Below are 101,396 nucleotides of genomic sequence, written 5' to 3'. Positions count from 1 at the left end.
ACCCGTTATCTTGTCCAAAACCCTGATTGACAAAGCACAAAAATCCCATTTAGTGTCCCTAAGGCCTGTCGGGTGTTGGTGACCCGGGGTGCTGCGTTGGGGTCTGGCTCTCCAGCATCCCGGTACCTCTCCAGCACAGTCAGGAGGTTGGAGCCCCCCGCTCCTGCCTGCACAACCCCTGCTCCCGGGGCCCTCCGTATCCATGGATTGGCCTCTGGGCTTGTATTGCTGCTCCTAACGCTTGTGCTTGGAGAAATCCCCGCTCCGTAAATATTTTGAGCAGATAAATAAGGAAATCTGGTGAGAAGAGGGAGATGCACTGAAAGAGGGTGACGACCAATAAATCATGGTGTTGGTTTGGGGCTGTGGGAGCCGAGCTGTTCTCAAAAGCAGGTTTTATCGGTGCGGTGCCTGGGGCAGGGAGGTTGCCTCGTGCTTCTCCTGTGGTCAGGGGAGCTTTCGGCACCGCCACGAACCTGTACCCCGACCGCGAGCCCGGCTGCTGGGAGACACCGGATCCTCTGCCTTGGGATGGCCTGGATGCCCACCTGGGTCCGCTGTTATTAATTAAGGTAATTATTCAGCTTAATGTGCTGCTGCAGGCCAGCTCATTTTTGCTGTAATATCGAGCAGCACAGAAAAGCCTCGGAGGTATGAGGACGGGTGCCATGAGTCTTAGCAGCTGTGGAGAATGTCATTATTGTAATTGGGGGAGGATTAAAGGGTTGAGCTAATAACAACGCATTTTCTTAATAAAGCATCTGTAGGTTGTGGATGGTGGGGTTTGTTCCCTGCTTTAACCTCTTCTGATTTTTTTTGACCCTGGGTTAAAGTTCAGGGGCAGCAGCAGCATCACTATCGGCTTTTAGGCTAAATGTGGGTTTTTGGGAGTGGGGTGAGGGAGCAGCACAGACCCCAGGCAGCACCCGTGGGGCTCTGAGCTGCTGGAGGCGACGGCGGGGGCATCTCGTGAGGTGACAGGAGCCAGGTGGTTTTGTCTGGCCCGTCTGTGAGCCCTCAGCACGTCAAACCATGCGTTCCCCTGCTTGCCCGGGGGTGGCCATGTGCCAGCAGCGCCGCATGGGGCAGGAGGTGGCCCTGGGGGCTCAGAGCTGGTGGGAGATGGGGAGATGCTGAAACCTCCCCAAGGCAGGGATGGCCGGAGCAGCGCCGCGATGGGGAGCAGAGGATGGAACGCGGCTGGGAAGATCCTTGGTGTGGAGTTTTGAGCAGGACATGGGGCTCATGCCTGTGCTCTGTGGGTGCGGGTGGAGGTGCTGCCCGTGCTCTGGGTGCCGGGCCAGGCTGCGGCAGGGAGGCAGCGGAGCGTGAGGGGAGAGAGAGACCAGCCTTCACTGCACCTCTCATTGGGACGTGTTTTCTTGTCTATGATTGTAAACAGATTTGACTAAAGAGGTAAATTAGAAGTTAATTAGAGGGAACATGATTGATGAGGCGCTCTGGTGAAGGGGAGGTAGGAAACTTGTACTCTGAGAGAAAGGAGAGGGGAGGGGGTTCTGCAGCAGGAGCATCGCCCTTTACCCCCACGCTCCCCCGTGCTCCCCTGGGAAGTGATGCTGGGGGTTCTGCTCCCCCAGGGGTGCCCAAGGCTGTGGGGAGTGGCTGCTCAAAGAGGGGATGCGAGCCCATCACCTCGGCATCGGGGCTCTGTGAGGGCACCGATCTGCATCGGGTACCGGGTGTACGAGGGTGTCGAGCACCAGCACAGGATTTGGAAAGCAGGAGAGCAAGGGATGGGGAGATGCTGTCCCTGGATTTCCATCGGATTCCTCTGTGCTCCGTGTGGACGCTCACCCCGGTGGGGTTTGCCCTGGCCCAGGTCTTCTCCAGGTCAGGCCCAGTCTGGGCTCTGCTGGATGAGTCCTGGGGAAGCCGGTGCGGGAAGGAGGAGGCAGAGGGATGGTTACACCAGCCCCACGGTGGGTAATGGGGTGGGAGCCACGGTGCTGACGGCACCAGGGAAGGTGTTGGATCCCAGCTGCAGAAGCGCTGGTTTCCTCCCGCTGGGAGCAGCAGGAGCTGGTGGCACTTCCCTGCGGCCGCAGGAGACCGGCATCATCCTCACCGCGTGTCTGAATCCATCTTCAGCCCCGTTCCTGCCTGAGCCTCTCTAAACGGGGAGAAATGAGTGCAAATTGTGACTGAGGAATATCTCTTGACGTCCCGGTAGAGAGACGCAGGCTGCACTAAATACAAAGAGACACTGTCAAAATTGGGAAACAAACCTTCAGCAGCACAAATAAGTCACTTAAAACTATTGATTTTTTTTATTCTTTTTTAATAATTTCTTTCTTTTAAGACCTGGGTTTCAGGGAAGGCTTTTCTCATATGGCAGTAAATGATCTGGAAGGGAAAAGGGTGGCTGGTTTGGGGTTTTGGTTTGTTAGGGGTTTTTTTTATGTTTGATTTTTTTGGTCCTTAAAACAATGGTTTGGAAAGAGGGAACTGTTCCCGAAATGATTGACACCTGTGACAGCATTTCTCTCCGTCGGGAACCTGGTGGTGGGTTCTGCAGAGGAGGAAGGAGTTAATGGGCTGGAAATGGGCATGAATTGTTCTCTGAAGAAGAAAATGACTTGAAAAGAATTATTTCTGAGTTTTATGCTTTTGGATAACCTTGCCCTGCGCAGGGGCTGCTCTGGGCAGAGACCTGTGACTCCTGAAGCTTTTACATGCTGGGTGCAGGTTCCCACCACTTTCCCCTGTGCTGTGCTGGGACCCCCAGGGTGAGGGGCTGGGGGTGTGGGGCTGCACCTGTCCCTGGGTGGGTGGGGGGACAGAGCCACTGCATTTCCATTCCCTGGGGATGCTCTCCCTGTCCTTGAGGTCCCGGTGCTCTCCCAGCTGGGTCGTGCCATCAGGAGGATCTGTGCCAGTAGTGGCATGAGGAGCCCATGGTGGTGCCAGAGTCTGAACCCAGCAGCTGGTGTGTCTGGGGAAGGGTTCCCTCCATACCCAAACCTGTCTCCCGTGCCTGCCTTCCTGCTTGATTTAATTTTTTAAATTATTTTCTGGCGTTACGGCGTGGTTGGGTTGTGTTCGCTCACCTGAGCTCCCATCTCGCTGCCTCCCCTGGCTGTTTCACATGGAGGGTTTCCAAATGGGCTCTGTCTCCGTGGCTTATTGCGCCTGGGATGATTTGTGGAGGAGAAGGTTGTAGTGTTGGCTGGAGGTAGCGTTGTTTTCCTGCAGCGCACGCAGACCTTTGCAAATAATCTAATAATGCAGGAATGTCAAACTTCAGCTGTGGAAGGAAATCCTTTTATACAGGGATTGTCAAGTCCCTAAACAAGTATCAGAAATGAGCTCGGTATCAATGTGGAGGGTGTTTATTCTGCCCGTCAGAGAGATGAACAACCCAATCCACTCTCCCAGGCAGCCCTGGATTTGAGCCTTGGCTCATGGACCTCGGGAGAGGCTCCGTGCCCGGCCCCGCAGCTCACGGGGATGTGGGACTCGCGGCCCCTGGGGGAGCATCAGGGGGAAGAGTGGCTGCAGGCAGCAGGGACTGGAGATCAAACATCCTGCCGTGCCACAGGGCTGCTGAGCCTCAGGATGTCTCCCTACAAACCCTTAAAAAGGTGAATTTCAAAATAGTTCATGAGGCAACCCTCAGCGCTTCAGCAGCTCTGGGGATTTGGGGATTTTTTTTTATTTTATTTTTTTATTTTTCTTCCCCGGATGCCTTAACCTGAAGATGCGGTTTCTGGGTAGCTCTGCTATCGAAAGAAAACACGGAGTTTGGATTGTGTTGGAATGAACATGAGCGGCGCTCGGTTGCCAGCAGGAAGGACTGACCCATCTTGGCTTGGTTCTGGGTGTCCTTGAGGTGTGCTGGGACAGGGCTGTGTCACCGGGGAATGGTCCCTGTGCCCTGGCTGTGGCGAGTGGACCCTCCCGGTGGCCCCGTGGGGTCTGGGTCCTCCTGGGGCCCTAGTCAGGGCAATGCCCCGGCAGGTGCCTGATGGGGACGGGTCCTTCAGACCCTTCCAGCCTCTCCTCCAGCTCTTCAGAGCTTCACTGCAACCTCCAGCTCCACAGGCTTGCCTTTGCCACCCGACGGATGCACGGCTCGGGGACAACTTGTATGCAAACCTTACAGGTGCACAAGTGGGGTCGTGGTAGACACGGTGCCACTGGGGTCTTTGGGGTGTTGCTGCGTGGAAATGGCCACTGGACTCCCCCATCTTGCAGGTGCCCACCCTGATAGCAGAACCGATGGCACGTGCAAAATTAAACGGTAGGCAGAAAAGCTGGTGCTAACGGAGATAAGAAAGGTTTCATCCTTGAGAGCGAGTCCCTGGGCACGTGCAGCTGGAAGAGGAGCCCTGCCAGGGAGGCGCCAGCTATTTCAGAGCCATAGCGAGAGTGCAGATAAGGGACCTCGTTACGCAGCGAGTGCCGGCGTCTGTCTGGTCTGGGAGCTGCTGGCTCTGCTCTCGCTTCTGTGTGCGAGTGACCTTCCCTCCTATCCCTGTCAGACACACAGGGGTTCATCAGGACTGTGCGGCTGCGGCAGCAGACGGCATCTGCTCTGGGCCTTTTCACTGATGAATTAAAATTGAGGAGGAAAATGAAACCTTCCGAGTGCGCCCGAGATGCGCAGACGCTTGGCTCTTCCCCCTCTGCTGGGGCCCTGCACAGACCCGGTGTCCGTTTGTCATCCTGCTGCGGCGGCAGAAAATCAGCTGGAAATGGGAGTTAATTCGGGCTCTGCATCTGGAGGTGTTCCCAGCCCCGAGAGGAATTGATGCTCTCTTTGCTTCCTCGCGGCATGATTTAAATGTCTCTGATGATACACTGGAAGGTCCTGGCAGGCTTCAGCCGCTGAGGTGCTGTCACGTAGCCTCAGCACGCTCCCTCCCGGCTGGTGGGGGGGCTGTGCTGCCCCCCATGCTGGGGATGCAGGAGCTGGGCCTGGGACAGGCCCCCTGCGTGGGATGCACAGTCCCCTCTGGGTGATGTCCCTGGCTCCTGCTCCGGCTGCACCCGCGGGTGGCTGCTTCACAAAGTGAGGGTGTTGGGTCAAAGGGGCACTGTTTGTAGATGCCGTTTCAGTGTAGGCTCATTTGGGTCCCCTTACTGGCCCGTGGCAGAGGTGAGACCCTGGCCCGTGCAGCAGCCACGAGGCTTGGCTGCCCAAACCACGGGGCTCGCTCGAGCTCAACCTTCGCCGCTTCTTCCTCTTGCCCTTGAACCCGTGCATGAGCCCCGTGTTTCAGTGTGTGGGTGTTTTGCCTCCACGCGTGGCTCTGGGTGATCTGGTGCCTTTTCCTTTCCTGGCCCAAGGAAAGGGTCTCTGCTTAGAGCACAGGATCCATCCCTGGGACCCCACTGCATGGGGGCTGTTCCCCCGTGGGCGCAGCCAGGAGCTGCCCAGATCTGGGTGGCTGGTTACTCCCGAGCTCCTCCAGCATCCTCCTCCCGCTCTTTCCAAATGCCACACAGCTGCTGACGGCTCCCAGGAGCTTTCCCTCTGGAAGTCCAGAGCCCGCTGCTGTTCTCTCGCTGTCCCAAAATGGGACCCTCTGAACCCAACCAGCCCGGGCTGCTGGGTGCCCGGCTCCTCCATTACCGCTGCTCCCTCCATCCCCCAGCTCTTAACTCTAGAGGGAGTAATGAACTTGGGCAGAGATCAATGCTCTGTGCTCTCGTCTGGGCTTTATCCTGGCATGCGGGAAATACTGCAGAAGGTAGAACTTTTTTAAAACTATTGATTTGTAACGCAGGTATGAGGCAGCGCAGCTGCTGCAGTCGTGTGTGGGGCTCGTTTCGGCCGAGCCAGAGGACCCTGCCTCCCGGGGCAGTAATGGGAAAAATACTCCTGCTCTTTCTGCTGGAGGAACCCTGCTGAGAGAAGGGCAGAAGAAATACAGTTTGTATTTTCAAGTCCAATTTAAAGAATCTCTTTGTAGCAAGCATCTGTCATCTCATGGCAGAAAACACCTGAAAAAAAAATCGGATTCTTACTGTTTATCTAGAGAGCAAATATCCTTCAGATTGCTGTGTAGCGCACAGATAATATCGTGTGAGTGAAGTCTGCATCTGTGCCTTCCCTCCAGCGATGAAGCTTGGTGTTTAGGGAGGAGATATACTGCCTTCAGGCTCCTCTTTACATTTTTAGACTTTTCAAAATAGGTGTATAAATTGTATAGGTTGTGGCGCCGTGATTCTGATCTGCTGCAGGGTGCAGGTTTGGGGAAGGGCTGGTGCTGTCGGTGGGTCCGGCCTCTAGATCGGCACAGCTGAAGAGAGATCAGGATCTTGCCCCTTACATTAAATGCTTTTTGTGGCAGGAGCAGGCTTGCCCTTCCCGGCCTGGCAGGGTGGATGTACGGATCAGCCCTTTCTCATGCTGGGAGGGTTGGTGTGGGAGCTCCCTGCCCGGCTTGTGCTGCGTGTGACCTCCGGCCAGGCCCCGAGGGCAGATTTGAGCCCGCACCTACCCAGGCTTCGGGTTTTTCATTTTGAGACGTATCTTGCACGGTCTGGGGTGACGATCCCTGACCCACAGGGGCGGTTGTGCCTTTGCTCTTCTCTTAACGTTTCAAAAAAAAAAAAAAAAAAAAAGGAGCAAACCACCCCCAAACATGCCGTTTCGCTTGTCTGTAGCGCCGGGGGGCTGGGGGGGGGCAGCTCCTGTCCCCACATCCCAGTGCTGCAGCAGGAGCCCTGGGGGGGCCCGGGGGAGGGGGCTGAGGCTGTAAGGGCCTGAGTAATGCTCCTAATTATCCCATTATCTTATTTCCCCAATAAATCATTTATTTTCGCGGCGGGAGGGATGAGGTGCATCCATCGGCCTCGCTTCCCGCGCCGCCCGGGGAGTGAAACGGGAGGTGGCGGGTGCTGCTCCGGGCACCGCACCCCCCCGGGCACCGCACCCCCGGGCACCGCACCGCATCCCACGAGCATCGCACACCCCTTCCCAGCTCCCCCCCGCCCCCCCTCCCACCCCCGGCACCGCTCCCCGTGGGGGCACGGTCCGGGCGGCGCCGCGGCGGCGCCAGGCGCTGTCCCGGGTGCTGAAGCCACCCCCGCCGGTACCGGCGGCGCCCGAGGGTCGCGGGGAGCCGGGATCCCGGCGGAGTCACCGTTCCCCGCGTGGGCATCGTGGGCGAGGGCGGGGCGGTGAACGGGCCCCCGCGTGGGCGCGGCGGTACCGGGGGTCCCGGCGGGGCGGTGCGCGGGGTCTCGCGTGGGCGCGGCGGTACCGGGGGTCCCGGCGGGGCGGTGCGCGGGGTCCCGCGTGGGCGCGGCGGTACCGGGGGTCCCGGCGGGGAGGTGCGCGGGGTCCCGCGTGGGCGCGGCGGTACCGGGGGCCCCGGCGGGGCGGTGCGCGGGGTCTCGCGTGGGCGCGGCGGTCCCGGCCCCGCCCCGCGCAGTTTAAGAATGAACCGTGGGAAAAAACTTTGGGGGTGTGCGCGGGGACGGGATCCCTCCGCCGGGCGGGGGAGGCTCCGGGCGAGCCGCGGCACCGCCTCGGCGCGCGGCGCCCTCCGCGCGAGGGAAGAGCTCCGCAGCGCGGCGGCGCCGGGACCGCGGCGCAGCCCCGGGGACAGGGCTCGGCCCGGCGGCGCCGCCGCCCCCGGGACAGACGCGCCCGCGGCAAGATGGGCGCCCTGGCGCTGGCCCTGGGGATTTTCCACTACCTGGGGCTCTACCTGCAGCTCGGCGCCGCCTCCCGGCACCCCCCGTGGGACGCCCCGGCGGCGGGCAGCGGTGAGCGCGGGCAGCGGGCGGCGGCCGGGGTGGCGGCGCGGGATGCGGGGCTCCGGCGGCGGCTGCCTCGGAGGAGGAGGCGGGGGGCGGCTGCGTTCGGAGCGCTCCCGGGGCTCGGTCCCCCGCGGGTGCCGGTCTCCGGCCGTCTCGGCCGCGCGGGGCTGGCGGCGGGTCGGGGCGGCGCCGGGACGGGCAGCGGGACGGGTGGCGGGGAGGTCCCGGTGCCGGCGGCGGCGCTGGGCTCTGTCGCCGCGGGCAGCAGCGCGTCGCGGTCCGTCGCGCCGGCGGCTCCGGGGAGCGGAGGTCGGCCCGGCCGAGCCGGGGCTGGGCTCCGCCGCTCCCGTCCCTGGGGTCCGGGGGGGCGACCTCGGGCTCCGCCGCTGGGCTGCCGAGCCCGGAGGGGGCTTTGCACGGTCGGAGCCCGGGGGGGCTTTGCACGGTGCGTCTCCGCGCACACCCCGCGTAAGCGTGCGCATCCCCACGCACACTGCTATCCACACCGCCGTGTAAGTGTGCATCCCCGTGCACATCCCCGTGCAAGCGTGCATCCTCCTGCACGCCGCCGCGCATCGTTGTCCCCTGCTACACACAACTGGCAGCGGGAGCGACTCTCCCAGCGGTTGCTCCTCTCCCGTTCCCTGCCTGCCATAGCTCCTCTGCCCCCTCCGGTGCACGGTGGGTCGGCGGGTCGGTGGTGCAGCCCAGCTGATGTCCAGCTGGTGGCTGGGAAAGGGGAACCTCTTCCTGCAACCCACTGTGAAAGTCTGTCCTTGCACGGGGGGCAGTTTCCACCTGCGGGGTGCCAGCAGGTGACAGGAGACAGAGCCCCCTCGGAGGAGAGTACTGAGACCCTCATCGCCCTCTGTGGGGTGACACGGTTGGGTTTAAATCTGAGCCCGAGGAGTGACTGTGGGGTGCGTACTGGGTGCCCAGATCACAGTCATTCCCCTCACATGGCACCGGAGTGCCCGGTGTGTGGAGGGGAGATACTCTCTGCCCCGAGGAGCTTCCAGTCACGGGAAGCCTTGGGGCCATGGTGGTGCCGGGGAGGTGCACGGTGTCCTGCAGCGATGCGGTGCCTGGACCGGTGGGTACCTGCCTGCACGGGGAAAAGATGATCTGCCTTTGCGTTGGGGGGATAAAGGTAGGAGGGTTTCCGGACCTGCCAGCCTGGCGTGCCGGAAGGAGATGTGGGCGAAGAGCCTCCATTAGCCGCCGCTGCTCCCCTCAGAAATTCAGCAATAGGCAAATAAGTAGTGAAATGGTCGCTGTGAGGGAGCAGGGAGCAAAGGAGAAGAAATATTCTGGGAGGGCGAGTGCACTTTGGAGCCACATTCCAGCTTGCTACTACGAGCAGTTCTGCAGCAACTCACTTAATCACAACAGAAACCTTTATTAACGATACTGAAAAGCAGTGAATAAGTGGGTCATGTATAATAAGCCATTTGTGTTCAGTAGGTGAATACCAATTTGATAAAAGCTGTGTGCGCTGAAAACCTGTATAAATTGCTGTTTAGCAGATCGGAGATTGATCATTTCATTACTCGCTGGTACAGCTTTCCCTCCGCACTGTGAGAGCCTGGCGGGTCGGGGGCACGGAACAGGAGAGGGGCTGTGGCTGATAGGATGGATTTGGCGCGGCCAGCGGGGCGAGCAGGTCCTGCCAGGCTGTGCCCGCGGCAGGCAGCTTCTGGTGCTCGCCGCCATCTCTGCCCGGTGTAGGCGGCCTGGAGGAGCCTCTGCTGCACCGTGAGGGTCCGGCACAGCCCGGGAGCATGTTTGCTGTTACCTTTAACTTATCTGCAGCGGATGCAGCGAGGGAGTTGAACGGGAACAGGGTGCTCCCTGCAGGTGTTGGCAGGTGGCTGTGACCACCTCTTGGGGTGAGGGTGGCTCCCCCAGCCTGCCTCCCTGCAAGCGTGAGCGATGTCCCTCCACTCACATGGCAGCCAGGGCTCCTTGGGAGGGAAAAACTCAGTCAAAGAAAGTCCTTTTCTTGCCCCCACAGCAAAGGCTCTGTCTCCAGCAAGGATGGAGCGAGGATCGGCTCTGTCTGCCCCACTGTCCCCGGGAAAGCACCTGAGCTGCAGGATCCCTCCTCGCCATCCCTTCCCTTCCCATAGCTCTACCTCCCGCCTCTCCCCTCCTCTCTTCTCCTCTCCTCAGGCTGGTGCCTTCAATTATTCATGCCCCCCGTTGCAGACAGCCTGTGCACACTGGGCTGCTGCCATCGGCTTTCAAACCGACGCTGGCTGGGAAGCTCCAGCCGCTTTTCCATCCTACCGGCTCCCGGAGCAGGGCAGGGAGAGCCGTTCGGTGAGCAGCTTGCATTCCCAAGGAGGAGAAGCCTGGCTCCTTCTTTGCAGCGTTTGCAAGCCTTAGTGTCTCACCGTCAGTAAAGCTGCTGTTGAAGGGCTGGAGGCTGGAAGGAGCGGTGCCCCGGCTCCCCCGGGTGCTGCCCTTCTCCTTTCTCTCACACCCCGATGATTATTCTATCAATTACTTTCATAAACACTTTGCATTCTGCTGGATTTTTTTCATGCTTCCTGATGGGAATTCTCCACCCGATGTGTTTTTCCTGCTGCTGTTCGTGCAGTCATTCAACGCAATTACTTCTGACACCTCTCCTCATCAAATGTCTGTGCTTTCTTTTCCCTTGAAGAAGCTGACAGACGATGGGCCAGACACTGGGAATTATTACGTTAGGACAGTGACAGCTAATTTTAATCATAACGTTCCCGGTGAGCGAGGCAGCAAATCAAACGAACAGCCGGTGCGGCTGAGCGTGGTCCGGGAGCCGTGGGCAGCACGACGGTGTTGGGGCAGGGACCGGGGAGCCAGAGGGGGGACGGGGAGGTGGAGGCTCCGCTTTGCTCCCCACCTTCAGCAGGTGCCGCTCCAGGGGCTGGGGCCGGGTGCCCAGGCAGGGAGCCCGGATGGGTGCTCTCCCCTTTGCAGCTCCTCTAGGATTTTGGTTCATGGTGCCAGAAGGACTTACATGGCTCAGGATGGACAGCCCTTCCCAGCCCCATCCTCCAATGGCTCTGCCTGTGTCTGGGCTCCTCTCTCCCATGGCCATTTCTTCTGCCTGTGGGTTGATCTCCTGCCTGGCTTTTCCTTCCCTACAGCTCCGGCTGCGGTGGGTGCGTGGCCGGGCACTGGGGCCATTGGCTGGGCTCGGCCGCTCTGGATGCGTTGATGCCTTGCACCATGTGCTCTGCACAGAGCTGGACCAGGATGAGCCCACCAGTCATGGGGCAGGTAGAGCCGGGCAGGAGGGCACTGTGCCCGTGAGCAGTGGGGACTGCCGGCTCTGTGGGATGGGTTCCGGCACCGTGCATGGCGTGGGCTGTCAGTGCCAATGGCTTGTATTTTGGGTCCTGGGCATGAAAACCCGGGGGTGATCTCCAGGGGCATGAGGGGGCTGATCTCCAGTGGACCTGAGCTCCTGTCTGCCCCATCCCGATTCCTGCCTGCTGCCAGGTGCCCTGCCTGCTGGGAATCATCCCCTGGCGGACACCAGCACCACAGCGTGTGGCGGCTGAAGGATGGCTGCACGGCACTGCCGAGGGTCCCACCGGGAGCCGTCGTAACAGGCCATTTTAGGTTTTTGCTACTTAGACTATCAAATAACTGCTCCTCCTCATTCCCCTCTGGAGGGAATTGTCTGAGAAGCACCATTCCCCAGGAGCCAGCTGGAAACAGCGAGTCCCTTTGCCTGGGGAAAGCTCCTCGTAGCCTGGGCTGGGCGGGGGGAGGATTCTCACCGCTGGTGTCTCTTCTGCTGTGGTGGTAAAACCCGGGCGGGGGGAGGCTGCTGGGAGGGCAGGAGCTGGGGGAGCAGCCCAGCTGTAGTGGTTCACTGTTAGAAATACTCACAGGTTTCAAGGTTAATTCCAGCTCCCTGGCAAGGTGAGCTCTGGTCTGATCACAATTACCGAATTAGCTGTTTTTTTGTTTTGTTTTGTTTTGATTTTAATTTATGCTGCAAATTTGAGCTAATTCTGCTGCTAATATGACAGTAAATAGGAGCAGAGAAATGGCGCTCTCGTCCCCAGCGTGCTGGTGGGAGCCCTCCCGTCCCTGGTCGGCATTCGTGGCGCTCCAGCCTGATGCTTCCCTGGGAAAGGGCAATTGGAGGATTGCCAGTGGTGCCGGGGTCGGGCTGTGAGTGACTTGGCACTGGCTGGGTTCTCCCTGGGCCGGCACCCGCTGGCAGAGCCGGGACCTGCCTGAGTGGGTCTGTGGCCGGATCCATCCCGGACACCAGCCCTGGCCCTCGTTCCGTCCCTGCCGGCCTCTCGCTGCCGCAGCCCTTTGCCCCGGCACAGCTGCTGGAGCGGGAGCTGCCTGCCTTGCTCTCGCCGGTGACGCCGGCTGCCGCGCCGCGGTGTTTATGCACCGCTTTGTGGCCGTGATGTGTTTTTGGTGACCCGGGGTCAGCATCCCTGCTCGAAGGCTTGTCAGGAGGAGATTCATTCACAGATGTTAATGGGTAGATGGGAAGAGGAGGGAGGTTTTAGCCCAACCTGCGCAGCGCACGCCAGCAATGCTCATGTCCCCACCGTGGGGACAGCGTGGGCCCGGCACAGCCAGCGTGGTGGAGCAGTACCCGGGCTTCTGCTCCAGGTCCATCCAGGGGGATGCCTCCTGTGCCTTCTGGTCTCCTGGGGTGACTCCTGCATGGGCAGCCTGCGCTGAGGGGTGGAGGGGCCCTGTGGCTCTCAGGAGGGTCCATCCCTCCCTGGGTTACTGCCCGGTGCACATGCTGGGATGTGCCACAGGGACCTTTGCTGCCGGCTGGACATCGGTGCCTCTGCAGCCAAGACTGTCCCTCTCCATCAGCCGGGGGGAACGGGGGCACCTGGGGAGGGGAGGGCACCATCGGCTGCAGTTGCTGTCAGATGCCTTTGTTTTTCCTGCAGCGGTGCAGGTGCACAGGGTGGTGCAAACCCAGCGGGTCGGGAGCCAGTCCTTCACAGGGGACAGGGTTTGTGCGGACTTGCCAGCGGAGCAGGATCAGGACCAGGCCCTCAGCAGCCATCCCCGGGGAGGGCTGAGCGCTGCCAGCAGCCCCGGCGCCAAGCTGGAGAGTGTGGGGATGTAGGGGGGGCAGGGGGGAACGGCTGTCTCGGCAGCTCTGCAGGGTCCTCTCCGGGGGAACTCCACACACACCGTTGGCAGTCGGCAGGGAGGGAGCAACTCCGCTTTCCTGGCAGTGCTGCCTGCTTTCTCCTGCCTCTTCTTCTGCCCCGGGGTGGTGTGGGTGGCCCTGGTGGCACCTGGTGGCAGGGAGCCGGTATGAGAACGGTGCAGGCGGGTGGTGATGGCAGCACCGACCTGCTGGTATCCTTGGCAGGTCTGGGTGCTGGTGGGGACCAGCTCTCCTGAATGCAGCCTGGGGGGCCGAGCTGTCGATGGGATGCGGCTGCTGACATGGCTTGGGGCCAGGATCCATCTGAACTGCCAGGGGCATGCTCTCGGCTGGGGTTAGGGGCTCCAGGGTCCCAGGGCCGTGGTGGCCACATCCAGAGCTGGTTCCCTTCCTGCCGTGTCTCATGACACACTGCTGTTGCTGGGGTGCGGGGAGGGGGCCGCCGAGGGAGCAGACGATGGGAGTGCGAGGCTCAACCGTCAATTAGTCCTCCGAGTGTCTTGACTCACCGAACTGTAATAAACCGTGAATTATGACTGGGAGCTTTGTGAAGGGAAGAATAAGCCACACTCGATCACAGCCCACAGCATAACAGTGGCAGCCGGAGGGGAGGGACAAGGGGTGGCAGAGGCTGCTCCGACAGCACTATCCTATACCCACCTGCCCAGGGAACCTCCTGCTGCCCTGGGGCCAGGGGCTTCTCAGCCTCCCCCAGCCTCTATCCCTGCCTGGAGCAGGACGGAGCCAGCCCCTGGTGAGGCAGAGAAAGAAGCATCCGATTGACCAGTGCTGCAATGGTTCGGTGGGGTAAATAACTCACAGAGCAAGCGCGAGCACTAACTGGGTGATTAACATGCATTTGCAAATGTCCAATACATATTTAATCGCCCTCCAATACATGTTTACACAAACGTTAACCTGTCTTCGTGCCCGCATCGCTGTTTAAGCCGTGGCCATCCCAGCAGCCGGCGGTTGGTGCCTTGTGTGGGCCATTGTGCACTGTGGGCAAAGCCATCACAGCTCCTTGCAGGGCTCCACCAGAACCGGCAGGGTCCTGGCCAGGCTCCCGGGGGGGCTGCGTGCCCCACAAGGCGGGGATGGGGGGAGTTGCTAGGGGACAGGGCAGGGTTTGGGCAGGTCATTTCCAGGCACCCAGGGGGATGCACAGCTTGGCTTTGCCCCTGGTATGGGGTGAGTGGGGGCCCCCCCCTTGCCCGCTGGCTGCCGGCAGCCCTCCTGCCTGCGCCGAGCAGGGGCCGTGGTGATGAATCCCGCCCGCCGTGGGGAGGGAGCACGGCAGCCTGTATATCTCCGGTTTATGAGAGCACCAAGCTGTCCCAGCAGGCGTTTTCAATTTCGTTTATCTGTGTTTCCCCATTGAGTTCATTTTATTTCCCCTGATTTTTGTTTCCTGGAAGATTTATTGATCCTGATTTTCTCAGTTTATGACAGGTAGCAGGCCATAAAGCACGCGGAGCAGTCAGCCCATCACCGGCCCCCTCCCTTGCGCTGGGAGGACGCGGCACCAATGTCAGCGGTGGGGAGAGGGATGGTGCTGGGCGATGGGGGGGGCAGGGGGCCGGGGCACTGGTCGGCTCTGGTGGCTTGGCTCTCCTTGTCCCTGCAGATGGTGTTGATGGGAGCGGGGTCTGGGCAGCTCGGCCGCCCCCAAGCAGAGTCCGTGCCCATCTGTGGGGCTGCTCATGGCTGGGGGCTGCCCGGGGCGGGGGGGCAGATCTCCTCTGCCCAGGTCCCTGCATCGGAGCCCGTCTCTGCCGCATCGCCTCTGCCCAGATGGCCAGGATCCATGGTGTCCATCGGGGAGCACATGTGGTGCCGCTGGAGGGATGGGCACCAGTCCCTCTGTCCCTCCCCAAAGGTGGCCCCTCCTGATGGCCCCATGGTGGGGGGCTTTGCTTGCCCCCCCCCACGCTGCCCTAGTGCCCCTCTGCCACCACCATGACCCCCCTTCTGGTGGGCCTCAGGAGGGTCCCCAAACTGCCCATCATTTCCAGAGGCTGTTCTGAAGCTGCCAGTGCGCTGCCTGAGCATGGGGCAGGACCGTAACAGCCCTGATTAAAGCAATTCTTTATTTCACTTTGGCCAGCAGCTGCCAGTCTGGGCACCTTTGCTTCTGTGTCTGCCACCCACTCGGGGTGGGGGGGCCAGGTTTGGCTGATACTTGGTTTGCCTGGTCACAGACCAGTGCACGGGAGGGACGGTGCCCAGCAGACATGGCTGTGCTGGGGCTGAGCCGGTCACAGAGCTGGTGACACTGTAAAAAGCACAGTTAAATGCTCATGCTGTAGTTCAGCCGCTCTGCAAACATCTGAGCTCTCGGCTTCCCCAGCGGGGTCTGGCTCCAACAGCCCACCCGGTACCGACCGCCATCCCCGACCTGTGCAAAGGACAGACCAAGGGACTTGATGACACTGGTCATTCGTTCCTGCAAACACCGAGCCCTGAGGTAGGTGCCTCTGCCTCCTCCTCGCCTCACCAAAGTGCTCCTTCCCCAGTGATTCAGCCCTGGCTCTCCCCGGTGGCTCTCGCAGTGAAAGGGTTTCGTTCCTCTCCCGGGACCTGCCATCCTCCTCCGTCAGACCCTGCTTATTTTTCAGCGGAGGCAGGAGAGATGAACCATCCCCTGAGTATCTCCCTTCTCTCGCTGACCCATCACACAGAGTTTCTCTCTCTGTCTGTCCATCTGTCTCTCATCTCGCATCTGCTCTGTCCTGCTGATGGTGGCAGATGCATCCATCCCTATCTCGCCACCCCCTCCCAGGCTCCGGGTGCTCTGCCCAGGACGTGGTTACCTGCAATTATTAGAAGCCTTTATTGCTTTTCCCTGTAATATATCAAATCATAGAATCATAGAATGGTTAGAGTTGGAAGGGACCTTAAAGATCACCGAGTTCCAACCCCCCTGCCATGGGCAGGGACACCTCCACTAGAGCAGGTTGCTCAAAGCCCCATCCAGCCTGGCCTTAAACACTTCCAGGGATGGGGCAGCCACAACTTCCCTGGGCAACCTGTTCCAGTGCCTCACCACACTCACAGTAAAGAATTTCTTTCTGGTATCTAGTCTAAATCTCCCCTCTTCCAATTTAAAACCATTACCCCTTGTCCTGTCACTACATCTCCTGACAAAGAGTCCCTCTCCGGCTCTCCTGTAGTCTCCCTTCAGATATTGGAAGGCTGCTATGAGTCTCCCCGGAGCCTTCTCTTCTCCAGGCTGAACAACCCCAGATCTCTCAGCCTGTCAATGATCTCGCCCAGCTGAGAAGCAGTGAGGAGGTGACCCATGTGCTTCCAGCCCCAGGCTGCCTGGCTCGCTGGGTCTTGCTCACCTGAAGCTCATCCATACTTGGGAAGTGGAATCCTGGGGGATGAGCTTTCCTGACACCTCTCCTGGGCTATCCACCACTCTCGTGGTGTCATGTGGGACTGTCCTGTTGTGATTCTGGCACTGGGGACCGTGCTGGCCACCGGCTGCCCCTTGGTTGGGGTGTCCCGGGGTGGCTTCTGGGGCCAGGGGGGACAGCACAGCCCAGTGCCCACACACTTGGCACAGGGACCCTGGGGTGGGAAACGGGGATGGAGGGGGAGGGAAGCGAAGCAGAGGAGGGGAATGAAGGGCTGGGATGTGCAGGGAGGGAGGTACCAGCCTCACCTTTCCTCCTGCTGTCAGACTTTATTGTCCATCTGTCCGTCCCTCTTTCGTGGGATGGTTTATGGACTGTCTGTTTGGAGTTTCCAGCTTGTCACTCACAACCGCTGTGCTGGGGAAGTGGGGAAGGGCTGGGCATGGGGAGGGGGAAGGGGGCCAGGGTGGGGAAGGGTCAGGCGTGGGGAGGGGGTTGGGGTCCCGGAGACAGCAGTGGGGTCTGTGGTCCCTAGGGATGCTGTGGGAGGGGGCTCCTTGGGCAGGGGCTGCCGTGGGTCCAGCAGGTCCATCAGCAGGACCTGCCCTCCTTTGGATACACTTTGAGGTGGCCAAGCCCTGGGGTTAATTAAAACATACGCTTCCCAATTAAAATCAGAAAGAAAGCAGGCGCTTGATTCAATCAAGCCTTTTCTCTGCTCGTCTGCCAAATTCCCGTCTGTGGGAGCAGATTTTAATTGTGTTCAGAGTAATTTGGACACGGCTGGAGTCCTCAGGCCACCGCCCTCACCCCTGCTCCACACGCCTGACCAGCGCTGTGGGGTCCCAGGGGGCTGGAGCGGGGTCTGCCAGGACCCTCTGGCTTTGGCCATCACCCTGCCATCAGGAATCCTGTGGAGCAAAAGACCGATCCTGGTCCACAGCTGGGAAACATGTGGGCAAGTGTTGGGTCATGGCTGGAACTAACGGCCCCGGCACGGCCACCGCAGGAGCACGGATGAGCCCTTTGCCGCTTGCCGAGGGGCAGCCAGCACCGGGCAGCGATGGACCCTCCTGCTCTTCCCACAACCCTCGACCACCAGAGGTGTTCCCTGGCCCGGGATTCCTGCTGCTCTCCAGCACAGAGCCAGAGAGCTGCTGGTGCCGGCATCCCAGGCAAACGGGGGTGCAGGAGCCATGCTGGGAACCCCGCTGGGAGATCCGGTCTTGTTAAACCCTTATGTTGGGTATTTCCCTCGGTTCCCCTGCTAAGATGGATTAAAGGAAAGCGATAAGTATATGGGATTTCCATGCATCCAGAGGGACGGGGAGATATTAAAGGTATTAACTTTTCCGTCTGGGCTGATAATAATTTGTTTTCAGAGAGGATCAGGGCTTGGCGAGAAGCCCCGGGGAGCTGCGTGCTGCTCCTGGTGGGATGCGTGTCCCGGGGGGGCTCCGATGGCACCGGAGGGACCTGCATGGTGGCTGTGAGCTGGCAGCACCGGGGGCATGAGGTGGCTGGTGAAGATGGGTGGGCACAGGGCACCCGGTGCAGATATAGCGGGACCCTGACCCAGGCTCTGTGGCCAGTCCGGGACAGGCGGGACTGGCCGGCCCCATGCTGGAGCAGATTCCAGCTGGACCAGGTTCATCCCGGTGCTGCTGCCAGCCCCAAAGCGATGCTCCTCGGGTGGTGGAGACAGGGCAGGTGGTCCCCACGCCACGCAGCCCCTGCCTCCCTCTGTGGCCAAAGTGGCACCAGGGGGGTGCGGGGAGTCTGGTAGCCCCGGGCTCAGCCTTGCTGGCACCGGTGGCTCAGCCCCTGTCCCTGTGCCGTGCTGGGGAGAAGCCGTCACAGATTGTGACAATAACATTTGCTGGTGACCTGCACGCTGGGGCCGTCTTTACAGAGGAACAATAATCTCTCCAGAGGAGATGAAAAGAATTCTAATTACATCTCCGAACAATATTTGTTTTGAGCGAGGAAAGCAAACCATATGGCATGTGGGAGACTGTTTGGGGGCCGCATTAAACAAGGATTTGTTTTTCATTTATGCTCTGATCTAAGCGGAGATGCGATCATGCTTTATTTATTTATTACACCTCGGAGGCACACGGGGTCCCATGCTTACCCTGGGGCAGAGGTCCCGGGGGACGGCGTGGGAGTAGGGGGGTCCAGAGGCTCCTGCTCCCTCCCTTCCCTCCAACTGCTCCTTTCAAAATGCTGGGGGGGGGTCAGACTGCTCTGCCATGGCCAGGGAGGGGGTACTGATGTGGGCGAGGGGCAGCCAGGAATGGGGGGGGGCGGAATCCACCTGTGTGGCAGAGACCTGTCCCCTTCGCTGAGGGTGCCGGGTCTATTTGGCTGGGGAAGGGTTCGGGCACTCCTGGTGACCCTGCTCATGTGGCTGGTGGTATTGTCCCTCACCGGGGTGGTGGCACGTCCCCGCAGGCATCCACAGCCCCCTCGCTCTGTCTCCTGCAGCCCTCTTCACCGAGACCCCCCACGACATGACGGCCCAGGCGGGCGAGGACGTGGAGATGGCGTGCTCCTTCCGAGGCAGCGGCTCCCCCTCCTACTCCCTTGAGATACAGTGGTGGTATGTCCGCAACCACAAGGACTGGACGGACAAACAGACATGGGCTTCCAACCAGGTAATGCCCCTCATCCTCCCCCTCCGGCAGCAGCACTGAGGGGCAGAGCCCTTCCCCATGCTCGCCTGGGGGTCTTTGCTTGCAGCAGCTGGTGGGGCGCAGGGGGGACCCCATCCCACAGCAGTGTCCCCAGCGCTGACTGGACCTGCAGACAGCAGGGTCTCGCTCCCCTCTGCTCCGTGCTTGCGGGGAGAGCAGAGTCTGGGGGGCCCAGGCCCACTCATGGGGTGGACAGTGTCCGGCTGCACCGAGGATGCTCGGAGGCACGGGGCCAGCGAGGATGGATTGTCCTGGCCGCCCTTCCCAATTAGCCGAGGGCCACGTGGCCCATCCCCTGGGACTGATCCCAGAGGCTTTGTCTTTGTGCTTGTGCTTTCTCCCATCTCATCACGAATCCGTCCCCTTGCATCCCTCCCCGCATCCTCCGCCCCTCCTGCCCTCCCTTGTTTTCCCCATTTCCGCGTGTATCGGTCTCGGCAAACAGCTGTCTCTTTATTTCTCTTTCTGTTCACACAGAGATAAGGGCCAAATAATGGGAAGGCAGCTTTAGGTATTTTAATGAGCCGTTATTATTGTGTCTTTGGCAGAGCTGCTACTGGTATTACCATAAATTGAGAGAAGCGTTGGGGAAGTGCTGCCGCTCAGGAGCACTGCTGGGGGGGGGTGGTCAGGGGGGCTGCGGGGGTGAGGGGTGGCAGGGCGAAGGGTGGTGGGGATGCCTGGTGTGGGGAGCGGGCTGCGTGGTGCAGTGGGGAGCCCCCGTGCCTGGGCTCCGGTGCTGCCAGTGGCTGCCAGAGGGGACACAGGCTGCTGCCCAGTTTGCCAGCGGATTTGGGAATATTTATGGTAATCGGGGCAGGTGCTGGCTGTGAGGGGGCCGGGGTTGCTGGGGACAGGGGTCACTGCCACAGCGGTGATGCTGTAGTGAGAGGGGCTCTGTCCCCCAGCCCCAGGTCACGGGGAGCACCTGCTGATGGAGCCAAGCTGCAGCAGGGACCCACGGATGAGCACCCTGTGTCCCCCCAGCTGCCATGGTGCTCCCGTGCTGCTGTTCCCTCCCCTTCCCGGCTGCCCCGTGTGGCTCCCATCTGCCCTGGGTGCCTAGCTTTGCTGGGACTGAGCCCTTCTCCCTTCTCCCTCCTCCTCCTCACTTGGGGCAGCCATCCCGGGGGTGGGCAGGGATCTGGTGGGTTCCTGCCTGCTCCCAGCCAAGCTGATGGTTTCTCTTCCTTCTCTGGTCTCCCTCCCCATCTCGATCTTCCCCACAGCTGAAAGCATCACCGCAGGAGGAGCCTGGGAAGGACGCGACAAAAATAAGCGTGAGTTTGGCTAATGGTTCTTGCAGGGGCTGCGGTGGAGGGCTCGGCTGGAACGTTTCCCTGCGGTGCCAGCACTCAGCGTTGCACGGAGCTGGGGCGGGTGGGAGGGTCTTCTGGGGTTTGTGTCTCTGTGGGGTGCCCCGGAGGAGGTGTCCTGGGAGGTGAGGGGGGAACTGGGAGGCAGTGGGGATGTGTGCTGGTCCTGCCGGGCGCTGCTATGCCGTGGGCTGGCAGCACTGGGATGGGTGGGCTGGATCCTCCCCAGCTCGGTGCTGGGAGCAGCCAGCACAAGGGGCAGCTGCCCCTCTCCCCCCACCAGGACTGGGGGTTGCAGCCTGGACCCTGAGCCCCGTCCGGCTCCTGTTGGCATCCGAGGGACAAATTTATGCTAAAGAGAAAATAATCTAATTTAGTCACCGGATTAGCATCCCAAAGCCATTTAGGCTCACGTGAACAGAATGAGGAGACACTTATCAGTTAAATAAAATAAACGCTCTTGGCCTCTTGCTGTCAGGATTGTGCCCCCCCCCTCCCCCCCACTGTCACTGGCCCTCCCCACCTCGGGGGGCTCTGCATTTGGGGGTGCCACAGAAACTGAGCAATATTGGAAAGGTCTTCCCACTGTCGCTCCTGCAGCCTCTTCTGGCTCTTCCATTTTTCCCTCGCTGAGTTAGCAATGGGGCTTACCAGGCACCTGTGGCTCCTCGGGGCCAAGTGGCCCCGGTGCCCAAGAGCAGTCCTTCTGCCCGAGTCCCATCCCTGGGAAATGACGGAGAGTCATTTACAAGGGGGGAAAATGCCAGGAATCTTCACAATGGAGGGCATTGCCTCTCATCTCCCGTCTGTGGGGATCAGCGTGTGTAAATTCTCTGCTGGTAATGACTCCCTCATGGGGACCATACCTCCTTTGATCTGTTCATGTTGTGGCTTCCGAGGTTTCAGCCCTGTTTGTCACCATTCCTGTGATGGGGCACCATGATGCACCCACAATCCATGTCCAAACTCCAGCAGATGCCTTCAAACTCCTCGCTGGGGTGCTGTGGCTTGCTGCCCCATGAGCAGAGGCTGCTGCCAGGGTGGCCAGAGCCCCTGGGGACGATGATGCCCGCCACGGGCAACAGGACCCGGCAGGAATCTTTGCAAACCACTGCTTGCATGGCCCGGGAGTGCTGCTGGACCCCCCCCTGTCCCACCCCAACACCGCTCTTAGTGCACAGCGCTTTGCCCCTCTGTGAGGATGGTGGGGTCCTGATGCCAACCAGGTGCCACGGGCAGTTTCCAGCTGGGGACTGGTGGCCAAATCCTGTGCTGGGCAAGGACGTGTGGCCGGGAGCTGGTGGGTGCTGTTAGAGCCAAGGGAAGGCAGGTCCCACGGCACGACCAGCGCAGCTGCACGGAGCCTGGACGGGGCGGCAGGAGGGGCCAAGGTGGGTGCTGGGGCTGCGGAGCCGTCCCGGGGCCAGCCCGCCCGCTCAGCTCGGCCGTTGCATTTTTCAGCATAATTAGGCGGTTAATTGCATGCTGGAATGTAATCGATGCGTGTGCATGGGTAACCAGGATTTATTTTGAAGCGCTTGGGGTGCGACGCTTCTGCCATCTCCTCCAGATTAAGCCAGCAGGGAGAGGCTTGAGTTTTAAACCTTTTTGTTGTTGTTGTTGTTGTTGTTATTTTAAATGTCCTTGATTATAAAGTGTTTACTGAATGGAGGAGATAAATGAACACAGGCGAGACACCCCCACGAGCGGTTCTGGTAAAATGTGCGTTACAGCCACGGAGGCAATTGACTGAGAACAAACGGCAGCGTCAAACAATGCGAGACGATGTAAATCAGATGCAGAAACCACCGCGTCAGGCACCCCCTTGGCCATTTTTTATCCACCAAAACACACTTGGTGCCCGAGGGTGCCGGCACCGGCTCTACCCGGAGCCACTGCGCTGTGCAGGGACTCAGAGAGGGAAACTGCCGCTGCCCTTTGCTGTGTGCTAGCAAACGTGATGGGTCTGGATTTATTTTTTTCCCCTCTTGAATTCTTTAAACCCTCTGTTTTGCTGCCGAGCAGTGGTATGTTGCAGGGCTGAGCTGGGGCTGGGCACCGCCATGGCCGTCTGTCTGTCCCAACCCACACGGGGGTCTCTCCGCCGGTTCCCGTGGGGCAGCAGGTGCTGTCACTGCCCTGCCCAAGCCTGTGAAGCTGTGAGTGTTACGACTGGTGATAGAATTATCCTTCCTGCTCATAACCGAGCCGCAGGCTGAGGCTCAGTGACCTGCTGGGCACCTGCTCCATGGCCACCGGTGACACCAGCAAATTGGGGGTTTCTTTTATTAGTTCTACATTTCCCAGCCATTAATTTCCATAAGTGACTTCTTGCTCTTCCAACACAAAGGGTTTTTTTTTTTTTTGGAGCTCCTTTCCCGTGATGGTCTCGGTGCCCTGGCACTCTCACCCCAGGGCTGGCAGCTCGCTTCCCTCCCTCCCTCCCCACAGCACCCCCCACCCCGTCTTGGGCACAGCTTGGGGCCTGCCTTGTCCTGTCCTCCCCGGACCCCTATTCCCAGCACTTCAGGATGGGTGCATGTGGGCTCTGAGCAGCCCCAGAGCCACTCATTGGGGTGGCCCTGGTCACAATGTGCGGCACTGGCCACCTCTCAGCAGCCCATGGTGTGCAGGGTGGCCAAACGCAGCTGCTCCCGTGTCCTCACGTGTGTCACGTGCGCTCTCATGTGCTCGCGTGTGCTCACGTGTGCCTGTGTGTGAAGGCACTGACTGCCCCGGTGCCTGTGGTAGCTCAGGGTCCCCGTCCCCGCGCTGCTGCCCGCATTTCGGCTCTGCCTCTTGGGCCGGGAGTTTGCGGCTCTTTGGTTGTGGCTCCCAGCCCCGTTTCTAAACACCATAAAATCTTCAGCTAACAAATGCAGCGGCAAGTAGAAAAATGGCCTTTGCCATCCAGTGTGATTATAGGGAACAGAGCCAGGGGCCTCGGGGTGGGTTATAAATCTGATTTATTGACCCAGCCCAACAGCAGCCGCAGCTCTGGCTAGTGAGTAAGTCTTAAATTTCATTGGGTGATAAATACTGAGAGCGAATCAATTTGGTAGAAAAGCTAATTAGCTGGCGTGGTTCCGCATCGATCTCCGAGCCCCGCGTGGCCGGGTGTGCACCAGGGACTCCATCATCCCGTGGTCCAGGGCTGGGGCTGGAGTACCCTCATACCTGTTGTCCAGCTTTGCCCAACTTCGCCATGTGGCTGGGGCACAGCGTGGTGGTATGCAATGAGGGGTGGGACTGACCCGGGTGTCTGGGTGTCCTGGGGGCCGCCTGACCCCCTGTCTGCCCCACCGCAGGTGGTGAAGGTGGTCGGCAGCAACATCTCCCACAAGCTGCGGCTGTCGCGGGTGAAGCCGGCGGACGAGGGGACGTACGAGTGCCGGGTGATCGACTCCAGCGACGGCAAAGCGCGGCACCACAAGGTGAAGGCATACCTGCGGGTGGAGGCGGCGGGGGGCATGGGGCACCCCCAGGACACCCAGCTGCGGGGCGCCCCGCTGCTGGACCCCGCCGCGCCGGGCTCAGCCCACGCGCATCACCATCACCACCACCACAAAGCCGGGAAGGAGCTGAAGAAGCGCTCGGTGGACGCCTCCTGCGTGCTGTAGGCAGGCAGTGCCGGCGGGATGCTGGAGCCCCCCGCCGCCCCGGACTCAGCGGAGCCATCGAGGGTCCCGTGCCCCCTGCCAGAGACTGGCCCCACCACCCCATCGTGCCCACCGACCCCCACCGCCTCCTTCTCCTGTCGGTCACCGCCGGCTCGGTTTCTTCCCCAGCCCTGGAGCGCAGCGGTGTCAGAGCTCGGTGTGGGAGCAGGACCATATCCGTGCTGGGGGGGCATCGGTGGGACTGTGCCCAGGGCCAGGGCATACACCCACACATGGTGGTCCCCATCTCCACTGGTCCCATGCAGGGGGTACCCCGCTGCTTGCTGCCACCTGCGGTGCCACAGGCCACGTTGTGCCCAGCTTTGTGTGTCCGGTGGAGGACCCCCCCTGCCCGTGGGACCCTCCCCACCCTCCCTTGTGCTTTGCAGAACCACCCGTCAGTTCCCGTAGGAGGCCCAGTTTAGTTGCTCCCTTCCAGCCCCGCAGTGCATATATATAAGTTCCATCATCCATCTTATAGGCTGTGTATATTGCCTCTCCCTGCCCCTGCCCGCCCCAAAACCACCCACGCACGTCGAGGCCTGAGCTCAGCAGAGGAAGGACACGGCACGCTCCCGGCACGCTCCGGGCACACTGCTGGCATGCTCCCAGCACACTCCTGGCATGCTCCCGGCACAGCAGTGGTGCTGCGGGATGTGCTGTGGCATCACCCAGGCAGGCAGCTGCCCGCGGTCCGTGTGTGCCCCAGGGAGCCGTGCCATCGGAACTGGCCCGCTTTCACCCATTTCTGCTCCCGGCCCTTTGCATTTCATGGAGGAAGAGGAGCTCAGCCATCAGCTCCGGCTGCCCTCGCTCTGTCCCCGCTGCCGGTACGGCTCTCGGTTCCCCGCTCCCGGCCGAGCTCCCCTTCCTCCTGCGCCATGGCACCACGCCACCCCAGGCAGGGTCCGGCTCACGGGCTCCTGTGTCACAGTGCAAATGGCAGAGCCCATCCACTGTGCCCCCTCGGGTAAACACCACCACTGGGGACGGGGCCACGGGGAGGGAGAGGGGGGTCCCAGGTCTCCCCCGTCCGGGTGCCGGGCGCTGCTCCCCTGCCGCCGCTCGCCCTCGCCGCCTCGCCTGCCGCCACCAGACCTGCTGCAGCTAATAAAGCTCTTTAAACGAAGCCTCTGTGAGTCTGTGGTGTCTCTCCCTGGCACAGCGAGGGGACATGGCTTTGGCACTGTTTTGGCTAAAAAGGGGGCACAGCTGGGGCTCCCCCCAGGGGCTGCTGGGCTGGGTCTGGGTGAGGATGGGGATGAGGATGAGCATCATCACCTACAGCTGAGGGCTCAGAGCATTTAAAAGCTGCAGCTGGGGAGGTCCCTGACCTGTCTGGGAGTTGGGATGATGCCATCCTGTGGGTGTAGGATACGGCTGGGTCTCAGGTGAGAGGGGGCTGCCCCACACCCTGGCCATGGGGCGCTGGGTGCAGCGGGGGGGCTGGGTGGGCTGCTGGGGGTCTGGCCCCTCTTTGTGCTGTCACATGCCAGCTTCAACCCCTTCCTGTGTGTGTGGAAGAAAGGCCTCACCTCTGGCTAAGAGGGAGGTTGGAGTCCCCAAAGTGGGGGTGCTGGCTGCCCCCCGGGGCTGGACTCTGCCCCATAGCAGGAGGGGAGCTCCCAGCACTAGCAGCGCCTGGCTCGGCCCCAGCTGCCAGGAGTACCCCGGCTGCTTTGCAGCTTATTAATCCCCGGAGCTCCATAGCACTCACCTCTCGCTTTGCTGATATGAAGCGATTTGTCATGTGTTAGAGTAACAAAAGCAAAAGCCGCTGGCCCGGTGTCAGCCAGCGCCGGCGGCAGAGGAAGGGCATAGTGTGGCTGGTGACCACGGGATGCGGCCAGAGCCAGGCTCTCCTTTGCCACCCACTGTGGCTCTCACCTGCGGAGCCACGGTCTCAAGGGAGCAAAAGGCACAGGAGCCTGTAAACACGCAGGGTGCTTCGTCAGGAGAGAAATATTAAGCAGTGGCAGGGCAAGGGGGGGGCTGGTGTTGGAAATGCTGCTTTGCCGTGAGCAAGAAGAACCGCTGTGCCGTAGCTCTCCCCAGCGGAGCCGCGGGGGCTTGTGCTGCCCTCGGATGCTCCTTGTCAGGGAACTGTATCACTTGGGGAGAGGAGAGGGAGCAGGAGGCATTGGCCACCGGCGCAATAAAAAACAGCCTAGAGAGGAGGAAAGCGAAGAGCAGGAGCTGCTTTGGTGAGGGTAAAAGGCTGCAAATCACCTCAAATGGAGAGTAAACGAATTGCTGTGTGGGGTAGTAATTTGCAAAACCTAGAGGCAAGCTTTAAAAATAACAGGTTTTATTAGAAGAGATTCATTTTGCTGAGTTTATATGAAACCTTGGCAGCAGGAGTCGGAGGAGAAGACCCCGCGGCGTGTGGGACCCAGCAGCCCTGCAGCAGCACCTGACCCTTGGGGGGGACTGCATGTGGGGCCAACCCTGAGGTGTGAGAGTCTCCCCATGTTCGTGGCTGGGGTTGTGCATGGAAGAGGTGGCTGGATGCGGGTTTCTCGGCTCCTCATCCCTGGGGAGGGTGATTGGAGCAGGGTGACCTGGCTGGCATCCCATCTCACTGTGCCTGGGAAGGGCCGTGCCCCATCCCGAGTGGGGGGCAGCTGCCCGCTGGTGCCAGATCCCCTCCAGGACCGTGAGGGTGCTCGATGGGCTGGAGGTGGGAACCCCTCCTGCACCCTGGGGTGCTGCCCCCAGCTCCTCCCGGACCCCAGCAGGTTGGGGGCCGCTCAGTTGCGGGCCTGGGGAGGAGGGTGCAGGCAGGGCAGCTGAGAAGCCCCTGGGCTCGCTTGCAAATGGGCTGAGCTTAATATGCAAGTCACTGCTGGGGAGGAACCAGCCTCATGAAAATGCCATTTCCACGCAGTCACTCTTCTGGCCATTATCCTGCTTCAGACAAAAGCAATTTACTCTGCCTGTAATAAAGCAGGGGTGATAACGAAGCTGAGAAGAGCCGTGACAGGCAGCCGTGTGACAGGCCAGCCTCTTCCCGCTGCCCGCACCGAACCGCTGGCTGGGGGCGGCAGCTGTGGGGAAAACCTCTTGGAGAGCCAAGAAGCCTGGAGAGAGCACCGGGATAAAGCAGTGCTGGGACTCAGGAGGCGCCTCTGTGCAGATTGTTGTGCCAGAAGCCTGGCTGGGGGGATGTGGCCAGTTCCTGGGCTTTGGGGCATGCACCAGTGAAGAGCAGCAGCTCCTGTGCTGGGAAGGGACATCACAGTGGGTCCTGCCCTGTCCCTGAGGGCTGTCATAGGGACCTAAGCACCTTGGTCCCTGCTGTTGCCAGGGCAATGACCTGCTGTCTTGGCACAATGTGCCACAGCAGCCCCTGAGGCCTCTCAGCATCCCTCCAGGAGCCCAGCTGGTGCCACCGCCTGGCTCAGCAGTGGGGGCTCCATCAGCCCCAAAACCAGAAGGCTGAGTTATGGGGTCTCCAGGAAGCCCATGCTGGAGTGGCAGCCCAAGGCCCCTTTCCCAATGGATGCAGCTGATTCCAGTTGCTCTCTTCCCCCCTCCCCAGCTCCATTACATGGGGAGGATGGTAATTAAGAGAACTTTTCTAATTCCTCTCCTGTTGTCAGAGCCCTCCTGCTGTCTGTACCGTCCTGCTGAGAAGAGGCAGCCGCTGCCTTCTCCCTTGCTCAGCCCACGCTTGGGAGGGAGCGGGGGGGCTGTTCTGGGCTCTGGTGTGGTGCGATGAGACCTCTGACCATGGGGCACATCCTGGCAGGTCGTGGGGATGTTGGGGATCTGCAGCCCTGAGATGTCACACCTGCTGGAGATGGCTTTGCTTCCAGCCCTGCCTGCAGGAGCTGTGGCTGCACAGTCCCCACCGTGGCTGTTAAGCCCCTGAGAATGGGGGCTAACGTGGACATGACCCCAGGGGGCGTGTGTGGATCAGCAAGGGGTGGGAGCAAGGATTCTGATGTGACAGTGCTGCCCTTGAGCCTCGTGCCTGTCCTCCTGCGGGGTGGTGTGCCTTGAGGTAGGTGCAGGCAGGCTGGTGGCCTCGGAGTCCCCGCCGCTGTGGTCCGTGGGGTCCCTGGGCTGGCTGCTGGAACCTGGGGAGGGTTCCCAGGGCTGATGTTGGGAAGGCAGCCGGGGGAGTGTTTCACTGTGGTGGATGCTGCAGTAGATGGGGCAGGTGGATACTGCAGATGCCGTCTGCTTTTGAGCTTTTCCTTTCAGAAACATGTATAACTTTATTCTAAAAAAAACCCAAAAAACCACCAAACAGCTAGAACAAAGGTTATTGGTTTTACTTTTAAGCTTGCCTTATCTGGGCGGAGGTGGACTCAGCAAGGCTTGACTTCTCCTGTTTCCCAGAGGCGACCAATTCAGACAGGGCAGAGCACGGGCAGACAAGTATGTCTGCAGCCTGTGCCTGGTGATGCCCAGCTTCTCGCCAGGCTGGTTTGGGGGCTGGTACCGAGCTGCAGGAAGATGACACAGGTTCCCCATGGCAATGTTTCGCTCTCACCTCCCCGACAAGAGGCGCAGCCCGTGAGGAGCCTGTGTCAGCCCAGTGCTGGTGGGTGCGGGAAGAGGCGGTGGGTGGGGAGAGCAGAACAGATGGTTTGGGCAGGAGCACCATCGTGGCGCTGCTGCTGTGTCACGCGTGAGCTCCAGCCAGCGCTGAAGGCACGGCAGAGACGGGCTGGATGCGGCTCGTGACCCTGATGGATGAGTTTTATCAAGTGCTACAACAATCCAGAAAATTCTGCACCAACCCCAAGGGTGCTTCGGAGACCAAAGGTAATATTTCGCCTTTCTGCCTCTCCCGTCTTCCCCTGTCAGATCAGCTCTGAAGGGCTCCTCTGTATAAAATCCAACTCAGTGTTAAGCACTGAATATATATTTAAAAAAGCCTAAGAGGGTAAAAGCTGAGCTGCAGCCCTGTCCTACCTGGTAAAAAGGCACTGAATTGTGTTTTTTCTGGAGAAGCAACCAGGAGTAAAGCCTGAGCAATTCCAGGGAGACAAGGGGAGGTACTCCCAGCTGAGGGGGTGCTGGCATCAGCAGCAGTCCCCCTGATCCCAACAGCTGAGACACGTTTTGGACACTCACCCAGGATCCCCAACGGTGCTACACAAAGCCTGTTCCATGTAACAATCAAGTTTATTGCTTTGGTTTTTGCATTTCTGTGTTTGCTTCCAAATTTACAGTCAAGATCCCTTAGTCTTACTAGCATAAAACCTTCCCAAGCATCAGGAGGCAACTTGCTGCCAGGAGTTGCTCTGGGCAAAGCTGATGAATCCCAGATTTGGCTGGTCTGGGAGCAGCCAAGTAAAGCAGCACCTGCAGAGTGTCTCTGGGGATGCAGCCTGGAGGACTCAGAGCTGGAATCCACCCCAGCAGCTTCCAGGCCAGTGGTGAGCCCACACCGTGTGCTGGAGGGGAGGCCCTTTGGCAGGGGCAGCAAGACCCCAAAGACTCATCGTCCTCTCTGCTCACTGCATCACACTGTTCCCGCTCAAGCCAAGCGTGGCACTGCCGTGGTACCACCGCGCTCACACCCAGCGTCACCGCCTGCATCGTCTGACCACGTACGTACCCACCTGGGAGGCTGTACCGGGGCACAGGTAGATACTTCATCTAGTTCTCCTTGGGGTGGCTGTCAAAAATCTGAGAGTTTTAAGAAATGGCCTGCGAGAATGACGGGCAATCTGGGAACGAGGAGGAGTCTTAAATCACTTGCAAGCTGTAAATCAGGGCTGGCTGTTTTTTCTAAAGCAAGTCTTGTTCTCAGTGGTCACAGTCAGGGAGCACCACGCATTTGGCTGGTCCCAGCAGCCTCTCTCAGCAAACTGCAACCTACAAGGAACAGCCCTGATCTTTCTAGGAGGACGTGGTGTTCTTGCCAGTAATACTCGTGAGGAATTTACTGGAAGTGCCTTTTCACTGTTTCTGATAGCTGATTTTCAAAACAAGATTTCTAATGCACCCCAAACAGGATTCTCTCCCTGGGAAGGGTTAAGGCCAGAAAAAAGCTTTTGTTTTGAGCTGGCAATTGTTGTCCAGCTGAGAACAGGAAGGAATATCACAGTTGTGAGGGGGTCAGAGGGCTGGGGAGGGCGGTGGGGAGGGGTGCACTGAAGGAGCACTACCCAATGATCAAGTATTGGTAAGTAATTTCTGGAAAATCACCCTCTCTTTGTACTGAAGAACTTGAAATAGATGTGTTGTGCCCCTGGGACTTCTCTCCAGTCCTCCAGATCTACCATGTGTAGAGAAGCACAAGTCAGGAGGAATGGGGCAATGTACCTACCTCACCCTCAAACACTGTTTTTTTAAAAAAAAATAAATAAAACTTCTGCCCATGGGTAGGGTGTCTCAGCCAGTGCCCCAAGGTGGGCAATTCTTCCTTTGCCCCCAGAACGATTTGGGGCTTAAGCGATGGGATTTTCCCAGGTGAGCGCTATCCTGGTGGTTCCTCATTCCACACCTGAGCTGCTGGTAGGTCTGTCAGGGAGGAGATGGCTCTTGGGTGCCAGCCTTTGGTGTCAGGCTCTCCTGCTGCTGCAGCCTCTCCAGCAGGAGCAGCACGTTGTCGGTGAACTCGTTCCGCTGCCTCCCCATCCCACTCAGCTTCACGGGCCGCAGGCTGGCGTGGGGGGGCTCGTATTGGTGAGGGCAGCAGACCTCATTCAGGAGGAGCCAGGTGCTGTCAGGGTCCACGTGCATTAAGTGGAGGAAAACACTTTGGAAAACAGTGGGGAAGAAAGGAAAGAAGAGTAAGGAGAAGGCCTTTTGATTGGCACCCAAGAGGGTCATTAACAGGGAGCTTTGATGTTGTCTGCAGCCAGTTGATCAGGCTCAGAGGCTCATTAGAGAGAGCCATTAAAATGGCTCCTGAGCCTAAGAGAAGACAGTTCAGTGGTGTCACATCACCAGCAAGTGGGAGAAGAACAGTTATTATGATACACAGTAAGTTATCGACATCAGACAAGCAGTTGGTGAATAACTGACCCAGGCTCTGGTCACAGCATCTTGGGCTGCTGCTGGTGAAAAGCCTTTCTAGCCCAGCCTGTCCCAAGCGCTGAGAGGTGACAGCAGAGTATTGCATGTGCTACTTACAACTGGCATGTTTTGGACAATCGTTCCTGCAGAGCTCTTAAAAGTCATATTATATTGTTCAGCACTCTCTCTGTTTTTTGGGGAGTGAGGGGGTCAACCCATCTTGGACTCCTGTCCCTTCTCAGAGGTGGGGGGAAAACCCAGGGTATTTCTGGAAGCTGTCCAGGCTGGGCCACAAGCAGAGTTGAACGCTGTACTCTTTGCTTATGTGAGTCTCCTCTCATGCCAAGTCCTTATTAGCTCCCTCCTAATTTTCTTCCTTCTGCACAGCACCTTTCACAAAGCAGGATATTTTTTTTTTTTTTATAAAAAAAAAAACCCACCTTCATTAACAACAGAATGGAGGGAGGGAGGAATGACAACTTCCTCTAATGCTTTACTGCTGTGTTGATGGTTTTCACTTTGAATTTCAATACTCCAGGTAAGACTTTTGAGCCCGCGCTTCACGCTTTTTGACTCCAGCTGTGAGCTGCGGTAACAAAGATGCTGGGGATGGTCCTGCTGGAGAGCAGGAAGCTCCGAGGAGCAAAAGAGCAAACGGCTGATTTGCATGACCTACATTTACTCATTTCTTCCTGCCAGTTCTCGTTGTGGGTAACCTTTGGGCTTGGCTAGATCAGTGTCAGGGTTTAATGCACAGAAGGCGCATTGAGATGAACTGGTGTTAAGTTTTCCGGCTGTGCCGCGTACAAAATTAAACTAGAATTTTTAGGCTGCCCTGACAGCACTGCAAGGCCTCCTCCTGCATGGCACAGAGTGCTCTGTGCTCCTACGGAGACCATGAGCACCAAAGGTGCTCAGCACACACCAAACTTGGAGGTCAGCTTTCCAAGCCCTCAGGAAATGCCCAGCCACACATCTTCAGGTCTCTAGTTTCTACTGAAATCATAGGACCACGAGGAGAACAACAGCTGGGTGAGGTGAGGTGAAGAGAAATCAGAGAGTAGGTCTGCCTCTGTTCCCCCAAGAGGCACAGGACAAACGCCCCTCCCTAAAATCAAAGATCACCGGCTCCAAAAGCCACACAAAATCCAGACCTGATTGCTGTCAAAACTTCCCCATGAAGAACTCTCATCCCTACAGTGAGCTCGCTTCCTACGTGGAGAAGGCAGAAATCCCTTTTAGAAGTTCTCCTCTGAAAGGCAGCACAGTGCCGTGGGTCACCTGATAAAGCTCAGAAATGAGATGGCGGCACTAGAAAGCTCCCTCACCTCTTCACAATAATCTTGTGGCTGTACAAATTGTTACTCCATGAGCAGCGAAAGTTGTTGCTTTTGCCTGTCTGCTGTTAACCACTTGCTTGTCTCTCAGTGCAGGTCTCTAACAGCAACAAGGGAAGACCTCGTCACTGCAAGCTGTTGGCAGTGTCCCCTCCTGAAGGTGCCCACAGTGCCCATCTGTCTGCTCCAGAGTGAACGTGCTCCTAAGTAATATCTGCGCTTGCAACAACTTGCATCAGCAACGTACCTTCTTCCTGGGGGACAGACAGTGGCAGGTGAGCTCATGGGGCTCTCCGCTCCCCTGGCTTTGTCATTGCAGCTCTGCAGGCTGGAAAAGGGAGGGCTGACCTGACCCCAGTGCCAGACCCTGCCCCAGCAAGCCTGGAGCTTGTACCAGCTCACATCCGTGCACCAGTTTTCCCAGCTCTGCAGGCTGCCAGTGCTCTCCTCGCTCTCCTGGAGCTCGCTTGGCCGTGACAGTGTGAGTGTGAAGCTGTCTGCCTGCCAGCAACCAGCAGGTCCCAGTGGTTTCCACCAGCTTACCACGGACTGCTGCATAAAAATAATCCTTGCTCCTTATGGCTGGGGCGATAGGACCAGGCAGGAAAGATGAATCACTGGGAAGTAAACATGGGAAGAGGGAATACTGTTCATCCAGCTTCTGCCTCTCCAGCACACGCACAACTTTACCTCTTACATTCACAGCAGAGACACTCTGCTCTCCAACCCCTTCCCAATCAGCTGCTCTGGAGAGAGCAACCCTCAGGAGATTAGCTGGTCCCTGGAGAATGCTGCTGCCTCTTGTGCCCATAATGGCCTGAGGTGTGTGATTATCTCCCGATAACCCCAAGTGCTGTGCAGCGTAAAGAACAACTTGACTTGTACATTTTCAAACTAACTCTGGGGTAGTTTCTAAGCAACCTGTTTCCATGGCAAAGAATCCTGGGGTTAATCCAGGTTTGTTTTCTGTTGTTCCTTTTTTTTTTTTTTTTTAACTTAAATATCATTTTATTGAATTTTGCCTTGTGAAGGTGGCTGCTTCAGAGTACTTCAGCCCAGCTTGCAAATGACAGCTGTCAATAAGTATCCAATAAAATACACAATCAAACCAAAAGAAGTACACTGTGCAATCAACTTGGGTATCTAAAAATGTCCAAAAAAAGCTCTCATTTGTTCCAGTTGTGCTAAACAACTTATTCTACCAGCACAGAGCAGAGTTTGGCTATTCTGTTGCCTTGTCTTTTCCCAAGCTCTAAGCAAAGCCATGGCACAGCAAGCAGGATGGCAAAAGGACAACTCTTTCTAGCTTTTGCATCTCTGCCGAATGTTTAACTAGATACAGAAATAATTTCCCCAGTTCTTACTGAAGTCTGTGGCAAACTGTATCCTGGAAAAAAAACCCCACAAACCATTCCTATCCAGACTATTGACCAAAAGGTCAAATGGTAAACTTCAGAGGCTCTAAACATTTATTAGGAATTAACTGTAAATTTCAAAACAGTCACTTCAAGCTGAAAAAATGCAGAACTATTTGTGAAGTGTTGACATAAGTCAATGACAATTTCTTAACCTATTTTCCTTCAAAGTTGTTTGTTGGTTTTGGGTTTGTTTTCGGGTTTGTTTTCCCCCCAAAGCAAAAAGCTTGTCAGGGATGATCCAACTTAATACACTGTTGAGAAGCTCAGGTATACCTATTGTGACTTTCAATTTACACTGTCTTCCTCCCTGCCTTGTTCCCAGTGTTTGGCTCCACACCACCATCCTTGGCTGCTCAGGTGTTTCTGGCCACTTTAACCACAGTTGCACTGACTTACTTTCAGTGAAGGCAAAGCTGTATCTAGTGTTCCCCAGCCTCCCCAAACTCCTCTTCAGTATTTTTTTTTTTCCCCCAAGCTTTGGATAAGATTCCTCTCCTGGACTACTCCAGGCATCTTATAAAAAAGTCTATTGTCCCATTTTCTCTTCCTCAGACGTGCTGGAGTTCTTTTTTTCCCAGTGCCTATTTTTGCCTGTTGAGTACTGCATGAAGCTGCAGTTACAAAATTCACTTACTCCCACTGGTTCATCTAATAAAACTACCAGGTCCTACAAATGGGATTAAGCAGCCTCCTTGGGGCATGATAACATCCCTGGAAGACAGCCAAAACTCCCTTTTTTCTTTTTCTTTTTTTTTTTGTGTGTGTGGCTCCAGCACCTCGGCCAAAAATTCCTGCTTGGCCTTCGCATACCTACAGTCTTCACTCAGTCAGGGCAAGGAGTTATTGGAGCTGCGACTGACTTTGTAAGACCTGACCTTGCTCTTGGCAGGTCACAACTCATGAGTTGAGTAAGAATCCAAAAAGCTGAGCAAAGGCCAGTTAGTATAAATCAATATGGCAAGCTGATTCCAAACATCTTTTTACCTTGTATGATTTCTGCAGTGATAAAGCTGAGTTATGTGACGTATGTTGGCGCTCATGCTGTGGCTAAGATTAGTTCTGGTCTGGCTGTTTTTAGAAGCGTTTAAAATGCAGAATTTTTCATGTAGCAGGCTGAAAACATTGCTCTTGCCTAGATGGAAAGGGCCTTACATGTGACAACGTGTCAGTTTGCAGGATTGCTTTCAGGCACACAAAGAGCAAGGAAAAGGACCAGAGCTTAGAGGAATCTGGTGGTTAAGCAGCTGGAGAAAGGAAATTGAAACATGGCTGAGAAATGATTCTTATTCTGTCAGTGGAGCTTATTGTTATGGTGTAAACTAATTTTGACTTTTCTAAGCTGAAACCTCCGATCAGGTGTACTGTAGTTAAAAGTGATGGAGCTGTCTTTAACTCTGATCCATCCACGCTCCAAGACCAGGGAACAGACGGGACTAAACTGAAAAAAAAAAAAAACCCACCAAAAAAACCTACAAGTACCACCATGTGGATGGTTAATAACAGGCCAGACATGATCCATGCCTCAATGCACATGTGTCGGCCAACAGAGCTACACTTGAGATAACAGAAGATGTTGCTTTGTTCAGTGTAATATGTAATGGATGGTGCATCAAAGGCATGGGCGGAGCAGTGTACCATGTGCCATTTTCCCCTTAAAATAGAATAAAAATAATATACAGTAGAAAAACGTTACTTGCCTTGAAACTTTGCTGCCTTTTTTCTCTGATAACAGTGAGCTTGCTTCACAATACAGCTTCTAATGACCCTATCACACCGTAGGGCTAATTCAGTATTCCCCCCCACCCCTGCTGTGGGGGAAATTGCACAGCTTTTCAGACTGCTTTGTTAATGATTTAAAAGCTTAAGATTCCAAATATCTAGATAAATCCTGGTGTTCTGCTTTCTGTTCCAGCATTGCTTACACAGACGAACGCTTTATTGTATTAAAGGTACGCAAGCCTACAGCGAAGAACCCCTTTGCAGAACAAATGCTGCTGAAGCCTGCTGTGATGCAATAAAAGCCACTAAGGTAAAAATAAACCTACTTTCACCAGCGCAGGAATACAAACAAAGGTATGGCTACAGTTCCCGAGAGCACTTTCACTCTAAACTGCTGCCCAGCCACACAAAAGCCCTTCCACACCCTGCAACCCCTGGGAAGCCTGAGCTCTGGTGAAAGGGAACTGGCAGCTCTTCCCTTTTCAACAGCCAGCCCTCTGAAATCCGCTCACCGCTGCGTCCTCTCCCCTCTGGGGAGGGCAGGGTTGGCCACACAGAAAGAGGGGGGGGCTTTTACCCCTGCCCTTCAGCAGAGAGCAGAGGTGTACGGCTTTCTTATTCACTTCCTGTGCTCTGTAACTGGACACGTTTTGTCTGCTGAAATCTCTGGCCTCGTTTCCAGGTGACAACATATGACAATAGTGATTTCTTATCCTGACAGCAGGAACATGCTGAGCAGGATTTTGAACACCAAGCAGCAAAGTATGTCTGTCAACACTTCATAGAGCTGATGTGTGTTCACCTAAACTGTTTGTGCTCTTTTAACCTCTCCCAGCCTTCTCAGAGCAAGACTGGTGCCAAGCCTGACAGCTTCCCAAACAAAACTCCAGTCTACCTGGCAGAGACTGGGTTGACGTGATCACAGGAGCCCAGGGAAAATGGTACGATAACAGAAGTAAATCCCCCAGCCTGCAGAAGGTATTAAGTGATAAAATACATGGGAATGCCTGGCATATCCTCTTGCATAGCTGTCTTCTCCTTTGCGGTTTTATGCCATGAGTGGCCAAGAGCCCAAAGTATTGGGCTCTGGAGGTGGTTAGAAAAAAGCAAGTAGCACATCTTCCCCCTCTGTCCCTAAATGTGTTGCGAGGTCAGCTGAAAGTCAACTGGAACTCGTGGGCAAGCGACCCTCTCCAGCTCATTTTGGATAGAAATTGATACCTCAAAAGAGAAAGGGGTGAACTTCCATGACAGACCCTGCTGTACAGGACTCAAACGTGCCAGAGGGAGGAATGAGAAAGGTGCAAAATGAAAGGGGTTACTGTGCTCCCTCTGTCCTGCATTGCCTATGCACCTGATATACCTGTATTTAAGAGATATTACTTACCTCTGGGCAGCTTCTTGCAATTTCATGGGTTGCTTGGCGCTGAGGTAAATCAAGCAGGCATCTGCCACTTTATTGAGGTCACTCTCGCCTGCAGAAATGGAACAGAAAAGAAGGATAGGAGGTAACCTACTCAGCAGTTGCTGCCTAACAGAATCAGCTCTAAATTGGCAGCAAGTGGCTTCTGAGCCTTTGAACTGTCTGACCCAGAGCTCTTCTGACCTCGCCTCTTAAGCATCTTGCTGCAAAGGCAGCAAAGCAATCAAGGGCATTGAGAGAGGAAAAGAGCAACAGGCCAGCAAACCTTCTCCCTCATCAAAGTCAGCTCCAGAAATGTAACCTAGGAGAATTTCAGAGTTTCATTCAGTAGAAGAATGTGATGTGCTGCCTTTAAAGGGTCACCCAGAGAGATGCCCCAAAATGGAATCAGCAAACTTAGGCACAAGTCTCATCTGGGTTCCAGTTTGTCAGTTAATTAAGAACAAAGCAAGGCCCAACAGGCCTAGCTGCAGCAGCCCAGGCACTCCACTTTTATACCCGCTTCTCATGCACAAGTGAGATGAGCAGTCAGATTCTGCAAGGTGCTGGGAATCTTCTCTCCCATCTGTCTCTTGGGGAGTAAAGAGTAACCAGCCCCTCTTTACAGAGCTCTCAAAGAGGACAGATTAAGGCCCAGCAGGACCCGAATGGGATGAGGCTGGAGAAGATCAGGAGATCAATCCCATGGGACGAAGGATGAGAAGCAAGTGCAGGCCTGGCCAGCTGAGATGAAAGGAGAAGAGGTAAGTCCTGCAGAGATCTCATACAACCAGTACTTTCCCTGGAACTCACCCATGTCCAGCTTCTCGCAGAGAGAGCCCAGTCCCTGCAGCACAGCCAGCTGCAACTTGAAGGCAAGCGTGTGGTTGTACACAGGCCCAGCTCTGGCACTGGCTGGGGCTTGGCTGAGGAGGGAACTGGTCAGCTTAGGCAGGACATCCTTGGAGAATCTCTGCCTCAGAAAGTCCCCACACTTTTGAGCCAGGGTACACAGCACCTAGTGGAGAAACCTCAGTTACTGGAGGGTAAGTGCACATACAGGTCTGGGAGGAGCTCAGCAACCCTCACCAGCTTGGGGGATGAGGCATTCATTCTCCCTTGATAATTTTTTTTTTTTGCAGTTGAGAGCCACGAGACCACACCTGCCAGCGTCCCATAATGAGCAGAAGGTGAATATTTGATGGGGAAGCTGAGTGACCTGCACCCTGATCTTCATTTTCACATGGCTGACCTACTGGGACTGCCCTTCTCTCATTAGCATGGTAAAGGTAAGAGTAGCTCGTGAAATCGTGAATCAATTGGCTACACCATAGGGCACCCAGCGCTGTCAGTGTGTGCTCAGGATAAAAACCAAACTGGCCTAAAGAATGGCCTTAAATACTTGTAAAAATGAAGTGGGGATCCATGGGGCCAACCCACATGGCAAGAACATGGTTCTCTCTTGGAACTTTGCTAAGCTCATGGTCTTGGTGCGCAGGACTGAGAAGCTGCTTATGTTGTATTTGGCTTACACTGATACTACACCTGTCCAGAGATTTAGGAAGGAGGACGCTCCTGGAGGATTTCTTGTAACAAAACCCAAACTCAGTGCTAATTGTAATGATCCTTTGAACTTTACAAGAGTTAATTAGTTTTTGTGTAGCGATCTCTCCTTTCTTTGAGGGCAGGCAGATGTGAGGTATGGCTGCTCTGAAATTCTAGGGTATGGCTTCTTGAATTTGGGGAATCAAAACTCTCCTTTTATTCACACTGAAGGATTCTAAAATGAATCTCATTCTGCACAGCAGAGGAAGTCCTGTGAAACCCTGGGGCTGGCAACCTCTGGAAACGTGCTTTATTGTCCAGCTTGTGAGTCAGGAAAAGAATGCAGCCAGTTGACATGGTCAAGAGCTCTTTAATAGTGTTGTTATGAGGCTAAGTCTTTGTTTAACCTCTCCCTTCCCCTGCCAATGCCTCAATCGCAAAACAATCCCTTCTCTTCAGTCTAAGATTTCCAAAGGGCGTGCTGAGACTGTGGCTCTAGCAAAGGCAAGTTGCACTACACGGTGCCTCTGAGCTGCTCAGGCTGTAAAAGAACTGTTTTCCTCTTCCCTGCAATAACCAAAGATATTGCTGTTTCCCCCAGGAACAGTGTCAAGGTTTTATCTGTGGACTAACGGTAATGGGAGTCGTACAAGCCCACCCACTGCAGGGTGGCGACCCTGTGTTCCAAATAACACTTAAAAATCATTCCACAAGCTCAGTGCTTCCCTCATGGACCACAGCAGTGGCTGAGCCGCTTGCCTTCTAAGCACCAGCTTGAAGGCTGTTGGCAGAGATTCGCTGCTGTACCTTGAAGGCTCTGAGCACTGCCAGAGGGTCATCACTAATCAGCCGGGTGACGAGAGCTGGCCAGACACGATGAGCCATGGGAAGCAGATGGTTTCCGTGAGGATGCAGCACAGTTACACAGAGCTCCAGCACATCCAGGACCTGGGAAGGAGGGGTAAGTAACACATTTTGAGTGCTGCAGCACCAGGCATTTTGGTGGATCCCCAGTGTCACAACGGGGAGCCGGGAGAAAGAAGGTTTTTAATATGAAAGGGTGCGGTTTTACCTCAGCATGAACCTGGGTACCAGAAGAGAGAGTACACTGTTCGGAAAGGGACAAGTAGCACAGTGACATAATTTGTGCTGGGCTACAGAGCTGGGCTAGAACCAGGGTGTGATTCCTGGCCCGATGCTGCAGGCTGAGCTGTGCACTAGGACCCTACTGCTCCTGTGGCAGCAGGATCACCTGGTAGGGCTGGGGCCTCTGAGGTAAGAATCTGGGTTATGCCTCACTGCTGCATTTTCTGTCTCGCTTTGCAGTTTAAAAAGAGGCCACCTTCAAAGGATTTTCATAATTAAAAAAAACGGGCTTTTAGCCCTGCTTATCATCACCCCAGCAACTTCAGAAATGTTCATCAGTCTGTGCGCTACAGTCTGAGGAAGGGGGATGGGAGGCCTAGATGGAATAAAGATGCTTCTGCTTCCTCCACCACAGGCTGAGGCACAAGCATCGAGCATCAATGGGAGGTGTGTGATACGATGTCACCCTTAAGATTCTGTTCAGCCTTGTCACCATTCCTAAACCAGACCAGTCCTAGAAAACTGCCTCCCTTTCTCTTGCCAAGACTTGGAGCATCTGTCCTGAATAAACACATGGCAGCACTACCCTCATTCCAGCAGGAAGCCCAACATACGTCGTGCACATGTTGACGAACTACCAGCCCCCTCCGCGGGCACCACCTGTCCCCTCAAAGCCACCGTTTACTAACCTTCAGCCGCACTCGGAGGTTCCCATCAGACAGCAAGTGGATGCACCTCTCCATCACGTCTTTGGCCAGTTGAGCATGGCTCGGCAGCAGAGTTTCTCCTTCTGTGTCAGAGTTGTTTGGCTCTGGCTTAGCAAGGTGGGGAACCTCATCTGGAAGACAAAACCACTACTGAAGCCCTGAAAATGACTTGGAAGTTCTGGGAGGTCACAATACCCACTCACAACTACTCTGCAAATCCCCAAGTGAGGTCTTTGGCATTTTTTAACGTATTTAGATATAGTCAAGTCTATGCTTGAGTTCTGCGAGTTAAACGTCAGGTTCAGTTAAGAGTGTGGGGCTAGGGAAGGTTTGCTTTCTTTACTGGACAATGCAGTTGGTCTGACATTTGCAGTCTCTCCTTGCCATGGACTTATTTCCCATTGATTTTTATTAAAAATGAAAAGCCTAGGTATTTAAAGATGAAGTATTTAAAGGTCAGGATTGCAGCACAGCCCAGTAAAGACTAAAAAGTTCCCTATATGAATGTCTGCAGGGCCTGTCGAGGCCAAATGAGAAGGGAGTGGTGGCATCATTAGCCAGGAGAAAATGGTACAGGGACTCCCAAGGGAGGGTGAGGAAAATGCAGTAGGACCCTGGAAAGAAGAAACTTTGGATCTTGAAACCAAATGGCCTGTTATGAGGTAAGAAAAAAACATAGTGCGCTTGTGTCTTAGAGCTAGACAAGCCTTGATCTGCAGGCATTTCACTCCCCTTCCTCCCACTGCCATGCACAGAACAAAGCAAAACCACCCAGCAGCAGCTTACACGAGCTAAGGTCAAGCCAAAGCAGACCTGAGACTGCCAGGAGTGTGCCTGGCTTTCAGCCTGGCCCCAAATCCCCCATCTGACAAAAGGAAACCTCAGAGATCACTGTCTTTCTCCAAGCTAAACATACTCTTCTCCAGTCACACTCAGTACTGACCTGTCTCCTCATCCTCTGTGTCAGGAAGATTGCCCTCTGCGATCTGCTTCTGTCTGACATAGTCAAGAAAGAATTGTTCCACTTCTTGGCTTGTCACCACCTGCTGCCCCTGGGACAAAGTCCTGCTCTGCTGCTCGGCAGTCTGCCTTTGCTGGTGTTCTTCACCACAGGATGATCCAAACCACTGGACTGCAAAAACGGAACTGATATGTCACTAAGCAATCACGATCCCCTCCTGCAAATCAGCAAAGTACTACAGATTCCTTGAGAGATGAACGTGACTCTCAACTCCCATGGGACTGAACTACAGAATTGGGCACCTGCTGTCACATCACTATGACCTCCCTGATGGTATGGGAATGTTAAAACCCCAATGTAAACAGGAAAACACTCCATGTGCTTCTACAAAACACTTATGGGAGCAGTAAATGCATCCTTTCTCAACCACTAAAGGCCATGTTCCTGCAAATCTGCAGGCCAGGCCAACAGCAACTGGTTGTGGAGAGGAGAAGCTATTGGTGAGCTTTGCTTAAGAGCTGGCCCACCACACAAAGCAAAGTTGCCATCACACTGCGGTACCTCAGCTACTTGAAATCTCCCATGGCAAGTTGGAAGGTCAAAGACAAGAACCCTTAGTTACAGTAAGACCGAATTACGCAAAGTAAACATCATTTAGATACCTAAAGCTGTCATTACTGAGTGGAGGACCCTGAGGAAAGTGGAAGCCTGGTTATTGTAAGACAGATCTAACGCAGACAGGACATCTTGGATAACATCTTCTACCAGTGGCAGCAAGCTGGCATCTGAATGCCTCAGCATAGTGTCCAGGACCTGGGAAGCATGAGGCTGATGTGCCAGGTGGCGCAAGTTCAGGGAAATCCCATTCACCAGATAGTCAGAATTCTCATTAATCAAACACTGCACGGAGTCATAACTGCAGGCCTTGCATATGTCTACCAGCGTCCCCAGTGCCGTCTCACTGATGAGCAGAGTCTTGTCACCAGCCTTCTCCAACACAGGGTAGAGAGCTGACAGTAGAAGCAACCGGAACTCCTTCCTGAGGACTGCAGCGAAGCAGCCGACGCCTTCCAGCTGGATGCAGATCTGCCAGATGTTGCTGTTCATGGTGCGGGTCGTTACCTGTGGCTCTAGGGATGGAAGGAGAACATTGCTGCACGTGCCTCCTGGACGGGAAAGAAGTCCTGAGTGTTGCACAGAGTGCTCGTGGCTGATTTCTTCTGAATCAATGCTAGTGATCAAATACCAGTTGGCCTGGTCTGTGTACTCGTCAAGAATGGAGGTTATGGACCCTTTGAGATCATCCATGCTCAGCGAAACTTCCCTTTCCTGAAGGACATCCACTCCCACTCCCGCAGCTCCCACAATCAGCTCATTGAGGACCATTGCCGCCTGCTTTCGGTACATGCCAGACTCGCTGTACAGCCCCATGAAATGGTCCACAAGCAAATAGAGGTTCCCGTAGTAGCCAAGAACACGACAAATTTGCTGAAGGAGCTGGAAAACTTTCTCCTCCGTGAAGAAGCGAAAGTATTTCTTCTGACATCTGCCTGCTTGCACACCATGCTGCAAGGAGCCTGAAGGTCCACAGGCATTCTCGCAGCCCCAGCGTCTGTCTTCCACTATCTTCACATCTGTCACATCCAGCTCCAGAACCTGCATCAGTGCTTTGGACAGACGTTGGAGGTGGGATACAGAGTTAAGGACAATGTTAATCTTGGGGCCCAGTAGCTTCAAATAGCCAAGCAACAAGCTCAAAGTAGCAACCTTGCCCATGTCATCCTGAGAGTTCATCAGGCGAGGAAGAGCTGTGGCAAGGGAATGGAGGTTCTCAGAGAGGACATCAGCAAGAGCCCTGTTCTGTGCTATGATCCCCTGTTCTGCAATGCCTTGCAGAACCTCGTTACACCTGCTTTGGACTTCGCTGTTTTCATCGTTCACCAGCCCAACCAAGGCCTTTAAAAGATGACTGAACGAGTCCACCAGTGACCGACTGCAGTTCCTCAGTAGGTGGTTGACCAGTTCTACCAGCTCCAGTCTCACTTTCCAGTGGGGGTGAACTGAAGAAAATTCAACCATTTTATGCAGGAGGAGAGAGAGTTTTTCAGCAGTACTTTTAGTCCAGTCAGGTCCTCTATGGACCATTAGTTCTGATATTCTGCTTTGTTCCACTGGCAGCTTTTCTTTGTTCTTTGGGATTCTGGCTAACTGCGCATCAGCCATTACCAAGCCAACAATCAGATAAAAGAGTCTGATGGCAGAAACAGTGGGTTTGTGACCTTGTTTGATGTCTCCAGTAATAACCCGAGACAGCGTAATGGAAATCCCAGGCAGAAAAGAAGCAAACAAATCCCCACATCGCTGTTCCTCGTCTTCATCTAGGTGTCGATGCTCCTGGCAGTCACACTGCAGAACTAGGACCTGTAAGCACTTCAAAGCAGAGATCTTAATTTGCTTTGCTTTTTCTTTCTCTGCTAGGCCCAGAAGCAAAGATACAGCAAATCCTAAGAGAGGAAGGGTGGAAGGTTGATACAGAGACAAGATAATATCCCCATAAGCTGAATGCATCAGGGTGTGGAGTGCCTGGATTACGGCCAACTTTAACTCCTCTGACTGGGAGGCGGGTTTGCTTGAGCCAGAAGGGGGAGAGAGGCACGTACAGAGCTCAGAAAAAAGCTCCTGCAGGAGCTCCTGCTTCTTCACGCATGTCGCTGCGAGGACGGAGGAGATGCACTGCACCACGCTCTGCACCAGGCGCTCCTGCTTGGGCCCCGGCACCTTCAGGGCGAAGCGCAGGGGGAAGAGGACGTACTCCTGCAGCTCCTGCAGGGCCGAGGCGCTGACGGCGGCCAGGTGGGCCTGCAGGAGAGCCACGTTCTCCAGGGTCTGTGCCCTTGTCAGCTGGACGCAGACGGGGCGCAGGACCCCGAAGGCCTCCTGGGGGGTGTCAAAGACGGCCATGCTCGGGCAGCGGCGGCTGAAGGGCCGCCGGGGGCGGGCACAGCACTAGGCTAGGCGACAGCGGCCCACAGCCGGCGGCCCCACAGGCTCCCGTTCGGGGCCGGGCCCGAGGCGGCCCCTGAGGGCCGGGGCGCCTACCTGCTCCCGTAGCGGGGCGGCCACGTGCCGGAAGTGACGCCAGGAGGACCGGGACCGTCAGCGCGACAAAGAGCCCGGCGAAAGGCGGCGGGGGAGCGTTGTGAGAAAAGTCCCGACCGCCCGTAATGCGCATGCGTGCCCGGCGGCGCCTTGGCGGACTGCGCACGCGCCGTACATTCCCCCCCCCCCGCCCGCCTGGCGTGCGCGGTCGGTGCCGGGCGTAGCGGTTTTCCCCCTTCTCCCTCCGGCGATCCGTACGATGCTGCCCTTTGACCCGCCGCGGCGGGGTGAGAGGTCGGGCGGCCATCTTGTGGCGGTGGCGGCTTGTTGTCGGTGAGGCGGCGTCGCTCCTTCCCCTCCCCTCCCCCCGGGCGGAGCAGGCCCGGCCCGGCCCGGCCCGTCGCGGGCCGGCCCGTCGCCATGTCCTCCTTCTCGGAGTCGGCGCTGGAGAAGAAGCTGTCGGAGCTGAGCAACTCCCAGCAGAGCGTGCAGACGCTCTCGCTGTGGCTCATCCACCACCGCAAGCACGCAGGGCCCATCGTCTCCGTCTGGCACCGGGAGCTCCGCAAAGGTATACGAGGGGCCCGTTCCACCTCTCGGCGGGGCCTCCAGTCGTGGGGCCGGGGCGGGGAAGGCCCTGTCAGGCGTGAGGGGCGGGGAGGTACCGCTTAACGGCAGCCTGGGCGCCGCTCCCTTGCCGGTGTGAGCTTTTATTAAACTTCCTGGGGAATACCGCCTACAAGTACGCGGGGTGTGTGTGTGTGTTCTGTTCAAAGTGCTGTTTGGGAAACCAGAGGATGGAAAAGTTGGTTAAAACAGCTAAGTATTAGTTGAGAGGGGAGAGGATGCTGGGCCACGCTGCTTCGCTGGGCCGGGCAGCTTGGTTGTAAAACAAAGATACACTGAGCACTTTCCCCTGGGTGTGCTCGAGTTCACCGTGAAGTGCTTTGTTGGCTGTTTAGCTTTTAGTTTTTGGGGTTTTTTTTATTTTTTGTTTATTTGTTGTTGGTTTTTGTTTTGTTTTGTTTTTAAATTTTGGGTTTGTATTCATGCTACTGATCCATTATAGAATTGCACTAAGGGATTAGGAGGTAAACAAAGTAAAAGTGGTTGTAAAGATCTATAAAAACAGTTTGGTAGTGTCACCCGGAAATATATTGTCCTTTTTTTCCTTACAGATTAACTTAACTAAAGTTTGCCTTCCTAAGTGCGGGTAGATTCCTGAATTCCTTGATAATGAAGTCAGGGAGACTGCCAGTGTCTGTATTGATGCCCTGTCCCCAGGGCAGCTGTGAAACCAGCCAGTGTCACCCTTCTCATCCTGGGCAGCCAGCAGTGTTAGCCCCTTGGAGCGGATGATGCTGAGGAAGCCCTAGATGGAGTATCTTTCGTGTGATCACTAGAGTATATTTAAGTATAAATTTTTGAAAGATCAGAGTTTGCCTTGCTGTGGGAATAAGTGCTTTTGTTTTCTATCTCCTATGTGCGTGTTCGCAGCCATTGAACTGCATCTCCCACCAGCTCTGGCTGTAGTTAAATAGAAACTGATGGTGTCAAGAGGGGAAAAGTTACAGTATGTGGAAGAAATTTAATGTTGCTTTGGCACACCATTGTCTGGAAAAATATTTGAGTCGCCACAATAGCTTTTTCCTGCAGTGTCATTTTGTTCTGAATTAAGTGGTTCTATACCAAAATTTTTTCCAGAATTTAATTAATGAAAAATAAGGCTGTTGTTACATTAATTTGCTGGTAGGTTAGAACAGCTCATTTTAATAATATATTTAAAGTTTATTTCTTACAGAGCTTTCATCAGAGCTGATGTGTCACTGTGTGCAAAAAGTCTTAAGCTCATGTTTGTTTTATAAATTAGTTAGAAAAAATAAATGAGCAGAAGTAAGGAGATCAAGAACTACTTGACTAAGAGGCCTCTGATTTGTCTTGGTAACATGGCTAAAAAGCTATAAGCAGCTTTGAAAACCATATTCATGAAAGGTGAAAGAAGTGAGAAATAAATGCAAACTCTCTCTTTTTTTTTTTCTTTCTTCTTCTTTTATTTCCCTTTCCCAGCAAAATCGAGTAGGAAACTTACTTTCCTATATTTAGCAAATGATGTCATCCAGAACAGTAAGAGGAAAGGACCTGAATTTACCAGGGAATTTGAATCTGTTCTTGTGGATGCGTTTTCTCATGTTGCCAGGTATGTTGCTGTGTTATGTATTTTTTCCACTCTTCTCTCTAGAGATTGCATTCTTGTTATACAAAGTTGAATTCAATGGGATTTTGTTGGGTTTATTGTTGGGTGATTGTTTTTTTTTAAGTTTCAGGGATGCTTGTACCCTCTCTCTAGTTGAGATTGCATTCTGACTACTTTGCAGCTAGGAATATTGTTAATATTTCTCTTTGGGGAAACTTGTTTGTACGTGAATCAGCCTCTCACAGCTTTACACATTTGTTCTTTGCGTGCAACTCCTAGGTACTTTAATTGTTACCAAAAGATCTTGCGTATCTGTTCATGGGTAGTGAAATGGAATGGTGAGTGTGTCTATTAAAGCCACATAATGAATGGCTCATCCCCATTGTCAGAAGACTTTAAAAGAGCTGATATTTTGTGTCACTGGATTCTCGTCAGTCTTCTCGCTGGAGCACGGTTTCTTTTTGCATTGCTTGTTTTAACAGTTATCTGACATTAGTCTGCTTGCTAGAGGAAGGATTTCATATGTAAAAGGGAAGAAATGATGTGGCTACTATCCTATCAAAAATGGACTATCATTTAGTTAAGATTTTTCTCTAAATAGCATAATAATTCTTAGTATCTCAACTAAACAACTTTAACGTTCTGTGTGTTTAGTAGGATGCTGTTCTGGATGGCTGTCTAACTTTCAGTGCGCTATATGAGTACATTTAAGTGCCTAATGATCCAAGCAACGTGCTTTTTAATTGGGATGATATTGTCTGAAACAACTGTTTAACGTTAATACTCTGAATTGTAAACATGTCAACTTGAGGGTATTTTATAACTCTTCTTGCAAATTCTGAAGGATAGCAAGATTCTTCCTTTAAAACTTTTCCTGCCCTTATTTTTGGGGTGGGAAATATGGGACACTTTCAGACAATCTTTGGTCCCAATAAAAAGGGAAAATTCACCACAAATGTGTTTTGCACAGTTTGTCTCAGACAATATGAGAAAGAGTCTCTCTAAATGTGCAAATATTAATGGGTGCAGCTGCTGTAGTTTGGAAGATGCTCTCTTAAACCATAAGGAATGTTTTTCAGCTTAACTATAATTAATTTTCTAATCTTTGAATAGAGAAGCAGATGAGGGCTGCAAAAAGCCCTTGGAACGATTGCTTAACATCTGGCAAGAGAGGAGCGTGTATGGCAGTGAGTTCATACAGCAACTGAAACTTTCTATGGAAGACTCCAGTAGCCCCCAAACTAAAGGTAAATGCACGTTGCTTCTGTTGTGTGCTTTACTTTGTTTATTAAATTGCTATGCGTTTCACCAAACGGATTGTGAGGGGTTGAGCTCTGGGCTCCTGCAGTTGAGTTGTTGCCAGAGCTGGTTATGGAGATTCTTTGGGATTGACTTGAGAGAAGTCTGATTTTCATTAAACTTGTAGTTCCAGTTTGAAAGTGTGTATGTAGCCTTGTGGCTGGCTTAAGGTAATTTCTGCTTCTGCTCACACAGACGGAATACTCCAGCGCTGCCTTTTGATGTGAGGACAAATAAGTAGGGTGCAGGGAACTGTTGCGTCTGCCTTGAGAGTAAGAATTGTCCTACTCTACATCTCTGAGAGTGGTCATTTGGGTCACTATGATGGTTTATTCAATATTTCTAGTGCTGTCATTCTCATATTAATTTTTTTTTTTTTTGCATAGTTACTCTATTTTATTATGATTTTTAATAATTGAAGGCTCAAATATATACCCAGAAGCTTTTCTGATCTCTCTCATCTTACACCAGCTGATGTCATTTAGGAAAAGCAATAATTTTGCATCATTTAATATTGTTAGAACATGATGGTTATAACCTTATTATTGCATGAGATGGATGTGAGAAAATGAATATAAACTTCTTGCGTTTACTGGGTTTTTATACTGCTTTGGCAGATACTGCCTCTTCCGTAGCATCTGAAAATATTTCACTGGTAGTACTGTAATGAAAAGAGAGGAGCAGTAGGACGCCTAACCTATGGAAGGTGGAGGTCATTAAAAATCCAGAGTGTTGCCTTCAGGGGAATATTTGTCCACTTCGCAGCTAAAGGAAGGGTCAGTGTCTTCAAATTAGCTAAAAACACATTGCTGCTTTGACTTAATTTTGCTCTGTTTCCTGCAGAGGGGTGATACTTTGTGAGAGAGTTGCCTTAGTCGTTAGTAAAGTGCTCTTATGCCATTCTTAGGTGGTGAAAACGAGCAAGATATGTATATTGGAGTTGGTAGTTAATACAGATTTAATATAAAAAAAAATATACTTATGGCTGTAGTTCTGTGCGTTTTAACATCCTTCTTCAGGCAAAATTACTGGATGGGTGCTTTAGCAGGTTACAACAGACACCTTACAAATTGCTGTAATTTAAGTAAGACATTCAGAAGGTATTGCTATTTTTTTCCCCAAATGCTGGGAGACCAACTGACCTGACCGAAATAATGTATGAGGACAGGGGGAGGAGTCTCTGCCCTGAGCGGTGGGAGAGGGCAAGGGTGGAAGGTGTGCAGTGTCTGTGTGAAATCGCTGATATTGGGGTTTTTTTGTTGTCTGGGTGCAATGCATAAGACACCTGTTTGTCATGAAAGGACAGACTTTACATGTGTGAATTCCTGTTGAACTGATTAACCGAGGGTTTGAAACTATTAATTTAAGGTACCTAGATAGGTGTTTCACAGGTGTTTTAATTTTTAATCTAACCAAAGTGATACTGAGTGTCCGAGAAACACAGGTGTGATTTCTTGGTGAATTGGCAACTGTTGCTCAGTGTCCTCCTCCCTTTGGCTGGTGCTATCAATCAGTCCTGCTACTGTTGTCTGCTCAACCTCAACCTGTTTATACAGAATCAAATCCTTCCTAAGTGTAACAGACCTGCGTCCGTAGGAAACGGGATGAAGAAATACAAATGTTGTAAGAACTGCTGTGTGCGCATCTTCACTTGGCGAGAAACTTAGTTTTTGTGTGGGTAATTGGAGATACTAATGTAGTATCTTTTATTTGAGAGAACAGTTCAGGCCTTTTCATGAGTGTGAATATTGCTGCCTTGTCTCAAAAAAAGAAATTGAGATTTTGAAATTAAGAGAAAAAGAAATTTTAGAAACTCAGCAGAGTTCTCCTGATTTTGTCTCCTTGTTTTGACTGGCTTGTTTTCAGATTGGCTGCTTTGTGGTAAGAACTGGTTTCGCATGGGATTTTTATGGATTTCTAAGATAAATTGGTGTTGGTCCAGTTTGTGGTGGGTGACTCACTATCTGTGTTGCAGAAGGCTTTGTTGTAGTTACTCTATTCCATTTTCAAACAGGTGAATGTAATCGAGATGGATAATAATGTATCGCATTTTACAGATGAAACATTTATCATAAAAGTGGAAAACCATAGTACACTGCTCCTCCAAAACCATTCTGACTTGCTGGTTTTGAGTATACTCAAGGTAGACACAGCTGAGAAACAGGTAGTATTAGTATCCTCAGATGGGTACAAGGTTGGGCTGTTAAAACAAAATTTGGAAGCTCTTTAAGGGTATCTGGTGCTGTGATAATGAGTAATCTTTTCTTCAGCCCAAGGTACGGCAACAAGTCTATGCAGGTAGTTCTCTACAGCTTTTTCATATTGCAGTGTCTTAAATTCCTGGGCTGGTAGGTGCTGCTTTCTGAAGAGGGTGGCTCTGCTTAGGTTGCAGAGAACCACATACCCTTAGAGTTGTGAAACTTGCCCAAATAAAGCAGAGTCCTGCATCAGTGAGAAAAGCCATCTTTAAAGCTTATCGTTGCGTGTTTCAATGGTGTGGCTTATTTCTTGTTTCACTGGTAGCAAGGGCTTGGATCAAGGTGTAGCAATTCAGTTGACGGCACCTATGAAGTTCCTGTCATGAAACAGAATTGATTGCACAAATAACAAAGCTTTCCCTTCAGAGAGGTGAAGGGGAAAGAGTTACAAAACCTTTCTCAGCATTATATTCCCTGGTTTTGACTTCCTCAGTGGTCCGGCTTGCTACCATATTTTAGTCTTTCAGATTCCTTCAGGAAATGTGCGTATACATGATAATGAACTTTTGAATATTGATATCTTACTTATATTGTTTTAACTCTAGATGTGTTCATTAAGCTTGCATTTGCTTTCTCATTAATCTTGCTTTTATTAGAATGTTTCTTTTTACAAGCAGTAGGAAAGAGAAGAACCACCCATTTATCTTAAAGCCTGGGAAAACTTGGTCTGTAGAGGTTTGATGTAAAATCCTTTAGGTAATGCAACCGATTTAGCTGACGTGTTTTCATTGTCTTTGTAATAAGCAGTTGAAGGAAGTCCTTGAATGTGCTCTGATGTAGGAGGATCACACTGTAACACAGAACTGAACTGCTACCCATCTGCTCGGGTTGTCTTTATGTTGCAAATCCTGACACAGGAAGTCAGACGCAAATTAAAATATGGAAAAAGCCCACAGAGAGAAGAGCAGGCAGGGGTGCTTCCAAGAATAACTGAAATAATTGAAATAAAGGCACCTGGGGACAGGACTAGGTATAATTTTTGGAGCAGGTCGACTCCAGTTATGCTTGACCTAGGAGAAGAACCTATGCTACCAATGAACGGATGTTGTAGTGAGAACTTAATCATGAGTAATCAACCCCCAAAGAAACTAAGGGTTAGAACAGTTGGAAGGTAGACACTGGGTTTCTCTTACTTTGTTCTGTGATGATCTATTTCTTTAGGAAAGCTGTCTATTTTTTGTTGTTGTATTCAATGTTTTGTCCTAAATCACTTTCCAAAAGTGTTTTCCTTATAAGTTTACTCGGACCTTGCACAAGTTGCTAAACCTCTGGTACGTGGAACCTATAGCCTACAAAAATTTACTTTTAGTTGTAGGTTTGGGAGGCTTATTTTTTGTTATGCTGATTGAGGACGATAGCCTTGCCAACACATAAAAAACCCACTTAAATTCAACTGCTCTACCTCTCAAGTAAAGTTACCTATAGAACTTCAGGAGTAGAACCCCCTGTTTTACAGGTTTGGCTGTTATTCTAGACCTGCAGTAGCTCTTAAATGGGGTTTCCTCACATGTTTCCCTGTAGAAAGAAGTTTCTGCTCATGCAACTTGTCATATAACTGTACGCTTAACACGTGACACGTGAAAAGACAGGTGATGTAACTGTACTGAGACTGATAAATCCTCACGTTAATTAAGGGCTATCTGGTTTTTAAAAAACTGAATCCTTTGTGTAGTTCCCTCCAGTGAAACGCATTATCTACATGGGGAGTTCCTAACCAGTTGGTGTTTCTGCTTCTTGAATAAAGAGATGAACATAACGAAGTCCTTGTGAGAGAAGATAATAATTTTATATTGCCTAGAGATTGTAAAAAAAACCCACATAAAACTATTGTTATTAACAGGAAAGTTTTAAACTCCTAGTTATCCTCTTGAATGTGTGCATACAGATTCCACAGTTGATTTCTCTTTACTATGCATATAAGCCTGGAGTCAAATCAAAGAAGCCTCTTCAGCTCTAAAACCAGTCAAGATAAGAACAAAAAGGTGAAAACCTAGACAGTAAGATCTCCCATGTTGCCAGCTTTAGAGGAAAAGCTCATACTTTGTCACTAAGGTCCCTGACACTGAGCTTCCTCCAGCCACTGGAGACTGTTTGAAGACTGAAAAGTTGGTGGAGAAATACCTTTACAAGTCTCCCTGGATACTGCAACAGCAAGATGACAACAACCTGGAGTTTCACTGCGGTTATATGACAGCAATTGTCTGTCATTTTGGAGAAATGAAGCACTTTGTTCCTGGAAGGCTTTTAGAGAGTAGTTCAACTTCTGAGCTGTGAAGAAGACTCCAGTGAAGAGGAAAGCTGACTTCATCTGTAATGGTGGTTTCTCTTCTTTAGGTCTGCGTCAAGAACGGGCTCTTGATTTTCCTGGAAGAAACTGCCTGTATTCTACAAGGATATGTCGATTGTTTCAGAAGACGTGTGTTACATACCATTGTTGAATTCTGATCAGGTTTAGGCGCTCTTAATGCTTGCTTTCCGCTTCTCTTGTTGGATCTGGCAGGCTTTTTCGGAAGTGTAGATTGCAATAGTTAAATAACTTCTGGCTACTGGATTTTGAAAGCTGCCGAGGCAGGGTGTGTTATATTTTATGCCTGGCTTCCTATTCTCTTTCAGGGGTCCTTTTCCACCATATACTCTTGAGTATGAAAATACAGTGTGGGGTTTTTTTTCTATTTTGCTTTAATGGAGACGGTGTTTCTGTGGACCACTTCGTCCCATCAACTGCTGTTCATATGCTCAGGGAGTGGCTTCTCTTCAGGTACACTAGCTACTGACTGGTGCCGAGGACTGCAGATGTTTGTGCACCTACCTTCTTCAGACTGTTTCCAAACAAACTCACTTGGTCTTGTTGGGACAGAAAACTCACTTCTGAATCCTCTGTGTTAGAGTAGGAAACAAGCACAATACTGTGTCTTGTGGCAGAGCAGTTGGCAGCACAGCAGGAACAGCGCTTCAGCAATTTGAATCCCAATTCTCATTTTTGTTTTCACTTCTGTGCACACCATGGTCATGCATTCTTCTATTGATTATCTTGTGTATATTCTTTGGTGGTTAATTACTTTATGATAAGTACACACAAGTGATAAATATTGATGGCACATTGTAATGGGCTGCGTAACTGTAAATGCTCTTTTGGCCATTTTGTCATCTGCGCATCTCCTGTTCATCTCAGTTTTTGTCTTTTGCAGACCTCACTGAACAGCAGCTGTTTTTCTTGTTGATCTGGTATCTGATGGCTTAGAGTCAGGTTATCAAGCACTCTATCCATCAGTTGTACACATACAAAACTCGACTGTACCTTTTCCCAACCTAGGTAGCTCTGCTCTAGCATACATCAAAAAATCACTTGGTTTAGGGTAACTGTTCCCTGTGTTTCTTTGCCTCCCATTGAGTAAATCTGTTCTCTAACAGAGGTGCGTTTGTGTCTGCTGCATGAAGATTGTTCAGCTTTTGCCCACAGGAGCGCGATGTACAGCACCTCTGGCTTTCTCTCCATTAAAATAAAGTTTTTTCAGCCATATGTCCCACCTGACAAGGCAGGCAAAATTCTGCATTTAAAGACAGACCTTTCTGTTTACTTCCTCATTAGAGTTGGGCAAACTGATTTCATTTTAAATCAAGAGTGATCTTGGATTTTCCTGTGAATGAAAGTATATACAGACTTTTTTGCTTGAACTCCATGATTATCTCAGCAAGACTTGATTCCATTGAAGAGATGTTCTCAAGACTCTGTCCAAAGTGTTCTTACAAATTACCCTGGCTTTAATTAATTTTGGTGGAAAGCCGAAGAATAATCTGTCTTCTGAGGGCTCTATAACTGGATCAAAGGCTGCATTAAAACTTGTGACTCATTAAATAAACTGCCTCTTCCATTTCAAGCTAAGGTATGCTACGCTAAGGTTCATTTAACCAACACTGTCGTGCTTTATGAAATCCTTCTTTCTGAAGGTTACCTGCTTGGAGGTTCATGCTCTGCCCATTGCTGTTGTTGCTGTCACATCTTAGAGTTTTAGTTTCACAGAGCTGTCCCGAAGTCTTTATTTTGATGGAACAGTAGAAGGTTGAATAACCAGCATTTTAGTTGATTGTGGGACCACAGTGAGGATATGCTTGGTGAAATTCTTCTGTCCACATGTATCCTAGCGTCAGAGCTTCCTTTCTACTCGTAGAAATCCTTACCTGCATAAATGGTATTAACCAGAGAATCTGAGCAGAGCTGAAGACCTGCCATTTATGGACAAATAGAACATTTACTTGCCTTCCCTATTTTCGGTGTAGGAGGCACAAATAAAACTGTACAGTGCACACTGCTGGTATGAAGACTGTATCCTTGTACTTGCATGTACGGAGATACATGTGTGGGCAAAGTCAACCTTTTATTGCTATTTTGCATTTGAGTGTTTGGAATATGATGCCAACATTGGAGTCCAACTGTGGTCATCCTTCTCTTCAGAGAACTCGATCATCAGAGCATCTGGTACAATTTTTTTGAAGTAGAGATAGTTGAGGTGGGCAGATCTGGCATCCAAATGAATTGTTTATATGTGTCTTCAGTTGCAGAGGAGAAGAAGTCTTTAAAGCGGACTTTTCAGCAAATACAAGAGGAGGAAGATGATGATTACCCTGGGAGCTACTCACCCCAAGACCCCAGTGCTGGGCCTCTGCTGGTATGTGGGGCGGGTTGAGAGTGGGAGTTGTTCTGAAAGCCACCTCCTGTGTGGTACAGCCACAAGGTGGAGCTGCCAACAAGTAGAATGCTTTTAATGGAGAAATTCGGTTGGGGGTTGAGAGGTCCATGTGGAATGGAACAGGTTCTTTTTTCATATACGAAACACTGTGCCACTTCTGAGTGGTTTCAGGTAGCTTAAACCAAGGTCTGAGTAGTGCTACCAGTAAAGAATCTCAAAGGACTACTAGAAGAACAGACCGCATTTTAAATTGTTTTTAAGGTCCATGTGTAATCTCTCAAACCCAAAGCTGTAACATAGCTAAAACTTAATTAATTTTTTTGTAGGACATCTCTTTCTGTGTGTATATTAAAAAGCTCAGCCTTTGATAGATTTATATGCAGTTGATTAGGAAAACCAGTTCTCAAGACTTTGTTTTGAGGCTGATACATTAGTGCTGTGGAAATAGTAGGAGTGAGAGGGGATCATTCTGACCATTTAAGGCTACAAAATGTACATATGTTAAATCATTGTCTATTTGAAAAGGATTAAAAAAATACACTATCCATCTGCTGGAGTGTAAACATCGAAAAACAAAAATAAATAACAGTTGTCAGGGAAATAAGTGAAACTTTTTTGTTGTTTTTACCTCCAGATGCCTTGCAACCTAGGGTTTCTCTTGATGATAAACATTGTGTTTGTTATTGTTGGAAATCATTAGCAGTTTGCAAAGAAGTAGTGATTATTAGGTAATGCACGTCTTTATTTTTCAAATTTAAAATATTTATTTAATTTTTTGCAGTGTTTTTGTAGTTTTCAATCAATTGTAATGTAGTTTAAACATCATTGATGTTATTTACAGGGCTAATGTTCCAGTTTCAAAACCCTCCCGTTGATACTTCAGTATTTTTTAAAACAAAGAAGCAACACTTGTTCTCTTCCCATTCAGGGAGTCTGTTTTTCTCCTCCTTCAATTTTTTTGAGCAGGGAGGAAATACGGTGTGTCAGGGGAAGTCCCCTTAAACCTGTCTTCATCCACATGCTTTTTTAAGCCAGGGTACGTTTTGAGGGTATTCGTTTAAACTGACACATTTTTCCTCAGTGCCTGAAAACCAGCTGAGAGATGAAGTTGAGGGGATACAATGGAGTCCAGTTTAATTGCAGATTGCAGTGTGCGTCCAACGATCCAGTTGAGCTAAGTGAGGATAGCAGTGGCTTTGCAATATCAGGACAATAAAAAGTTTGCTTTAACAGGGATAGCTTTCATTGTCATCAAAATTTATGGTAGGTAACCAGTTAGAAAACTCTAAATCTTATAATGATGGAAATCTGACACATTTTTGTTAGGACTGATACAAGTTTGCGTTTGCTTTTGGGTTGGGTTTTTTTTGGCTATGTCATAATGCACCTTTGGAATAAAGCAAAAGATGTGCGTACACTCCTGCTAGTCTAAGAGAGAGTCTCAGGGATGCTCAGCTAAAAGATAAGAGTCCCAATTTGATGCAACGCAAAGGTCACTGACTTTTCCCCTTTGTCTTAAGTGATTACTTAATTGGAGTGGGTGTAGATTATTGAAAAAGATGACCCTACTGTAATTATGCGTAAGTTCCTAAACACTGGGGTATTGGAAACTTAGTGGATACTCCCTGTGTTAGGAAGCAACAGTTTAAAAATTACTTGAAGAAAATATTCCCAAAATGGTTGCTTTCAAAGGTAGGTGACCTCAGATGCAGTGGCCACATCCACAGGAAATGGCATAAAAGTTACCTGGGTTTAATGTTAGTTAACTTGTCTTGTAGACTGAGGATTTGATCAAAGCCCTGCAGGACCTGGAAAATGCAGCATCAGGAGATGCAACAGTGCGGCAAAAAATTGCCTCCCTGCCTCAGGAAGTCCAAGATGTTTCATTACTGGAGAAAATTACAGGTATGAAACTGGTAGATGAATGAATGTGGGTCCAAAGAATAACTTAGAAATCAAAGGGGTTTTTTTAATTTAAATAATCACAAGGTATGGTGGAGTACATTCCTGCTTTTGTGTCTTTGTTTTGTAGCTCTTGGGTAATTAATAGATAGCAATCCTGCAGAGTAAAAGTGAAGATGAAACTTCACAGTTTTTTTCCATTTTTTTTGGCTTGGACCAAGGCTTTTGTACTTGGAGAGCATCAACAATGTTTTGGAAGAATTTAAAGGAAATAGGGCAAGCATTCTGAAATGGATGTGTTTGATTTTGAACACCGTGACTGTTAGGTGTTTTTGAGTTTTACCAAATTGTGCTGAGTAGACACTGACTCCTTGATTGCTACAGAAAAGGAAACTCTCTATCCCCGTTAATCTGCTAGTCTTTGTTTAAACTGACTTTTGCCATTGTATTTGAAAAGTAATCTTAATACAAGCATTTAAATTTTGAATTGATTAGACTCTTGTTCCTGGAAGTAGTTTTAATTTAGAATTTGTTATGAACTATCACTTATTCAGTGCTTTATAATATACTCTGTAATTACAGAGTCCAGCTGTGAAGGCTAGTGTGCAATTCATGTTTACTTGTATTGATACATTAGGAGTTGCTCAGAGAAAAGAGGAATTTAAAGGTGCACACCATGTTTAAATGTGAAAACCACCTGGTTTAACTGAATTCTGAAAATACAGCCTAAACTTTTAGTTTAATTAACCTGTTTATGGAGGCTAACTTCATAGAGTTATCCCTCCTTCCACTCCATCTCTGCAAGGATAAAATGTAGTCAATCAGTGTCTAAAAACCACCATTTTTGGGTTGTTAGTTCTGCTATTTCCTTTATATTCTCTGTGATAAAAGCTCCTATTTTCCTGTCGAGCCAGAAGTGTATTTATGAATGTGATGTTCTTGTGCGTGTGGCCGGTGAATTGCCAGAAACTCTTCTGTCAAAGAGGAAAGTTTTAAACATGTCCTCTAAATTACCTGACGCTTTTGCACGTAGACAAAGAGGCAGCCGAACGTCTTTCGAAGACGGTGGACGAAGCGTGCCTGTTACTAGCCGAGTACAACGGCCGGTTGGCGGCAGAGCTGGAGGACCGGCGCCAGCTGGCACGAATGCTGATTGAGTACACCCAGAATCAGAAGGATGTCTTGACAGAGAAGGAGAAGAAGCTAGAAGTGAGTACTGATTCAGCGTAATGCTCCCACTTGTCTCCTAATCTGTGTGTTTCTCTCCAGGGAGGTGATTCTAGGTGTTCTCTTTACTTTTGGATTGAAACAGGGGTAAGAAAGCGGTGTAAAAAGCCTGGAGAAGGCAAATCTGTTCTGATGTTTAGTCTAGTATGTTTTAATACACCTGGTCTTGGAAGGCCCAGAACTCTATACTTAAAGAAAAATAGGCTCACCTAACAAAGTTTCTTCAGACTTGCCCTAGTTTTCTATGAAATCCCAGTTTCCAAAAAATCATCTTCCCTTTGCCATGATTAGCTGGGGTTTTTTTACTTTTTTTTTTTTGTTGTTATACTTTTCCTTATGGTTGGGCGCCTGTCATTTCCAGCCCCTACTTGATAAGGGGATGCAGTTTAAACAAGATCTTCTGATATCCATCCTTTAATAGCCTCTCTTACCTACAGCTTCTGTGATGGAGCATAAATTGGGGTGATACCAAACGAGGCTGACGTGCATTTCCTGCCGTAGCTCCCCTGAATGAGGAGGGAAGGAGGCTGTAAAATGTGACTGCTCTGACTGGCCCCGGGCACCAGCTGCACGTCCTGGAGCAAGCACAGTTTATCCAAAAATGTTCTTTCTCGGAAGAAGTTCTGTCAGCACTGCACCTTGGGACTGGAGTGGAAGTTTTAATTAATGATTGTGGTTGTATGTCACTCTGCCATCTGTTAAACTGCCCCTTGGCGGCACGTTAAGGGCTTCCTCGACGCTGTCGGTTGCTGGTTATTACGAACAGCTGTTGCTGGGAGGGACATGAGTTGCTGTAGAGGACAAAATCTTCTGGAAGGAGACTGTGCTGTAGCAATTGCAGGCTCTGTTTACTGTCATGACAAACCTAATCCTCTGACAGCTCGGCTGCATTGTTCTGAGCTAAATTTCATTTTGAATGTTTGCTTTGTCGTGTGTGTTTATACTGGAGTTTCTCAATGTCTTGTGACTGTGAACATGTTGCTTTTCCAGATCAAGGTTGGTTTTTTTTCCCCGAATGAGCCAAACAAGTGCTGATGCTGCATTCGGAATTAAGAATGGATAGTTAATAATTCTGTTAGCTTGTTTGGCTTGAATTTCTTTAAGCATAGCGTCTGTCTTATGACTGAGTCATTAAAAGGCACTTTCAGACATAGATATGAAAGATGCCATAAAAACAAATCCTGTTTGGCACCTGATTTATTTGCTGGACACTAGTGGAAGTCTTGGGTCAGTTCTGTTTTCCTTGCTGAAAGGAGAACACCTGTCTAGTAGAGACATATATGTGTGTGTATATACATAAAAATATATAAATGATAGACATGTTGCTGTTTACTTTTTTAAAAAGAGCAAGAAATACATAGCAAAATACTGCACAGCAATGTTTTTAAAAGCCCAGAACAATCCATAAATTTGAGTGAATTTGAGGCTGTGAAATTAAGAAATTCACAATAACAACTTTAAATTAAGATTTCTAATGCATTAACTGAAGTGTTGTGACAATTGTGTTGTGTTTGGTTTTTTTTTTCACAGAAAAAAAGCTTTTGGTAAAGAATGTTACTTGAAAATTGTAACTGTGGCGGAGGCAGGAATGTAATCCTGAAAATTAAGCGGTTCACTGGCTGAGCTATTTTGTTAATAGGACTAATCCTGGTGGTGGCAACAGGACAGGTTGCTTGCCCATTGCTAAGTGTAAACACATTCTTTAATATGTTGGAAACTAAAGAGTGATGGTACTAAATCTCTGTTTAGGTTGGCATTTCTGTCGTTCTGCCAAAACAAGATGGCCTTAGTACTGTAGAAGTCTGAAATGAGTTGCAGGAAATGCCACTCTTTAATACTTCCTTAACATGAAGGCACAATTCATACTCGTGTCAAATCTCTAATCTGAGCTGAGGCATATTGCCTGATTAAAGCATTCCATTGTTCTTGAGTTGTTGAGGGTTAATAAATAGTGGAAGATGGTGGTTACAGATATGACAGACCCTATCTTCTCATCGGTTCTGTTTGAGTCTTTGATCCTCTCACAGTAACGTTATTGATAAGCCTGGATTTTTCTTTGTAGTGCTAATAAGCATTTTAATAGAAGGACTGAAATTCTTGTAGCAATTAAGAATGTATTAAAAAACAAAACATTTACTCAAGCAAAGACTGAAATAAGAAAATAACTTTAAACAATCTAATTTTACATATCTTCTCGTTACATGCTTTGCTCTCTCAAGATGTCTTTGGTACTATTGACTGTAAGGTTTTTTTTTCTTGTGAAGTAAATTTCCTGACTCTCAGATGAGATGGCATTTTTAGATAGAAGTTCATAGAATGGTTAGAGTTGGAAGGGACCTTAAAGATCATCCAGTTCCAACTCCCCTGCCATGGGCAGGGACACCTCCCACCAGACCAGGTTGCTCAAAGCCCTCTCCAGCCTGGCCTTAAACACTTCCAGGGATGGGGCATCCACAGCTTCCCAGGGCAACCTGTTCCAGTGCCTCACCACCCTCACAGTAAAGAATTTCCTCCTAATATCTAATCTAAATCTCCCCTCTTCCAATTTAAAACCGTTACCCCTTGTCCTGTCACTACACTTCCTGACAGAGTCCCTCGCCAGCTCTTCTGTAGGCTCCCTTCAGATATTGGAAGGCTGCTATGAGTCTCCCCGGAGTCTTCTCTTCTCCAGGCTGAACAACCCCAGCTCTCTCAGCCTGTCTTCATAGGAGAGGTGCTCCATCTGTCTGATCATCTTTGTGGCCCTCCGCTGGACCCATTCCAACAGGTCCGTGTCCTTTCTATGTTGAGGACTCCAAAGCTGGACACAGTACTCCAGGTGGGGTCTCACGAGCACAGAGTAGAGCGGTAGAATCACCTCCCACGACCTGCTGGCCACACTTCTTTAGATGCAGCCCAGGATGCAGTTGGCTTTCTGGCCTGCCAGTGTGCACTGCTGGTTCATGTTGAGCTTTTCATCCACGAGCACTCCCAAGTCCTCCTTTCTTCTCAGGGCTGCTCTCCAGCCATTCTCTGCCCAACCTGTATTTGTGCCTGGGATTGCCATGTCCCAGGTGCAGGACCCTGCACTTGGCTTGCTTGAAAAGTTGGATTGTTTACTCCATTATCCTGATCTAGCCAAGGCTGCTAGTTGGGGAAAGGGATTTCTGGTAGTTATGTGACTTAGGGCTTTATTTTACGATATGGAAATGTCCGACTTGGAAATCACTCTGGATATTTTTTGTGTTTTATTTACTCACAAAGCAAAGCTTTTCACTATGGTACTAAACAAAGTAGCTAATCTACATCTTTTGAAAAGCAGCTTTCTCGGTCTAAAGAGCTACAGTTATTTACTAATCCTATTAATACTATCCCTCATGAAACAGGAAATTCTCAAAACATATACATAAACTCAAGTGTGTTTATGTCTAGTGGGCTAATGCTCAGTATACTTTGCAATGTCAAAACCCTGCAACACAGAGCTCTTGTCATCGTGTGTAGGAAAGCTGTTTAATTTAGAGACAACATGATGAGCAAGGTGGTCTTGGACAATGAATTACACATCAGGACTGATAAAGACTGGCGTGAGTAGGGATTGAAACAGCATAGTGCTAAGGAGCACTGGTAATTTGAAGGGAGAAAGCTGGCACAGGGTCTGAAGATCATAACATATGGACAAACTCTGCTTTTAGGGTAGCAATTTTAAAAATTGAAAGTGTAATAATTAGGATTACTTTATCTGGGAGGGGGGAATTGTGATAATTTGATTGTAGTCAAAAACTGCGTGGAAGGAAAAGGTAGAATTCGTTTCATTCTGGCAATCAGCTGCAGAGCAAAATCAGCTGAACCAGAGCTGATGCTAAACAGCCTGTAACAAGGCATATATTTTTAATGGTAAATATTCCTTAGGTTAACTTACTGAAAGGTATGGTGAATTCTGTTGTTCAACATCTGAACACTGAATTTCTTTTTAAATGGTGTTTCATCTCAGTCAGAAGTTGTGGGCTCAATACTGCAGCTGCTGTATGATCTTCCGTGGCCTGGACTGGATCAGTCAGCCCAGACTTTCAGAATAGGTGTCAGGAAAATAAAATCCATTTTCAGACAGGCATAGAAACAAGAGCTGGTGTTTCTATAAGAACGAGATAAGGTGTCTTCATGCCTCACATGGGTACTTCCGATGAAAGTTCTCTGATTTGTGTTATTTTTGGCCGTCGCTGCCTCTGTTACAATTACAAAGTACAATCAGCTGGGGAGGTTTTTTTGTCCTTCAGCACCTGAGTCTGCAGAACTTCAAGGGGTAGGATTGTCTTTTGAAGTCAGTGTACTCTCTCTGAATGCACAGCAGGCAAGTAGAAAAAATCCAGGGAATCAATTTGTGTAAAACTGAAAAGCAGGGGGGAGATATCCAGGGGAACATTTCCATGGTGGTGTACCAGGTGACTATAAAATGAAGTCAACTAAATAGATGGGACTAGAAGAACGAAGTGAAAGTAGAGCTAGAAAAAGGCAAATTGTGTGGAAGCTTTATGGGTATCAGAAATAGCTACTGACAATAGAAAATTTGGAGTAAGTGGAGGGGGGTTATTTTAATGTAATGGGGCGAAGAGGAAAAAACTAGGAGAATGCATACAGAATTTTTGTTTTGATTCACAGTCGGTGATGCTGAGTTCTTCCCCACACCCTCCAAATATCTTCTGTACCTGTGTTTGTAAAAGGTGATGTGATGAACATACTATAGTATATACAGTCTGTATATACACAGTATGGTGTGTTTGTGGGGGTATGTATGTATACATGCAAATATATCTGTGTGTTTGTATGTGTGCATATATGTATAAATATAAAGACCATACTGGATTTAAGATGCGGTTTAGGGGAATTTTTCTGATTGTTGACTGTACCTGAAAAATTGTGACTTCAAATCCTGCTGAGAGCTGTGGGGGTTTTTAGATGTTGGTGGTTTTTAATATTCATGGCTTCAAGGCACCTTTAATAAGGTGTTAAAGCTGTGCCCATATGAATTTGCAAACCCTCTTTGATAATGCATCTCTGAAGGATGAAGTACAATCTCACTTGAGGTTTTCTGGACTGCCTGGCACTACACTTTTTCTTGAAATACAGTTTAGTTCAGCAGGTTAATATGCAATTTATTGCTGTGTTGCTTCCACTGCTTAGGTTTTTGTTGTGTGTCACTGTTGGCTGCTGCTTTCCTCGCAGACGAGAATTCTTGGGTTGTGGTATATTAATTTCAGTGGTTTAGGCAGGGAACAAGAGATGAAGTTTTCGTTTTTCTGCCAGGAAACAAAAATGCTGGTATTTCACATGCACACAAGTAGCAGGAGACAGCGATGGGGACTGGGCAGCGCAGGGAGGTCTCCTGCTCTGCACCCTGGGCAGGGCAAGAAGATCCGGAACAGGAGCATCCAGGCACGGTGTGTCATGCTCAGGTCTATAAATTGAACTGCTGATTAACATGGCAAAAAGTGACTAACTGCACATCAGTATTTCCAGCTGTGAGTCGGTCCTGCCTTTGGGCGTGGGATGAGAAGGAAGGCTGTTCCGTAGTGATACAATAAACTAACGTTGCGGTGAATCTGGTTCTGGCTCAGGGCGACAGCTGTGTTTCTTAGCATAATGCAAGTGTATCATCTCTTCACTATGTGGGTACTTGTAGCTATTCATAATTATAGTAGTACTGCAAATCAAATCATACTAAAAAAATAAAAGCAAATAAAAATCATCCAAAGTTTATATATTATGTTTTATGCATTTTACTGAAGTGAACCAGTCTGTAACTACTCTTTTGCTTAGCAATCACAAGCATTAAAGTGTGTGAAGAGAGGTGACTATATAGCTGTTTGCTTGTGCCTTAAATGTTGATTTTTGTTGTGAACATCATTTGCGCCCTCCCAAAGTTTGCTGTGGGGAGAATATGTTGGCAAACGAAGCCAGGTTTCTTTCCCATTGTACAGCAGCAGTCTGGGGTAATTCTGAGACAGCTTTTAAACTTCGCAAGGGTCTGGTAGATGAGGAGATGGCATCTCCAGCAGCTGGAGAAATCCTCTGCAGAGGCCTCTGTTGCTGATTCTTCTGTTGAACACCTTCAAGTTGTGCTCAGTAAAGAGGAGAGCGATGAGACAAGTTACAGTTTCAGAGCCTGTAATTGTGCCGGGAGCAGAAATGCCATCTCTGGTGAAGTGTGATAAATGATGCCACAAAAGAAAGAAGCCTTGTCAAATTTAAAAGAGCAAGACTGTGAACAAATTTAAGGTATGAAAATGAACTGAAGCACTGTCTGTAAGGAAATATATCAAGCTCTGATTCCTGGACTGCATCTTTCAGGTGTGTTGGTTAAAAAGCTCAGAACTGTTGGTTTAGTGCTGCTGCAAAATAAGGAAAATTGGCTTTGCTGTTTGTTTTCACTGTGCTTTTGAGGTGGGTTCTGTTGCACTGAACTTGGGAAATGAAAGCCGTTTCCCTCTTTCTTATCTGACTTCTTGCAGGGGCAGATTGGCTGTGTGGCTGTTACGTGCCCCTGAAGGCATTTGCTGTGCTGGCTGTAGCTCTTGAGTTCTGCCAGGTACCGGAGAACGTTCTCTCCATGTGGTGCTAAAACACACGCTCCTGCAGTCAGGAGCTCAGGCCACAGCTGATGTGTTGTGCACCTGTGGGCATTTCTGCGTTCTTCTCTGCAGGTTTGTGGCTGCTTTGCCAAGAGGCCATTCCAGTCCAGTGCTGGGCTTGCACTGGTTTGCCTGGCAAACCAGGGGACAGCCACCTTGCTGTCAGGCTCCTGCAGCTGCCCAGCTGCACTAGAGCAGACACAGCTCTCTTTCCAGGTGGCACGTGTGTCCTAGTCCAGCAAGCATCCAGACAAACTATTTCAGAGGAATTTGGGCTCTGGATGAGGCCTCAAATATGTGTCATCTCTCACAATTCAGTTGAAATTGCATGGAAACATGCAAGTTTATGGATAATTCATGTCTTGTTTCCAGTTCTTTTCTCTCTTGATTTTTCTGTGCTGGTTTGTCAGCTGCCACCTTTTGACCAAGACTACTTTTATTTCTAGGGCTGTGAGGTTTCTTTAAGGCAAATTCATGTCTGTTTTGCAGAGAGACTTTTTAAAATGTGCTTTCTGTGAGGTTTGGGTGGTTATAACTGATGTAGAGAAAGCCCCCAAATTGAACTGTTCTGCTTGGTGTGCTGACCAGTGCCTTCTACCACCGTGTGAGGAAGATTATTTCATGCTGTATAAGCATAAATCACAGGATAGATACAGTTTTGAAACTGGGCTTATTCAAACCTGACACTTGAGAGAACGTGGAACGAAGTGGGTTTGAAGGCAGGAGAAAAGTGCTGATGCACTTGAAACCTTTTGCCTTGGAGAAGGGGAATTTTGAACTGCTTTTGAAAAGGCCAAAAGGAGTTGCCTGGGGGGAGGTGGAGTGAGTGCTTATGTAGTGTGTAAACTGGGATCATCTGTACAGTCATTCTGGAGCACAGGACTGAAATCAAATGGTAGGCTTTTTCTAAAAGTTACCTAACATTATCTATAGTAAAAAAAATGTTGGGTTGCCCTCTAGGTGTATGCATACTGGAAATACTGATTAATAATCCACGCTTTCTTAGAAAATAAAGAAAACCTTTGGGAGAGGGCCAAAAAACAACAAACAAAAAAACCCCCCTGCTGTTCTAATTGTGATGGGCTGTGCCTGAATATTCTGTGCGGATGTAAGACAAGGGCTTACCTGTGCTGTTCGCATATTCACTGAACAGGAGCTTGACTGTCCTTGCTTTAGAAAGCCTTTCATTTTTGTAACTTTCTCCCAACGCCCTTCATATTGGTCATTTCTTACAAATACGCTGTTATTGTGACATTTGTATTCTAACATGTTTTAATGAGTATGTTTTAAAAGTACTTTACATAGGTTAAGGTATACCTAATCAACCTGCTATATTAGTGTTGTATATGTAATGTTTTTAAATAGAGATCTGATAAGACCGTATAAATATAAGTCCAATCTCTCAGCTCACTACATTCTCTTTTCAAATCTCTGTCGAGCCTCTGGTGCATTTTTTTCCCTGACTTCTGTGGTCTTTCACTTTCATACATCTGGTTCAAGCTACAGCAGATCAAAACTGAGACTGGCTGCTCTCCCTTGTCACTTCCTAAGGTCTCATTAATGCTTAACTAGATGTTTTTCAATAGATGCGATTGCTGTGATGACTTACAGCATCACAGACCCAGAACAGGAATGGAAGTGTCCAGTGCAAATTCTAAGCTAAAATAAAATGGAAGTCTGTGCTGTGTGACTTGACAAGGTGAACCAAGCGGCGCAGCAGCCCTCAGAATGAATTTCCTGTCATGTCCATTACAGTCAGTTTTATAACGTTCAAGCAAAGCTTCTTTTGAATGAAACACTTCTGTCGGATTCATTCGGTGGTGCTTAATTCTGATTTTTGCGTTTGTTTCAAGGACTAGGTATATAATTCACTTGGCCGCTGTGGGTGTAGAATCCTGTGCACTGACAGGGAGTGTTGATTAGTGAAAGCATTCATGTGGCACAGTGCCAGCGTTTTCTGTATCATCCTGAAACTCCTGCTTATAGGAAAGATCTCATTATTTTGCCTAAAAAAGCAAATAGCATCCAAATACTATTAATCTTAATGAAAGCTTACTATGCAGCGAGGCAATTAGCTAGACACATGGAGTACAAACTAAGACCTCAGAAAGCAGTGGTTTTCTTTTAAGTGTACTTCATATTTTTTTTCAGTTTTATAGAATGGAGGGACCTTATGCAAAAAATCTGCGAGATGCAGTTTCAAAGCATGTCATGTAAAGGGGCTAAATGGAAAACATGATTTTCCATAAAACCTGCACGTTGCATAAGGTGGCCACAATTTGGTTTGTGGAAAAAGAAAAGCCCCTGAACCTGGGAGGGTGTTACATGTGTCTGCATGTTCCTGAGTGGAGCTGAGGTATATTCCTGAACAGTACAAATGGAAAATCCAAATAAACGTGCCTTACACCTCGTAGGAAGGTGACAAGATCCAGGATACATCTCCCTGGGAGGTGTTTCTTTGATGTTGCAGAGGGATTTCAGAATTCTCCCCTTCTAGGAGCAGCCGCCCAGAAGGGACCAGCTGCCTCCAGGCTGTGCCTTTGATACCCCATCTTTAGATCTTTGCCTTGTTCTCAGTGTGATGTGGTGGGATGTCCCTGCCAGGTGCCTCAGTACGGTCAGCACTCCCTGACCCAGCTCTGGCATCCAGTCTCTCCAGTCTTTTACTGCTCTGCCACGAATCAGCACGACCTCTCGGTACCGGAGCAGATGGAAAGTGTTAAACTGCAGGAGACAGTTCTCTACCACAGTCTGTGTGGTGTATCCAGTCTGTCAGGCAAGTATTTATCTCTTCTAGGAAATCTTGGTTCCTGGATTACTCGCTTAGAACATTGTTTCCATTCCTGAATTTAGTGACGTTTTTCTGAGTGTTTGATGGTCTTGGGACTGTTGCTGCCTTTTTTCTCTTTTTTTTTTTTTTTTTAACGTATAGGATTTGGCCCTCACAGTTATAACTAGTCCATACAAAAGTTTTTTCTTAATGCCTGCGTTAACCTACTGGTAAGGTAGAACTATTTAAAATTGAACAGAGATGGCGGTCTCAACGTGACTTGATTTCTCTTTTTTTTTTTTCTTCTTTGTACAAATGTCTTTTCAAATGAACAGTGTATTTCTGATAGTTCAGTACTGCATGTAGCTCTCCATGTAGAGTATCCCTGAAAACGGGGATACATCAAGAGCAATATTTTTGTCAGCATTTTAAGCTCTTAATTTCAAAATCTGGGAACAGGTTCCTGCTGTTAATGTATAGAAGAATTGCTCCTAAGTCTGTACGTTTGCCATAGCATCGCAACCAGAAGGGAAGTACAGTTTGCACACAGGTTAGTGGTTCTTCATTTGTCAAAGTGTTTTCTCAGAGCTGGGCTATCAAGCAAGGCATTGCAAGAATTCTCGCTCCCCTAAATAGTTCTATCAGGAAAGAAATATTGTTTGGATCTAATACAATTGTAATAGTCACACAAATCATCTTCAGCTAAAAAAAAAACAGTGTCGTAGTCCTAATTGTCCCCTAGAAGCAGCATATCCTGGTCTTCCTGTCAGTTTTGCTCTGAAGATGGCAGTTCATTGGTCTTCCCCTGGAGGTAGACATTGCATTTTACCTGTTCTTACAGAATTCTTGTGTATGGATCTTGGCAATTCAAGCAGTATTTGAGGTATTTTCTTGGCTTATGCTTGGAATTTTCACCTTCTACTCCATTTATCAGAGTTGAAGGACTTGCCAGCTGCCTTGCCCTTGATTTCTTTCCTATCTTTAGTAAGAATTACTACAGCAAAAAAAAAATCTGCGGATATTCACTCTTGACAGAGTTTGGCATTCTTGAGAATATGCTACCCTTTCTTGCCTGGCTTGGTATCCATCACTCCCTGACAATGTCCTGAATTATGACTTTTTTTTTCTTTTTTTTTTTTTTTTCCCAAGACAGTCTTCTGTGGGAGAGGAAAAAAAAAAAAGGGCAGTCTCTGAATTCAGCTTCTTCTACCTTCTGTCTATAAGGATTTGGAATACAATAATACAGTAAATATTTTGCTGTCTATATCCCGTGTGTGGGAGCTGGGGTTCTGCTGTCTCTCTGCCTCGCAGTAATCGTCACCTCCTAGCCCTGAGCAGAGCATTCTGTTTTCCATCGCTTTCTCCCCACTGTTGGTTTCCGTATTCTCTTGGAGAAGTGCGCCACATGTCAAAATGCAGTAGTATTTTCAAGGCTTTCCTCTTTTATCTGCTTTTGTTCTGTATTCATGCTTAAAAATCCCATTCCTCCCCCCTCTCCCCCCCCCCGGCTTTTGTTCTCCATAACCTAGCTTTCTTGACTTGTTTCCCATTTAAGTATTTCCCAAAATGATGTGACCAGGAATGTGGGGTGCATTCCTATTCTGATTCTTTGTCTTCCATTAAAAGAAAACAAATCCTTTCAATCCTAGATCGAGTGCACCTTTTCCTGAGTTGGTTTTTTGTTGTTGTTCTCCTCTGGGCTTGTGAACAGAACACTTTAGTTTATGAAGCCGGTAGAGCTTTGTTTGAACTCGATTATTTCCGTATATATCCCATGTACATTAACAGAAGTGTTTGGTTTTGACGGTATGTTAACTCGCTGAGCCTCATAAAAGGAGTTAAGTTTGAAATAGGCTGTTAAAGGACATTCTTATTTGGTGCTGGCAGGAAATTTATGGAATATATTTACATAGCCATTCCAGGCGTAGGGGTATTCTGAGTTGTTGCAATCGACCGCTGCTGCTCTTACTATTTTAATTCAAAGTAATGAAAAACAGAGGGTGTAAACTCATTGCTTGTAACCCCACAGGAACTGCTCTGCTTTGATATTTGGAGAAGGTGAAGAGAATTTCCATCATTGAGAAGGTTAGAAAGATTGGATTGAAGTTGTAAACTCTTTAGAAAGATGCTTTGATTAAATGTGTGCCTATTTATTTGATCTTCAAAGATAAAATTCTGGTCTCTGGTAAACTGTTCTCTTTGGCAAGTAATTAAGAAGTGAAAAGTAACTTAATATTGCAGCTGGCTGTATGGAAGCCTGTTCTGTGTACGATTTTTCTTCAGCTCATTGTTTCCTGCATTCTGGAGATGCCATGGAAAATACACCATACATAGTTGGGTAGAGGCTGGTGCATTCCAAAAGAAATGAAGTGGTACTGGGTTTTTTATTACTTAAATAGCTGTCTTCTGTGGCTGACATAAATGTTTAGAATCACAAAGCTTTGAAAATTACATAAATGTCAGTCTTTAATTGAGCTTCTGTATTAGATAACTTCTGTTGGTCTGCTCTTAAATGGCCTCTGAACATAATTTAATATGGTGCAGTTCTTTCTTTCATTTTCAGGGTCCAAACTCTTCCTCTGTCTTCTCATTCTGAAATATTACTCGCTGCTATATGGTGTCTCTCAGACTGGGGAGATTTCTGAAGATGGATAGATATTTCTTACTGGAGTTTCCATGCCCAATCCAGACTCCATTTGTGGAAAAAGTCCTTGCAACTTTCCTCTTCAGGGATTTTTAACTTAATGGTTTTTTTCCCTTTGTAATAAAATTCTGAAAATTTTAGTGTTTATGTTTTGCTTGGGTTCAATCCAACGTGGATGTGTCTTTCTCTAGTTTACATTTAGGGATCATACACATTTGTGTTGTTCGCTCACGTGCCAGTCCCGTGGCACGGTTTCTGTGGGTGCTGTCGTGAGTGGTCTCAACAACTCATGGAGGAGACCCTGTTTCACCACCAACACTTGGTTTTGATTTAATGATTTAAAAGTTAAAATCAGATTATCTGAATATTCAAAATTTGAAAAAAAAGAAAAAAAAAAAAGCATTTTAGCAGCACAGTAATGCTAATACCTCTGATGTTCCTCAGGCTGCTGCCTTTGTCAGCAGAGGGGTGTCTGGGGAGCGCTGTGGCAGTGGGTGGAGGTCAGTAGCCTGGGGCAGAATACAAGAATAGAGCAGGTATGTAATGGCACTTCCCTCAAATACTCTACCAGGCCCTGGTGGGTGCAGGTTTGGGGACATTTTACGTAGATTCTGTTACAGTAATTAGGGGGTTTGGGATGCCAAAGCTCGTGACGGGCTGTGAATTTGGGTGCGGACGACAGGGTCTGCAGTCATGGCAGCAGTTGTTCAGAGAACCAGTATCTTTCCGCTCTCTCCCACAATCCTCACCTGGAAAATACTCTTGGTTTAACTAAAAGCACTGTTAATTAACTTGTGCTTAATCTTCATTCTACTGTTTCTCTCCCTCAGGAATATAAACAGAAGCTTGCTCGGGTAACCCAGGTCCGCAAGGAGCTAAAATCCCACATCCAGAGTCTTCCAGATCTGTCACTGCTGCCCAACGTCACAGGAGGCCTGGCACCTCTGCCGTCTGCTGGTGACCTGTTTTCAACAGACTAGAACAAACGGTGGCCCCGGTTTCCATTATTACCAGCAGAAGTTAAGAAGACTCTGGTGTTGACTGGAAATCCAGTCTTCCAAGATCTACAGTAGGAAGGAACTTGCAGACCCTGCTTTCAGACTCTTGGCTGCTCCTGCTCGCCCTCTCTCTGTCTGCACCAGCTCTCGCTGAGGGGAGGAAAAAGGGCAAGTTTTTGTGAGCTCTAAAGGGAGTGGGGATAGTCCATATAGCCAAACTTTTCTCATATTTTTCCATGCTCTTTAGTTGCTGTTTACTGTTAGCACTTGTTATCCCCACAGAAGTCATGAGAATCATGTACATACATACCTGGAAAGTTTTCAAAGAAAGGTTGACCGTATAACATTTTTCGCTGTAAAAGTATCCTATTATTTCTGAATAAGTTTTGTCTGTCTTGGTTGGGTTTCTGAACCTCATCTCTGAGAGCAGTGGGGTGGCTGGTGGGCTCGTAGGGATGTGCGTGTGCGGGTGCTGTACCGTGGCAGCAGAAGAAGGTGGCATCTACTGAGCAATGGTACAGAGAAATACTTTTCTTAAATCCACAGTCCCTCCTACACTTGTGGGACTGACGCGAAGATAGTTCCTATTTGGTATGTACATAAATTGAAACTCACCACAGGCAATAAAAATAAGCAGCTTTTCTTTGTGAATTAGAGATAGCTTCATAATTTACACTCTGCTGAGCAATGCAGAACTGGGTATTACCTAAATGACAGCAGAAGTAAATTTTGTTCTAGCTACCTTAGATTTATACCACATTTTTCCTCTTCATTATACAAAATTAGATGGTCACAGAAGCTTTGGTTTAACGAACTGGGAGGTTGGGGTGATGTGTTGCAACTGGTGATATCCCAGTGACAGGCACTGTCTGATCTACTCTGAGGATGGTGACGTTGGAAATACTATTTCTCTCCGTAGCTTTAGTGAAGGTATTTGATGAACAGAAGTTAAATGTGGTATAAATATTTATTTATATAGAGAGAAAATAGACCCGTATATATGCACATATCCTGTATGCACATGTACCATGTCCATGCATGTAGATATTAGAAGGATGTACTTAATTTTGTGTCACAGATTATTGTGAGTTGATTTTTATAATCGGGAAAAGTTTAAAAGAAAAAAAAAAAAAACAAAAGAAAAAAAAAAAAAGCAGCAAATTTAAAATACTCTTAATTCCATTATGTTGGTGGCTAATATTTTAGCTGCCATGGATGTAGTTACGTTTCAGTTTGTGTGTTAGGTCTGACAAGCTGGACTCTGATCACTGAAAACCATTCCAATTTGGATAACGATTCTGTTTAAATTTAGCACCTCTCACTAGAAAACATTTGAAGTTTCTGGAAACACTTGATCTGATAATACAGGTTTGGTATCGCAGAGGCTGAAATTAGTTGAAGTGATGTACTCGTGTTTGCGCCTCCCCGTAGTCTTAAGCTGCTGTTGTCAAAGACATGAGAGGAAACCTACAGAAATGCAAAGCTTGTTCTGCGTCCTCATTAATTTATTTTACAGGGTATTCAGTAGCCTATTCAGCATTCAGTTGAAATAAATAATACGGCGTTTTTTTGATCATTAAGTTGTTAAGAAACTCATATCCTTTTCTTACTGACACTTCGTTTTGTCCGAACTCCTTGCACCCTTGCTACCCGGCCAAGAAATGTGCTTTTAGTTTGCAGGAAATCTTCCAGTGGTAGAACTGTTCTTTCCACGCATTGGTTCGATTGTACAGCCCTTCATGGTCCAAACGTTATTTAGATAAAGCACTGTACGTTCTCTCTGCTTTTGCCAAAAAATGAAAAGCAAAAAAACCCCCCCACCCAACCTCGAAAACCCAAACCAAAAGACTCCTTTTCTATCCTGTCTCAGCTCATGGAGTTTCCCTGAGGCTGTTTTAACCAATAACTATTTTGACCGTTTTTTGAATGTGTATCAATTGTAGGACAAAAAAGCTGTCATAAAAAAAAAAATTATGTAGACAAATGCGTTGACATCTCACGCTGTTGTTTTGGGCAGAACTTCTGTGAGAGTTGTATGTCTCTTTTTCTTTTTTATTTTAATTGAAATGTTTTGATTTCCTTTTTTTTTTTTTTTTCTTTTTCCAAATATATGTGTGTGTTTTATTTTGCTTAATTTAAATGAAGTCTTGTGGTTTTTAATTTTATTTGTTTTCCTTTTTGGGCAAAGGGCGTCTGGTGAACTGGGTGACATTATCTCGAGGTTAAACAGATTTCCCCAAGGTGTGTCTTTTTTTTTTTAACAAAAGGTCAAATCTGTATATGAATTGATTTAGGAATTAATTTAGACATATAGGCTGCCATTTGTGACAGCAGTATATTCTGAAATGTCTCATAGATATCTATTTTTGAATAAAGAGGGTGTCGTTGAATAGCAGTGGTTCTACTTTGTTTTTTCCACCATGCAGGTGTTGCTCTGACCCACCAGGGCTTGTGGTTTGGGGGGCGTTTTCCCTCTAAAATCGGAGGCAGCGGCTGCGGAATGGTGCTTCCACGGGGGTTTGTGGACGTCGAGGATCATTTGAGTTCGTCGAGTCACAGTCGCACTTTCTGACAGCTTATAAACCAAATCAATATGCAACTTTCTCCAGTCATTATTGCGGCAGACAAAAATGAAATATATTCCCCTGTGCTAACCTCTGTTTTGAGGGGTACAAGACGCAGAAAACCAGCTTCTTAATTCATAAATTAATTTAGGTCATATGGAGGACATGTATATTTTTTTTTTTAAGAGTAATTATTTGCAAAGATACAAACAAAAGCCAAACCTGGAAGCCAAGAAATGGGACTTTCCTGGCCAGGCATCAGGAGCTGCTGTTCCAGCAGGATTTGTGCCACTGCGTAACCAAAGCCTTTAGAGGAGCGGGGGCTTCACCTCTTACTGGGTGTTAATTCTCTCAGATGTTTGGGGGGGGCTTAGGGGTTCTTCACTCCAATTAACTCCTCTGCAACGCTCTCTTTGGGCAAACTGAGCCATTGTTTCATGTGCCTTGGAGTGTATCTGTAAAGCTGCTTACGTTTTTGTACCAACTTAACAACTCTTCCATTAAAGAGACTATATTTAGTGCTACTTTCGGAAAAGGCGTGCGGGAGTCTGATACGCGGCTTTCTGCGCGTCGGAGGGAGTCTGATGTGATTCCTTTCGGTTAAAAGCCACCTTTGTATCCTGTTTGTAGGAATTAGAGTGAGGTTTTCAAAGGCGTAAAATGTGTCTAGGTACTGGATGTCCTTTCTTGCCTTTGAGAATTATTTTTTTTTTTTTTTTTAAGAACTGAAACAACTGTCTCCAAAAATATTTAACTCTTCCGCAGCTTGCCGTGCCGTTAACCCCTTCTGCGCCCTGGTGTGGGGTCCCTTCGCTCTGTGCGTTCTCTGTGTAACCAACTCCTCTTCGTTTACTCCTCTCTGGAAGGTGAGAACTCCATCCTAGTTAATTAACAGGTAATTTTGGAAGATCGCAGGCTATAAAGGTGATGAGAAATCAAGGCTGGAGCGCAGCCTTTCCGTAGACGAGGAGGAGGAGGAGAGCGGTCGCTGCCTGGCGCCCGACGGCTGGCCCCGGGGCAAGGTTGCCTGGGGCTTTAGTCCAGTTACTCGTTGATGCATTCCCTGGCCAGCTCTAAACTTTGTGTGTGTTTATCTTTTAAGATTAGATAGAAAAAGTATGAGACGCACCTCCTGCCATCCGGGAAAAAGAAATGACCTTGTAAAACACATGAATGGAATGTCTCCGTAGGTACTGCAATGGTCTGTTACTGCAATGAGACTGGGACCCGCGTTTGCCAGGGATTTCACTTTTTTTTAGGGAAGCGCCACCGGCATCAGCTGCCTTTTCCCTCTTTGAACTTCGTGAGGGTTTGTAAGGCTGGGGCCCACCAGGTTTCCTAGGGCTAGTTGTATTTTGGAGGTTTTTGGATAAACAAGCAAGGAAAACGAGCCAGGAGAAGTGGGAGGCTTTGGAAGCCCTGGAGGTGCAGTGCTATTCCAGTACCATGACAAAGGATTTTGCATCAGCACTGAAGTATTATTTTTGTACCACCTTGGAGAGTAAATTCTTCTCTCCGTAGCCAAGTAAAATGAAAGTGAAGTGTGAATCAGCGGTTTATAGAGGAGGAGGATAAAAATGTTCTTGTTAAAATATGGCAAGTAAAGGGTCTCGGATGGAAAGCCTCATGGTGCAGGAAATACCGAGGCTGGTTTCCCGGCGCAGGAGGCAGTTTTTTGGACGGTGGGGAGGGCTGGGGGTGGAGGGAGCTGGCTCGGTCGAGCAGCACCTGATTTGGAAAGGAATAATCAAAGTCTGAGGTTTTTACATACCTGCAGGCTTGGATTTGGAGGCTTTACCCTTGCTGCGAGGAGACATAGGACCTGGGGGGAGAGGGGGGTCTCCATGCCAGTCAGTGGGCTGAGCCCCCGGCGAAGCCTGGTGAGGTGTCCAGCTCGGGGCTTCTCTAGCAAGTCTAAGAAGCAAATAAGCTTCTTTAAGGGATTATATTGTGAAAAGCGAGGTCTTATGGAAAGAGGATTGAAAGGAAACGGGTGTGAATTACAACCTAAGTGCCTTCATGGCTCCCAGAGAGCTGCTGCAGCCTTTCCCTTCTCCTCCCTTCCCTTCTGCTTCCACTTGCAGGAATCGTGTGGAGAATCTGCTGGAAGGCAACAGCAGATAGGAAATTGTTTCTTTATTTGTATTTTCAGTAGGGGCTCCACATAGCCTTTATTAAACTTCTTGCTACATGGTGCTAATACCCTCCCAAGCCTCCACGTATCCTGGAGCAGATGAAACTCCATGGTTATGCTGGTCCAGACGCAGGAGGCTTTTCATGCAGCAGCCTCCGAGGCCCTTCTGGAGGGGATCAACGCTCTTGGCTGTAAAATGCCCGGCGCGGGTGGGAGACGAGGCCTGGAGCGGGGGGGCTTCACCCGGGAAGAGAGTGGCAGCACTGGGAATATTCCCTGAATCCCCTGCTTGGCGTCTCCTTGCTCTCGTTACTAAGCTGCCCGGCTTCTGCTGCGTGAATCGATGAAGCGGCTGTTCCAGTGAGATGATGGGACATCTGCCACTCTAATTGCCACAGCAGATGACAATCATCGACTCTGCTGCGGTCGTCAAATATGGTTTTGGAGAGATTTTGTGTGCTGTCCAGGGAATGGAGGCTAAAGTCTGTATTAATGTAGGACACCCTGTTGTGTTCCCCCTGCATCTGCCTCGTGTTTTCTGGCACAGAGTTAACTATGAAATGTGTTTTTTTTTTAATCTAAAACTGTGTGTCTCTTAACAGTTTTTCTGATGCTCTGGGGCGAAGGAAGCTTAATATTTGTCTTGGGAAGACTGAGTAGCTTCACACAGGTCTTCTGTTTTGTTTTGATCAGCCACGCTGCCAGCAGCAGTGGGGAGAACCTAAAATCTCTTGGCTTCTCTTTGGCTGCGTTGCTGTGGCTCTTCTGGGGTTTGTGGAGGAACCTGGTGGTGAACCTGCCCAGATGTGGCGCCTGCAGTGGCAACACCCTGCTGGGGACGCTTATCTTCCATCCTGAGCAGGAGGGCAGCCGGGGAGCAGACAGGGAAGCTCCGTGGGACCAATCGGTAGGGGTTCTAGGGGTGCAGCCCTGGGAGGGAGATGTTTAAGGTAGATAAGTGCTTTGGGCACCAAAACACCCACTGAGGACCGGCATTTTTCAGCCCCACCGAGCCTGGACCCTTGACCCTTGACAGCTGTTGCAAATACATTTCTTGGAGTTTTCCTCTGCTGGGGTATTGCAGCCTGGCTGCAGCCGTCGAGCTTCGTGCTGTCGCTGAAATGAATCAGTGTGGGAACTAATAATAAATTATCAGCAGATTTAGAGTCTTTTCGTTCTGGGAAGGGACACGTGGCTGACCGAAAGCAAGCCTGTTTGCTGGAAGCGTCTGGCTGGCTCTCACCAGTCTCCTTACTGGTTTGTCTGAGTCCAGCCTGGGCAGGACAGGGACCCCAAAACCGTGGAGCTGGGGGGCTGTTCCCTCCTGGGGGCTGTGTAATGGCTTTGGGCAGGCACAGAAAGGCTGTTTGAGTGGTAACTATTGATGGCCACGCTGAAAGAATCTTCTCTCCATGGTGTCTCCTGCACCTCCCGTGGTCTTGGAAAAGGGGGATGGCTTCCCTTGGGAGTTCTGGCCATCTGGGGTTTATTATGTGTTTTTTTTCTTCTTGCTGCTTGCCGGTGGCTCAGGTGTCCCGTTGGTTGGGTGGTGTAAAAACACGTCCCTGTTTGTGGAGAAGAAGGGGAGAGTGTTGGAGAGGCGGTGGGATTTGCAAATCCCACAGAATTGTTCTTGTGCTCACTCTGATTTATGGTAGTTTTTTCTAGTCTCAATCCATCAATGAAGGGAAGTTAAAGGTCCTCAAGTCTAAAATGAGTTTACAGTCACTTCTTGGCAAGTCAGCATCTCTGGCGAGCTGAGATGTATTAATAACCTCTCCTCCACACGTAAATAGTCTCGTGTTGCTTTGGCACTTGGGCTAATGCTGAATTACGAATTCTCCCATGCAATGGATGCTGTAAATATTTAATTTATAGTTTATTGCTTGCATGTCAAGCGTGCCAAAAGAGTCTCACAGGTGTAGCACAGTACGGCATTCCGGGATGTGGGCTGGGAAGCTGTCCCTGAGCTCTGGCAGCTGATGGTGCCTGTTCTGCCTGGGCTGCAGGACAGGTCACACTGTTCTCACAGTCCTTAAAGGATGACTAAGAAGGTGGGGGGGTAACAAACACCTGTGGGCTTGATGGAAGTGCCTTAGGTAATTCGTTAGGCTCTGCAAACAGTCTGGAAAGGGGGGGGAGGTGTGTGTGGTTGCTGGATAATGGGGGAGAAACCAGCCCCGGAGAGAGCCAAACCCCAGAGCCAAACCGTAAATGCATTTGGAGTCTCTTAAGAGGTCGTTTCTCGTAGAGCAGCCTTGCTCTGCCGAGCCTCAGATGGATGGGAGTGACCTTCAGAAATAGCTGTGCTAATGTTTATTTTATCAGGACCCAGCTCCGAACCAGAAGAGCTGCCGGTTATTTTTAAACCAGGCATTGAGCAGCTTGAAGCCTGGCTCAGCAGAGCTGTGTGTAACAAATGCTCTTTAAAGTAAGGCTGTGCATCATGGCTGGCTCTGAGGAATGTTCCTGACAAGGGAAGGCAGCGCTGGGTTCAGGCTGTTAACTCCTTCGGGCACTGCCGCTTCTTTGGGGGTTTTTTTGTGCTCTTGGGTCTCGTGTCTTAGGGGTTGGTGCTCCCAGAGCTGGGGGCTGGCGTGGTCCCCACCGCTCGTCCTCCCGGCTGTGGGAGGAGAATCCCCATCCCTGTTTTTCCCACAGCTCCTGTCCGGTTCCCATGCTGTGGAGCAGGCACTCTCTGTCCCTCGGGAGAGCTGCTCCTGGCAGCTCCTCAGCCCTCAGACCCTTCCTCCCCACCTCCCCCAGTGAGAGGCACCACCAGCAGCCCCTCCACAGCCCCATGGTGGTCCCAGCTGCGTCTTCTGGTTGCATTCGAGAAAAGCAGGATGGAGAGATGTGGTGGTTAAACCTCCACAAGGTAACGGGAGAAGGATCTTGTGGCCGTCCTGGAGCGTTGTCATGAAGGATTTTTGGCAGCCAAATAACCCACTGCCACGCACGAAGCCTGAGCCCAGCAGTGTCCAGCCTTCACCTGGAGCAGAAGCCGAGGCCACTGCCTGCCCCTGGCCAGGATGGAGCGGGAGCAGCTCCTGCCAGGTCTCTCTTGGGGTAAGCAGAGCCAGGGCGCTGGGAATTCTGGCTGAGGATCCCCTGCCAGGCTCGGGAGAGGCGAGCAGCTGTGCCTGGAACACTACACATGGAGATTTTTATCTCATCTTAAAGATAAACAGAAAGGGAAGCTGGAGGACAGGTTGTCCTGGGTAGGAAATGCTCCCAGCTCCTCATCCACCCTGGATCGTGGCTGGGATGGGAGACTCTGACAGCCACCAGTGGTGACAGGGACCAGCTGGGTGTGAGCTCACCAAGCAGGGTCACCTTGTGCTACAGATTGTCCCGCAATTTGGGCAGTCGGTGGCTGGGCTGGGCACGTCCCTCCTCTGCCCGGGGCTGCTGTGGATGTGGGGATCCTCGGCTGCAGCTGGAGACCACCAGTTCTGTAATGGTCTTTCTGGTGTTTGTTTAACATGGGCAGGGAGACTCCCGGGATGTTTGTGGGGAGGAAAGCAGGGAGGGTTGTGTCCTGGCATGGGAAGTGTTTATCTTCGGCAGCGCCTTGACCTCGCTTCCAGGCTTGAGACAAATCCCCACCCTCCTCCCTGTGCTCAGCCACCCCTTTTCCCTCGCTCCCAGGTTGGGTTTCTTGTGCTTCGGCTGCCGGACCGCACTTTCTCTGGCCACGCTGGCAGCTGCCCACGAGTTGGCTCCTTGAGAGCCCAGGTGTGCAAAATCTGTTCACTTAATTTCCTGTACTGGTTTTCTCTGTCCTTAGAGCCCGGTCACAGCACTGTGCCGTTCCTGCTATGGGAGAAACGCATCGGGAATGCATGGCATCTGTACCAGCCTCTGGGGCTCTGCTGCCATGGAGCCTTACGCAGGTTTACCCCGTGCCGAGGGTGCTTCCAGGTCATGTTGTGGGGGTCACAGCTCTTTTGGGGTACAACCCCCGAGCTGCAGAGCACCCTGAGAGTGCCGGGCTGGGTGTCAACCCACCCCTCAGGTGCTGGGTGCGGAGCTGCTGGGTGCCTCCGTTTGGAAAGGATGCTCAAGAAGAGCCGGGTCTGGCTTTAAAAGTGAAAAATAGAGTTTTTATTCAGTGTTTGCATAGTTAATTCATGTCAAGGGTAACGTCCCATCCCTCCCTGCGCAGTGGTTGCAGTGACAGGAACAGTTATTAAAGCGGATCCCCTGCTTTACCTATGCAGTAGGTTTATATGCAGTATGTATTTATATAGCTATAAATAGATGTCATGTGTGTTATATAGCGTATAAACAGCTTTGTGCTCACAGTATACAATTTTTGCTCTACTCAGTTGCGTTCAGAGAATTGTAACGGCGCGCGTGAGCACGGCTGAGGTGCAATCAGAGCTGGAGAAGGTTGTTCTGCTCTTTGGTTTATGACATCTGCTCTGACGAGGGGGGGGGCTGTCAGCGCTGCAGAAAGAGGAGGGGGCTGCCCGGCTGTGCTGGGCTCGGGGGATCCCTGCTGCACCCAGGCCGGGGGAGAGGCAGGTTGGGGGCATTGCCACCCCACAGGGTGAGGGAAAGGCGGTGAAGCGAGTGGCTGCCCCCCAAATGCCACCGGCCCCTCTCTCCTGTCCCTGCTCCTGTCACTTCTCTCCCCGTAGCACCGAGCACTCCCGGGGAGGAGCACGGCACCATGGCTGCTGCGCTGGGGACAGGCTTCGGCAATTGTCCTTCCATGTGCCACTGGGACCGTCTTTGGCTAAAGCGAGTGGGGGGCTGCTAAGCCCCCGAGCAGGAGGGGAGGCAGGGTCTCTGTGGTGAAGGGGCTGTGGTGGCCGCTCACTTGGGCTGGGGCGCGATGATGACGTTGCGGTAGCCCTTCACCCCCGTCAGCTTGTCGCTCTCGAAGTCCACCATCAGCTTGTGCAGCCCCGACTGGCTCGGTACGAAATCCAACCTGAACTTAGCCACTGCCTGCGGTTCCACGGGCTCCTCGCTGGGGGAGGACAGGGGGTCAGCAGGCCAGCCACTATCCCTCCCAGTGATGTGTCACCCTCCCCATCCGTGCAGGACGGTGCTGGGACCATAGGAAGCAGAGACCCCCCTTGGCATGGCCAAGCCCCCCTCCTCAGCGAGGCATGGGGCAGAGATGCTCCAAGCCCCCTGCACCCGACAGGGACCATTGCAGTCCCACCTCAGCAGAGCCAGGCCATGGGACCACCCTCCCTGGGGGCTCTGGGTACAAAAATCCACCCCTGCCCTATTCCCAACAGCCCAACCAGGTGAAGAAAGGAAAAACTCTTACAGCTCCTTGATCTGCTGCCCGTCGGTGAGACCGGTGCCCTCCACCACGAACACGCATTTGTTCAGGGGGACTGCGAGGGGGTTCACCAGGCTGACCTCAGCCACCAGCTTCCGATTCTGCATTGGCTCCCCTAAAATCTGCAAACAGGTGGGGCTGGAGACCAAGTATCACCCTGCCTGGGGGTCATGGTGCTCCCCCTGCCCCGAGTCTGATGGGGCTGAGGCAGGTCCTCGGGGATGCAGCCCCACTCAGCGATGCAGGACCAAGCCCTGCCATGGTGGGGTTGCCCCAGACCCAGGGCTCGGATCACTGGGACCAACTCCCCGGGGTGATTGCAGCAACCCCCTATGAATGGGAAATGTGTCCCCCAGACCCACTCGGGACAGAGCAGCTGAGCCCTTACCCTGATCTTTATCTCCGGGTTCTGGATGTAGACATCCCTGATGGCCACGATGACATCGCCGGTCTGGTACTCGGTCAGGAGAGCCACCACCTTGATGATGTTGTCCTGGGTCAGGCTCTCCCTGTACTTCTCATACAGGATCCGCAGGGGCACCCTGTTTTCTGGAAGGGGAAGCAGAGCAGGGTCAGAGCTCACCCATTCCCCAACCCAGAGCCTGTGACCCTGTTCTGGCACCTGGCTGGTTGGGCTCCCCAGGAGCTTCTCCAGGATGGGAGAGTCTTGGGGGAGCCGGGACACCCTTATTGGGAAGGGGTACAGCAGGGTGGGCAGGCACCACGAGCTGCTGACCGGAGCACCCACAAGCAAGTCTGTGCTGGGGGTGCTTTGCTTAACCTCTTCCCCAAGAAAATGGGTTCTATTTAGCTGTCATCAACTCCCAGATCACCAGCATTTCCCAAATGAGCTGTGGACACCTGCAGCTGGTCACCCTGTGCCCAGCTGGGTCCTCGGGGTGCTGCCAGGGTGCTGGGTGCCGATGCTGCTCCCACCCATGCAGGGACATGGGGCTGCGAGTGCCCAGCTCAGGGTGGTGGTACCGGGACCTCACAACCCAGCCAGGGCTCCAGAACCAGGTGCCAGAAGTGATGTTCAGAGGTGTGGGGAGGGGAAGGAGCCATGTGCCAGGGCAGGACCCCGGGGCTGCGCCTGCACCGGGGCCCGGAGGGACTTTGCCAGCCCTTGGCAGCCGGTTCCAGCAGCCGCCTTCGCTCAGCTCTGAGCATTGTTTGTCCTAAACCCCATATCCTGGGCTGTCCTGTCCTGTGCCGAGGGGGGAAGGAGGCTGAAGGCAACCAGCTGCAGAGCTCTTGTGGGGAAGGGCCTCGGAGAGGCCGTGACCGCTGGAAGCAAAACCCAGTGTTCCCAGGGCAGGATGTGAAGTGCTGGAGCATCAGCTGAGGCTGTGGGGAGAGGAACGGACCCAGCACCGCTCCAGCCTGGCTCCCCGTGCAGGGGCTCCTTAAAGATTGCGATCTGGGGAGTCCTGGGGTCTATATTCCCAGGCAGGAGCTCGTAATTGGTCTCAGAGAAAAAGATGTTGGATTAACTTGTGGATGGGAATGTTGAAGACCCTAAAGGCCAGCAGGGCTTAGCTCACGCTCTCCCCGTCCAGCCCCACAACAGAAGGCTCTAGAGCAGCTCTACAGGCACTCGCAGGTGCTGGTACCCACCAGTGCTGACACCACAGGGAGGGGGGGTGCCAGTGTGGGCAAAGGCAGCGTCCCAATTCCCTTTGTGGTGGCGAGAGAGAGCACATTCATTATTCCCTTAATTCAGCTCAACAAATAGCAGAGAGTGGAGTGCTGCATTTCTTACGGGCTCTATTAGAAGAGCAGATCTTGGCTTAGATTAAAAATTAAGCTGTTCCAGGACAGCAGATGTATTGCATTTCCAAGCCCTGAAGGGTCTGTGGAAAACTGACATAAATCAAAACTCTTGTTTAATTACAAGACAGTAATGTTAATTTGTAACCGAGGCTAACGAAGGTTCAGCGGGCCGCCCCAGGACAGCTCTGTGGTGAAATGCTGTGAGACGTCACACCCACCCAAGGAGGAGACGCCAAGAGCTCCAGCGTGGCTGTGACCAGCCTGGGACCATGCTACCGGAGCTGACCCAGGGTCAGTCCCACTCTCCCTGCCTGTGGGAAAATCCTGCTGCAGAGACCAGCCTACCCCAGCTCCGGAAAAGCATGAGGGATGCAGAAGAGAGGGATGCAGCAGAGCGCCCTGGGACAAGAGCCCTGCGACGTGCACGGCTTGTTCCCTCAGCACGACAGATGCAACGGCAGTAACTTTTCATCCTCTCTAAATGCATTTCCAGCCCCCTGCCTGAGCAATGTTCCTTCTCCTTTCATCAAAGATTAAAAATCTACAGTGGCAGATAAATAAGGACACAGCCCTGAAGGAGAGAGGTATCACTTGCCGCTGCAGCTCGCACAAGTCCCCCCCAGCCTGGGGCTTTGCCCGTCGAGGCAGTTGCTGGTGAACGGGGGTGACGGGGAATGCGGGGCTGCCGGGTGGATAAATGCCCCAGCGACGGGTGGATAAACACCCTGACATTGGCTCTGGGTGCTGGCTGTCCCCATGGTCCAGCCCATGCTTTAACACTGCTGTTATTCCACAGGATTAAACACAAACTTCTGATTGATTGCTGCCCCACACCAGCCCCAAGAGTGCCAACCTGATGAACTGGTGGTGGTGGTGGTGGTACAACCGGAGGGGATACAGCCCCTGCAGTGCTGGGCAGTGCCAAGCTGGAGAAGCGAGTGAGGAGAAGGCTGATAGTGAAACCTGGCCCTTAGCTCACACTTTGTTTTCAGGTGCTGACCCCCCAGGTCCTGAGCTGGGGGGCTCTGTGCGAGCCTGCAGCCCTTCTCACTGGTCCCGGCTCCCCATGGCTGACCCCCTGATGGGACCTGCCCAGCTCTTACTGCTGTTCGGCTGGTGTGTGTGTGGAGCAGGCAGCTGGTGACCACAACCAGGGTTTCCTCTCTGGAAAGCTGTCGGCATGAAGCCAGGACCCGTCTCCCTCCCACTGGCTGCGAGGGCTGCCCCAGGTCCTGGACACCACGGTGGTGCTCTGCTGGGGGGACCCATTCCTACCTCACTGCAGACCCCAGAGATGCAGCTGAACACGGGAAAAATTGCTGCCCTGGCCCCAGCCCTCACTGAAGCATCCTCTCCTCACTTGCCAGCAGGTCCCTTACCTTCCCAGGGCCCGATGGTGACATTTGGCAGATCATTCATGCCGCACTGGGGCCCGACGGTGCCGTTGTAGCTGGCGGTTCGGGCGCACAGCATGAGCCGGCAGACTCGCTCGGTGTCCGTGTTGTTGTTGATGACAGCGAAGACGTCGAAGTCGAAGCCGTTGTTTGCACCCTCCGACAGCTTGATCTTGAGGTGCAGCCCCTCATCCTCCTCCCTGAGCGATCTCTTCTCGTGCTCTGCCTTCGCAAACACTTCTCTCTCCTTTTCAGATCCTGAGGTGCATGGGAAAAATTTTGGTTCCCAGGGGGAATATGGAGAGATCATGGTCGGGGCTGCTTTGCCCTGATCCCTGGAGCCCTCCTGGTGCAGCTGCTGCGTTAATTAATCATTCCCCAACTCTGTTTCCCAATAACCACCCCCTCTGGGGTGTCTCTGCCCACTGCGCTGCCCCGTACCCTCTGGGTACTTGTAGGTGTGGGTGATGTCCTCCCTGCTGTCCCGGCCCACGCTCTTGGTGCTGATGTTCTTCCCCACCACCGAGGAGTGGGTGCTCTTCTTCTGCGTCCCGTCGCCCTGCACCACCCAGTACACCACGTCGGCGTTCACCTCCGCAAAGACGAAGGGGGTGTCGTACTTCAGCTGCAGGTCGCCCTCCTTGATGGCTCTGACGGGGGCTGGCCCGCAGCAGAAAACCCCTGCAGGGAGCAGAGTCGCTGTCACCACCCAAGGTTTGGCTACCACCCAAGGTTTGGCCATCACCCAAGGTTTAGCCACCACCGGGGCAGGACACAGTGGCGGTGGGGGGAGACCCTGCCATGTTGGGGGTGCGGGGTGGGATGGAGCACCCGCGTGGTGCACACCATACCTTCACTCTTCTCCTGGGGGGTCGGGTCCAGTGCCTGCCACCCATCATAGCCGGGTGCCAGGTCTGGACGGGCCATCCAGGATTCCACCCAGCAGTGGAAGTTCCTGCAAGGAAAGCCAGGACATAAGGGCTTCAGCCTCTCCCAGCGCACACCAGGCTCCAGGGAAGGAGCAACCGCTGCCCCAGGGATGGGCAGGCTGGGGACCTGCTGTGCCCCTCACCAGATCATGTCCCTGGAGCGCCGGTCCTCCCCCCCCGTCTCGTTGAGGTAGCGGTCGATGACCAGGTTGCTGTTGGTGTCATGGGCTGAGTTGTAGTTGGTCACCACCCGGCTGGGGATCCCCAGGCACCGCATGACTGCGGGGAGGCAGGGCAGGGTGAGACGGTGTCCCGGGCTTGCACGGCTCCCGTCCTTCCCTTTCCCACCCAAAGAGGTGCCCGGGGACTAATCCCCAGGGCGAGCCGGCTCCTGCAGTCCCCGTGGGACTCTGCACGCCAGACGGGTGGCAAGCGGCACTGACAGCCTGTCGGGTTTTGATATTGCAGGAGAAAAAAGGCTCAAAAGCGGCTGCGAGAGCTTTTGAAGGAGTGCACGGGCAGCAGCACGCTGCAACCTCTTATTTAATCTCACAGCTGCCTTTTACTGCGAGCGGAGCTCCCTGGGGAACAGGGAGGTAGTTATAACGCTTCAAAGGAAGGCTATAAACTTCTGAGAGCCGTGGAAAATCCACTTTGGTTTTCTGCTATTTCTTTCCTCTAAAAAAGGATCTCGTATATCTGTGATATATAAATGCACATGCGCGCCCGGGCAACCCCGCGAGTGCGGCGTTTCTTCTCAGGGCAAAACTGCGTGAAGCCTGCAAGTGTGTGTGAGTGTGTGTGTGAGTGTGTGTGTGAGTGTGTGTGTGAGAGTGTGTGTGTGCGCGCACGCTTCTCAACAGAAGCCAGCCTGGAATCTTTTCTTTCTCTTTTGCCTTGACTGCCTCGGTGGCAGTGAAATTATTTTGATCTCAGTGGATTCATGACTTTCTTGCAAACTTGACCTTAAAGCCACTTTCCTTCTCCTGTGCCTTCAGCTCAGCCCCTCCCTCTCTGCCTGGCGGGGGGGGGGGGGGGCAGTGCTGACTGAAAAGCCAGAACCCTTTTTCTATCATTTTTTTTTCCCCCTCTATTTCCTGACAAATTAGAATAACAGAGAGCTTAATTGCTAAGCAATCATTGCGGGCTGATTGTAATCAGTCCCAGCCGTTCCCTCCTGCTGGAGCACAGGGAGTAGGTGGAAGGCAGGGGGTCGGGGTGGGAGATGGAGGGGGGGGGACAGGGGTGACCCTGTCCTGCTGGGAAGGGGACACAGGACACGTCTGCTCTCACCGGTACACGCCACAGCAGCGAAAACCCAGCACTGGCCATACTTGACTGGCTGACACCCAAACTGCTTCCACCTCTTGAGAATGTCCACGCTCCCGATCCAGGCCATGGGGCTCATCCCATCTTCGTAATTGTTGTCCCACCGCCCTGCCAGCACCCCCCGGTCCTCGTCATTACAATTGACCTGCAGGCAGGACAAGAGGGACCATGATGGAGGGATGGCAGGAAATGGAGGGGCAGGAGAAGGCTGAAGAGGGAAGGAAAGCTCACACGTGCCAGCCATCCTGGAGCTTTGCAAGATCTCACCAGGATGCAGGGGTGGGAGAGTGGGTGGATGGAGAGGATCTTATGTGATGTAAGAGCAATGGTGGGAAGGTTGTAAAGGGGATGTGAAACACCCCGGGGATGGAAACTGGTGTAACTGGGAGGCGAATGGCAAATGCCACCCCTCTGTCAGCTGTAGTTGCAAGCTGGAGCTGGGAGGACAGCAGGGGGGTGTTTGTACCCCGGGGGACGTGGGGTGCCTAGGGACACTGGAGCCCCACGGGACTCACCATGGCGCTCACCACCCTGCCGATGTACACGGGGTCATTGCGGCGGGAGCAATCCCGGTTCTGGTCCCTCAGGAATTTGGGGTTTGTGTCCAGAAGGTTGAGGCAGATGGACAAGATGCCCTCCTCGAACTGGTGCAGAGTGGGAAGAAAAGACATGTGAGGTCCCCAGGGTGCACGGGGGATCTCCTGCCTCGGTCCCCCCTCCCTGGCTCACCACGATGCCCCTGCAAGTGGAGCTGCTGGGCACACGGCGGGGGGTCACACATCCCTGTGGTCCCCTCCCCCAGCCAGCACCCACTGAGGGACTTTCCACGGTTTGTGCCACTGCTATGGCCACCGGTGGCTCAGCCTGTGGAGCCCAAGGTCAAGTTCCACCCTCACGCCGGGGCCGGATCCTGCTTCCTGCAGCTGCTGCTGCTCAGGGGTCAGACACGGACCTGACCTTCCGGGGAAAACCACCTATTTCCCATCACCCAGTGAGTCACAGCCCTTCCCTGAATTGATGCACGGATACTGCGGGGGCCACAGGCACCCCGGCTCCCATGGCTGGGCTCCCTCAGTGCTGGGAGCCCAGCGTGGCCACGGGGGCTGCAGCCCGGGGCACCGTTGCTGCCTTATCAGCCCGGGCGGCACGGCGCTGAGGAGCACGTTATCGGCTGGCGGCTCCCGGCGCAGCGTGGCCACCCCGATTAGGAGCGTGTGGCCCCAGAGATCCCAGGAGCCGTGCAGGAATGCTCCCCTCACTCTGCCACGCTTCAAAGCCAGCGCGTTCCCCGCTCAGAAATGGGGTCTTGGTTGATCTGTCCCACGGTTGCGTGTGGATCTACCCCAGGGTGCTGGCTGCGTTTGGGGTGCATGTTCGAGGGGACACACGTGGCACCAGCCCCTGCACCCTGCACTGCCAGGACTGGACGAGGTGGGCTCAGCCGGGGGTTCCGGGGGTCCCAGGGCTCTCGGGGGCCCATGCCCTTCTCACCTGGCCAAAGTTCCAGGGGGTGGAGGTGATGTAGTCGCGGGTGCCCTGGTAGATGAGTCCCTCCTGGGACAGCACGTACTCGCAGCGCTCGTCCTCCTCTCGGAGGAAAACCGTGTCCTCTGCAGGGAGAGCAAGAGATGGGGCTGGGGTTCTGCCCCACGCCCCCCGGCCCTGCTCAGGGCTCCCCCCCTCCCCAGGGACTTGCTGGGCAGTGACAAGGAATGGGTCTGGTGGGAAATGAGGCAACAGGGGCTGGAACTGCTCCCGCCTGAAAAAGCTGCTGGAGAATTTCAACTCAGTTTGATTTCAGCTGATGGGAAAATTTCAGTTGATGGGAAAATTTCAGTGGGCTTGTGGTTTTCTTTTCCATTCTTTCTCTTTTCTCCCTTTCTTTCCTCCCTCGTGTTTTATGCACTCGGGTCTTTTCCCAGGATGGGAAACCTCCCTGGTGGGAGAAGCGAGCAGTGGGAACCAGGAACACTGTCTGAGATAGCAGCCGAAGCCATCTTGCTCGCACAGCAGTTACTGCTGGAAAAATCACTATTTACTGGAAATGTTTTGAGAAAAGAACCCAAAACATACAACCCCAGCGCCAGTGCTCGGCACAGTCCTGGGCGAACAAAGCTTCCTAAAGCCCCTTATCTCAGCAGAGCCAGCATGGAGCGTTTGGGATTCAGGAAATGGAGCTGGGAGCGGGGCAGCACGAGGCTGCTCCTCGGGACAGAGGAAGGACGTGGAGAGATTAAAATCCCGGCTGTTGTTTGCCCGGTGTCGTTAAACCTCGCAGCATCCATCCTCCCTTCTGTGTCAGGCTGCCCAAATTGCACTGGGACAGTGACACCCCTGGGAGCACCCAGGGCTCATCCCTGAGCCCAAAGCAGGGTCTGGGGGTGGGCAGGGCTGGGCCAGGTGGGGGCAATTAATTAGGGGCAATTAGGGATTTTTCCTCCGCCTGCCTCCCAGGCAGGAGTTGTCACCAGAGGCTGCCCAAGGCTTCGCAACAGCATCACAGAGGTGAGCTCCTGTGGGGTGTTTTGTGGTGGGGACAGCCCAGATGGGGCATTGGGGTGTTTGGGGTGCTGGCAAAGGGGTCTGTGTGCGTCCCAGGGTGGGGGATGGTGTTCACGGCCCCAACCTGCTGTAGGGACCACACAGAGGTGGAAGTAAAGCAAGGATTTCTGCTTAGATCTGAGGTCAGGGCAGAGCTTGGGGCACCTGGGGTCTGCAATGGTGTGAGACCTCCAGGGATGTGCTGCCCTGGCAGAGTTGGGAGGCAGCTTGTGCTTGCCTTACCCAGGAACCCCTGGTCTTGGGAAGATGAAAGCCTCACCTGGGTGCCAGGCATTAAAGAGCAGAACAAAGTCCCCGATGTGGCAGCTGGTGCCCTGGTAGCCGGTGGAGGTCTCCAGTGTCAGGCTGTAGCGGCCGATGCGGGCGTTGTGGGGGGAGCAGAGCGAGACGGAGAGGGAACTCTCCTCTTGCTGCTGGATCACGGCGCTCCAGCCCGACTCCTCTGGGAAGTCGCTCACGGCAAAGTGAGACCTGGTTCCCGATGTCTCAATGGGGCAGGGCCCTGCCAAGAAGGAACACTTTAGCTCTCCCGGTGCTCCGGGGGCCCTGGGAGCCCCATGCCATGGGGTCTGTGCCAAGGGGACCTGCCCCACAAGCACCCCGTGTTGCTCCCCTGCCCTCTGCCCTGCAGTGGCTGCCCAGACCTCATCTGTTGCAACCCAGGAATGTTTATTGTTTGGTTTGTTGGGTATTTGGGGCGCAGAGCAGCCCAGCCATGGAAAGCCCAGGCACGTCCCTTGCTGTTTGGGAAGGGGCAGGAGGGAGGAACTCGCCCCATGGGTGCCTCAGGGCCAGAAGAACAAAGAGGGTGCTCACCCTGGGGCCATGTCTCCTCCCCTCAGCTGCACCCACTGCTGCCTCTGCTCGGAGCAGAGTCTCTGCATCCAAGCCATTTCCCTGTGCCCGTGCCATGTCCCTGCACCCGCACAGCCCGGTCCTGCCGCAGCCCACGGCGTGGGGGCCCCGGCTGCGAACCCCATTGCCCCCTGTCACCGGGATGCTCTCGGTGGGAGCCCCTGTGTCCAGCCTCAGGCGTTGCTGCAAACATCCCATGATTAGCCATTACATCAGTGGCTGCAGCGCTCCAGCCGAGGACAGCGTGATCCCTGCCGGCCCCTCCAAGCTGCGTCCAAGCCACCTGCCCCGAGCCAGCTCCAAACACTGCTCCTCCGGGGAGCGGTGACGCCCAGCCCCGGCCAAGCGTGGCCCCGTGGTGATGCCGGTGCCCGTTTGGGGCTGGCTGGCAGCCGGTATGGTGGTGCCACAACAGTCCACTCCCCCGCCCCTGCCTCCCCCCCTTGCCGCTGGAAGCACAGCCCTGGGCTGGTCCCCTGCCAGCTTTCGCCCGCAGCGTGGGCAGGACGCCAGGCGAGTCACCAAAAATACTCATGAACTCATGAGGGTGACACAGTTTCTCCTCTCTGTCCTTTCGGGGAGGCTGGGTTGAGCTAACCTTGTCCTTTTGGCAAGGGTCAGCCTGGCGCTGCCGCGGGGATGGCCAGCCATGGGAGCCTGCCTCCTCCTCCTCCTTCTCCTCTTCCTCCCTGCCTGCAAAGCTCGCGGCATCCCCCCAGGGACTCAAGCGTCTGAGCAGGGCTCTTCAAACACGGCTGCTTTGAAAATACAGGCCATGTACAGAGCCATTCCCTTCTTTCCTGTGGGAGGTGGCACGCAGCCTCGCTGTCCCGAGGGGGGGCAGGTCTGGCAGCCCCTGCCCCAATGGGGCCGTGGGTCCAGCCTCAGTGAGGGACGTGCCAGGGCCACCGAGAGCTGAAGCACCTTTGGCCTTTTTCTGTAAGTGTTGGGGCTGTGCTCCAGCCTGACGGCAGCTGCTGCCAGCCTGTGCCTTCACCCCAGCAGCCTGCACCACGGGGCTTCTCCTTACTTGTGAAACCAGTCTGGGATTGCCCGGGAATCAGCACAACCTTGTAAAAACCCGGGGGGGGGGCTGAGCAGCAGGCAGGCAGACCCCTGCCCCAGCTGCCTTGGGATCAGGGGGGAATGGAGGGGCTGCCAGTTTAGGGGTAAAATGGAGGGTGCTGGGCTTGCGTCTGTTGCCCCATGGTGGGATCAGAGCTTTTAGGGGAGAAGGAAAAAAGAGTGTTTTACACTGTGAGGAAACCCGGGTGCAGTTTGAGTTCTGTCCCAGTTGACTCAGCAGGACGCTGCAGCCTCAAAATAACTCTTGCCCAAGAAAGAGTTTCCTCTCCCTTTGCTCTGAGCTGGCCGGGGCCGAGCCCCTGCCGGTGGCTGTGCCTCACTCTGGCCATGGGAGCGATGTCCCTGTCACTCCCAGTGGGCTCTTGCCAGGGCTACAGCAGCAGTGGGAGAAGCCCCTGGTGTGGAGCCACAGGGACCCACCGGATGCTGTGCCCGGCTCACACGTACCAGCTCCAGCATCGCTCGGGGGGGGGGGGGGGGGGGGGCTGCAGCAGGGCTGTGTGCTGGGGAGGCTCAATGGGAATGTTTCTTTTCTCCAGGGTTTGTGTTTCCTGAGCAACTCCCGCTCTGGGAATGTCTGAATGATGGGGGGACAAGGGTGGCTGGGTAAAAAGACCATCAGCAAAAGTGCTGTGAAACCCTCTGGCTGAAAAGATTCGCTTTTGCTGATGTTTCTCAGAAGGGCAAGAGACTCAGGCGGGTTCCCCAGCTGCATCCAAGGCCACTCCTTGTGAGCTGGTGGCCCTGGCCTGGCCCCAAGTCCAGCTTGGCCCTGGGGAGGAGGCAGCAGCAGTGGCTTTTTGTTTTATTTCTTTATCGCTTCCCTTCAGTTCTCATTATGGAGCAGTTTGTACCTGTTCTCTCAGCCTTGATATGAATCATAGAATGGTTTGGAAAAGGGCCTTAAAGATCATCTAGTTCCAACCTCCTGACATGGGCAGGGCCCAGGTTGCTCGAAGTCCCATCCAACCTGGCTTGGAACGCCTCCAGGGATGGGGCATCCACATCTTCTCTGGGCAACCTGTGCCAGTGCCTCACCACTCTGACAGTAAAGAATTTCTTTCTAATATCTAATATAAATCTCCCCTCTTTCAGTTTAAAACCATTATCTTTCTTCTTATCACTGATAAAGAGTCTTTCCCCGGCGTTTTCATGAGTGTGGGGCGAGCCCTGGGGCAGGCTCTCACTCGCGGTGCGGGGGACGGTGGCGCTCACCCGTCTCGACGTTAAAGGCGAGTTTGTCCACCCCTTCCTCGTAGCTTCTGCCCGAGAAGTGCAGGGTGATGGTGAAGGGCTGCCCCCGCCGCACCACCAGCTGCTGGCAGCCCATCTGCGCCGTCCGGTGCTCCCGGCCGTTGCGCTCGCACTGCAGGTCCCATGTCTCCAGCACCAGATCTGCAAAGCCAACAGCAGCGTCAACAGCTTTTCCCCTCTGCCACGCACTCCCGGGGCGCAGCCGTGCCCCACACACGCAGCCCCCGCCTTTGGGCAGAAGGGACTGCTATCGCCCCCACCCCGAACCCTCGCTTTTTGGACCTTGGTGCTGGTGTTTGGCAGCTTCATCTATGCCCAAGCTGCCCCATCCTCCCCTGGTGTGCCCAGCACAGCGCTGGGTGCTGTGGCTGTGCCCGGCTCTGAGCATCCCAGGGCAGGGGCTGAGCTCGCAGCAAAGTGCTGCCCCCCCGCTGCCCCCCCACCCCAAGCTCTATACTGTATTTCTTGTGCTGTGGTGCTGCCCTCCATGGTACCACCAGGGAGGAGAGGCATCATGTGCTGCTGGAGCTATGCCAGGTCCAGAGCTGGAGGAAAGCCCAGGGCTAACCTCTGCTTTCTGGGAGGTGTGGGGACCCATAAGCCGGGGTTTGCTGTCTGTGCGCCCCCACCCCAAATGAGCGCTGCCGAGCCTGGAGAATACCAGGAATGATTCTGTGCCTCAGCCAGGCCCAGGGCAGCTCCCTGGGCAGCTTTACTGCTCCGCAACTGCTGACAAATTGGAGAGACCGACCGTAAATGTGGTGACAAAGAGGGTGTTTGATTCCCTGGCCTCGGGCGCTCTGCCCTGCTCTGCCTCCTAGCCCAGACAGGGCTACGTGCCGGAGCAGCCAGTGGCCACGTCCCCACCGCCCCAGGTGCTGTGTTGGAGTGATGTGCTATCGTTTATTGTCGCTCCAGGCCAGTGACCCTGGAATGCTCTGCCAGCAGACCGGTTAGTTGCCAGAATAAGCAAAAGCATTTAGTGCAGGGCAGCACATGGCGAGCTCCGCGCCAGCCAGGGACCGGGGCGGCTTGTGAGGGGTGATGCTCGGCTTGCTGCCCTTCTACTGCAGCTCTCCCTGGCTATGCCCTTCCCGGCACTTGCGTGCCAGCAGTGGTGGTCACTGAGACCTCCTTGAGCCGGTGCCAGATGGAAATGGCTGACCCTGAGCTTGCTGTTCCCGGAGCTAAATGGAAACCCTACTCCTGGCTCTCCGGGCGTGGGGACACCACAGAGTGCATCCAGGGGAGGTGGTCGGGCTCATCCCCATTCCCCACTGCACTGCCAGAGCTGCTGCGGGCAGCTGGGGCTGTCTATAAACAAGGGCAAGGTCCCTCCAGCTGGTCCATTGGGACCCTGGAGCGGGGCCAGAGCACAGAAAGGTTCTTTCCCTTGTCACCTCCCCCTTTGTAAGCAGAGACATGGCTCCGTGCTACAGCACACAACTGTGTGAGTGCGAACCTTGCTGACACTGAGCCAAACTCGTTGCAAATAAGTGTGTTAAGAGAGCAGGACTGGGGCTCCTCCTTGTCCCAGTCACACAGGGTTATTGTCCTGAGTGAATTTTGCAAAAAGCAGAGTTTTCAAAGCACAGGTGCCTCTTCCCGAACTGATCAGTGCCAAGAGATTGGCAGGGAGGGGGTTGCGGTGCCACCAGGGCATGCAGGTGGAAACGGCGTCCCAGGTACCACCACACAGGAGCAAGAGCTGTCCCGGGTGCAGCAGCTCAGCTTCGTGCCAGGAGCTGGCAGTGCCAGTACCCAACCTGAGGGGCCTGTGTTGGCATCACTGCTGTGGTGCCAGGAGCTGGGTGAGCTGGGGACAGCCCACGGTGCTGCTGGGCACCGGGGCAGAGTGATGCCGTATCACCTGAAGGACCGTGCATCCATCGGTATCGCACAGTCCTGTTTCCTGGGATTTTGGAAACAGCTCTGTGGGAGGTCAGGGTTGTCTTTGCCTCCCCATACGAGTCTGAAAAGCCACCCGCATGGAGGGATTTCTGAAGGCCAGAAGCGCTACTTCTGACTGAGCCTCCAGAAATCCTCCTTAAACCAGGGTGGGACGTGGGCACATGTTCCCAGTCTAGCTGTCAACACTCTTCTTGGAGAGCACTGAAAGCTTTAAATAGCATCGAACCCCATTCTGCAAATACTGGCGTAATCCTGGCCAGCGGAGAGCATTGTAGCTGGGGTGGGAGGGAGGGAAGGGAGCAGACCCTCCACGAAACTGCACTTTTCTTGTCGCCGCCATCCTCTGTTTTAGTTTTTCCCATTCCCTACCACCCTTGGCTTTGGCTGAGAGTTCGGTGAGCGGCTCTTGGGCCAGCTCGCAGGAAAGCAGGAGAGCAGTTAATGCCCGAGGGTACCGCCGAGCCCCGGCTGCGGGAGCGCTTCGCTCCCGGGCTCCCTCGCACAGGTGCCGGGGCGGCGGCGGGGGAGCTCCGGGACGGCGGGGGAGGCTCCGGCCGGTCAGGGCTGCCCGCGGATCAGAAACCCGCGGATCCCGGGAGGGGATCGTCCTGCTGTCTTACCTTCAGCCATGATGCCCGGTAGCGGGATCCCGCGGTCCTGGTCCTGGTCCTGGTCCTGGTCCTGGTCCTGGTCCTGGTCCTGGTCCTGGTCCTGGTCCTGGTCCTGGTCCTGGGGGAGCTGCCCCTCAGCGCCCGGCCCCGCCGCTCACTCCATTTATACCGCGCCCGCCGCCGCCGCGCACACCCCCGCGGCCGGGGACGGCGGAGGGAAAGAAAGGGAAAACAAAGTTTCCAGGAAACAGAGTGGTTTCGGTCCCACCTATTTAAAATAACCACCCAAAAAGAAAAAAACCCCAAAAAACAAACAAAAAAAAAAACCGTGGCCGGGGAGGGGGGCTCAGCTCCCACCCCAGAAGCGCCGGGGCTGGCCCCTGCCCGCGGCGCCCGGCCCCCGGAGCCTCCCCCGGGCAGGGGCTGGAAACGCTGCCGGTTAGGAGAAGGGGAGGGGGAGGGAGGGAAAGTGGGGGGAGAAGAGGGGCTGTGCAGTTCGCACCGAGGTGCCAGAAACTTGGGTAATGTTTTCTCCTTATAAAGTTTTCTTCCCCCGTGCCTTATCTCAATACCCGGCCATTTCTGGCAAAGGGATAGGGCTGCTCGGGATTGCAGCCGTCAGTCCCCATTCCCGTAAATGCATCCCTAAAAGACATAGAGGCCAGAGGGAAAATGCTGGAAACTTTGCTGTTTGAGGGGAAAATGTGCTGGAAGCCTTTCTGTTTGCTCCGGGGCACGGCGCCACGGGCGCGCGGCTCTGTGCACAGAGCAGGGACCAGTGCTTTCCCTGGCAGCCCTTGCCCCGTGCACCCGCCGTCCCTCTCCTGCCTGGGGGTCTCTGACCCGATAGGACTATCAGTGGTGTTGCCTAGGGCTGCCTGGCCTGGCCTGGCCTTCCCAGTGCACCCCAAAGGTGACCAAACACGCTTGACACCGCCTAGCAGGGGCAGAGACCCCCACACCTTCATAGAGTCTTGGGGTTTGGGAGTGCCCTTGGTACCTCAGCAGTGGTTTGGCTTGTGATGAGTAAGGTCTTGAGAAGTTTCACCTCTGGAGCAGACTTTGTTTAGTTACTGTTTTTTCTTCATGTGATTTAAGCTGACCAAGGTCAGGACCAAGGATGTTCTTGGTGGAGCCCCATGCCAGCCTTCTTTGTCTGGCCCTTGGCTGGGTGCAGGATGCTGTATCCCTTGTCCCGGAGGCAGCTTCAGACTGGAAACCTGCCTCAGTCCAACTGGTCCCCTTGCACTCCCCCAGACACCTCACCTTGTTCCCCTCCTGGAGCCCAGGATGTCTGGTGGTTTATGTGTCTCTCCAGAGCCACTGCGGGTACCAAGGACCTTCTTGTGGGTGGCAATGTCCTGAGAATGGTTGGGGTCTATCACTTGGTGTACTCAGAGTTGCCCGACAGGGTCCACGCGTGGGCTGTGCCCTGATAAAGCCTGGCTGTCCTGAGCTTTCCCTGTGTCCAGTGTGTTCTGTGCCCATCATGCAGCTGGATCTGCTCTCCTGGTGCTTGGGGAGGTCCTGGCGAGGTGTCCCTCACCGCGGGTGATGCTTTCTGCTTGGACATGCGGCAGTATTGCGCTGGGAGGGTTTGCAGCAAGACGTACAACCTCTTCCAGCTCCACAAAGGGTTTTTTGGTACAGACAGTGTCACTGTAAGGTCTGAGCACGCCAAAAGCATGTATCCAGGAAAAGCCCTGTGAGCCGGGGCCTCCTGGTGCGGCCGGTCCTCGGCCCCACTGTGGGGACACATGGCTGATTTTGCAGCAATGCTGTCCTAGGCTACCCTATGTGACAGCAGGCAGAGAGGCCCTGGAAAAGCAGCGTCCCTGGTGAAGGGGCTGAGCCGCAGCAGCTGGGGGAGTCCCCTCCTTCATCACCATCTGTGAGGAAGGTGGGGAGGGAGGTTAAAGTCAGTGCAGCAAATCCTCGCTGAGGGAAAGCTCGGGGCAGCTGGTTTTAAGGAAATCCATCCATGCGCCACTCCACCACGTGTGTGCACAGGTTGGACGCGTGCAGGTGGTGATGAGCCTTCACCAGGTGCATCGCCGGTGTTGGTACTGCCCTTCTCACTCCCACAGCCACCAACCCGGAGCAGTTCCTGCCCCGTCACGGGATGTACCGCACAGGTACAGCCTGCAACCGCTGCCCCATCAGCCCACCCCTGCCGTTACCACCACGGGATCCCGCTCTCCTGGCTTGGACTCGGGAGCGATGTCCCAAATCTGGGTTCTTTACCCAGTTCTTTACCACTGGGTTCTCTTGGTGCACAAAAACCAATTGATGCACGGAGTTGTTTTATTCCAGTTCTGCGCAGAAAAGGGTGCTAGGGGGTAATTCACAAAGCTGGCACTCCTGTCTGAAACACATAGGGTCTTGTATACAGAAAGGTAAGGAAGGAAAGGAGTTTAAGGGGATGTGTTGCTTTAATCTAACAGAAATTCTCAATTAGTAGAAGAGAAGATACAGAAATTAACAGATCTGGCCTCAATTGTCAAGGAATGGGAAGGATTAGATCTTTCCTAGCTAACAACCTGGTTACCAAACCTAAGTTGGCTAAAGCGACCCTTCTTAATACCTGTACTTGTACTGATCTTCTTGCTATTGAATTGTACAATTCAATGTTTGCCCGTGTGTTCAAGCCTTTGCCAACAGGTACTGAAAGATAGGAAACCCCTGCAAATAATGATGACTAAAGTAGAGGATAACCCTTTTATATGGAAAATAGAAGAACAGGAATCCCAGAGTTTGGGAAAAGCATAAGGTGAGACTTACGGAAGACGTAAAGCATATCCATAAGTCTCAAAGGGGGGAATTTGATGTCAAAAAGAGTTAGAAATCCACAAAATTGAGTGACCATGATGTGATGGCCTACTCTGAAACCATAGTGTCGTGGTTTGGGCCAAACTGGCCACTGAGACGAACAGCAGAATAGCAATGGGAATGCAAAGTCCCTAAAACAAAAAGCCTATAAACATAAATAATCCAATCTTGAAGTTTGTTGTTGTTCCAAATGGAGCCTAAACAGAATAGAAAGTTAAACAGTAACCTAGTGGTAGTTGAGAAGATGAAGGTATAGCCTCTCGTTACCTTAGATAATTTTAATACTAAAAATCACACCTCTAGGAGGAGATTTTATATGTAAACGTAAGACCACCTCAGTATAATGACCCAGACAGAAATTGGTGCAAATTTGCACAGAAATGTGCATATGAGCTTTTCTTATATAATTACAAGTGACCAATCAGCTATTTTGATGTGATTTTCTGTCGCTACCTGTTTGCACAGAAGACCCCATGTGTTTCTAACAGGGGTGCCAGCTTTGCGAGTTATTGCCTAGCACGCTTTTCTGCTCAGAACTGGAATAAAACAAACGTCTCGACTCTGTGCATCAATTGGTTTTTGCACACCGGGTAAAGAACCCAGATTTGGGACAACAGGAGGAGCCTCTGAAGATGTCACCCTCTTCCTCCCCCCAGACCCCTCGGAGCCAGCGGTGTGGGCAGAGCTGGGTTGAAATGTTCCCACGGATGCAGGGAGGGCTCATTGCAGAGGGGGTCTAGGGGGCTATTAACTCTCCAGGCATGGGGGAACCCCTTTCTCCTGCCAAGTCGAGGGAGAACTGGTGGCAGTGGGAGTCCACAGCCCCATTGGCAGCAGTTTTCACCTGCCCCAAGCCGACCCCGCTGCCAAGGCTGCTTCCTGGGCACAGGAGCCATCTCTGGTGACATGTGCCAGTGTGTTGGGGCTCACGCTGGAGGGTGCAGGCTCCGACTCTGCCTGCACAAGCCCTCTCTTCCTCCCTTACCCTCTGTGAACTCTGGAAGCACTCAGCAGCCTGAGGTCCCTTGCTCGGGATGTGTTTAATTTGCTCTGGGTAACGTGTGATGAGCAGCCTGTAACAGCACTGTCTGCTGCACAGCAATGGGAAACAGGCTTTTCTTGCTCGGTGCAAGAGCAGTTTGTGGCCGTGAGGGGTGTCAGAGTGTCTGGGGTGCACAGGGACAGGCAAGCCGGGGTGTCCGTCACTGGTCAGGCTGTAGGGACTAATTTCTGTCTGGTTTTCTGGCCAAGCACAGAGCGGGAACGACTGACAGCGTCTGTCCCTGCTCTGGCATCTCAGTCAGAAGTGACAAGAGCTGAGTGCCTGGCTGTTTCCTGGGGTTCTCCGGGGAGCCCCAGGCTTGGTCTCAGCATCTCAGCGGGAGGACACCTCCCTTGTTTCCGGCTTTAGTGCCCACTTCATTCACCATCACATATCGCAGAGGCATCTGTCTGCCCAGGCACTGGAAAATGCTGCACATGGAAGGCCAACCAGACCGGTGGCGTTATTTTTACTCTCCTTAGTAAGACAAGGTTGCATTAAGAGGGTGTTTGCGCTGCTGGATGCCCAAAATAACTCCTCATTTGCTCAAGGTGTTCAGCAGAGGACTGTGACTTCCCTTGCTCCCACCCCGGTCTTGGAGCTGCTTCAAAGCGCGCCGATTCCTTGCCTGCCCCTCTCCCGCGCGGGCAGAGGCTCTGTTTGCTTTCCTGGGTGTGTGCCGGGGAGGTTGGCAGCCCCCAGCTGTGCCCGCACATCCTGACTCAGTCTCTTGTGCAGGCAGATAAACAAGCCGTGAAAAGGGACAGTGTCTTCCTCTGAGTCGCCCTGTGAAGTTGTCAACTGACTTTTAACAGCTCTGCCCCTTTGCCCCCGTGTCCTCCCACCCCGGGGTGTTCCCCCAAGCATGGCTCTTGGCAGAGCCGCTGCCTCCCACAGCCCTCCAAAGCTGGGGTGACCTGTCTGCTCCCCACCTTGCACAGTGACCCCGGCAGCCGGAGTCCCTCAGCGGGGAGCCGAGCATCATCCCATCCCTGCCCCAGGCTCTGTGCTAGGATGACGGGTCTAGAAAGGGGGTGGCAGGGCTGGGATGTGACGTTGGGAAAGGTTAAAGGATGAGAAAGTGTTTTATGCTCATGATGATGGGGCTGTCAGGGAGCGTTTTGTGGCTGACCATAAGGGATCCAGGCACGTAGGACACAGCAGTTATCCCTCACTCGCCAGAGCTGGAGAGGAGCAAGCATGGAAAAATACTTCAAAAGTGGGGGTGAAAAACCCTGTAGCTGCTCTGTACCTGGTAGGGACTGAGCCGAGGGCCGGGCGGTAACGGCACCGCAGCCCAGGGTGAGGGAGGACAGGCCGGCAGAAGGGGAAGTTGGGGTCAGTGACTGCGGCATGGGCAGACGTCACCTTTTGGGGCAGGGACAGCAGCTGGCTCTATGTGGGCATCGCTCCTGTTTGGGGGCTTTTTGTCGCTGCAGGCAGCTCTGGTGCTGGGCCAGCGGTTGAGCAAGATGGGCTCGGTGCTGCGCCGGGGCTCCCGTGGCAGCGGGGCTTTGGGAGCCGGCACAAAGGGGCTCTTGTTCCCGGCAGTGCTGGCAGGGCAGGAGCAGACAGCCGCCCGCCAGGACAGGCAGCGCAGGGATAGGGAAGCCTTTCCTTTGGGAAAAGAAGTGGCTTTTCCAAGGAAGAGCTGATCGTTTCTCCACCTGGTCCCGCAGCCAGGTCCAGGGAGCCCGGTGTGCTCCGGTGTCACAGCCACGGGGCGTCTGGCAGATGCGGCCCCACGGGGTCAAAGCATCCTCCGCTCACATGGTGGGAGGAGGGACGTGCGGGTCCCAGGGTCTGGCTCATCGCTTTTGGCACACCTCTGAGCCAGAGGCTGTTACTGAGAAATGCAGAGTGCTGAAGCAGCATCCCCTGCAGAGGGGAGAGCCATCCAGCTGATAAGCAGCTTCTCTGGAAGGCCCTGGGATCCTCTCTCTATAGAGAGGGGGAGGGGAGGGGGATTAGGAGGAATTTGTTATGTCACCGTCATTTTTTCTTAGGCTGCGTCCATGTTTCTGTTTAAAAAAAAAAAAAAAAAAGGAGAAACACAAACCTGTTGCACGTCACTTGATTTATTCGGTCTCTGAGCTCAGCAGGGGCAGAGGAGGGGTTTCCCTGCTGTGAGCCACTTGGGAGGGGGCTTCCCTGGCAGGGCTCCCTGGGGATGGGGCAGCCCCGTCCCACTGCCCCACGGCAATGAGAGCTGAAGGAGGGAGCAGTAATGTGTGCAGGGGAGACGGATTCTCCAGCCGTGTCAAGCCTTTCCAAGCTGGTGGCTCCGGGGTGGCCACGAGACTGATCCCGGCCACCAGTGGGGTCCCGTGGCGCAGGAGGGTGGGCTGCAGAGCTATGCGGGACAGACACGTATCTGCTGCCGGGGCAGTCATGACATGGTGTTTTGCAACCTGAACTCGATTGAACCTGGTGCGAGCTGAATTTCAGTCTCCCAGTGTCATTTCCCAGCAGTTTGCTGGAAACCCCCCAGCCCTCCTGCCCCAAGAGTGCTTGTTCCTCTGAGGCACTTCTCCCCATTAATCCCCCACCGTCTTCATTGCAGACAGGCTCCGATGGGGTTTGTGGGAGGAAAACAAGAGGGGTCTGCACTCCCCAGCCATGGCTTTGGCATATAGAGTGCTTATGTTCCTCTGTGTCCAGATCTAAATGCCTGAAGCTGTATGATTCTCCAGCACTCACACATGAGTCCTGCAGGGGGTCGCCTGCACCTCTCTGTCCCCTCAGTGGCTTCCCGGGGATGGCTCTCCACCGGGCAGGATCTTGGAGCTAATGAAGCTGCTTTGGGACATCTCTTCTTGCTGCCATTTCCAAAACCCTCGCGAAGCTGAGGATGGTGCTGCATGGCTTCGTGTTGACGTTCAGCTTCCTCTTGCCTTAAGGGCTCTCTCTGTGTTTACCTGCTGAAACCAGACCCGTGTATCTTGGTTGACCCCCAGGAGGGCAAATCCGGGCAGGACTGTGTTTCCGCTGCGGCGTGAGCCAAGTCCCCATCCTGTGCTTTGAAGTGCTGGTGGCTGTTTGCGGCCAAG

General features: G+C 52.2%; 4 protein-coding genes across 5 annotated transcripts; 2 read left to right on the top strand and 2 right to left on the bottom strand.

Annotated features, from left to right (window-relative positions):
- Window positions 1-7,631: 7,631 nt before the first annotated feature.
- On the top strand, window positions 7,632-23,889 carry VSTM2L (V-set and transmembrane domain containing 2 like). Its single transcript, XM_074157525.1, has 4 exons — window positions 7,632-7,740; window positions 18,745-18,914; window positions 20,183-20,233; window positions 23,578-23,889. The coding sequence occupies exons 1-4, from the start codon at window positions 7,632-7,634 to the stop codon at window positions 23,887-23,889; spliced, it is 642 nt and encodes a 213-aa protein (XP_074013626.1).
- Window positions 23,890-29,050: 5,161 nt separating this feature from the next.
- TTI1 (TELO2 interacting protein 1) lies at window positions 29,051-44,343 on the bottom strand. Its single transcript, XM_074157477.1, has 7 exons — window positions 41,747-44,343; window positions 41,067-41,255; window positions 40,106-40,254; window positions 39,138-39,278; window positions 37,599-37,803; window positions 36,771-36,858; window positions 29,051-30,649 (listed from the first exon to the last, which is right to left on the bottom strand). The coding sequence occupies exons 1-7, from the start codon at window positions 44,043-44,045 to the stop codon at window positions 30,415-30,417; spliced, it is 3,306 nt and encodes a 1,101-aa protein (XP_074013578.1). The 5' UTR covers window positions 44,046-44,343; the 3' UTR covers window positions 29,051-30,414.
- A 31-nt stretch (window positions 44,344-44,374) lies between these two features.
- RPRD1B (regulation of nuclear pre-mRNA domain containing 1B) lies at window positions 44,375-73,156 on the top strand. The gene is made up of 7 exons (XM_074156984.1): window positions 44,375-44,754; window positions 46,251-46,380; window positions 47,491-47,624; window positions 54,489-54,601; window positions 56,401-56,527; window positions 57,558-57,733; window positions 70,601-73,156. The coding sequence occupies exons 1-7, from the start codon at window positions 44,604-44,606 to the stop codon at window positions 70,748-70,750; spliced, it is 981 nt and encodes a 326-aa protein (XP_074013085.1). The 5' UTR covers window positions 44,375-44,603; the 3' UTR covers window positions 70,751-73,156.
- Window positions 73,157-79,545: 6,389 nt separating this feature from the next.
- On the bottom strand, window positions 79,546-94,877 carry TGM2 (transglutaminase 2). Of its 2 annotated transcripts, XM_074156859.1 has the most exons (13): window positions 94,485-94,877; window positions 91,915-92,094; window positions 89,018-89,260; window positions 87,688-87,806; window positions 86,712-86,840; window positions 86,161-86,341; window positions 85,011-85,146; window positions 84,790-84,893; window positions 84,380-84,619; window positions 83,924-84,196; window positions 81,160-81,320; window positions 80,757-80,893; window positions 79,546-80,447 (listed from the first exon to the last, which is right to left on the bottom strand). In XM_074156859.1, exons 1-13 carry the CDS (start codon window positions 94,492-94,494, stop codon window positions 80,291-80,293), a joined length of 2,070 nt encoding a protein of 689 aa, XP_074012960.1. In that variant the 5' UTR covers window positions 94,495-94,877; the 3' UTR covers window positions 79,546-80,290. The 2 variants fall into 2 exon arrangements, with proteins under 2 accessions (XP_074012960.1, XP_074012961.1); XM_074156860.1 differs by lacking the exon at window positions 89,018-89,260 and having other exon boundaries at window positions 94,485-94,494.
- Window positions 94,878-101,396: the final 6,519 nt, after the last annotated feature.

Source organism: Numenius arquata, chromosome 12, assembly GCF_964106895.1.
Source record: "Numenius arquata chromosome 12, bNumArq3.hap1.1, whole genome shotgun sequence".
Lineage (NCBI taxonomy): Eukaryota > Metazoa > Chordata > Aves > Charadriiformes > Scolopacidae > Numenius > Numenius arquata.
This window is presented reverse-complemented; position numbering and strand designations above follow the sequence as displayed.

What these genes read in the sequence shown, in the direction of transcription:
- VSTM2L (XM_074157525.1), top strand. Translation starts at nt 7,632, where the DNA reads ATGGGCGCCCTGGCGCTGGCCCTGGGGATTTTCCACTACCTGGGGCTC. An exon ending in CGCCCCGGCGGCGGGCAGCG is followed by an intron (nt 7,741 to 18,744) that starts GTGAGCGCGGGC and finishes TGTCTCCTGCAG; the next exon opens with CCCTCTTCACCGAGACCCCC. An exon ending in AGGACGCGACAAAAATAAGC is followed by an intron (nt 20,234 to 23,577) that starts GTGAGTTTGGCT and finishes GCCCCACCGCAG; the next exon opens with GTGGTGAAGGTGGTCGGCAG.
- TTI1 (XM_074157477.1), bottom strand. Translation starts at nt 44,045, where the DNA reads ATGGCCGTCTTTGACACCCCCCAGGAGGCCTTCGGGGTCCTGCGCCCC. An exon ending in CTCAGTAATGACAGCTTTAG is followed by an intron (nt 41,256 to 41,746) that starts GTATCTAAATGA and finishes CCGTTTTTGCAG; the next exon opens with TCCAGTGGTTTGGATCATCC. An exon ending in CAGTGCTCAGAGCCTTCAAG is followed by an intron (nt 37,804 to 39,137) that starts GTACAGCAGCGA and finishes TTTCTCCACTAG; the next exon opens with GTGCTGTGTACCCTGGCTCA.
- RPRD1B (XM_074156984.1), top strand. Translation starts at nt 44,604, where the DNA reads ATGTCCTCCTTCTCGGAGTCGGCGCTGGAGAAGAAGCTGTCGGAGCTG. An exon ending in GCACCGGGAGCTCCGCAAAG is followed by an intron (nt 44,755 to 46,250) that starts GTATACGAGGGG and finishes TCCCTTTCCCAG; the next exon opens with CAAAATCGAGTAGGAAACTT. An exon ending in AGAAGGAGAAGAAGCTAGAA is followed by an intron (nt 57,734 to 70,600) that starts GTGAGTACTGAT and finishes TCTCTCCCTCAG; the next exon opens with GAATATAAACAGAAGCTTGC.
- TGM2 (XM_074156859.1), bottom strand. An exon ending in CGCCTTTAACGTCGAGACGG is followed by an intron (nt 89,261 to 91,914) that starts GTGAGCGCCACC and finishes CCTTCTTGGCAG; the next exon opens with GGCCCTGCCCCATTGAGACA. An exon ending in GCAGGGTGGTGAGCGCCATG is followed by an intron (nt 86,342 to 86,711) that starts GTGAGTCCCGTG and finishes TCCTGCCTGCAG; the next exon opens with GTCAATTGTAATGACGAGGA.